Here is a 125766-nt window from a genome sequence, read left to right as displayed (position 1 = left end):
AAAGTTAAATATGGCCACCATATTTTTTTTTTTTAAAGATTTTATTTATTTATTTGAGAGAGAGCACATGAGAGGGGGGAGGGTCAGAGGGAGAAGCAGACTCCCTGCTGAGCAGGGAGCCCGACGCGGGACTCGATCCCGGGACTCCAGGATCATGACCTGAGCCGAAGGCAGTTGCTCAACCAACTGAGCCACCCAGGCGCCCTATGCCCACCATATTTATAATACAGCAAATAAGGAAGGAGGTGGTGGGGAAAATGCAAGGCCTAGAATTCTCTCTTTGACAATGTAATGTGGAATTTTTATAGCACAGGATGGCATTGACTCACTAATTTTGCTACCCTTCACTTTCTTTTTTTTTTTTAAAGATTTTATTTATTTATTTGACAGAGACATAGCGAGAGCAGGAACACAAGCAGGGGGAGTGGGAGAGGGAGAAGCAGGCTTCCCACCAAGCAGGGAGCCAGACATGGGGCTCGATCCCAGGACCCCGGGATCATGACCTGAGCCAAAGGCAGATGCTTAACGACTGAGCCACCCAGGCGCCCCAGCTACCCTTCACTTTCAATAAAGGTTGGGGTATCATTTTTATGACAGCATCTTTATTCATTGAGGAAACGTTTCCAGTGAAAACTCACTAATCTGACCTCTTCTGGCTTGTGATCATCTTTATATTTATTTACTTGTCTTACATTTTCAAAAAATTATCTAGGAATTACCCCAAATAAGTTAATTTATAGTTGTTTCACTTAACAGATTCCTTATTGGGGATAGAAGCTAATAATTGTGAAATAACCTTACATTTTTCAGTTTAAAAGTTCTAAGATCAGTATATCTATTGTACATAATTACAATCCCAAGTATTCCAGCCCAAATATTGATGTTTATTTTCACTGGTAACAGTTCTCCTGTTACTTAGTTCCCTTCAAAGGATGGCGATTAGGAAGCCTGAAGTACTACAGTTCTTTTGTGGAGGAGTTGATGATGTCATCTAGAACAGATTTTGTGGCGGGGAATATCATACCCAAACACTACTGAACCAGATTATGGAGATGTCAGTCCAAGGGTAGAACGGTCACCGGGAAACAGCACAGTGTGAGAGGTGTCAAACTGGGAAGCAGGGATCAAGCGTGGAGGAGAGTCTGGTTATGGCGGCCAGGTCACATGTCCAAAGTTGGACTGGGTCTGCACCGCAGCAGCAACATGGACTCTTCTGATGCTCAGGTCAGTCAGCGAGCCACCTGTGAGTCCTTAGCCCATAAATCTGGAAACTTAAACTACATGTCTGTCTCTGTCCTAAAGCTGAGCAAGTGTCATGCCATAGTCTGATTTTAAGTTGATGGAGTTTTAATGGCAGGATGCCTGCATGTTAGTGTGCCATCCATAGCTGAGATCCTGTGTCATGGCTGTTCCTAGGAATGATTCCTTTTTATGTCTTCCAGAATACTCCCTACTCATTGTAATTGCTAAATCACAACTTTCAGATTAGTTTCAGCAGCTTATTTTAAAACCTGTACCGCTTTCATCCTGAATTTAACTACGTAAGATTTGGTCTTTGAAGTTTAGTTCCAGATTTTTTCTGATTTGTTTAATCTTTATTCCCTTGACAGAATTATGGCCCCATGGGACTCATTCTAAATAGTCGTTTTTGATCTAAAAGTGTCTTATATTTTTGTGAGCTGTTAAAAACAAACTTTTGCTTATAAGAAGGGCCTTTCTTAGAACGATCCTATGATCTTGGGGTCCATGTAGGATTTTTTAAAAAGCATTATCCTGTCTTTGATATTTGGTGATAGTTTAGCTTTCGTCTCAAGTATATGTAGTCAGTCAGTTCCAAAGCTGTAAATCTAGGACTTCCCAGCCATGGAAGACTCCCTTTCTGGAAGAGCCACAGTGTTCCTGCTCGCAAGGCCTCTATCCTTTACTCAGATACAAACACTGCTAGCTGTAGTGCACAGAGAAAACTACCTCATTTAATCTAGATAATTCTTTTCCAGCAAACCCTCTTTCCAGGATTAGAATGTTGAAATGATCAGTTTGTGTATGTTACACTTCTTGTCTTTATGTCTGGAGGTGCTAATAGTGAAATTGGATAAGGTAGGTGTTTTCCAAAAATAATTATAAATAATGGAGAATCTAGAGGTCAACAATATAAAACGCATACAGGAATCAAGCATATAATATAAACTGGTGAAGCAAGCCATGAGTCTGTTTTATAGTGGAGTGATTATCTTTTTTGACATTCTTCGGTTGCATATTAAACGTGGGAATATTTACTTTCATTTATCTCATCTGTTTTCCCAGTTTAATGGGTTTTTTCAAGCCCTAAGAAAAGCAGAGTAGCACAGAGCACTTTAATAAACAGCCACTGACTTGATCACGGGCCCATGGAGACTAGAGAGAAAGGTAGGGGGACAGGAGAGCTCACCCCCAGGGTAAGGTGGACATCACTACTCTGCTCCACCTCGTTGTCACCACACAGGGAAGACGGTAAGTCTGAGCTATCCATGTGAAATCTCCCGGATTTTTAGATGCTGGCAAATAAATTTGTGTCCTTTGCTACATTTCCTTTTGTTAAAATTAGTTTGGTTAGCTAAATCCTGCATGCATATTTTAAATTCTGGTCTCTAACCACCAGTGACTAGATCTATTAAAAGAAGGGGAAAAAAATGTTACTCAATTGGAACAGGAAGCCATCAGCTTTGGAAGCATGTGATGTAGTCGATGTCCTTTGGAACATTCATAAAAGATTGCAGATGTGGACTAATACTTTAAAGTGGCATACAGTGACGCGACTGCACGCCATTTGTCCGTCCAGTGGAGAAAATGTAGAGGTCTAGGCCTGTGTTGTCAAAAAACACACCTATTATAGAATCCCATACCTGTACGAGTTTTTAGTTTACAGTTACAGTTGTTAAGATCATAAAAGAGTAACTACATTATTGTTTTGTCTTTTTTAAATTTTATTGTTATATTAATCACCATACATTACATCATTAGTTTTTGATGTCGTGTTCCATGATTCATTGTTTGCGTATAACACCCAGTGCTCCATGCAGTACGTGCCCTCTTTAATACCCAGCACCAGGCTAACCCATCCCCCCACCCCCTCACCTCTAGAACTCTCAGTTTGTTTCTCAGTGTTTTGTCTTCTTAAAGCAGAGGACAAAAAATCAGTTTTGTTCAGAGATAGCCAGTTTAGTAGTTTATGCTGGTTAAGTTACTGGTTAAGTTAAATACTAAGGTAATTGCCTAAATGTCTTATGGAATTTGCTGTCATTTTATGGGTTTATGCTTCTCAAGACAACTTCTGGGTAGACACATATTTCAATATTTAGTAAAGGAGAGGCTTTTAATGTAATAATATTGGTCATAATTCATAAAAACTACACAGGTGGATGGATTATTTGGCCTTGTCCAAAAAGGTGGGCTTCTGTGCATGGTAAATAGGAGCTCCAGATCATAGCTTACTTTTCTACTGTTATGTCTTACTGAAAAAAAATTTTTAAGCATATAGTAGTACCCCCTTATCCATGGGGTATACGTCCCAAGACTTCAGTGGATGCCAGAAACCAGGGATAGTACCAAACCCTATATATACTAAGTTTTTTCCTATACATACATTCCTGTGATAAAGTTCAGTTTATAAATTAGGCATACTAAGAAATGAACAACAGTAATAGAACAATTATAACAATATACTGTAATAAAAGTTATGTGAACGAGGTCTTTCTCAAAATACCTTACCGAACTATACTCACCCTTCTCGTGATGTGAGATGTTAAAATGCCTATGTGATGAGATGAAGTGGGGTGAGTGATAGAGGTGTTGTGATGTAATGTTAGGCTACTACTGACCTGACAATATGTCAGAGGAGGATCATCTGCTTCGGGACCATGACTGACCTCAAGTAACTGAAACCATGGAAAGCAAAACCACACATAAGGGGGGAATACAGGATCATCATAATTAAGAATATCATGTCTATAAAAATAATTCCAAAGCAAAACTTAAGCGAATATAAGGACAAATGTAAGTTTATCAGCCAGCTTAGTTCCTGAATCTTAAATCCCATCTCCTCTGTGAGATGAGGCTAACAAGATACTGGATCAAGATGGCATTAGAACCTCTTTGGAGAATATTCCCACTTCTGATTGCTTTCACTTGTCCCAAATCAAGTGCAGAATTGCCAGAGGTACCTGCCTTTGTCTACTCATTTAGTCCTGACTTATAACCCTGCTGCTTGTGCTCTCAGAAAGTAGTCTTTGTCATTTATAAAAAGGCAGCAATGTGCTTTCTCAGCTTCTAATGTATGGCACATAGTAGGTGCCTAATAAATAGTCCCTTACTCCTTTGCTTGCTTAGTAATTGGAAGTAAGGCCCAGAGGATTTTTAATATCCTTCTCTTTCCACTTCTTTTCCCTCCTGCTGGTGCTTTCTTGGCTACGTAAGAGGACTGTGTTTCTCTAATAAGGATTTTTTTTTTCCCTCTCAAGAGAACATTATTTTTTTTTTTTTTTTTTTTTTTAATGAGAGAGAGAGAGAGAGAGAGAGAGCACATGAGAGGGGGAAGGTCAGAGGGAGAAGCAGACTCCCTGCTGAGCAGGGAGCCCGACGTGGGACTCGATCCTGGGACTCCAGGATCATGACCTGAGCTGAAGGCAGTCGCTTAACCAACTGAGCCACCCAGGCACCCAAGAGAACATTATTTTTGAGGCTGGGGCAACAAAGTAATTTCCACTGCCTTACCACTTATCAGATTTATAGAATGAATTTTCTCTCATCTGACTTTAAAGACACCTGATTCTTTCCTCAGGTTATAAATTTTCTTTCTACCAAAGGTAACCCATAAAGTAAGGAAAACGGTTTAACTACATCTGTATCATCTTGTTAATGACAGCTTAAGTGAAAAGACTACATCCTTCCTATAATAATAATGGACCTAAGAATAGGTTGCTTGAGAGAGGACAGGATAGTTGAGGATTGGCTCAGGGGGGCACTCAGGGCACTCAGGAGTTTTCAGACACTGCTGCTGACCACTAACACTGCCTCAGGGAGAGATGGCCTCACTCGGAAATAGCTGAGTGGCTAGGGAAGTGTGGGCCTTGACGCTAGTCATCAGTGTGAGCCAAAGATAGATAGTAGAGCTTCCCTGCCAGTCCTGTGAAATAGACATTCACGTTCAATTAGGTTGATTTTTAAAACGTGACTTTTTTTTTTGCACACTAGAGGTTATTGCTGTAAATTCATACCTGCTAAATCTGCTTTGCCCTAATTCATAATGTAAGTCTTTTTTCCAAATAGGCAATATTGGGCCCTTAAAACATTAATTGGGTAACAATCTAAACCCCATGGTATATCCTAAAACAGTATTTTTCAAACATGAATAATACATATTTAAAGAAAGTTTTTCATGGACTCGAGAAATACCTCTGTTTGAAAAATAGGGACTTAAGAAACTAGTCTTATATAAAATATCTTAAAATTGAAAATCCTTATTGCAAGAGTTTTAGATGACAGGTAACAATTTTTTAATGTTATCAAAAAAAGTACACCCTGATTTTGCACAACTCATGTACTCTTGAGACCATCTGTAGTGACTATTATAATGATTATTTCCTTAACTAGTTATTTTGCTTTTGCTTTATGTGAGTTAAAACTGGATTTTCAGGGGCACCTGGATGGCTCAAGTCCATTAAGCATCTGCCTTTGGCTCAGGTCATGATCTCAGGGTCCTGGGATCGATTCCTGTGTTGGGCTCCCTGCTCAGAGGGGAGTCTCCTCCTCCCTCTCCTTCTGCCCCTCCACCCTGCCCGTGCCCTCTGTCTCTCTCAAATAAAATCTTAAAAACAAACAAACTGGATTTTCATGGGGGCACCTGGGTGGCTCAGTCCATTAAGTGTCTGCCTTCGGCTCAGGTCATGATTTCGGGGTCCTGGGATTGAGTCCCACATCGGGCTCCCTGCTCAGCGGGGAGTCTGCTTCTCCCTCTGTCTGCCACTCCCCCTGCTCGTGTTCTCTCTCTCGCTCTCAAATAAATAAAATCTTACAAAAACCCCGGGATTTTCATGTATTAATTTTGGGTAACAATGGCTCTGGAAATCCTGTTTACAAGGACATGCTTTGGGAATTGGAAGGGTTTGGCCTGGAAGGGACACACAATAGGAATATGTGGTAGCTTTAAACTCTGAAAACTGCTATCAAGTGAAGGAAGACTTCACCTATGGCCTCAAAAGAGAGAACAACCTGGCACCAAAAGGAAACATTTCAGGAAAACAATGTGCTACATACAATTTTCTCACAAATAGAACTGTTCATAGTGGCTGCTTAGGGCAGGAGTAAGCTTCTTATCTGTGTCTCAAGAAGAGGCCAAGAAATACCCATAAGAGATGATGACTAAGGGATTTTTATTGCCTTTTTCCACTGAGATTTTTTTCTTTATCCAATTGAGTCAGGATTACACCTGTGTTTCCAGCAATTAAAATTTACAAAGTCAATTCTCCCCAAAAAATTGCCTTTTCTGAAAGATTATTGACCAACCTCTCTGAAAGGTTTCAGACACTTTAGTGTATAATGCCTCCTAGTGGAGCTGAAGTTCAATTTCATACACCTTTGCATATTCCAAAACACGAGCTAAAAATTTGATCCGTACTCTTATTTTATTAATAGACATGCTCCCATCTGAACATTCAAAAGATATTAACATACCATTCCTAATTGTCCCCCGTCTCCTGTCATTAGGTTAGACTTCCAGTAATGAAGGTAGTGCCATTTAGTAACTTCCTCAAAGATGTGCCTTCTTTTGAGTGAGTAAACTCATTTTTTCATAATGGTTCCTCCAGATAAAAAATATAAATTCTTGTCTCTGGCTTATATTTTACTGAAGTTTTGGTTTTTAATATTTTAAAGCAGCTTGGGCTACAGTTTTCTTATTGCTAAATTTATTTTAATCTCTGAAACCATCTTTTAATTGGACATTTCTATAGCATTTAAAGATAGCTTGATTTTGAGGCTATCAGTTAAGATACTCATGGCATAAGAGCAAATATAATTAGGAGTCAGATTCATCCTAGTTTTCATGATCTTTAGCAGGTTTAATAAAAAGATACTAGTAACAGCAATGAACAGTTAAATAGCACTGTCAGGGACTATTCTAAGCCCTTTAAACTTATTAACCTAATCCTTGAGACAAATGAGTAGGAAACCAAGGCACAGAAAGGTTTCTAACTTGCCCTGAAGTTCCATTTCAGGTGGAGCTGGTATAGAAACCCATGTCAGTGGTTCCTGAACCCATTATGCTCTACTGCTTCTCAAGGTTTGGGGGAAGGGATGTACCCAAACACCATGGAATAGCACTCACCATTTTTTTTTTTAAAGATTTTATTTATTTATTTGAGAGAGAGAGAATGAGAGAGAGCACATGAGAGGGAGGAGGGTCAGAGGGAGAAGCAGACTCCCCGCCGAGCAGGGAGCCTGATGCGGGACTCGATCCTGTGACTCCAAGATCATGACCTGAGCCGAAGGCAGCCGCCCAACCAACTGAGCCACCCAGGCACCCAGCACTCACCATTTTTGGCAAGTAGTCCTTTCAGGATTCATTGGAGCATTTCCATTATATATTGGGTTTCTCTTCCCATTGAAAGCTAATCTCCGTTTGTACTCTGCATTGTATTACCTTCGGTCTTCCAAGAATCTTACTCTTACAAATATTTTTTCTCGGTCTTATCTTCAACATTTTTGGGGGGTTGACGAAACAGTACTGCTATTAATTATTTTTCCAACATAATACTGGCTTCCTTCCACCAGCATTCAAATGTCAAATCCCTGACTGTCTTAAAATAAGAAATCCCGTCCTTCTGTGACTCTCTCATCCCCTTCTTGAGTTGCCTCCCCTCGGACTCCCATTGCTCAACATACTCCAGTCTAGCATTCAAGTTCACTGACCTGTGAAACTGTTCTCACCAAACTCACCCATGACCTTTTTACTAATTCCAACATACCTTCTAGTCTTTAACTTCCTTTTGGGAAGACTGTAACTTGGCTGCCCATCTCTCCATGCATCCCGCTTACCTTGGTTTTGCGATGTCCTCTTACCAGGTTTTCCTTCTTAACCTCTCTGGCCCTTCTCCCCAGTCTCCTCAGGTTTCCACTTCATTGTCTGTCTCAGGGATTTGCTGCCCTCTCACTACAGAATTGCCTTGGGGGTTTTTTTGTTTGTTTGTTTGTTTCATCTATTTGTGCTATTTCTTTTTCTCTGTATGTAGATGACTTGCAAATTTCCAGCCTAGAGGCCTCTCCTGAGCCTCAGGCCCATATTTTTTATCTCATTTGCATAGTTCTCAAGCCTCCTCAGCACATACAAATGTAAACTACTACCTCTTGTACACACCACACAGAGATGCACACGTACACACAATCAGCCTCTACTCTGGCATTTCCTTTCTGAGGGAACGGTCTCACTGTCTACCCAGCTGCCCAAAGCAGAAATCATTTTCAGACACTTTTTCTCCTTCACTAACTTTTTAACTCCTCCTTATCCCCTTCTGTCAAAACCCGTTATTTCAAGTGCAGGCCACCATATACTCAAGTGGACTATTCAACCTCCTAAATGGTCTCTCTGCTTCTAGTTCTACCACCTTACAATGGCCAAGTAATCTTCGTAAAGAATACCCTGTCACTCTTGCTGAAATCAGTTTGAATGTCTTGACTTTACCTTTAGGATTAAATCCAAACTCTCCCTTGACCAGGACTCACTCTTCCCATTCCTCCAGCTTTATCTTTTGCCACTTTGTCTCTCCCTAGGAAGTTCCAGCTAAGTTTAAGTTCTTCAAGTTTACTCAAAGGGTGATATATGCTCTGTTGCACTCGGAGCCTTCACGCATGCATCTCCCTCTGCTGGAATATTTACCAATCCTCTCAATTACCTAGCTAATGTCTACTAATTCGTTCAGGTCCCGGCTTCAATATAACGGGAAATCTTTATGGACTAGACCTTGCCCCCTAGCTAACTAGGTCACATATCCCTGATTTTATTTATATGTTATATATAAATATATATACATAAAATACACAAATATATATATAAATGTATACATATAACATTTATATATATGAAAAATAAAATGCTATAGCATGGCACAGCATTTATGAAAACTACTGTAATTGTAAAGATGGCAGGGGTTTTGTTTGTGCTGTTCACTGTTGTCTGTCTCTCCAGTAAAGGGCATAGCACCTGGCACATCCAAGATGTGCAATATTTAAGTTAGAACATACTACCTCATAGAACAGCACATTCTTTGAGCACCTAACTACCTAGAAGGTTGTTCTTTCAACTGAGCAGCACCTTGTCACTTCTATGTATTGGTTCTGGTTTTATACCCTAGGGAACATATGAAGCAATCCTTAGACTGTCTTCAAGTGAATAAAGCAATGTGCTCTGGGCTTCTAGTTCCCACAGAGCATGGTGCCTAGAACTGAACACTCATCTAGGTGGGTCTCACCTCGGAGTAGAGTAGGGCCATTGCTACACCCATCTGACAGGCTATCCTTGTAATAGAGTAACTTGATTACATTTACACTATAGATTCACACTGACAAACTCCCTCAGTTCTTTTTTAAGTACCATTGTTTCCAAGCAGCATTTGCATGTGCATTTTTTTGGACACAATCAGGATCATACATTTCTTCTTGTTAAACTCATCCAAGTCGATGTGAAACATCATGCCAGTTGGCTAACATGGGAAGAGATTTTAATCTTGTTAGTGTATTTGTTATTCTACTCAATTTCATGACATCTACTAATTTATAAATAAACCTTACTAGCCATGTAATCATAGACAGATTCTGATTTAATCACTTCAAGTCTATCTCTTCATCTGTGAATGGGGCTGATAATAAAATTGGGGTTATCATGAGGAATAAATGTTCGCAAAACACATATTGCAGTTCTTAGGACACTATATGTACTCAATATATTTAACTCATTATTTATTCATATCACTGATATCAAAGTTGAACAGGGCAGATACAGGACAGAGGTCTGTGTCAGACCACTCAAAACCACCCTTCTAGGTTTATGTATATTCATTAATAATAATGGTCTCATATAGCCCATTTCTATTATTCTGCCCACAAGGGCATATTAGAGAATGTTTAAAAAATGCATTTCTCAAGTACATTGTCTCTGATATTTCCTAGATTGATTTATTCACCTAACACTCCCAACCCTCAAAAAAAAATTTCAGCTTTCCCAATTTGTTCTTGGTGAACCATTTAAACAACTTTTTCCCAAGACACTGAGTACTACACCCTTATTTCTTTTTAAAATCTCAAAATGCCTAAAAAATTTCTACCTGTTGAGTAAGAGCATATGAAGTGATTTATTGATACTGGTTAATATCCATTATATACAGGTAGAAACCCTCAAGATTGTACAGAGAACCATTAAGAATATAAAGACAGTTTTATAGACAAAACAACAACTGGAAAACAGTTTTAACATACACAACATATAGTCATGAAAAAAAAAAACAATGTAGAACACAAATTGTTCTACCAAATAGATTCCAAGGTTATTAGAAGTCTGCTATGCAGACCTTAAGTTGAAAAACATGTTCAATGGGTGTTACATGGTTTAAAAAAATTAGGTATAATGTAAAAATTTTTTTTTTCCTCACTGCAAATGGGAGAGCCAAGACAACTTTTTACCCCAAATCTATACATTTTGAAAAATAATTTATATGTCTAGCACAAAGAAAGCAAATTGAGAATGTTTACAGTTCTGTAAACTATGCCTTTCATGAAATGCAAACTGGCTCACTTTTAACAGTTAAAAATTGTGCAATCAGAAATAGACTGTTCCCTTTAAAAAGTACAATGTACCTTCATTGACTTTATACCTGAGCACCAAAGCTGAAGTCCTAAACGTCATCCTGGAAAGATATTTTGAAAATGAGCAAGAAATCAAAACTAGCCTGGTATCATCTGGAGAATTAGGCACCAAGAAGGAGATTATCTCCTTAAAAATGCAACATCAACAATAATTGAATTCATTTAATTAAGCAGCTGGCAGATCTCTTTGTGAACACAACAAAGGAAATCCACATAAGACGATCCTCCATAAAGTCCCTTGTCTTCTACCAGGAACTGTCGGAAAACCATTTCTGGCTGCTCCCGCTGCTTTACTATTGTCAGCTAGGAAAAAATAACAAGGCAGGTGGTTATAAACGTTCTCTGAATGTGGCTCAATTTTGTATGCTTATATTTCACCAAAATTATATAATGTCCACTGTGTGTGAGGCCTTGGACGATGATGGGAAAGTGCCTATTATCCAGAGTGGAGGGAGGCACTGACCCCAAAATCACAAAAACCCAAGACATACCACTATAACTGACAACAATGAAATATAAGCAAAGCACTTTGGCAAAGCCTTCACAATAGTAATAATGATCACTTGAGCATTAAAGGACAAGGCAGGATTTCCTTAAGGATGGGGGTGGGGTGGGGTTAGAGAGCATTCCATAATGGGGTGCCATGTACCATGTACCAAAGATGGACATGGCTGGCATGTGAATTAAACAGTCTTAAAGTCAGCGGACGGTTAGGGACAAACTACCTAAATGAGTCTGAGCTTTTGTAGGAATTGGGATCCAGTGAAAGTGCCGCAGAACAAAATGAGTTAACTGGTAGAAGGCACTAAGAGATGAGAGAAACTTGATAGGAAGCAGCTGGAGGCATGTAGGTGGGAGATGATTGGGATCTGAATTCCAGGGCAGTGAAGGTGGAAAGGGAAGAGATCTGAGAGGTGGTGCTACATGGGTAGAGCATGTGACCCTTGGTCTCGGTGTTGTGAGTTCAAGCCCCATGTTGGGCATGGAATCTACTAAAAAAAAAAGAAAAGAAAGAAACACAATTGGGAGGTGCTACAGAGGTGGACTGCACAGGGGATTCTTGTTCCCTGCTCATAACAACGATCTAGGGTCGCGCTGTCCAGTACCGTAGCCACCATCGACATGTGATTATCGAACACCTGAAACACGGCTGTCTGAATTGGGTCGTACTGTAAGTGTAAAAAACACAATGAATTTCTAAGACTTAAAGAAAAAGAAAGTGCAAAACTCACTAACTGCTTATCCATGTGGAAATGATATTTTGGATATACTGGGTTAATAATATATTACTAAAATGACTTTTCTACATTTTTGACGTGGCTACTAGGTAATGCAGAATTACATATGTAGCTTGCATTGTTGGACAATGCTGCTCTAGGGGAAGAGGTGCAAGGGAAAGAAGCCCAGAAGGGGGCAGTCTTGGCATGAACACTTGGAGCCCTTCCTGGTCCTTACTTACTCACTCCTGTTTTCAGGAAGTCAGAGATGATGTGAATGGTCAGAATCTGTTGTCTATTGAGCTATGAGTGGAGTTAATGACGCACACATACAAAACAATGTCTCTCTGCTTTATGGCATTTCCTCACTTCCTCTCACCTGGTGAAACCACCAGAAAGGTCTGAAGTTACCAGCTGCAGTGAGGAAGGTACATTCCATTTTGGCTAGGAGGGCCTGGCCCTCCCTACTTTTGCTTTAGTTATCAAGTAGAATAATTCTGTCAACACAACTTGCTTTCTTTCCTTTATGTTACTTTGGCCTGGTCTCTGTCCCTACGCTGATAAGCTTTAAACCACCCGTGACCTGATAAAAATATAACAGCTGCCTGCCACCACCACTCACAGCTCAGCGAATCTATGTGGATACGGACAGGTGTGATGTCTTGGCTTTCAGGTGTCACTGCCAGGCATGGGGACGGCGATGTGGACAGGCACGCCTCCACCCCAACATGGAGAAGCACAGCTAACCTTCAATGGAAACTTCTCCAAAGGAGGTTAAGACTCCTTGAGCCTGGAGCCAAGGCCATTTTCTTTTTACTGGTGTTGTATCTACCTTCTCCCACCTGCCACTAGGACTCTGCTATTGTCCCTGATGGGCAAGAGCAATGTGGGTCTGGCCTCAGTGAAACAGCCCAGGCTGAGACTGGGCAGAATGAGACATTGTGAAGGGAAGGATCTGAGGCTCCTATTTCTTTAGAATTTAACTTCTCTGTGGAAATTAATGGGAGGAAGTTCATACTATACATCTGAGGGGCATATATGCTGTTGCTGCCATTCACCTGGGTTATTGATTTCCCTGTGGTGTTCACTGTAAAACTTCCTTTGATGAAGGGTGTCTGGCTATGATCTGAGGTGGGAAGTAGAATAGGAAATGAATTTCAGCCTAGGCAGAAACTTAGCTTTAAGGTAAAATAACAAATATCCTGACTCAGGGCACCTGGGTGGTTCAGTCGCTTAAACATCTGACTTTGACTCAGGTCATGATCTCGTGGTTCTGGGATTGAGCCCCACGTCAGGCTCCCTGCTCAGCAAGGAGTCTGCTTCTCCCTCTCCTGCCCCTCCCCTGCTCATGCTGTTTCTGTCTCTCAAATAAATAAATAAAATCTTAAAAAAAAAGATCCTGGCTCTACCATTTGAGTCTCTACAAAGTTGAACCACCCACTACTAGTCCCAGAGTGACACAGAAAGTATGGTGGAAGGTCTCAGGAAGCAGATTCATGAAGTGGTGGCAAGCCGTCTTAGCTGTCTTGACATGCTGGTGGTCTTCTCAAGGAGTAGACCACACAGCTAAGAGAAAAATACTGGGATGGACTGGGGAATCCATATTGTATCAGCCCCCTCCCTTTCCATTTCTGTAGGAGGGACATAGCCTTGTAGAGTGGGAAGAGAACATTAAAATGATCATTGCTGGTATCCCTCCCAGCCTCCTATGTACCCTCTTCATGGAAGAACTGACTATCTCAAGTAGTCCCAGTTTATGTTCTCTAGGCCACAGTACAAGGTGCTTTAAAGACTCAATCACTTCAAAAGCCATTCTCATTTCTCATTGCCTGCCTCATAAGAAATAGATAGAGAGTGATTAGGATCGCCCCAAAGAATGAGCTGAATGAGAAGACAGCCGCAGACACAACTTAGGGGAACACCAACTCTTCTTAAAGGGCAGATAAATGAAAAGAATCCAAAGAAGAAGGTCAGTTGAGAAAGAAGCATCATGAGAATATGACGTTTTGAAAGCTGACAGAAGAGAAAATTTGACGAAAGAGGTAATACTCAATTTTATAATTGTCATAAACGGATTGAGAATCAATTTCTTTAACTGTTTGGCCACTTTCAGATACCTGGAGACATGGGAATAAGGGAATATAAGCAGTTTGACAGATGGCTTTTTCAAGAAGTATGGTGATAAAATGCCTGGTACATTGCTAGTATTTAATACAAATTTGTAGAAAGAAATAAAAGGGAAGCAGAATCTTGGAAGAATCAGGAGCTTCAGTGAAGGTAGATTTGAATGGCTTATAAACTGGGAAGGAGCCAATCGGATGGGGAGTAATCTACAAAACACATGAGGAAGAAGAGAATGGCAAACACTTGGAACACGGAGAACTTGGAGCAGGGCAGGACTAGAATTTATCAGTGAGACATCTGATTTCGGTAATCTTCCCAGATATCCTGTGATAGAAATCTTTTTTTTTTGTTCACCCACAAATGTAAGACCATGCAGACAATGACGAGGTCTAAAAGGGTCGACTGTCTGAAAAGCTAATTAGCATAACCTAGAAAGCAGCAGTGCCTTCTGGATTTGATTTTGCTGTTCTTGACCCTTCCATTCCAGTTTTTGTTCTCCTCTTCAATCTTGACTCTTTAAAAGAGATTTAAAGATTCTATAATGTGTTTTTATTTCCTTTGTGTGGTCCATTTTCAAATGTGAGAGCCAAAGGTATGATGCTACGTGCCCTGGACTAAGCAGCCGGGGCTAGGCCTGTATCTGCGCTGATCTAGCTGTGAGACAGAAGCCGAGTGAGCGAGGTCCTCTGAGCCTCATTTTCATTATCTGTTAGATGGTGCTGGAGGGAGCTGAAAGGCAGTGGCTGGACCAGGTGTCTTCTACAGGCCTTTCAGCTCTAACATCTGTAGATTTTAGGTTTTCCAATTTGTTATACAGATAGTACCTTGAAAAGGCCAAATTAGTCTTATAAGCAGCAGATACATTTGTAAGTGGCACATAAGAAACTTTGATTTAAATATTCAAGCCAAAATTATTTAACATGCAACTGCTTATCTCTTATTCACATATATTCGGAGCTTATCCCAGATATTTTTATAATTAAAGCTAACATGCCTTATTAGAGCTAACATGCACTATTAGAGCAGGTGGGAGAAAGCAGAGGAGAAACAGGTTTTATTTTTCCTGGAAGGAGAGGCTCCTGAGCACAAGGATGATCTCCATGTTTAGCCTCTTCTCTGCAAATGGGGCAGTGGTGGGGATGCCGCTGCTGCAGCTGGGATAAAGGTAGATGGATCATCATTGCTGTGCACTCAGTACCAGTGGTTTCCAATTTTTGTTTCATGAGACCTTAGATTGCATTACATGCCTCCAAGGCATTCAGAGAGTGTCCTACAAAGAATGTATTTAGCGTGAGCCTTCTCTGCCCTCTCTAGGTCTTGCCCTAAAACTGAACCCAAGTAGATGCTGTGTGGTATGAGAACAGTTGTAGAAATGTTCTGTGTTCACCCCGTCATCCTAGGGATTACAAAGCTCTTCATTAGTTCAGTTTATCTCAGCTCTGCCTCAAGTGGATGTGTGCATGCATGGCTATCTCTCACAGTTAAGGATGTTGACTTAGATTAATATCACGTTCATGTTTCAGGGAAAAATGGCCCGTAATACCCTGACTGTTGTAGAGGCCTGTCTCCAGGTGAGTGTCCTACACCTCTGCAGGGAGGAGCACCGTAAGAAACCATCATCATCATCTGTACATTTCAAACTCCAGGAGACTCTAATATTGAGCTTGAGAAGGAAGACAGGTAAGTAGCGGGGACTTAGTAACAAGGCATCATTTTCCTGAGTTATAGACATTTTATATTCTTTTACTCAAACTTGAACGCTTGAAAGGCTTAGAAGGGCTAGGATAGCAAACTTCTCAGAGATCACAAATCTAAAGTTGTAAAAATAAAATTTTAAAAATGTTCTGAATTTCTGAATGATAGTTCTATAACTAAGTAATTTTAAGCACTGACGGCAGTCATTTCATAGTCTGTCAATGATATCAATTGCTACTAAGCCATGAAGAAGTTCTCCTTGATGACTAAGTTAATAATTACTAAAATAACCCATGGTCAACCTGTGGTGATACCTATTTACTTATTTTTTTTTTAATGTTTGCATCTGTTGAGTGGGTAGATATATTAGAGGTTAGTGTGAGTTTTCTACCAAAGATCATGTTATAAAAATATAGGACATGCATTTAAAAAGTCTGTAATGAAATTTAAATAAACACTTGAAGAAAGGAAAAAATAAAATCTCATTCTTACCTTCATTGAATATGGCCTCTTTTGCTGGATGATGCTCGTTATCATTCTGAGTGTTTGAGAGTATGGGTTTCCAACCTCAGGCAGTAATGTCTAAATTTAAGAAAACCAAAGTTTGAGTTTCAGTGTAATCGATAACATTCAGATAGAAGCAGCAATGGGATTATTAGAATGTTAAAGTTAAAAAAAATCCTTCTACACCATATATTTGATTATTGGCTTAGTTTGTTTACCTAAAAACCAAAAATGTGGAAAAAAAAATGCACTAAAAATTATTCATTCTTATTGGCATACATTTCCACCAATTAACTCTATTGAAAATAAACAGTGAACTCTATTGAAAATAAATTCTCTAGAATTTGATACATATACATCACTGAAATGACACAACAAGTATATGTTTTATGCAAAGAGTATCTTTGGATCATTTGCCATGATGTTTAATCCCTCTGTAAGATGGCTATTGCAAGGCTTTGTCATGGGAGAAAAGGATGTACTTTATTCCTTCAGTGGATCTGTTGCAGGACTGTGAATCATTACCATGTTTAGAAAATGCCATCCAAATACCATTGTTCCAAAATTAAGACAAACCATCAAATGCTAATTTCTCGAGGGGAATGTGGCCCCTGAGATGTCCCTGAAATCTGGCTAATGGTTTAAAAAAGATAACCATCCAGCTGCATGTGGCCTCCAGGGGACATGAAGGATCTAGACTTCATTTCTTCCAATAAGACAGAGTAAAATGCTAATGCTTATTTCTCAAAAAAAAAAAAAAAAAAAAAAAAGATATCAAGTTAATACATCATCTGTGACTTAGCCAATGAAAAGGCGAGGTAGAACGTTTTACCACAAAGTTACAAGTCTCAGGAAAATATCATGGCCAATATTTTTCACAGGAGTCGTGAAAAAAAAAAAAAGGCAGAAAATTCATTTATAAAATATTCACATTCCATCCCCTATGTGTATTTTTTTTGACATTAAGGTAGATCTTTTTCTGTAACAAATAATGTAAGTATACTTCAAATATATGTTTCGAAGTGCCAACTATCTCTAATGAAAGTGACATTTGGTTTTTTTGTTTTATTTTTTGAAGAAGGTTGAGAGGAGGCACACGATAAAAGCACAAACCTACCAATCTGCTGCTTTGTGGTAGACAGACTTCAGCGATCTCGTATATAACATTCGATTCAGCAAATATGCATTTAACATTTACTCCAATAATACATTGTGACAGATGAGGAAGCTCCCTTAGATTTTATATAAACATTCTTCAGATTCATAGCTCTTTGCCTATTGAATCTTAATTTTTTTATTTTTTAAAAATTGCACTTCTAATCATTCCTTAATTTTAACCACGTGCAAACATCTTACTATTTCTAAATCTTCACCTTAAAACTAGTTTCTTAATGGGATGTGGATACCTTTAATTCCTTTAAAAATATTTTTTTGACATTCATAATGGATATGCACCTCTCTAAATTGACCACCTACCTAGCCTGGAATTTTGATCCTGTCCCTTCTTCTAAGATATTATGTATCTACCTTCATAACAGAAACTGGGGAGTTAACTAGACTTCATTCATCTTACCATCCAACCAGTGAGGCCTCAGTGAACAAACTATCTGCTGAGTTCTACATGTGAATTCAGAAGAAATCCACCACCAAGCAGAGTAAGACAATAACCATCATTAGCAATGATGCGCATGCAAAGATGATCTATAAATAAGATCTGCAATAAATGTTGACTCTCAAACAAATGATAATTGCTGGTTTTTCCTAAGGAACTTTAAAAATAAAGTCATTTGTATTCATTTTACATCAAATCCACAATCTCTTTTGTAATGAGAGGAGTATATAACTTATTTATAACAAAGAGGTATATAACCTGTTTTCGTAAGATTATTTGCAACTCGTTAGTCTGACATAGTCTTAGACTGTAGCTGCACACGTATGAAAGATTTCTGCATTCTTTTGAATATGTAAGTCAGCACCAGGAGGAGTACAGAGTATTAAGAACTGAATTCGCTTTCCACCTCTGCTACTGACTACCTGAAAGAACTTGTCTCCAAACCTCAATCAATTCATCTATGAAATGTTGACAGCAATATCCATCTCACTGATTTGTTATGAGACCTAAATGGGATTGTGTATTTAAAGTATTTACAGCACAGTGACGAACACATAGTAAATGATCTGTAAGTGTCGGGCAATCTCTATTTAAAGTCATATATTTTGGTTGTTTGAGAATACTTTATACAAATAACTTTACACCAGCTAATTGTTACTCATTAAAGCATTAAACTCTCTTTCTTATAAAGGATTATATGCCTTATTGTTTTTTCTACTTTGTAATATGTGGTTGCACATGAACACAAAACATTTAAGAATTTGTACATTACCACAAAAACAACGAAAAAAAAATACTCACCATATCTGTGTTGACATGTGCAAAAGATGGCACATTAAATATTCCTTGGATCAGTTCTGGTGGGCTACTAGCTCCTAACCATAAGAACATGCTGAGACCGTTAGCCAATAAGAATATTCCTTCTTCTGAAAGACGGGACTCAGAGCAACGGATAGCAGCAGGTAGTGTTGTACTTTTGGCATCTAATGTGTGCTGTGCAGGCAAAGGCAGGAGAGTTAGTAAGTCTGCCATCCTTCCCTTCCTTTCTTCCTCTCCCCCCTTTCCTTTCACCTCCCAGTGCATATTTAATGAATGTCTACTATGTGCCAGGCATTATTCTAGTCATTAGACAGTAACTGTTCAAGCTACCTTGAACACTAACCATTTTTTGGAAGGAATAAGAGGCAACAAATAAAATAAGTAAAATACATTGAATTTTATCATGTGACCTCACTGATACGAGGCATTCTTAATCTCAGGAAACAAACGGAGGGTTGCTGGAGTGGGGGGCGGTGGGAGGGGTGGGGCGGCTGGGTGATGGACACTGGGGAGGGTGTGTGCTCTGGTGAGCGCTGTGAATTGTGCAAGACTGATGAATCACAGGCCTGTGCCTCTGAAACAAATAATACATTACATGTTAAAAAAAAGAAGAAGATGCACTGGGAAGGGTATGTGCTATGGTGAGCACTGTGAATTGTGCAAGACTGATGAATCACAGACCTGTGCCTCTGAAACAAATAATACATTATATGTTAAAAAAGAGAAGATAGTAGGAAGGGAAAAATGAAGGGGGGGAAATCGGTGGGGGAGACGAACCATGAGAGACTGTGGACTCTGAGAAACAAACTGAAGGTTCTAAAAGGGAGGGGAGTGGGGGATGGGTAAGCCTGGTGATGGGTGTTAAAGAGGGCACGTCCTGAATGGAGCCCTGGGTGTTATACGCCAACAATGAATCATGGAGCACTACATCAAAAACTAATGATGTAATGTGTGGTGATTAACATAACATAATAAAAAGAAAAACACTGAATTTTAAATGGTGTTAAGTGCTATGAAGAAAAGCAGGAAAGTGGGATAGGGCATGTCAGTGCTGGTGGTACAGTTTTAACTAGGCTAGTCCAAGAAGGCTTGTTGGGAAGGTAACTTTGGGTAGGCCTGAAGGATGAGTGACAGGGCCCTGGGGCTATCTGGGGAAGAGCATTCAGGATGGAAGGAATAGTTGGTTCAAAGATCCTAAGGTAAGAGTCTGTCTCAGATGTTTCAGGATCAGCAAGGAGGCTACGGTGGCTGGAGTAGAGTGAGGAAGTGGACAGTAACAAAGATGAGGTCAGACAGAAAGGAGAGGAGGTTAGTACAGATGGCACTGGGCCAAGGCAGTAGGAAATTTGGTGTTTCCTGAAATGGGAAATCCTAGAGTGTTCTGAGTAGTGGAGGGACATGAGCTCATAATTATTTTAACAGGATCACTCTAACTTCTATGCCGAACACAGACTGGAGAGGCCAAGGTGCAAGCCTCAAGGCTTGTTAGGAGGGTACTGCTGCAGTCCATGGGAGAGATGATTATGCTCAAATCTGAGTGGTGATAGATGAGGAGAGAAAGTGGTCAGAACCTAGACATTCTTGGAAAGGAGAACTGGCACGTTTGCTGGTGGATGAGAAGTGATGGATAAGGGAACTAAAGCAGCCAAGGGTGACGGCAAGCTTGGACCTGAAGAATTGGCAAGAGAGAGTAGAGGTAAATGGGGATGGAGAAGATTGCAGGAGAGCAGGTGTAGAGAGGAGCTCAGGGCTTGGTTTAAGGTGCCCATTACACACCCACCGAGATATGCTCAGTAGGCTGCAGGATAGACACATCTAGAGTTCAGGACAGAGGTCCGGCTGGAGATACAGCATGGGAATCAGTATACAAATGACACTGAAAGGACAGATGAGCCCCCCCCACAGGGTTGAGTGCAGATAGACAAGAGAAGCTTCCCAAGGACTAAGCCCCAGGGTACTCTGACAGCAGACAGAGGTAGCAGGAGAAGTGGCCAGAGAAGCAGAGAAACAAGAAGAAGTCAAGTGAAGAAGGTGTTCCTAGAGGGAGAAATAAACTGTGTCAGATGCTGTTAACAGTAAGAGAAGGACTAAGAACTGTGCTTTGGATTTAGCGGCATGCTGGCCACCGGTGACCTTGGCAAAAGGATTTTAGTGGAGTGGTGATGTTCTTATCCCTTGGAGTTCTAGTTTGTCTGGCATATAGATTGTTGCTAATCCATTTTTATCTGAAAACCAACCATTTTGTAGGAATTCTAATGTTCATATTGATTGAAAGAATTAATAGCTTTTAATTTCCAACCTAATTTAACTCTTTCTAATACTGATTGTACTGTTACTGACAGCCCAAGTATGACCTTCATTATAGGAATTAGAAATAAGCCACCAGTCTTCCCCTCTTCTAGCCCTCAATTGTAATTTGAACTTGCTAGGTCTCAGGGAAAAAGAGCTTAGTTGCAGAGCACAGAGGCATACAAAACATCAAGGATTGACTTCAAATAAATGGAATACATGCAAAGTAAATTCTCCAAGGACAAGTGAAGTTGGTCCCTTGTACAGTGTAGGTGGCCTCAAATATATCTGATTTGTAAATCCTTAATTATATTTGGTCAAGGCTAATCATAGCCATTCTAATTAAATGTGGTGACTTTTAGACATTCATACATTGTACAGAAACAAATACATGTGTGCACGTAAGATCCCATATACATATGTATCAGTTGCCTTTAATGCTATAAGGTAGATTTCTTGAACAACTGAAGGTTGGCTTGCTCCAACTTGTTTACTAACTTTTCAATCTGCCAGTTTGGGCATGAGGAAAGAAAAGCAATTATCTGAGCAATTCACTGGAATAGGAACACCTCAAATCCCCCACCATCACCATCGCCACACTGAACACATGCTGATGCATAATACTTACTTAAAAAGCCTCTGCTCTCAGTCCCACATGACACATTCTGAAGGCATTTGTGACTTTAAATTTCTTAAGAACAAAATGTTCCAGATAGAACATATGGAAAGGGACAAAATATGATTCCCTTCCAGATTCCTCTAGGAAATGCACCACTGCCTTGTACTTACTATTGGCAGAAGCTGTGGGTAGAAGAAAAGCTGAGAGTCGGCCACACCCATGGTCATGACCAGCTGTCTCTGGTACGCCCGCTCATCTGTTGAGATCTCTGGTCTGCTAAGCAGCACACAATTTTTTAACAAACAATTCATGTACACTGGTAATACTTTCATGGAATCTGGTAAAATAAGCTGAAAAAAGAAAGACATTTGTTTCATATGCTTGGCGTTTATGAGAAAGAACCCCTGAGCTTTACCTGTAAGACAAAAACATTTGTTTTTGAGGTAATTGTGAGGATGAAATGATAACACATATAAGCACATAGAGCACAGAAATGTGCTCAAACACATGAGGTATTTAAACAACAGCAGTTAGTTTTCTCTAGGTCCTTTGGCAGAATGCAATCCCGGCTCTGCCTCTTAACAGGTGTGTGACACTGGGCAAATCATTCTCTCTTTTCCTAGGTTTTCTCATCTAAAACTGGAACAGCCCATCTCCTGCATCATCATGGGATTGTTAGGAGGATTAAATGATTATTAATTTGTGAAGCACTTATAATGGAACCTAGGACACGGTAAGCATCACACACGTGTTTATTAAATACAATTAAAAAAAGTATTTCTTAATCTGTGTTACGAACCTCTTGAGTTCAAGAACTGTGTTTTTTTCAACTGCCCACTAAATATCTCTTCCTTTATGCACGTCATGCATCTTAAACTCACACGGTTAGTCATAAGCTCATCAAACACATATTGAATGCCACTGTGTCATGGGTTTTATGCAAAGTGTCAACGATAGAGGAATAAGGGACAGTCGATGTCACAAGATGCCAAAGTCCATCAGAGATGGCAGATATATAAATAGATAAAACATAACAAGGAGGTTGCAACACTATAGATATAAACTAAAATAGGAAATCATAAACATGTTCTTCCTCTTACGTTTCCTATTTGAGATATCAGAACTACCAGATGAACCCAATTTCATTTTTTCTTTACCTTCTATTAGTAAATTAATTATTTAAATTCTGTCTTTCTGATCCACCTGTACTTTCCTCTCCATCCCTACTCTGGCTTATGTGACCTCTGTACATACTGTAATATGATGCTGCAAATAACAACACAATGCAGCACTTCTAGATATCTGGTCTATACATTCATGATTGCTTTCTTAGCGTTCTCTCTTAATGATGAAAAGATAGATACTTATCAGAATCCACCCTGAAAAGAAAATTTTCCCCAAGGCTCCGTTAGGATTTATTCCTCCATTTAAATCTTTCACATCGTAAGTTTCTTCTCATGATCTACTAAGTAAAGAATGTGTAAGACAGTTTTCTAACTGGTTCAGGCAAACATATTTCAGGACAATTCTACTTTGTGGTTTGTTTCCCCTCTCCTTCTGATCTCTTTTCAGAGATTCAAAGACAGTTAAATGCATGTTTCCTCATCAGAGCAGAATACTCTTCTTTTTTTCTCTAGCATAAAAGGTTTTTATTTGACAACATATGCTACTGTATTATTTTTTCAACCAAGGAAAAATATGATCAAAAGATGTAGGAACCGGGCACCTGGGTGGCTCAGTCGTTAAGCGTCTGCCTTCGGCTCGGGTCGTGATCCCAGAGTCCTGGGATCGAGCCCCATGTCGGGCTCCCTGCACCGCGGGGAAGCCTGCTTCTCCCTCTCCCACTCCCCCTGCTTGTGTTCCCTCTCTCGCTGTGTCTCTTTCTGTCAAATAAATAAAATCTTAAAAAAAAAAAAAAGATGTAGGAACCAGATCATAATCCAATTCCAGAGCCATGTGGCCTTAATGCTGTTTCTGGGCCAGTTACCAGTTAGGCATCTTACATATTATGGATTAAGAATATTCTTAGATTCTCATATAGAAGCATGTACACAGTTTTTCAAATATTATCTTGTAATTTCACTGGCTGCTTCTCATTAATCAGGTTATATTAAGACAATTTAGAAATCTGTTGTCCTAGGGCGCCTGGGTGGCTCAGTTGGTTAAGCAACTGCCTTCGGCTCAGGTCATGATCCTGGAGTCCCTGGATCGAGTCCCGCATCGGGCTCCCTGCTCGGCAGGGAGTCTGCTTCTCCCTCTGACCCTCCCGACCCTCCCCCCTCTCATGCTCTCTCTCTTTCAGTCTCTCTCTCAAATAAATAAATAAAATCTTAAAAAAAAAAAAAAATCTGTTGTCCTAAATGCCACCAAGGAGTGAGACTCCTGACCTACAATGACCCTATAGGACTAAAAGTCTGACCAGAAGAGACTGAATGAAAGGGGGCAGACAGAAGAAAACAGAGGAGGTAAATAAGGAGGAAAATTGATGATGAAGAAAAAAATGGAGTTAGGATGAAAGAAACCAAGGAGACAGTCTTTGCCAATGTTTTTGAGGTAGGGAAGAAAATGTGGGAACAGATGGACTCTATAAATCTTTCCCCACCTCCCTAGATCTCCTCCATGAATAACAATCATTCTTGGGGGAGAAAAAGGTACAAGTGTGGAAGCTGTAGAAATTCACAAGTTCAGTTTGATTGAATTTAGAGAATTCTTCTCTGAGTTTTGAAATGACAGAATGGTAATGAATTTAAAAAAAAAAACTATTTGCAGTTAAGTGCATTTGACTTGCCTTTTGAAGTCACTGTACTTCCATACGATGTAATATATTTAAGTTCGGAAGAGTGAGTTATTAGATTTAATAAAAAGAATCTACCTTGCTTATGTAAACTCAAAACATTGCTTTACTCTCATTTGTAGTTTTAGGTCTTAACGCAGCATCAAAATATGACCTCCAGAGTAAGTGCCGCCTTAAATTTTATACCCTAAGTGCTTCTCTTGCCTCAAGCTAGTCCTGGCTCTGGAAGTTCAGTAAAAGCAGATCTTCTGAGGTCCAGTGTCAAATAATCCAAGTATACAGCTCCTTCGTAGTCCTGCTTAGATCAAGGAAACTTTGGGCTCTACAGGAAAAGAGTGGAATTCCTTTAGGAATTTTAGATATTGTTTCTCATAAGTGAAATATGGGAGGGCAGCACATCTGAAGTTACATTCTCTGAAGAGAACCCCAAGTCCAGCCATTTCATGTTTCTAAGTAATGGTATATTTTAATATACTACTGTCACTAAGTCTTATAATCCCTAAATTTTCCCCACTCCATGCTGGATAATCCTAAGATATCTAAATTATCTCATTTCTTAAAGCGCATCATTAGTTGAAATGTAATTTGAAAATGTGTTCATAGAGAAAGTAAAATCTCATCATAAGAACAGGAATAATCTCTATCAACTTTTTCAGAGAAAATATGGTATCATCATGTTTTTCCTCCAGAAGTAATTAAATTGCATAACCAGATGATCTAGTAGTAGAGACAAAGCTTTTAACTTCTAAACCAGAAGGAACAGACAGATTTTATTTCTCTCCTTAAATAGGCAACAGATTTGTTTTTAACTTAAGGTCTTTGAATCCAATTGCTTTAACATTAGCAAATAAACTTTCTGAGAGGACACTAAGTGTACCTGTTCTCCTTCAACTAATCCTTCTGAAGTATGAGATACTCCAGAGACAGAATAATGTTTCCAGAGCTGTAAAACAAACAGTAAAACTGGGGTGTAAAATGCTCATGATTAGACTCGTTCCAGGTGCACCTGGTGGGCTTTGTATAAATTAAACAAGTACACTGTGAAATTGTACTGATATTGGAATTTAGTTACTGAAGTGTCACATCTTCTAGCTAATAAAGAGAACTGACACTTAACATAGAGATTTGAGAGCTGCTTATGTGATTGTCAACGCAGGAGACAGGAGAATGGGTGGCTAATTTAATCACTTAGAACAGCACAGAAAGGAATTTTTGTGAAAAGTCCAAGCTAATAACTGCATTTCATTTTCCTTCTTTACCCAGATTATGAAATTTCCCCCCCCCCGATTTTATCTACATTATCTCTGCTGCTAAAGGCTTTTTTTTTTTTTAAGATTTATTTATTTGAGAGAGAGAGCGAGCGAGCGTGCATGAGCAAGTGCACAAGCAGGGGATTGGGGTAGAGGGAGAGAGAGAAGCAATCTCCCTGCTTAGCAGGGAGCCCGACGCGCGGCTCAGTCCCAGGACCCTGAGATCATGACATGAGCCGAAGGCAGACGCTTAACTGCCTGAGCCACCCAGGAGCCCAAGGTTTATTTTTGAGTGGGGTTTCAGACATCCTATCAGTACCCACTACTTCTGACAATGAGTTAACCAGAAAGTTTTCCCATCTGTTGCTGTCTTCTCTTTCAATCCAAATTCTATATTCAGATATTCAACATGAAATTATGAAAAGTACCATTTAGCTTTGACTGACATAGGGAAAAATGTGAACAAGAGAACAGATACAAAAATAAATGTGAACATGAGGTTCTTTTTCTTTTACCCAAAAGAGTCTCAACGAGATTTATTTAAAGGATCTTCTAAAATTTCCAAGTTAGTAGATGACACCCAGAGACATTTCCTTCAAAACCCTTTATACCTATTATTAACTTTTAAATATAAAGAATTTCAATATTTAGAAATTATATTTATGTTTATAAAATATAAAGAAATCATTCCTGCCATTTGCTCATATCAACTACAATTGTTAACATGCCTAAAAAGATATTTAAGCACACACATTTCTTAACCATATAGTCATCTTTATAAGCAAAAGAGAATCCCATTTATATTATGACATTTCTTACATATAACATTCTGTTATTTATACATAATGTAGTGACTGTCAACCCAATAGGCACACACATTTTTTGGTTCATGCATCTTGTAAAGCCACGAAGTTTTTTAATGTTGGCTGTAAAAAGACCATAGCCTCCCCAAATGCATTCTCAATCTTCTTGGTTGTATAGTTTATTAAGCACAGCATCTAAGTGCCTGGAACATCATAAACCTTTAATAGCCAAATGCTGAAAGAACGTACATTTAGTATCACTTTAGGATCTAAGTACAATAAGTGGCTCACCTGGCTTGCTGCAGATGGACTTGCACAATTCTTTCGGTAACATGCCAACATATGGGCAGTCTGATTAACCAGAATTTCCCGGATGACCTTTAAGGGCTGGTGTAGAACTGCTTTAAATGCTAATTGCACAAAACAATGAAAAGGGCATCAAAGCCTTGGCTCAGAAATCAATCCCTTCAAATGATAATAATAATAATAATAATAATAAACAACAAATTGCTATTATCTTCAGACCACCCAGCAAGGAGTAACAGTGTTAAAATGTTAAAGTCAGTTGTTAATGTTCTCCATTTTACTAAGTATAACGATATACCCAATGGAGAACAAGGGCCTACCTCTAATAAAAGGTAGGTAATTGGTCCAGATTTTTCCACAGAATATTATAAACAGAACTCTACACACAGAAAAAAGAAAGACCAATTTGCCATCTTCTGATGTCCTGAATGCCTATGGGCTGAATTGCTGTTTCCTCGAAACTTTAGTGTAGAATCTCAAACGGGGGTTGTGGAGGGGAGAAGGAACCAAAGAAAATTCCAACTCGGGCCCCTCCCATTTCGTAATTATCATGGTATGGATAGGCAAGTTCAGCCCAACATTAGGGACAGTCCCTTTCCATTATCCCCAGGTGCTAGAGGGCATACTTACATACCATAATAACAGTCTAAGTATTACCTTCCAAAATTTCAACTCAGAACCCACCCCCAGCCCCCGAAGGAAACTTTGAATAAAACTGTATAGTGTGGGCCTGAACTGAGTTATCTCATTATTAATCTGGAATGAGAAATGCTGACTATTCTCCCTGGCACTCTGCTTTTATAAGTTCTGAATGTGCCCACCAAAAGGCTGTGCTACCAGAGTAGTTGTCAGTTACTAATTCAATTAACCAACAAGTCTTGACTGAATTATTAGGCAAGATACACTGCACCACAGGATTAGCAGTGTTACCTGACTTGGCGAATAAGTTGATAAGGGCATCTGTCTCACAGCTCTTATAGAGATCAGCCAACTGGGAGCTGCAGTTCAAGCTAAGATTGTGAATCCGAAGTCTTCTCTGACCTCCGATGGTCGTGTAAAGCACAGCACACTGCAGAGGCAAGATCAAGGACACATGTTTTCTGGTCAACATGTCCACCCAAGCTAGCCTGATCTTATTTACACTTAGAGAACAGTGTGTACAGCTCAGAGACCTCTAAATTCTTCCACGTTGAACAATAACAAATAAGGGAGGTATAATGACAATTCATACACTGGGTCTCTATGTAGCACTTCACTGGTTTAAACTTAAATTTTAACCGGGCTTTCACACATGAGTATCTGTTTGCATCTACCGCTAGTCTACTTTCACATATCTCAGATTTCATCACCAGGGATTCAGGTGCAGAAATAAGACTTTCACGTTCATGACCATAGCCCTATTCAAGCCTCACTTCCCTTAAAAACATGCAACTAACTCTGATGATGTACTTAAGTCGTATGCTGCTGATATATGCATTTCAAGAATGCAAACAAGTATATACTTCTTCAAATATCTGTGATCAAAAAATAAACATTAGTTAGTTCTTCCTCAACTTAATGCCACCCCCTCTCCATTCTTTAAGGGTGATGCTAGTATCTGAAAACTATGACCATTAGATATAATTGTTCTTGTTTTAATTCAAGATCTCCATGGCTTCTGCTTAAATTTATTTACTACAAAACCAAATTCTATTTATATTTGCATGTAACATAATAATGCACTTAACATGGTGTCTGACATTTGGTAGGAATGCAACAAATGAATGAATGGGTGCTAAAGCCTAAAAGAAGTGAACATTGTTGGCAGTTTGCTCATGCCTACAATACTGACCACAGTTTGCTGGGCTCTCATGCAATGACATACAATTACGACTTCTTACAAATAGCATATGTAAATCAGGGTGCAGAGAATACACCACAGAGTGCCTAATGACTTTTGGGGAGAAATAGAATTGAATTTCTTTACAGAGAGACTAACTCAGTTGATGGTATTTTAGTCTCCCCACTGACCAGTCAGTAACAAACTAAAATACCAAAGATGGGAATACATTTTAAATCACCTGGATTAAGGCTCCACTGTCTTCGCCAAGCTTGTCATCATGCTTGAACTCCACAGTCACTGCCTTGTCACAATCAATGGCTGCCATTTCTACATCAGTGGTGTTGTTCATAAAAATTCCACCAAAGAAATCAGTGGCTCTGAAACCTAATGATGAGGAAAAAGGGAAATTTTGTTCCTATTTAATTTATTACTATTTTCTCTGCTGGTCCGTTATTAATTTGAAGAGGAAACAATTACACAACAGAGACTTGAAAATAGTACAACTGAAAATTACCTGTGCTGGTACGAACCCTCATAATAGCATCGAATCCTATTTTCTTTTCAATATCATTTCTGAGATCATTCAAAAATTGTTGGCTATCCATGTGCATCTGAAAAATAAAGTAGGATCAATGCCCACCAGATGGCAGTAAAATACTTAAAATAACAATTCTCATTTTAAAAATCTTGATTAAAACCCACTTTATCCAGGTATCTTAGAAAGGACTCTTAAAGCTTTTTCAATTTTACTTCACTTGCAACCTTTGGTCTTACCAAATCCCTTAACTATTTTACAATATAAATATGTAGCTAGATGATTAAAAATAATTTTATCGATGCTAAATAAAAACAGATGATGATTAACATTTGTCATTTATGTTGGGGGAACACTCATTCCCACTCCATGTTTCCATGTATAGGTACATAAGTCAGAGGCACTCCCCTGACCCCTTCTTCTCAGGTGAGAGCAGGTGACGTATTTGAGTAGTAAGTCTGAGTAAAGGAACTGGGTAGGCATAGCTTAGTCTATTCTGGATCCTCTTTCTGGGGAGACAGCCTGCCTGTAGGAGGCACACATTTCTTGCCCCTCGATATGGTAACTTTTGAAGGTACAGTTGTCCACAAGAGAAGCTTGTAACTGTGCCCACCCTGTGCCTGGGTATATAAGTTTGTTACACTGAAAGGTAAAGCATTAACAAGCCCACTTGCCTACAGACCTAAGTCTGTACGGGGCTCACATTTTTACTCTCTCATGACTCTGTCTCTTAATTCAGGCTTGGAAGGGAGGGGTATCATGAATGGACCCCCCCCCCCAAATTGTAACAATTTAAAACAAATACATAGTCATTTTGAAAAACAGTATTTTAAATACTAAAATTTTATATAGAATGTATTTTTCCCCATCATGCAAACTTACATTGAAATTCACATCTGAGGCTAAATGAGCTCTCTCTGTTGCCAAATACTTAGGGAGTAGGAAAGGAATTGCTTAATCACATATACATCATCTCCATGGGTTACAGCATTTACATTTGCCAGCTGCCCACAAGGGGGAATAGCTTTCTTAACCCATGATTTAAGCGCCTCAAGTCAAATGGCAGTAGAAAACCTGAGGTGAACAAGTTGCTGGCTTTTACCTGGAAATTGCTGTATTTGTAAAGGGTTCCTCCGGTGAGCTGAGGCACGAGACCCAAAGAGGCCACGTCCACATACTGGCTGGGAAAGAGGAAGAGGGTCACACAGCAGCCGTGAGCCACACACTCCTTGGCCAGTGAGTTGTAGACATGTGTTTGGGGCTGGAAAAGTGTCTGGGGAAAAAGAGGCAAAAGGAAAAAGGAAAACCACAAAATATTTTTGGTTTCAATTTTTAATTTCTGCTGACTTCTTTTAAAATGAAGGAAAAACTGTTTCCAGTTAAGTGAATTGGGCTGAAGGAATGAAGTATGGTCATCATCAATGCGGCAGCCGTTCACTGAGCACCCAGAGTGTGCCAGGCTCGTGCTGTATGAAATGTCTGTGTGCCAGCAATGTTATCTGATCCTCCAACAGCGCTAATGAAACTGACGTTGCTGTCTTACCTTTACAGACCTACACGGGGCAACCTGTCTGGTGTCATGTGGCCAGTAGCTGGTGCCTACCCCATAGTCTTACCCTTCCCACTGACTTGTCACCCCAGCAATGGCTATACTGTCAGAGGGTTTGAGCAAAGCACATTTTGAGCATCAGGTACCTCTACTTCCTGTCTCAGGAGTGTTGTTATATGGTGCTGTCTACAATCTCCCTCTACCTTCATCTCCTTCCTGCATCTCCTCCCACTCCCATTTCTTTTTTTTTTTTTTAATATTTTATTTATTTGACAGAGAGAGACACAGCGAGAGAGGGAACACAAGCAGGGGGAGTAGGAGAGGGAGAAGCAGGCTTCCCGTGGAGCAGGGACCCCGATGTGGGCTCGATCCAGGACTCTGGGATCATGACCTGAGCCGAAGGTAGACGCTTAAGGACTCAGCCACCCCCAAGCGCCCCCCCCCATTTCTGTAACAGTCTTATCACCTAGTCTCTTACACAGATTATACAATGAAAAAAGTTTGAGGCCTTATTTTAATTTAGGACTATTTCAGAAATCAGCTTTTCTAGGAATATAACATTTCTTAAATTATTTGCAATTCAAAATATTCCTATAATACACAGTGTCCTGGATTTATGCATTACATTTAGCTTCTCTCCCTTTCTTACACAAGGACACCTTCACTCTTTCTTTACTGCCCTTTAAAAACTGACACAGGGACACTTCAAAGGGCCATTGTTTACAAATACCTTCTCTTTGTCTGTATTAATCAGCTTTTTGTCATCTCTGTTTTTGAGCTTCCCTGGTGCTTCTGCAGTAGGCAAGGAGGAATGGAAGATGAACAGCTTCCCGGGACAGTCTGCTGCCTAAAAGAAAAAAAATATATAGAAAATGTCTTGGGTGGGGAAATTCTACTTTAAGGGAATCAGAAAATAAATTAAAATATAGGTATTTTCTTTTTTTTTTTTTAAAGATTTTATTTATTTATTTGAGAGAGAGAATGAGATAGAGAGATCATGAGGGTCAGAGGGAGAAGCAGACTCCCCGCCGAGCAGGGAGCCCGATGAGGGACTCGATCCCGGGACTCCAGGATCATGACCTGAGCCGAAGGCAGTCGCTTAACCAACCGAGTCACCCAGGTGCCCCAAAATATAGGTATTTTCTATGAGCCAAACACTATATATATGTTATTGAGAGGATTAAATTATATATATATTTACATGTAATATCTATATACATATATATAATTTATAAATATATATAATATATATAATTTAATCCTCTTAATAACCTTTGTGTCCTTGGGCAAGTACTATTCTCTCCATTTTATAGACTGGGAAACTGAGGCTTAGATAGGATAGTGATTTGCCCGAAGTCACACAAGTTGTGAATGAAACAGCCAGTATTTAAATGTAGTTCCCTATACCATGACGCTTTGAAAAACTAGTAAGAGGATGTATTACAGGGGAAATACTTTCTCGTTTAGCCTACAGAACACTTTCAGGACCAAGTGAATCCCATGATGCAAAAGTAAACAGAAGTCCCAGGATCATGGTGCAACAGAAGCCCCTCTTTGAAACCTTCAGTGAGCATAGATTACACCTGAAGTGGTATTTCAAGGAAGAATGCACAAGAATGTAGCAGTGTTGTGGCGACAACAGACACAAGAAACCAGCTATCAGGCAGGATGACAAAAGGAAAAATGAGTGATCAAGATTACATATCTGTCGTCCCTGGGAAGCAATAAAAAGATGGTTTAGGCTCCACGAAAGTTGATTCAGCATTAAAAATATTTAAAATCTTATTTAAGGATCTAAGAAGTAATCTACTAAGCAAAATTTACTGAAATTAAATGATTCAATATATTGACCCCTCCAATCTTGCCTTTCTCCAAACGATCCTGGCATATTGCTGCCAGAGCACTCTCTGCAATAAAGGTAACTGTTCTGATCATGTATGGGGCGTTTCTCCTTGGGGGGGGGGGGGGGAGGGCTGCCTGACAAACACCGTCTATGGGAATGACCGCAGGGAGGGTTTTTATGTGCCTTTTTGTTTTTGTAAAAAGGAAAACTTGGAAAGACTGAAAGAATACATTTTATATCTGGATTTTTACAAATGAAGATGGTTATTATAACGGGCAAAAGAAAAAAAGAATCCTGGGGACTTTCTACTACATGATAAAGTCCATTTTCTTTTATCTGTGTGGGAGCAGGGAGGGTAAAAAAACAGTGAGATGAGCTGCTGCCAACAACCCTGTGGCAGCCCTGCGCCGGGCCCTTCGGACACATCTCTCATTTAATACTCACAATCTTGTGCAGAAGATAACGTTGTCTGCATTTTAAGGCTAGGAAAACTGAGGCTCATCCCATTTGCCCCAGGTCACACAGCCAGTGAACCTCTGGCCCTTCAAGGCCCTCTGGAGCTCAGTTGGAGCTCCCCATTTCCTAACCCCTGCCATCCTGTGCATTCGAAGTTTCCACGATACAAGCTTTGCCTTCCCGGAATACACCACGTGCTTTACACAACTCCGTATCTTTGCACATTTTGTTCCTTTAGCTGGAATCCATGTCTCCCTTTTCTTGGCCTGGAGCTGTTGTTCGCAAAGGCCTGGGGTTATGGCACACTCTGCTGTGCCTGGGTCAGCTGTTAAGAGGTGTTGTAAGTTATTTGCTACTACTACCAAGGTACATGGGTTTGTGAAGAACTTCCCTGAAAAACAAATGGAGAGAATCAAGTTCAGCCTTGTCCTAATGTGTGTCACTAAGTGGCATTCAACCCGTTTTGTGGAGTGGGTCACAGCTGACACATGGGGAGGGGTGCATAACCTGTGCACCGTCTTGTCTTTGCTGCGGTCAGCACGGAGCAGGGATTTTATTGCTGCACTAGCCTTCTATTGAAAATTATTGATACAGCATAAGTTAAGAAAGAAGGCAAGTATGAGTGAGTGAAGAAGCATAGGCAGTGACCCTACGTGTACATGAAAAAGACACTATCAACACTTTGGCCAATTAAGACACATTCGTTCCTACGACTAAATCTGAGTAAAATTTACAGTCATACTGATAAGGACATGTTAAAAATTTTTAAATTCTAGGACTAATTTTTTTTATTTCTATTACTCTCATTGTTATAAAAGTACTTTCTGTTTGTTTTAATTCAAGTAGCAGAAAAGGTATGAAACCTTTTTTAAAAGTCCATCTTCTCCCCAGCTTTTCTTGCCTGGCCCACCCAGTTCCCCTAAGGAATTCACTGTCAATCCACCTAGATAGTCATTCACTTCCATCCATCTAGATATTCTCTGCTCGTACAAGTACTGTAATTGTATACCACAGTACTTAAGAGCATGGGTCCTAGTTCCTATCGGCATAGACAAGAGTCCCAACCATTTATCAGCTGAGTGATATTGGGCAAATTACTCAACTTCTCTAAGCCTCAGTTACCTAATATGTGACACAGGAAAAATAGCAGCTACATTAAAATATTGTTGAGAGAATTCAATGAACCAGTACATGGTGTTAACTATAATCAAACATACACGATTGCCTTGTTAATATTACCCACGGAGCAAAACTCTAAAGGAAAAAATCAAGACCCATTAGAAAAATAAAGTTCACTATTGAGAAAAATAAAATAGCCATATTTGTTTCTAATTCATCAGCCAATTAAAATGGCTTAATTTTAGATTTATAATTTCATTAATCATATACTTATAAAATCTTCTGTAAGAAGCAATAAAAGAAAAAGCTCCTAGGGCATTCTATGCTTTAAATCCCTATAAATCTGTTACGTTTTTACCAAGATCTGATTGTGTCCACATTAATGTACCATATAGAATTGATAAATGACAATGACATAGCTCATTCTTATTATGATGGAAACCAGGTTGAGATAGGCTGGCCTGGAGAACCCACTGTTTAAAATTTAACTCCAATGTCCATTCCTCTGAGAGACATGTTAATATCACTCTCGACAGAGTTGGTTGCCTCTACCTCCCTGTCCCCACTCTACTTTGCAGATAAGACTTAATGATACCAAATCACCACTTTATGTATCCTACTGTCTTCTACAGGTCACAGGCTCATGAAAAAGGAAGGACCTTGATTTTTCTACAGTGTGTTTCTCTAAGCCCTACTGGGTCTAGCTAGTGCTTTCACTCTAAAGGTGCTCCTTAAATTTTAGAAAGAATGGAAGGAATGTTGTGATGCATCACCTTGAAATCAAATGTAGAAATACATTAAGATAACTCAAAGATAAATTTCCCCAACCCGTGATATATTTGAAGCATAGCCATTAAAGGCCACTTCTTCCAATTTGTTGCCTAATTCTATTTTATTTAGGTTTCTGGTGGAAGTAATAGCTAACTCAGAAAACTACTGTTTGGCCAAGTTAAAAGACAATACCAGAAGTTCACATGTAGTTGAATTATGAGTGTCAGATTTTGAGAAGAGATGCAGATTTTGAAAGACTATGTGGAAAAAAAGGCACTAAGAGAACAAGATGCCATGGTCACAGATGCATGTACAACAGGGAAAAAAAAAAAAAAAAGTGTATCGAAGCCTGCAGCTGAATAGTTCAGGGACTTTTGAGAAAGTATGTGTAAGAACTTTCTAAACCTTCTCTCCTTATCTTTGTGACAAATTAGCACATGTTGTTTGTTAGTTTTTGTCAACTGTGCTTCAAGAAGTTTATTACAACTAATTATATATAGATTTTACTTGGCATCTAGCTGATAGAAAATAAAGCTATAATTCAAATGGGGGAGTCCAATTCTAAAATGTCTTCACTTGGACACACAAAAAACACTGCACTTCAATGTTCTTTCAGTTTCTACTCCCTGTCAACACAGGATGAGACTCTCATCTCTGGCCTCTTGTGCATAATCCCCTGAGCACTTCAGCTGACCAGCCACAGTCCTGGGCTTTCCAAGTTACTCTTTGCTCTCCTTCCCTCCCCCTCTTTTGGGGAATACAAGCAATAAATATGTCTTGTATTACAGAGTTACATTTTTTCCACCACACTGTAAGCAACTTAGAACTAGAACAGTAGTCCTCACATTGCCTAACAAACATTCAATAAATCTTTCTTGATTGAAAGAACAAGTGAATGAATGATGTGGTCTCCTCAATATTTAGATACTACCCTACAAATGCTCAAAAATGTTAGCTCTTTGCCTAATAATGACTTCAGACAAGCATTGTAGGGCCCTTGTATGTAAGTTACCCACATTTAAGCCTGACTGCTTTTTAGCCACAGAGGGCCTGAAGAGATGAGGAGATACTCTCACTGTCAGAGGCAGAGAACAATCATGCACGCGCGCGCGCACACACACACACACACACACTTTTATCCTATTTGGAAAAATTATTTTCTTCATCCAAACCTAACCAAGTTGCTCGAAGGCAGAAAGCATAAACTGCAGACAAGTTCCAACTGTACTACAGCAGTGTCTGCTCTTACACAGTGAATTATAACCACCCAGAATCTTTCTGGCAGATGAAGGAGAAACTTCTCATTATTTTGTTGTTTTTTTTTTTTTTTTAAATATCAACTACCTACTTATAAAAAAGTTTTGAAGAAACAGTGAAAGATACACATACAAAAGAATCACCAAGGTAAATGTAAAGAACTGGAAATCAGCAAGAAGGTCATGGAAAGGAAATAATTAAATTAGAAAATCTACCCTAAGTATGATTGGTATCTTTCTTGGTAGTTAAGGCTAGAAGGAACATTAGGAGTTATAATGCTTGTAAAAACTGACTCTAGGGAACTAGCTAGTGAATCTTTTCACATGTAAGAAATTGATTAATATGCAATAATGTCTTCATTTAATGTTGCACACAAGAAAGAAACTTTCTTCATAGTGTTTTCTCTTAATTTAACCACTGATGAAAACCTTAGGGCAAGATGTTAAATCATGGGGAAGTGAAAGCATTCCTAGTACAAAAGTAACATACAAAGTTGTATGGGTCAGGTACACAATTTTCTGGTGAGTTAACATAATGTAAGGCACAGTGAGTAATAATTCCTTTTGCTGGTGGTTCCCAAATATGGGTGATCAGTAGCACAAATTGGGGAGCTGATGAATCAGCATCTCTGGGAGAGGGGCCAGAAATCTGCATTTTTAAAAAGCAGGCACCCTTTCACACGTGACCCTGTGACTCATTAATTGAGGAGGGCCTGCCTTGCCTCTCCTCCCACAGAGTGGAGTGCTATCCTACCTCTGCATGAGGGCAGGTGCCGGCAGGACCTAAGTCCAGCCGTGTCACTTGACAAACACAGTTCCCTATCTTTTTAAAAAGACAGTTCTTTACCTTTTATAAAGGTAGTTCTTTTACTTTTTTTTTTTTTTTTAAAGGTTTTATTTTTAAGGAATCTCCACACTCTACTTGGGGCTCAAACTCAAAACCCTGAGATCAAGGGTTGCACGTTCCACCAATCAAGCCAGCCAGGCACCTCAACAGTTCTTTTACTTTGTAAGAATACTACTACATATTAACATTGATATTTGTGAAGTTATTCAGAGTTGTTCTATTTAGATATTGGTTCTCATTTTTAAACTTCAGTGTAAAAGAGTACATTAATTACTCTAACAATAAAATTGCAAATGTAACAAAAAATAACACACAAAAGATGCAAAAATACACTGGATGAAATGAACTGGCCTCTGGTAAGTGAGCGCTGAGAATGCTGAGTGCTTCAGTTGTTAGTGCATGAGTAACGTCAAAGAACATTACAGTTATTACCAACACAGTGGTTTCCCAGTAATGTATCCTAGGTAACACCACATTTCCGACACATGGAATGCATGTGGTCAAATCTGCTTTGTCTATTTTGTCTTTCAAAGCTGCTAAATAGCCTCTAGACCTCTCATGGACCGCCAGTGTGAACCCATCATTACAAGACAGCATTGCTCCCTTTCAGAAATGAAATATGGGGTTGGGTTGGGATGCTGACTTGAGTGATCTAGAAGCCAAGCCCATGCTCTTCTTCCCATTCTACTGTCTTAACTGATGATGTGCTGGCTTACGAATATCCACTCATCTTTCCTCTCAGGCAAGAGCACATGAATACAATTCTATTCCCAGTACTAATTTCTCAGAGTAGAAAGACTCATAGGTTCATGTATGATGATCATATATCAGGAAATTTACATAGCATTTCTAGACACCTTACTGGAAGAGAGAACAACAACAAAACTCTTTCAAATTGAAATGGAAAATATTCGTTTTCCATAATGTGGAATAAAATAGGAATTCCCATGTCTTTCTATAGCCCAACCAATGATTAGTACTGGTTTCCACTAGACGGACCCTAACTTGTCCAAGTCACTTTATGATGTAAAATTTATTTTTAATTTTATGTTAAATTGACATGTATCCTGAAGATTTTTAAGGGACATCTGCAATTTTTTATTCAATGAGTAAATACTCTGAAGATCAGAAAACCCAAGCAAGAATCATTGTACTAAAACCAAACTACAGGGGCGCCTGCGTGGCTCAGTCAGTTAAGCATTTGCCTTCGGCTCAGGTCATGATCCCGGGGTCCTGGGATCGGGCCCCACACTGGGCTCCCTCCTCAGCGGGGAGTCTGCTTCTCCCTCTGCCCCTGCTCATGCTCTCTGTCAAATAAATAAAATCTTAAAACAAAACAAAACAAAACTATAATGTTTACACACAGAATTTCTGTGAAATATTTCATAAACTCAGTTCTTTAGCATTATTCTTGCTGTTTGTTATTATTGCTACTGTTATTGTTATTATTAGCCATTTTATTTTAAAAGTTATTTTCAATTTAACTTTAACAATAAAATTTGAAAATCAATTTTTTAGGCACTAGCTGTGCAGGTCAAAGTGGTTTGACTCTTGTGCTAAGGTAATAATGATCAACCATCAGTACTTTTTCTTTTTCTTTTTTTTTTTAAGATTTTATTTATTTATTTGACAGAGAGAGACACAGCGAGAGAGGGAACACAAGCAGGGGGAGTGGGAGAGGAAGAAGCAGGCTTCCCGCGGAGCAGGGAGCCCGATGCGGGGCTCGATCCCAGGACCCTCGGATCACGACCTGAGCCGAAGGCAGATGCTTAACAACTGAGTCACCCAGGCGCCCCAACAGTCAGTACTTTTCAATCATTTTGCCTTCTACAGATTACTGTCTTTATTACTATGAAAATGACCAGAGTCATTAGGGCTCAGCTTCCCAACTGAAGCCACGGCCAACCTTGCATCTGCTGTGGGCATTCAACAAGGCCCTGCGTGGCATTCACATCTGTCACCGACTGTCACAGGGGCCTTGCCCTTATATGTTTGAAAACCCCAAGGAAGGAGAGGGTGATATGGGGATTTTTCCCTTCATATCTGGTTCTGATATTGTTGAAGTAATTTTAAAATAGATCATATGAGGTTCATATAAAAGCCAAGGGAGGAGCTAAACTGGAAATCCGGACAAAATCAGTTGCTCAGATGCTAATAGTTCTGGAATGTAAACACTGGGAGCAATCCATGGTTTGGGCCACATCCTCCGAAGATTTGTAGGGAAGTTTGGAACAGCCTCCAGCAAACTACATGTTTTAAAGAAGGCTGTATTTTCTTTCATAGATGAAACTTCCTGTGTGTGTGTGTGTGTGTGTTTGTGTTTTAAAAATTTATTTACTTGCAATTAAAAAAGACTTCTTCTCACCTTTAGTGCTTCCATGCCAGCCTGGATGACAGGAGCAAAGACAGTCTCATTTTCATTAGAGTCTGCAAACATCTCTGGAATCTGGTCCAATAAACTATAAGAAATGAATGAGTAAAAGGTTTTAAATGTTTAACATATTTGTAATAAACTTCAAGAAATAAATCACTAGCATTTCAAGCCTAAACAATAATAAATAAATACATATGGTATTTATTTCACACTAAACACCTATGGGTGACTTTCATAGGTCATTCCTTAGGGAATGATATCCTGGCATGTCTTGGAACCAAAATTTATGATTTGTTTGGAACATTTACAAAAGCATACCATTTACATTTTTGACTTCGTAAACCATAAATTCTTGGAACAGTGGCTGTATCTTCAGTTATTACCATCATCATTGAATACACTCATTCATATGCAGGAAATTTCTCTCTCCAGCAAAGAGAAAGGACTGATCTGGTTGAGTGTGAGTATTAAAAAAAAAAACTCCTCCTTGGGGCGCCTGGGTGGCTTAGTTGGTTGTGTCTTGACTCTTGATTTTGGCTCAGGTTATGATCTCAGGGTCATGAGATCAAGCCCCACATCGGGCTCCACGCTGGGCATGGAGCCTGCTTAAGATTATCTCTCTCTCCCTCTGCCCCTTCCCCACTGCTGTCTCTCTCTTTTTAAAAAAACAAAACGAAACTCCTATTTTTAGATATTGGTGTACATTTAAAATAGAACATAAATGATGGAGTTTTATAATCCATGTGTTAAAACCCCCTTGCTAATGACAAACAAAATAATGTGTGACTGATTCAAAACAATTAAAAACAGATACCTGATTTGTATCTAAATTATAAAACACTTAATATTTACTTGTGAATCACTGATTGGGATTCTTGATAGTTGACAAGGAAACCGTCCAATAAAGGAACAAAGACTTCTCCCACATCGGTCACCACCATCATCTGAGGCTGGGCCAAGTTACTCTTTACATTAAAGAAATGCAGCACTTTGTTATATGTGATAAAACCAACTCGGATTGCAGAAGTTTCTTCTTGCTCTTCCCTATGAGAAAAACATAGTGTTTAAAGTTCTTTCATATATTTATGAAAGGTTTCTATCAGAAATTCACTAAGTACACCTTCTATAAAATATATGGAAGAGATGTTTAAAGTTTTGCTCTTAATTATTGTTTACCAGTGTAAACAATACTGAGTCACAGTAGGGGATGGGGATATTACAAAAAATAAGTTGATAAAGAAAAAAGCTGTCAAAATTCTAGGTAAAGTCAAACAGATATGAAAATATATTTCTTTAATATATTCCTTTCTTTAATATAGGTATTCTCAATCCACAGCAATTACAAGTTGTACTTTTTTTTTTATAAACACGCTAGGCGTATTACATTCTTCATAAACAAAGCTCTCTCAGAAGTCACCAGAAGGTCAGAAGAACAAATGGAACATCTGAAGCAAGAGAAAGGCACACTCAGATTACAAACAGATAGCTATTTTTATCAAGAAAGGACTTGCTCCTTCTATGTGATTCTTTTCTTACAGATTCTAGAGAATCTCAATAGAAATTGAGAGATTTTGAGAGCCATATACTATATAAATATATAAAATAAATCACATATATAAATTGATGATGTAATTCTTATTAGGTAGCCATTTGTGATGTCATGGCAAGACAATAAAGGTAATAAAAGCTCTAAAACCAAAACAAAAAGCATTTTTTTTTTTGAGAAATCCCAAAATAAGGCCTTGATCTTCCTGAAAGGAGTGTAAGGCATAAATATTCTTATTCAAGTCTATATGAAGTATACTCAGAGTTGAATGGTCTAAGCTCCAGTTAATATTTACCCAAGTTTCTCTCTGTCTCCCTTCCTCTCCCTCCTCCCTCCTAAAATACTACCGAAGCTCTTCCTAATTTTCATTGGTGGATATAACCTTGCTCAATGGTTACATGACAGCCACAAAAGATATATGCTATTTTCTTTGATCCTTAGATATCAGTAAAACTTATTTTGCTTAGGGACAACTTTTTTTAAAAAGTACCTAGTATGCTCAGTGTCTAAACTTTGCACATAGCATGAGTTACTTGAGTAAGAGAGAAAGGAAAATAAAATATATAGATGAAAGGATCTTAAGTTCAAATTGTTGATCCCATTGCAGACTTCCCAATTTCTTTGATGTTTCAGCAGGGTACAGGCTGACAAACTACTGACTTTAAACTCTATCTCTTCTTTACTTCCTTTAATAATTGAGGGTATTTATTCTTCACCGTGGCCTTCATAAATGGGTGGGCAGTTTAAATAGGTCCTCATAATCCCTTCCAAAAGCACTTGGTAAATGTTTATACTCTGGACTCTTGCAAAATTTTCAGAAATGGTATCCTTATCCTTTGTAACTGCACATACACCGACTTATACACCCACTCACCCCCCTCAATATCCTAAACTATATGATTTCATGCCACTAACCATTATACTAGACTGTACTCATGTTCTCCCTCCCCCCCGCCATTTATTAGAATTTTACTCTTTAAGACCAAGCACAGATACTCTTCCTCTCTCAAAGCTCCCCTGATGCTACCAACCAGAAGTTATTTCCTCTTCTAAATTTCTACAAATCATTCTCACTGGGCTCTTAGTATATAGTGCCTTTTAGTAAACATACCATGAATCCTTGACTATAAACCAATAAAGACCCAAAGTTTATGCTCTCTGCTCCTGACAGGGTCTAGTATAACATGGGGAGGTAGAGGTATGTTCAGGATGATTATCGTGATGGTGAAATGCTGTATTTAGGATGGCAAGTTAGAGCCCAAAATGATAAACTGATCATATGCATCTCTTCTGAACTCCTGTTTAGTGATGTCGCCTTGCTAGTTCAAAATCGGCCTGGCTGGAAGTATTTTACACCACAGGAATAAGCAAACACTACAAATAAGGCTTTATTTATTTGAGATCCAGTTTACCAGCATACCACTGGCTAAGCTCCCATTTCCGAGTAAACCTTTTATTACATAAGGTGATAAATGTCCGGCAAATCCTGAGGGCATTTATTCTCTTTTAATAGTTAATTTAGAGTCAATTAAGGCAAAAGACACAAAAGAAAAATTACAGAGAAGAATCTAGATTGCTATTTCCCCTTGGATTTGGACATTTTCAAGTGATGGGAAAGGCGTATCCTGGGATTCACAGGGTTCACTTAAAATCTAAACTAACATTTTAAAAAACTTCTAACAGAACATCTCACATTATTGCAAAATATTAGTATATGTTTTCATGGGAATATATATTTTTTTAAATTTGTTTGAGAAACAAAGAACTATCTTAAAATTTTCTTGTTCAACAGTAAAACTGCCTTGTTAAATCATATCCAGAAGAAAATGAAATCTCAGCCTCTCCTTCATATTAATTCTATATAAATTTAATAAAGTTACATAAGGGATATCACACAGAACAACACGTGTTTCTTCTTTTGCTTTTCAATTACCACTTCCTTCCACACATGTCCCTGTTATTTTAATGGAATGAATCTGACAGAGCAATACTGAAGATGTTAGTAACTAGATGAATCAGAATATTCAAAAATCAAGCATTTTGAACATTTTAGCTACAGCAGCATTAAAAACAACCAGGAAAAAAAAAAAAACAAAACCCAACTGCTTGATCTGAACAACAGATGAAATATTTCAAATCTTTTCTTTCCTATTCCAGAGAAATCAGACAGAAATGGCATCTGGCAAAATCAAAGATGTAAATTCAAAGTTAAATAGTAAAGAATGGGGCCTTTACTTTTCAAAAGATTTGCTAAGAGATGAACATACCTTAGACATTAATCAAGACATATACTGTGCTTTAAAAAGGCTATTTGGCATATTACCTGGTTCAAGGAAAGTAAATCAGACTGATGGCAATCTTACCATAAAAAATAGAAAGTTATACACATACAGAGCCCAAAACAAACTTCAGGGAAGAAAAAAAAGCAACCAGATTTGTTTTAAAAGATAAAGGAAGAAAAGGCATTTTGGCTTCAATTAAAACTTTGAAGAGAGATATTTAAATAGTAGCAGGGAATAACTAGCAGTATCCTTTTATTTTTCTTCTCCTATCTTTTGCTAAAGTCACAATCTGCTCCAATGGGATATTAAAGTCATGATAACATCTAAGGAAGGAGTGTAGTTTCATGACTTATATCAACAGGTTATACACTTCATATCACACTGTGTTGGAAAGGAGCAAGGGGTTAGTGAGGTAACTAAGAGAAGAGGATAGCCTAATCTAACCAGTTTGAGAGAAGGTAAAGAGACAGACATCATTTCCAGAAATTAGAGTAGTTTTCTTTCATATTATTCAAGCTCCAAGTTCAGATTTAGAATTAAAACAGCCCTGTGAGAGAAGTCTATAAGATATATGATATTCAGGGATGCCTGGGTGGCTCAGTCAGTTAAGTGTCTGTCTTCGGCTCAGGTCCTGATCCCAGGGTCCTGGGATCGAGTCCCACATCGGGCTCTTTGCTCAGCACAGAGTCTGCTTCTCCCTCTGCCCCTCCCCCTGCTCATGCTCACATGCTCTCTCTTTCTGACAAATAAATAAATTAAATATTAAAAAAAAAGAGATATATGATATTCAGCAGGTAGTCCACACTTCTCAAGTATCACTAAGAATGAGGTAACAGAAGCTACAGTCACAGTCAGCAGGCATCACATGCCTTTCTTATGCCCCATCTTCAATTTGCTCCCAGTTCATTCTTCATTTTAGAATTCAGTTTGAAATCACCTCAATGTTTTTTAAACATCCCCAAGGCTTTTCCAAACCATCCTTGGGAATATTATGACTTGAGCTTCATAGATACAAACAAAGCTACTCCTGGGAGGTCCAGAGTTCACTCTTTGAGGCTCACATGCACCAACACAGCAGCCACATATGGAACGAATATAGAGGAATGAGCACCCAAGGACTCAGGAAGCCCTAAGGACTATAGACAACCCATCCCTCAATGCATCCCTTTCCAGAACAGAGATTGCTTATGTTCAGGATATAGGGAGGAGTGGAAGATGTTGAGCCTGGTGCAGACACGAGGTTTCAGACAATATTCCTTAGCCTTTTTCTTAACCATGTTTCCTCTCATAAAGGATCTTCTTACTAGATGGTACTTCCCACCCTAAACAATTAGTCTATACACTATAAAAAATAGCCATGTTTGCTGAAATACCTTTCCACCTTTCCTTTTGTGCACTGCCCCCTGCAGTGACAAAGAAAGTGATCTACCTTGTGCCAGGACCTGGAGGCAGTAAAGCAGCAAAGGGGTTTGATGGTGTATAAGGGCAAAGGAAATTTGGCTAAAAAGCTACCATCCCTGCCGTAAGACAACAATTCCGTTTCCTGGCATCCCTTAGAACTCTACTACAACCCACAGCTACTGGTTTCCACTGGAAAATCAACCCCTTTGAAAGTGAATAACAGACTTCCAAAGTCTTTCCCATCACACTGTTGGGAATCTCCTTTTAATTTATAATGTATTTTGAATATTGTTTACCATAGCATTACTTTTTATCAGTTTGTTTCTTTTGTTTTATACAAAAGATAACTCCGGACTTCTTAAGGACTCAAAAAAAATAGTGCTGTTTGATTTATAAATATTTGCCCAATGTCCTCATTAGCAAAAGATATCCATGGGTCATTCAGCACTTGTTTTCTGGCCAATAAGCTAATTCCGTAATATTGTGCAAATTCTAAAAATAATGGGAGTTCCCTTACTTTGGAAGTTTTTCCAGCACAGTCTTCAGTTCTTCACATATGAGCTTCACGAGTCCGTTCTTGATGTTACTATATGAAACATCAATCATGAAGATAAAGGCTGGTGGATTGGGAGGCTTATTCTTCTACAGGAAAGCAAACAGATCACACAAATGTAATTATAAAGTATATACACTCCATAATCAAATTAAAACACTCAGAAACTCCTGAAGATCATCAAACTTTTCATTTAATATTTTAGGATATAACATCTGTGGAATTAAATCATTTTCTAGAACACAGTCTCTGATGCTATAAAAAAGATAAAAGCTGTTTGTTTTCCAGGGTATGACCTGCGGCACACTATTGAGTTAGACAGGATTATGATATCTAGCAGAGAAGCTTCACTTTTATAGCACTCCAAAGACCTTATCACTACAATTACCCAAGGGTGAGTACAGTCTGGTGGCCAGCCTTGCTTATAACCCTCTGCCTATGAGAAGAAATGTGTCTGGTACCTTGCCAAATTGAGCCCCCAAAGAGTACATACAATAATTAGCATTTGTCTTGAAACTAGTAAAACTTCATTAACTTGATAACACTATTTTCAAATCTTTTCCTTTATAAGCTCTTTCAGTTTTAAAGATATGAAATTATATATTAAACTATAATTGTAGGGTTGCCCGGGTGGCTCAGTTGGTTAAGCGCCTGACTTCGGCTCAGGTCATGTTCTCAGGGTCCTAGGATCAAGCCCCAGGTCGGGCTCCCCGCTCAGCAGGGAGTCTGCTTGTCCCTCTGCCCCTCCCCCTGTTCGTGTTCTCTCTCTCTCTTAAATAAATAAATAAAATCTTTAAAAAATAATAAAATATAATTGTATACCTTAAAACTGTACTATATTGTCAAATACTTACCTATACCTTACGTATTTATGGTTAAAAATGGAATATTGTGCCTTTTCTCTATCTGTTTAAAACAATCACTGTAACATAAAGCAGCTGTTACATAAATGTTTTGTTATCTGTTGGTCCCTTTACTGGCTGGGGTTCAAAGAGCTCTTAGGAAGTGATTCTTCAGTTGGGTCTTACAAAATATTCAGAAAACAGAACCACAGGCAAACTTAGTGACTCAAACTAAAACAAGAGTTCAGGTTAATTCAATTTTTAACTTTATGATAAATGACAAAAATTTTCTAAAATAAAATTGTATTTTAACTATTATAATTATAAAAGTACATGATAATATCTCCAAATTACCTTACTAATTAATTGTATATCCACTAGAAGGCTAGGTATAACACTCTTCTAATAAAGTCTGTCATTTGAAATAAGAAAACTACAGGACTTAAAAATCTTCAACATAAATGCTTCATCACTTTGTCACATTCAAAGTCAGACCAACAAAGAAAACAAAGAACTCCACTGCTGTCTATCTGAGCATTTTTTTTTTTTGCAAATCATTCCTGATTCCCACCTAATCTAATTTATAATATAGAGTTAAATTGATTTATATCAAATAAAAACAACAATCATTTCCATTAATTAAGCCAAAGCCTCTTTGTGACCAACCCAAATGTGCCTTACCATTCTTGTGTACTCTCTCAAGTTCAGCATTACCAGTTCCCCCAGTGAATACTTTCCATAAATCCAACACGCACATCTCCATGGAATGCTTCACTGTAACTAGTTTTCTATGCATCGGAAACCAATTTCTCATTCCTCTAAATGACATTCTCTTCCAACATCTCTATCAAAAACATCACTACACACCAATTCAAAGGCTTAAAAACATGAAATTAGATCTGACTATTCCTTTTCTTTCCATCACTGAGTCCCACTGATTATCCTTTCAAAATGATCCCTTCACATGTTTTATCTGGTCCCTACTCTTAACCATCCAGAAGTTTGCCATCACATGCCTAGAAAACTCTAATGATTTCATCATTGGCTGCCTGAATTACTCACTCCACTTTTTCAACCCAGCTTGCTTTGTTCAGCCACGCCTAACAGGTATGAACTTTATAAAAACCTGGTTTTCCATGACACCTTACCAAAACCACTCTGTTAAGGGTCACAGACCTCCTGACAGCAAATAAGGGACTTTAAGTAAAATCCAGCTCTCATCCTAAATCTCTTTTATCTCTCCAATTTTAGGCATGGCAGACCACCTTCACTTTTTTAGGTGTCAAGGCACTGTGGTGTCATTTCCTCTCCCACTTTTCTTTTTTTTAAAGATTTTATTTATTTGACAGAGAGAGACACAGCGAGAGAGGGAACACGAGCAGGGGGAGTAGGAGAGGGAGAAGCAGGCTTCCCCGTGGAGCAGGGAGCCTGATGCGGGGCTCGATCCCAGGACCCTGGGATCATGACCTGAGCCAAAGGCAGACGCTTAACGACTGAGCCACCCAAGTGCCCTTCCTCTCCCACTTTTCTGACTGCTGCTTCTGTTTTTCATTTTCTTATCTTTCTCCAAACGACACCCTCTTCTCTTCTCTTACCACATGCTCCATCACAGAGATCTTATTTACGCCATTTTAACCAGCACCTCTTTATAGGTGACTCCTCAAATTCTTTCTCATCATGGTCTCTTTTCTGAGCTCCAGACCAGCATTCTATTTAACTATAGCAGCACACTTCCATATAAAGGGCCTGCCAAGATCTTCACTCAAAATTGTAGCAGGTAAGATAAGATTTATCCCACTGTACTGGCTTCTCTGTAAGGAATTTAGAGAAAGCATGATCCTCAAAAACAATCTGAGTTTCAAATCTCATTTTCTCCATGGAATTGTCCACCTTTCTTAACCATCCACGACCAGTTAATTGTGAAGCCCTTCTGGTTCCAGTACCCAAATTTAGACCCTCATTTCCAAAATTATTTCTAATTGTGGTAAAATATACATAAAATTTAACACCTTAACCATTTTTAAGTGCATAGTTCAGTGGTATTAAGTACATTCACACTGTTTTGAAACCATCACCACCATCCACCTCCAGAACTCTTTATCTTGTAAGACTGAAACTCTGTGACCATTAAACAACGACTTACCATTCCCCTCTCTCTCTCCAGACCCTGGAAACCACCATTCCACATTTCTACATTCTTACCTACATGAATGTGACAATTCTAGGTACTTCAGAAAAGTAAAATCATAGTATTTGTCTTTTATGTAACTGGCTTATTTCACTTAGCGTAAGTTCATCCATATTTAACATGTGTCTAAATTTTCTTCCTTTTAAGGCTGAATAATATTCCACGTATGTAACATATCACATTTTGTTTATCCATTCATCCATGTATGGACTCTTGGGTTACTGCCACCTTTTGGCTATTGTGAATAATGCTGCTATGAACATGAGTATGCAAATACCTCTTTGAGACTCTGCTTTCAATTATTTTGGGTATATACCCAGTCACTCTATTTCTAAATTTTTGAAGAACTGCTATACTCCCATGAGTTTCTCTTGCTTGGACTACTGCATTAACTTCCAATATCCCCCTGCCTCCAATCTCTTTCCTCTCATTACACAGACTGCTGTCAGAATAAATGGTCCAAAGACACAATACAGATCACAATGCTAATAATGCCTCTGAAGACAGAATGTTTATTGAGAGTCCTAAAAGTCAAGCACAGAGTTTGGCACAAAAGAATGCTCAATACTGCTAACTGAGTGAATAAATGTGTAGATGGATGGGTAAATGGACTAAGGCAACAACTCCCTCTCTACCTTTAATGGTCCTCATCACCTACTGAATTAACATAAATTCCTCAATGGCCTGGCATTTACAACTCCCCATAATACTCATTAACAAACAGGTATAAAAAAACCAGGAGATCAAAGGTATGACGCCAAACCCAGTGGTTAGTCTGTATCTCAAAACAATTTCCCAGCTTTACTTCCCATTATTCCCCAATACGCATTCCTTCAACTAATTTAAGTGTTTGCCATTTTCAAAGCATTTCCTATCCAGAAGTCACAGTTTAGTAGGCCTGGGCCAAGAATTTGGCCAGAAAAGTATTTTGTTTGGCACAGTGTTTTTTTAAAAAAAATATCTGAATATGAATGTGTTTTGGGGGAAAGGGAACATCCTCTCCAATTATCCTAGTTCCCATACTAACTCCACTTCACTCACCTACGACACCCACCTAGTCCCTGAAGAAAGCGAAGTTGCAAATCCTCTGCTTCTGCTCACTGTTTTGTTTTCCCTTCCCTTCTCACATGTCCACACTCTGCTCATGGTGTAACCAGCTCAAAAGTCACTTACTCCTTGAAGCCTTCCCTGATCCTCCAAATCATACATCATCGCTTGTCCGTTTCTTATAGCACTAGGATTACTGGACTCATATAGCATTTATCATACTTGGGTTTATATCATAACTATATACTTATCGGGTCTAGACATAGGAAGTGCCTTGAAACCAGTTCATTATCTTGTTATTTGGTATCCCTCACAGCACATAACCAAGTGTCTTGGGCATGTTAGGTATCCATTAAATGTCACAGTGAATTAAAATTAAGTGGAGAGATGAAAAAAGAAAGAAAAAAGAAAGGCTGGCTCGGAATGGGGTTTTACATTTCAGGTACACTTTGTGTGTAGATATGTTCTGTAAACTCTTAAGTGAAAAACTCAGTTATATGACAGAGTTGGGGTATTTTTTTTCCAGGGGAATCCCATGGTGATTTTCTGAAAACTGATAAAGAATAGGGGTTCTATGGTCACGCCAACACAGTTTTCAGTCTGGCTCTAGCACTTTCTATGTGTGTGTGATTTGAGGGTGGCACTTAGGCTCTCTCTAGGCCTCAGTTTCCCCATGTAATGGTGGTACTCACCACATGGGTTCACTTGAGAACTAAACGATACAACACATAAAAAGTACTTAGCATAGAGCATCACATATAGTAAATATCAACGTTAATTTTATTATATAAAATTGGTATCAAGATAAACTAAGATGAATAGGAGAAAATATAATTTTGTATTTCTAAATTTGTGTGGTGTTAAAAAATACATGTACAAATTAAATAAGCTCTTTTTCATTGTCCAAATCCCTAAGGCGACTCATTATTATTCTTTATCTACATTTTGAATTATAATTAAACTTGAAGATACTTAAACTCTTTAAATTTTAAATTTTACTCGGAATAATAAAAGGTAGATTAAGCTTACAAAAAATTCTTTAAAATGTACATTTTTTTAAATTTGGTTCCTTGCCTGCTGGGCGAAATTTCCCATCAATTAGACATCTGGAACATTTCCAGATAACAGAGTTTGAAGATACTGAAACTTTTGTTCCCAGAAATAGATTTGACTCTCTGCCTGAGTTTCTATTAAAAAAGCATAAAATCAAGATTATATAGCTTTTTTGGCAGAGAACTAGAAACTGAGAGCATAGTTATATTTATACTACGGTTGCAAAGATCAATCAATAAATTTTCCATCACTAGTTATTATAATGGCTTTATTTATGGTCTACTTAATCATTTACCTTCAGCCAAGAACAGTAAAGAACAAATAAACTGCCTAAAAGTAGTTGGTACCTTAGGATTTTTTTTTGTCTGATATAAAGCATTTATACCAAAAATGTTCTTATGTTTCTCAAAATATGTTCAGATGTTACATTTTGAATTAATAAAGCATTAACTTTTCTTTAATAACTAGTTCTATGTAATGTGGTAAAAGAAATCATACAAAGCACTAAGATAAATGCAAAAGTTATATTAACTGAAAAAAATTAAATCCAATCAATTGAAAAAACTTCTATTCAGGAAAAACGTTCTTTGTAATTTATACTCAATAATGTGGACTGGTCCCTTTGCAAACATCTGTGATAGAATGCTGTGGGTCGGAGGCTGTTTTCTGAGAACAGGGCATCAGTAGGCATTCACGTTGGAAGGGGAAGTAAGAAAATTAGTCAGAATGACTCTGTTTCTTCAGGTCTACATATGGTACTTCAGATAGAAGCTGAAATCTGAACTGATACCCAAGAAAATGCTTCCAAATCACCGAAGAATTTTAAAGCCCTGCGAGTTACTCAAAATGATGGTCACTCTCACTGTGACATTGGAAAAGGGAAACAGCCAGTCCTGGGAATAGTAACAGACCTGCCAATTCATTCATTCATTCATTCATTCATTCACCCACCCCACATACACTGATTAACTGTCTTCCCTGTACTAGACACTGTGGTGGATACCCTAAAGAGAGCCAGAACAAGAGTCTTGTCACCAAGAATATTGAAATCTATGAAGAGGGAAAACATTTAAGAAGATTTAAATTTCATGGGGATAATTGCTAAAATAAATATACAGACCAAATTCTATGGGGGGGGGGGACCCAGAAGAATTAGTAAATAACCACTATGATCAAGTCAAAGAAAGTTGTTCATGTGCACACATGCACACACTCACATAAGATAAAATTTCAGCCAGGTATTACAGAATGAGTAGGAGTTTGCTAGGTGGGGTATATAGATGTAACAGGAGGATGCAAAGATAGTCTGGTCAAAACAATCTTACCTAAAAGCACAGAGTTAAGGAGTGATGAGTTCAGAGTATGTGGTGAGTGTTTTGTATAGCTGAAGAGATAGCTGAGGTGATAGTATGGAGGCCAACAGTTAATGATCTGATAAGGAAAGTTACATTTTTTAATTTAATTTTTTAGATTAAGGAAATGGGCAGGAGTCTCATGCTTATATTTAAAAGCAAGGAAACCAGAGGTCAGAATCCTAGGCTCTCACATAGTCCAAGGGAGATTTTAAGAGCCTTAAATCATTGTGGTGACAACTGGTGTGCAGAAAGGAGGTAGAGAAACCTGTCCTAGTCCTATTGACCATATCGGCTGAGCATCTGCCTTGGAAGGGAAAACCTTCTGAGATCTCTGACAAAACAAATAAGGTTGAGGCACTATATGGAACTGTTGCTTTAAGAACTCAGAATATTTTATCTGATAGGGACATAAAAATTAAATTATTGTTTTCTATTTCTGGCACCACTTTTTAGTTTTTAAAAATAATCACTGCTCTGAATAGTTTGGCAATTTAATCATGTTAACAGCCTAGAAGCCCTCATCTGTGTCTGAGGCATTTCTATATCCCCATAGCACCACCAAAATGCTTTGTTTGTGAACCAAGATTCAGTTCTTTACATATGAAAGTTATTCACTTGAGTTTGACATCAATGTATAAACACTTGAAGTCCTGGGAACACTTACTCTGCAGTAATCCAAAGTAGCAACATATTCATAAGATCCTAGAGATAACTCTGGCCTCTCATAGTGGTCCAGCCTTCTCCCGATGTGGTCCAGATGTTGGAAATAGAATGGTGGAACTAATAAAATCAAAATAAGAAAGGAAACTTTTGTTTTCATAACACAGACAACTTAATAAGTTCTTAAAATTTATTACGGGAGGAAAAGAAGTAGTTGAGGGGGAAAAAGTATTTTAAAGCTAGAATGCAGTATATTCTAAATATCCACTATGTAAAAAGCATGTGTGGAAAGTACAAAGGTTTTCTAAAAAATCCTCTTGACTCTTCTGCAAGTTACCGATGACATGTAACATTTATCATTTAGACCACTGTGAAGAAACGGGATAAAAATACTGGTGTTTTTAAATTGCCACAAAGAAAATTTAATTCTCCCTATTTAATTACCTCCTTTAAAAGGAATTCTGACTTTTCTAACTATTTAAATTTTCAATATACCTAATGGAAATATACATTGGTTATTTGGACTCTACTATTAACTACAATATTTGTTATCCTTTAATTAAGAGATGTCTTCAGCCATGGAAAGTTTGCATGGTAATCTTTTAATGTTTGGACTTCAGAGCAGAGAGGATTGCTGTATTAGGGAAAGACTATACCACTAAGATCTCAGCTGAGAACTCTTAATTTGATTCAAATGTCTAAGGAGGTTAGTTCTGGCAACGACCTGGAAGTCATCCAACAGCACAGGAACACTTATGAGTCACACACTGAACACTTGGACAAATATGGCCTGGTATCTCTGTGAAAACAAACTCCTGTTGCCTTGAGATTAATAGGGCTGGCTAATAAACCACTGACAAAAGAAGTATTTAGAATAACCAGCAATGCTCTGGTTTTCAGCATTTCATAAAGAGCAACATTTTCATTTGTAAGACTACAGAAGTAATGCGTTCTCTTTTAAAACCAACAACCCAGTATTCTTTATTTTTAGTTGTGAACCAACGTGAATTACAACAAGACTGTTTTTGTAGGTTAGAACTTAAAAATAATCACCAAGAATTGATTTTTCTATTTTCTTACCATAACATGGCCATTTCTTTTAAAACAAGTTTTATAACACTCATATGTACATATGGATCTCTGAATTTGGAAAATTCAAAGTCCTGTAAAGATTATGGAAGTGGGAAACTGACAGTCTCAGCAGAGATAAGGAAACTATGAGGGCCTAAACCTGCAATATTGTTACTTTTAGTTGAGGTAGATGATGTTACATTGACTATTTAGGATTAGGTATGGTAATTTCTACATAGTGTAAACTATAATTCATTTTCATTCACATATCTACATGTAACGTGAAATTTTTTAAATTTCATATTCATTAGCATTTCATCTTATCTGTCATGTTTATAAAAAAAATTCAAGTCACATTGTAAATTATGCACTGCCAAATGACACTTGTCTTCCTGCATGCTTTTGACCTCACATGCTTCCCACTGTGTAATCTCTGGACACTTTGAAGGGAAATAGAGTGAAACCATGTAACCAAGCTTGCTGGGTTCTTTCTAACTTCAATAAACCTCTGTCTTCTTTAAACCTAAATGAAGAATGCAGGTGTCAGTGTAAATCTATAGGAGTCTGGCTCCTTTTAGCAACGAATATTTGAGCCTAGTATGAATAACCCTATTGGAAAATGAACACGGCAGCCTCCTAGGAGTGAATACCCAAGGGAAGGGAATTTATTATGTAGAGATACAAGAATTCTGAGTGGTTTTGTTTTTTTTGGTTTTTTTTTCTACCAGGAAGTGCCTGGTAGATACTGCTGATACTCTGGGTGTGACGCCAGGGTGAGGGTCTGGCTAAAGACATTGAGGAGCTAGTGACCTTGGTGGAGACATTTATCCAAATGCTGCAGGAGAGGTCTCTGCCTTCTCATGACTCTTACCCACAACACTAAAGTACAGGGAAATGAATTGTCACAGGGCTCCTGAAGTCCAGGTCCCAAGATTGAGTGGTAGTCAATGATTTGGTTGCAGACTTCATCCAGGATGAAACAAGGAATAAAATCTTCCTTAGAAAGAGAAGTAAGGGTGGGGAACCAATAGAATCTGGTCTCACAGGGATATCCAATTTGCACTGAGTGGATGCCGCAGTTGAAGCAAGGAGAGAGACATTACAAGAGGACCACAGTTTTTGAGATGAGGCTAGAAACCAATGATTCCACTCCAGAGCAAGGCATTTTTAAGAACGGACCAAAGTTTTTGTGAGAAAGACTCCTAATACCAGTCTCTGGCACTCTGAGTTGAACAAAACCAGGGACTGTAATAAGGAGCTGGGGCAACAAGGCGCTCTCCCACCAGAGAACACTCACAGAGTTGAGCCGCCATGAATGCAATGACAGAGGCAGAAAGCCGTGACATTCTTCAGATTTAATGACCTGCAGAGAAGCATGTCTATGAAGATAAGGAAAGAGGAAAACACGTAGAAAGTTCATGTTCTCATAATCATCACATGGTTCTAGAAAGGGTCTAGAAATGTAAATGAATGTGGGAATGTTTCAGGCTGACTATGCGCTTTATTGAGCACCAAAAAATTAAAAACACAGACATGTTATGAATATAATGAATGTAAGTTGCTTTTAGCAAGTTTGCAGTTTTCTTCAACATCAGTCAATTCATACTGGAATGAAAGTGAAAATATAAAGAATGTGGAAAAGCCCTTCAGAATAATGTTTTTTTCCTTCTTAAGCAATCCAATATTCATACCTGAGGGGAAAAACAATCTATACATGTGTTAAAGCCCTCAGTTATATCAGAGCTTTTCCTAAATACTGATCAGCTCACATTCAGGAATAACTCGGAGGAATAAAGAAAGAGGAAAAAAAAAAAATCTCCAACTTATCATCTATAAACACAGATAAAATAAAAGTTCTTCTTTGTAGTATCTGTGGAAGGAAACCAACCAGAACATGCTCCGTTTGGGACCTCCACGCCCCTCTCAGCCTCATATAAATGCATGAAGTTGCACATACAACTTCCCACATGGAAGCTGCTCTGTTTCTTACAAAACTCCAAAGTAGGTAAGTAGTTTTATTTCTCAATCCCCTTCCACAAAGGCTCCGTTGGAGGCAAAATAAAATTTTACCTCTCATGTTTAGAGATGATAAAACTGAGAGGTTTTGTTTTGTTTTGTTTTTGCTCTTCCTCTGAGTTGTTCTTGAACGTGAGCTCATCAGTATTTAGGGAAAGCTCAGGTATAACTAAGAGCTTTAACATATATTTTTTCCCCTAAGCTAAGAAGCACAACATATTTCAACTAATAAAGAGCTTTTACTACGAGCAGGTATTGGCACCACTTACCATCGTTCACACAGTTGCAAAATCCACATTGATACCTCCTTCCTCCTTCAATGAACTGCATAAATGGGCACATGTAGGCTTTGCACCTGTTGCATCTGACTGGTCCATTCTCTCCATGATTTACCAAATAAAGGGGAGTCTATAAGAAGCAAGTAAAATGAAGAGATAGGTGGGTACAGGATTTCAAGGTACTTGAGAAATACTATGGAATAATTTTAATTTGAAAAGTCTTCCAATGGCATTCATTAAGAAACTCTTAACTCTTGGTGTTCACCAGGAGAGTAAAGATGTCTCTCTTGATACCTTCTGAATTCAAAGAAATACCCAAACAAAAATTAATTTGAATTTTTATCTCATTAATAAGGACATATGTATATATGTGTATTTATGTATATGTGCATATATATGTATTTATCTGTACATGTGTGAAGGCAGAGAGAAAATATAATGATGGCAATAATATTTAATAAAGCATATGTTAAAAATGTCCTGGACACCTTATATCACATATTTTGCTAAGTTTGTTCATTGATTATAAATAAAGAAAGTGAATTGGGTCTGATTTCAAAAGCTCTAGTTTGGATAGAGCTCTAGTTTGTTTAGATAAGTTCCATCAAAGAACACAAAATGTTTCTTCAAAAATGAAACTCTCTGAAGAAATATACAATAATGTTCACTTTAAGGCAAGGACCCTGATTCTGCCTCTTCTGTTTCTTTATCCCATGACAAAACGTACTCTTAAAGTCGCTGGTCATGCTTTGCCAGGACTGAAAAAATAAATATTTCAATTGCTTCTTCCTCATAAGCATGAATAGAAACCATTTTACAGCTTGAAAGTGAAAAAGCTCAGCATTAGAGTCTGCCTTGTTTCTCAACTCTTTTGGCTTTCAGAATAAAACCACAAAGATTCTTCTTGCTTTTATAAATCTCCCTTAAAGATAACATTTCTAGAAAAGCTTGAGAATTACAGGGTTTGGCACATTAACAAAGTTTTTCTTAAAAAAAAAAAAAGAAGAAGATGTAAATAAAACAGACTGCTTTTTAATGGAGACCTGAAGAGGAGGAAGGTGGCGGATGAGACAGGGTCAGAAGGCCATTTTCTACTCAACTTAGAAAACTGAGATTTACTGTTTGTCCTTGTCCAGATGTTCAATGTGAAAACCAATCCACTGCTGAGGTTTCAGAAATGAGCTGTGAGATCTCATAACAGAAAAAACAACAACAACAACAGGTTTGAAGAAGGGGCGCCTGGATGGCTCAGTCAGTTAAGCGTCTGCCTTTGGATGAGGTCATGATCCCTGGACTCTGGGATTGAGTCCTATATTGGGCTCTCTGCTCAGTGGGGAGCCTGCTTCTCCCCCTCCCTCAGCCTGCCGCTCCTCCTGCTTGCGCTCTCTCTGTCAAATAAATAAGATCTTAAAAACAAAAAACAGGTTTAGTATAATACATAAAAGAATCAGGAGAGGGTCTTAAAAAAAAAAAATTCAGGATTAGTCCCCACTGCCTCTGCACTGCCCTCTCCCCCTCCTCTTGCCTCAAGGAAGGCAGAAAGTAGATTGGACTTCTCATATAGGATCTCTTCTGATCCCTAACATGGGCATAGCTCTGGTGCCCCACTGGTAGGATTGTGACAGGGATTAAATGAGGGATCCATGTGTGGTACTGAGCACTGTGCCTGGCACAAAATTATTGGGTAAAAGGTAACTGTTGCTATCATAACTATATAGAACCACCTTTCTTCTCTCAAAATCACTGAGCTCAGGAGAGAGTGTACTTAACGGCAGATTACAGTTTGATAAGTTTAAGATAGGCTTGAGTTTCTACAGGCATTTGTTTATATAAACATTTTGATTAGCTAACTTGTTACTGTAAACTGCCACTGTTAAAATGATCTAGAAGGGAGGATATCTACCTTCCAGGAAATTCTGATATAATCTAAAGGATATAATCTAACGGTTAAAGCCGAGAGCCACAGAAGGTTTTAAAAACCCTCCCCAGGAATTTGACTTAAATGTATACATATTCAAATACAGACACATACAATACTTTTTAATACAAACTCTGTGTTTGAGAGGCAAAAAATGACAAGTGTCTGTCCTCTTTAGCTGGTCATAATAACTAATCTGAAGGGACAAAAGGAAAGCAAACAAAAAGATGCAGGTCCCAACCAGAAATTCTCAGGTTAGTGAATGGAGAATTAGAGTAAGAAGTGAAAGTCACAAAAATGTAATAATAAGATGGCTTTTTCTGGATCAAAACTCCAATTATCAGTCATGCCTTTGTTGCTGTTCAGCTTTACCTCTGAGATCAGAAGATACTTTGAAGAATTAAACCAGGAAGAAGGTCTGCAATTTGCCTGCACTCCAGCCAACTTTACTTGTCTCATCCTTTTATTTTGAGAGTTCAAAGACTATAATCAATTCCCTGAGAGACTTTAGAAATATGATGCCATTATTTGCCAAAGCAGAGGTAATATGAGGAAAATTAGCCTTATTTTTACTGATATGATTTACCCAAAGGCAGGCCCAACCTAAAATTACTGTGAAACTGTTGGCAACTGACACCTGAGCATTCAAGTCCTGGCAGATTCAAACTTGCAGAACCAAAAACAAATGTCTAGTAGTAAACTGGAGTCGTGTAGTGACTGAATCTAGGCTGTTAAATACACTTACATTTTTTCTATTTTCAGTCTTTTGGAAACTGGATGATGGATAGATAAGTAAGGTCTTCAGACAATTGAGGTGACAGTAAAGAATGTTAAAAGCTTTTTAACTGTTTACATTTTCTTTTGGGGCAACAGGACAAGGGTTCCTAAATTACACTGCCTTATTTCATCTCTCTCAGGCCATGTTGAAAACTATCAAACTATCAGAGATTTTCTTTGCTCTCTCCAGATGTCTGCTTATCTGCTCTACAGTAGTCTGCATGAGCTCATAAATAGCTAATCTTATTCTTCTTCTGAGTTCAACTTTAGTGTATACAGCTTTTTAAAAAAAAATCAAATTACTTCCCCTAAAAAATCTCTAAGGTTTTTTTTTTTTTCTTCACGAAGGACATTATATCACTAACATTTTCAGATTCTATAATTTTGTTTATAAATTGCATTAATCTTTTGGCTTCTAGTATATTCCTGTCTGCTCTTTCTTTTCTGTTCTTCTCGTACATGGAAAAAGTGAAAGGATGGAGAGACTGGCTCTAAAAACCTCATCCGGCTATTCTTGGCTCTGGTCCTGTGTGGCATGAGTTTATACAACACGGAAGTGATGTGGAAACTGAGGAAGGAAGAGGAAGAATTTTGTTTGCAGTTTTGGATTACGAGAGCTATGCTTGTCCTTTACTGGTACTAATTTTAATTAAGATGCTTTAATTGAATAAAATGTCTCTTTTTTGTGCATGTATAATACCATGCTCCACACTGGGCCACAAGAAAGAATATAACTCACTGAGAAATGAGGTTCAGTGTTGAAATGATGTAAGTGATTTAAAAAAAAAAAAAAAAAACTTTTGGGTTAATTTTCCAAGTAAAAGGAGTAGACAACAAGATGTATCAATCAATAACTCCTTGGTACTATGACTACAATTTTTAAATTTTTCTTATATTAATATATTATCAGTTTCCCAACTATTCCTGTCATTCTCTCAGGGAACTTTAACATTTATTTGTTCAGTAGGTGCTGAGTATATTATGTGCCTTGGTGGGGCATTCAATCTGTCAGGATAGAAAAGACATTAAATAAATAGGCATGCAAATACGCAATTAACAGAGTAAGGTAGGAATAGAAAGAATTCTATTTATATATAAAAGTTATGAAATAATCATTAATAAAAGTTCTCTTTAGCTGAAAAGGCAATGTTAAACGATTTGGATTGTATCCCAAAAGCAAAAATAGATACTCAAGGAAAATGAAGTACAATGTAGAAAGATCCCAAGTGAAGAACTGTTAAGATTTGTAGCCTATATGCTCTGTTTTGGATCTATATAGCTAAGAAAAGTCTGAATACACAGGTCTTGCTAGTCTCTCTTTTAGATGAAAGATGAATACCAGAAAGCACCTCAATATTAAAAGCTGATTATAACTAAACCAGGACAACTAAAGAAAATATGAGGGTTTTTTGTAGCACAGATCCAGTAGATGGCACTGTGCAACTAAAAATTAAAACTATATAATTTACTCAGTAGGTAATAAAATACTCAAGATAATTATGCCACATTCATTTATGTAACTCTAATAACATTTAACTAAACTTATGTCAGCTATTCCTGTCACAAAATTAAGAAACCTATACTTCACTTGAAAAAAAATTAAATAATGGTTTAAAATATCCTGGATGAAACAAAATTAAACATGAAATACAGGCTACCTTAAGTATAAATTATATGGAAATTACAGAATTTGTCAAAATTACTGAAGCTAACAGCCAAGAAAAATTTAATTCTAAGTTTCTAATCCCCTAACCGACTTTTCCTTGACTATACATGGGAAAATAAGTAGCCCCAAAGTACAGTGGGCAACCTAAAGATGACCTGGAAAGAGAGTGGCCCGAGGAAGCAAATGCCCCCATGGCCAGTGTCCACTTCCTACTTGTCACATTCGCATTAAAGGCCAAAATAACAAAGCAAAGTTAGTGAAGCTTGCATCATGGTGCTCAGCAGTACACTGTGATGGAGAAATTCTTTTTTTTTTTTTTTTAGATTTTTATTTATTTTAGAGAGAGAGAGGTAGAGTGCACACACCTGAGTGCAGTGGGGGGAGAGGGAGAGAGAGAATCCCAGGCAAATTCCTCCTGAGCACAGCCAACTCGGCCAACGTGAGGCTCGATCTCATGACCATGAGATTACGACCTGAGCCAAAACCAAGAGTCGGACACTTAACCAACTGTGCTACCCAGGCTCCCCAAGAAATTATTTTCTAAAGCAAACATCTACCTTCCTGTTGGAACATCAAATCACAGGCAGGAGTGCGGATGAAGGGAGGAACAGGATAGAGGGGCTAAATCCGAGAGTTCGGGAACACCTTGACTTAGGAAGGTTACACTTGCCCATATCCAAGATATTGCTGGGCGGAAACTGTCTCACATTGCCCCACTACCTGCCTCCTTATTTTTCAGCACCAGAGTTCTAAGTAAGAGTTCTAGAAGTTCTAATACATGCACACAAATTCTATAACTACCTACTTCCCCCATCTTTTAATACTTGTTTACTAATTTTGAAAAAATACATATTTTCCTTTTTAAAATAAACTTCTCTTCCCTGTTTTCTCCCTTTATGTCCTTCAATAGAAGGGTCAAAGAAAGTAATCAGTCTCCTGGACTATACAGTTGTCCCAACATGACCAACAGTCTACTTCACTTAGTGCCTGAAGGAAATACCTCAGCTACATAGTTAATGGTAAGGGAGAGAAATTTTTGCTTATGTGGGTCCTAAATCAGGTCAAAAGTTTTAAAGTAAGATGACCTGTGGAAATGTAAAACAGTCTTCCAGCTTGATAAAGAGCCACATTCAACATCAATTATAGTCCTCAGTAAATCACTAATAAATAGGTATCTTTAGCAACAACAGTTTCATACTGTTAAATGTATTTTGGCATGCAGCTACTTCTTGGGATTGAAGTACTGCTTATTTTTTGGTTCTATATCAAGAAGAGGTCAGTTGATAACTTGGATTAATTGGGGGGATGTAAGTAGAAGCATGGAAATGGTATGTGAAAAGATAATCCAGAACCTGTGATGAACAACTACCCTTTAAAAATGTTAAACATTCAGACTATTAGGCACGATGGAGGGCAAGCAGGGTTAGATTCCAGAGGATTATGCCCAGAAGCTAGAATGAAAAGAGAGTCTGTATCAAGTGCACTCATTAAAGACATTTCCATAGGAAAGAGGAATAAGAAGCAGCTTGTATGTGTTTTCTATTTTTAGTCTTGCCATATATGACATTCGGTCAGGCTACATGGAAAGAAAGGGAACAGGGCAATAGGCTACTTACTGTACACACATTTTCTAAACAGCAGTTGTGCTGTGTTTGACTTTTTAAAATAACAAATACAGGATGAAAGAATATATTCTGAATGCCTTTTAAAAATGTTATGCATCGGGCACCTGGGTGGCTCAGTTGGTTGAGCGACTGCCTTCGGCTCAGGTCATGATCCTGGAGTCCCGGGATCGAGTCCCGCATCGGGCTCCCTGCTCGGCGGGGAGCCTGCTTCTCCCTCTGACCCTCCCCCCTCTCATGTGCTCTATGTCTCTCTCATTCTCTCTGTCTCAAATAAATAAATAAAATCTTTAAAAAAAAAAAAAATGTTATGCATCTTCTGAAAAGAAACAGAGCCTGATGATAAAAACATTCAATGCATTGTAATAATTCTAAGCATATACTTATACTTCCTAAGGATGTTTTTAGTTGGCCTTTGTAAATCTAAAACTGTGTTTTCATATTTCCAGAAAAGTATCCTCTTGTTAGAGTGCACCTCAAAGATTATTTTCAGCTTTTTTCTCTTCAACATCACTGTTAGCCTATTTATTCTTACAGCTATCTTAGAGCTTACATTGGATTTGAAGATCTTTTTAATTTGGATATGGGCCCTTTCCATGGGGGGGTGGGTGTTTTGTATTGTTTTGTGCAACCAGTATGGAAAATTCTGAAAAATTTTACTGATTCAAACCTATAGGTAAGATCATAACTATTATCTAGTATTATTTGTAGTTTAAAATGCTTTCAAATATATAAAAAATATCAATTTGATGTTGAGATACTAACATCTTTGAGAGTAGGCATTACCATCCATGGGTTCAGAAAAAATGGAAGGTCAGTGATGAAAAGTGACTTGTCCAATAAATTGCAGAGATGCAGCTTGAATTCTCATTCATTTACTCCACCTATTTGCTTTCTCTGTGTTATAGATACAGAAACTGCTTTGCAGATTGCTCCTATAGAAAAGCCTACAGTTTCAAAGAAAGGCATCATTACTCGTGGTCTATGATTTGAACCAAGCCCTCAGTGCTCCCTGGTAACTATTAAATGTCTCCTGTCATTTCTCTTCCTCTCTCTCTATAGGAGCTACTTTATACCTTTTCAGCCTCCAAATAAGCTCTCTTTCCACCTCCCTTAGCAGATCATTTTGCCTTCTTGTTCAAAAAGAAAATAGAAGCAGAGAGGAACTCCCTTGACTTTCCTCCACTAATTTGCCAGTATCTTCTTAATATTTTCCTTTCTCTCCCTCTCCTATTACAAGGGAAGGGGTATCCCTTTCTCCTCCTGACTTGGCAGAGACCTTGTCTAAACTGGAACCAAGTCTCAAACTGGCCCCTGAGGACTGGCTTAGACATTTCAGCTGTATGTTCCCATATCATCTTGTGCCTGACAGCACTCATCATACTGCTTTACTTTTCAATATCACTAGTAAATTCTCAGATCCATGACTCACAAGTCTAACGTGTTTATTGTTGTATTTCCTAGAGCACAACATCTGAGAGAGTAGCGAGTCAACAGTTTTTGAATGAACAAACAAAGTATCTATCAGGTACTCACAAATACACTATTGTAATTTCACGGCAGCTCATGATAGGTGCTTAAGCCAAAGGCACTAATAAAAGAAGAAATCACTTATGGTTAGCGGGGTGGGGTGGTCAATAAAAGCTTCTTTCAAGGAAGAGATGAGCAATTATGAGGAGTTATATTTTCACTGACTGACAGAGAAAGACAATTCTAATCAATAAGAATAGTGTAACACAGGAGGAAAAGCTGGGGTATGTTGGTAGCTAGTGGGCAAGTAGCCTAAATCAGCTGAGATGAAGGGAGATAAAGAGGAAAGCTGGACTGATTCTGTGGAGAGCGTTCAAAGCCAGGTACGTCCTGAATGGCCATGTTTAAGACATACATGTGCATGCGTGTGTGTGCATACACATACACACACACACACACAAGTCAGTTGTTATACTACATGGTAACAATTCTGACAGAAGATAGTTAAGAGATTTCACCATTCAGTAAATAAATGATGTCTTTAGAAAAACAGTACATTTGGCATAGATTTTGAAGCCTGCTTATAAATTAGTGAATTCTACATGTTTCACAATTAACATGAGAGATTTCTAGAATTTATTTCATCATCTATATTTTATTAAATTCATAAAACTCTAAAAATAAACTCAAAAGATGTTTGAATATTTTAGTTCTAATTTTTAAAGTAAATTTTTTAAGGGGGGGGGGAAGAGCGGGAGGGGGAGACAGAGAATTCCAAGCAGGCTCCACGCCCAGCACAGAGCCCAATGAGGGGCCCAATCTTAAGATCCTGAGATCTTGACTTGAACCAAAATCAAGAGTTGGACACTTAACCAATTGAGCCACCCAGGGATCCCAAAGTAAATTTCTAACTTAAAAAAAAAAAAAAAAATTCACTCCTTATTACTATATGTAAGCTTTGGATTCACCATGGATCCCAGGGCCTTAATTATAGAATAAATCCTCAAAAAATATTTGTTTAATGAGTGATAAGGAGGGAGAGACAGAAGAAGAGAAAAACGGGTTTGAAAGAAGTCTGAAAAACATCAAAATAAAAAATAAAGGAAGTCATGTTTAAACTTGAGGATATGTGCCAGTTCTTCTATCACAACAGATTACATCTGGATATGATAAACTCTAATATGCTAAGTTCATCCCAAAATATGCACAAATAGGAGACTCTTTTCCTGCAATAGCCAAAAGTATCTTAAAGCAAACATAGTTGTAACCCTTCTACCCAGGGCCTCCAATGCCAGGAGGTCTTTTTAGTGGAAAAGTCAAGTCAGACCATATGCTAAAGTCTAAGGAAGGGCTGCTTCTGTTAAGAGGGCATCCAGAGTTTCAAAGGAGAAAATAAATATCGGAGAAGAGCCCATCATAGTATCAGTTTTCCTCAACAGCAGTCCTAGTTCATGACTAGATTATAAATGGTAGGTAATGGTCCTAAAGCAAAAAAGGTCAGTTTAGATTAGGTATGCCGATGCAGTTTTTCAAGTTACAGGTATATTTGCAAAGATTAGCATCACTTTTTTTGCTGGAACAGATATTGGAAACTTTTGAGTAAGACACTCCTTCTCAAGGGGCTATGATATTTAGAAATTCTATAGTTGAGAGATATTTTCCCACATTTCTTTTAAACCTTGATCTATTATAGTTTATCTTTTATCCCTAAGGGAGAACTATATTTTGTTGTCTAATTATAGGCCACTTGCAGAAGACATATTTGCTATAAGAATGCACAGAGGATGGGGCGCCTGGGTGGCTCAGTCGTTAAGTGTCTGCCTTCAGCTCGGGTCATGATCCCAGCGTCCTGGGATAGAGCCCCGCATTGGGCTCCCTGCTCAGCGCAGAGCCTGCTTCTCCTCTCCCACTCCCCCTGCTTGTGTTCCCTCTCTCACTGTGTCTGTCAAATAAATAAATAAAATATTAAAAAAAAAAGAATGCAGAGGGTGAAAATATATTTTAGACTTAAAAACCCTATGAACTGGGCGCCTGGGTGGCTCAGTCGTTAAGCGTCTGCCTTCGGCTCAGGTCATGATCCCAGAGTCCTGGGATCGAGTCCCACATCGGGCTCCCTGCTCGGCGGGAAGCCTGCTTCTCCCTCTCCCACTCCCCCTGCTTGTGTTCCTGCTCTCGCTGTCTCTCTCTGTGTCAAATAAATAAATAAAATCTTTAATAAAAAAAAAAAAAAAAAAAAAAAAAAAACCCTATGAACTGTTTCTTCTATACCAAAATAATTGGCAGTTTTCTGTTCCTCAAAGGAAAGCTGTAAAATACTACACTTTAAAGATGAAAGTGTTAAAAATAATAAGCCTAGGGGCACACTCCCTTTGTCTCTCTGGCAGAATTATAAATTAACCAGTCTTCCCTCCATTTATCTCACTTCTTTATATGGCCATGAAAACACCTTCAAAACATTTTCCTTTATGCATGAGGTCAAGTCTTTATTTATTTTTCTTTAAATTCAAGTTAGTTAACTTATAGTGTGGTATTGGTTTCAGGAGTAGAATTTAGTGATTCATCACATACATATAACACCCAGTGCTCATCCTAACAAGTGCCTTCCTTAATGCCCATCACCCATTTAACCCATCTACCCACCCATCTCCCTCCAGTAACCCTCAGTTTGTTCTCTATAGTTAAGAGCCTCTTATGGTTTGCCTTCCTCTCTGTTTTTATCTCATTTTATCTTTCCTTCCTTTCCCCTATGTTCATCTGTTTTGTTTCTTAAATTCCACATATGAGTGAAATCATATATTCGTCTTTCTCTGACTGACATATTTCACTTAGCATAATACACTCTGGTTCCATCCACGTTGTTGCAAATGGCAAGATTTCATTCTTTTTGACTGCCCAAGTAATATTCCATTGTACATATATACCTCATTTTCTTTATCCATTCATCAGTCAATGGACATTTGGGCTCTTCCCATAATTTGGCTATTATTGATAGCACATGTGCCCCTTTGAATCAGCATTTTTGTATCCTTTGGATAAATACCTAGTAGTGCAATTGCTGGGTCGTAGGGTAGTTTTATTTTTAACTTTTCTTTGACATAGCAGGAAAGAATATCCAATGGGAAAAAAGTTTCAACAAATGGTGTTGGGAAAACTGGATGGTGACATGCAGAAGAATGAAAGTGGACCACTTTCTTACACCATACACAAAAATAAATTCAAAATGGATAAAAGACCTAAATGTAAGACAGGAAAAAACCATCAAAATCCTAGAGGAGAACACAGGCAGCAACCTCTTTGACCTCGACCACAGTAACTTCTTACTAGATACGTCTCCCAAGGCAAGGGAAACAAAAGCAAAAATGAACTATTGGGACCTCACCAAGGTAAAAGCGTCTGCATAGAGAAGGAAACAATCAACAAAACAAAAAGGCAGCTGATGGAATGGGAGAAGATATTTGCAAATGATATATCAGATAAAGGGTTTGTATCCAAAATCTATAAATAACTTTATTGAACTCAACACCCAAAAAAACCAAATAATCCAGTTAAGAAATGGGCAGAAGATATGAATAGACACTTTTCCAAAGACATCCAGATGGATAACAGACACATGAAAAGATGCTCAACATCACTCATCATCAGGGAATACAAATCAAAACTACAATGAGATACCACCTCACACCAGTCAGAATGGCTAAAGTCAACGACACAAAAACAACAGATGTTGGTGAGGATGTGGAGAAAGGGGAACCCTTTTGCATTGCTGGTGGGAATGCAAAGTGGTGGAGCCACTCTGGAAAACAGTATGGAGGTTCCTCAAAAAGTTAAAAAAAAAAAAAAAAGAGTCAAGCCTTCATTTAAATGACACCTTCTCAATCAGGCTTACTGCACTACGCTACTTAATCTGAAACCTGCCTTCTACCCCCCACCCCAAGCAGTCTTCATCTCCCTAACCCTGCTCTGTTTTTTCTTTCCTCCACATATTACATCATTTATTCAGTATGAGGTCCATTGTCTTGTCTCTCTCCGTTAAAATGTAAGCTCCATGAGGGTAGACAAAGATCTTTATCTGTTTTGTTCACTGACATAGATCAAGTACCAAGAACAGTAAATGGCACATATTGGGTGAACAATAAATATCTGTTGAATCAAATCCTTGTTGGAATAAGTTAGAATAAATAATCATTTATGCAGTCCAATCTGCTGTCAATGTAAATATTGCTTAGTTACTATCCCTGGTGGACAGCCACATATACTGGCTAGACCACTTCCATGTGATACGGCAAATCATCCTTTGTGAGTTAACTTGATTTGGGCAAATAGCCGAAAGCCATTTGGAGGAAAGACTTGAAAATAGGGTTAAAAAAAAAGTTGAGAAAAGATTTTTCACTTAAAAATGAATGTGACCAATTCAAAAGCATCTGGAGAAATAAATACAAATATGTATTATATATCATTAATAAGCTGCAAGGAGAGGAAACATGACTGCTTAATTTATCAAATAATAAAAATTGATGAATATGAGCTAATACATATTTTCTATAACTTTTCTTTAAGAAAGGAGAAATGTAAAAAAAAAGAGGGGAATATAGACAAAATTTTATGTTTGGAGTATTTAGATAAGAGTTTTTCAAAACTTTTAAAACTGTAGCAGAAAGGGAGTATGGAACATAGTAAACCAAAAGAAACTTAGATTTCATCCCCATGTTAAAATACTTCAATTTACCTCAGTAGTTCAGTTCGAATTAAGAAAAGTGATTTCTGGTGGATGAGTTCCATGATAGCTATACACACCAGATTTTACAATTTTGGCTCTTCTGTTTTACCTGTATTTTGCAGAAATATTTTTCCTGAAAGTCAATGAGCTCTTATTTTCCCAAACAATGAATAACATTTTAAAGATTTTAATCTTTTCTTTACATGTCTCATATATCCCCCCTCTTTCCCACTCTCTCATAAATATATACACATACAAAGAGTATATATCTTCACATTTACAGTGAGATAATATTGAAAGAAACAAACATTTGGGGGGAGGGGATAAAATTGAAACCTAAGCTAAACTTAGGAAGAATTTCACTGTCCAGGAAATCCTTTAGGCAACAGTTATCCTAGTCAGCACAGGTGTTTTTGTCTGCCAGCAATACTAAAAGCAAGGATAATTTCCAGTGAGTATCCAAATGGTGATTTTTCATAAGAACACATGTGTAGGAAAGAAAATACTTTCTTTGATATAGAACATGGAGATGCAAGCAAATGTCAGATGCCTCGATAGAGATGACTCCAAAATGCAAGTCCTAGCTTTAGCTTGGTTCCTAGAGAGTCAGTTCCTCTTTTATTCACTTTGTAACTCATTCGGTTACAAATACAACATTTACATACAAAGCAGATGCTCAATAAATGTTTAAGCATTATCGATCTCTATTCTGAAACTTTAATCAAATTACTTGGCTCCAAAATTTTAATTTACTTCAATATATAAATGATACTGAGTAATGAAAATATCGTACTAAATATTTATTTAGGGGGCGCCTGGGTGGCTCAGTTGTTGGGCGTCTGCCTTCGGCTCAGGTCATGATCCCAGGGTCCTGGGATCGAGTCCTGCATCGGGCTCCCTGCTCCACAGGGAGCCTGCTTCTCCCTCTGCCTCTCTGTCTCTCATGAATAAGTAAAATCTTCAAAAAAAATAAAATAAAAATGTAAATGAGCAACTAACTCTTTCCACTTACATATGAATATAAATGTGGAGTCTATATCAATTTCCTCCTTCTTAGGTAAGATGTGTAGCTAGAATCACTGAAGGTATATGATAACATCCCTCTTAAATGTATACATTTCAAGTAGGCTTAAATTACTGTAGTTCATATTTCTCCTCTTTGTATACAGTACACTCCCCAAATCATGATTGCTGAGTTAAAATTTTCCATGGATGAATTTCATGCTGTGTAGCAAATAATCATAATAATAATGATAAAGATGATAACAAGAGTAACTATCATTCCTTACACCAGCTTATTATTTTTAAGCAACTATCAGGTAAGTAGAGTTATCATAATTTTTATTTATGAGAGAAATGAGGCCCTAAAAGTTAAGTACTTTCAAGGTCACACTACCAGAAGTGGTAGAATTAATCTGTATACCTAACTTCATGTAACTCCAAAATTCTTGCTTACTTTACTCATAATTATGCTCAACTCCTGACAAAGAATCACTTCAAACTCCTGACAAAGAATCACTTCAAAAATCACTTGTGCTTCAGAGAAACTTGGGTGTCATTTTCAGACATGAAATGTTTGCATAATGTTTTTTCCCTCTCCCTTCTTTCCTACTCTCCTTCCCTCCTTTCTTCTCAAAATAGGATTTTCTTTTTTTTTTTTTTTTTGCTTTTAATCAGTGGAATGCCTAGTAAGCTTTCAAATATAAAACCTTAAAATATTTTATTCTCTCATACTTGATCACTAAGAAGATATCAACCGCATAAATTTTAAGCCCTTGTATTACCTAAATATCCATAAAATTTGAGTAAAGTTAGAACCATGAAGCAAGGCATAAATAGTGTATTTCACTGATTCTAAAATCTCCTCAATTATAAGAGATATAAAAGCTTCCAACTGAACAGGACACAATGCTAAGAAGTCATTGTTAATAAGAGATATTCCTGTTTTAGAAATGTGAAAATGTGGGCCTTAGAATTGATGAAAATGATAGCAAGAGGCTCTAAAATATTTCCTCTCCAGGGTGGCCCCTCACAAATGCCCAGTGTTCCACGTCCAGTGAGACTGGTCTTGGCTCCTATGTTATGGATGCCACACACTCAATCAGCAGGCATGGAAAGTCATAAAACTCACATTCACTGAAAATTAAGTCAAGGCAGAATGTTTTCTTCTTTCTTCTTATTTCTCCAAGAGGTATTCTCCAGTTAGCAAAAAAGATTTCCATGAATAATTTGGTGATTGAGAAAATTAGCTTGGTGCATTTATCTTCTACACTGTAACTTAAAATAGAATTCTAATAACCTTTGCCCTGACAAATGTGACTCTCTCTGTATGTCTGCTATAACACCATTCTAAAAAGGGACAACATTCTGTTCTTCAGCTGCCAAACTTTTTCATAGCACTATATAAACAGTGACCAAAATTGTTAAGGGATAAGATTCAGTTTCTAAAGTAACTTTATATATTAAAGTATTTTAAATGTTATATTCATAATTCTATTTCTATTTAAGTACATGTATTTTATTTTTCCAAGTTTTTATGTTAATACCTTCTAAAATAATGCATCACAGGCAGACAACCTCAGATTATAATGCACATATTAAAAATAGATTCAGGCTCTTGAAGCTTTCATTTCAGAATAATTTAAGTTATAAGTTTTCTTAAAGTTTTTTAAAGGACACAATATTATGTCATAATCAATTTCATTTCAGGGCATGTTTTTCACTAAAGCTAGCTAAATTTGGGCTCTATGTAAAAAATGCATAGTCTCACAATCTTCATGGGCTTTTTAAGTAAATAATACACTCCAGATTTCTTTTATTAAAAATGTAATATAGACAAAACTACTTTGGGTTGGGTTGTGAAATCTGTTCACAGGAATTTCTAATAACATATAGGATGTGTGATAAATTCATGGTAATCCACGCTGAACGCACAACAGAGTGGAAAAGAAGGGTAGACACTAGCAGCCTTCCAGATCTATAGGACATCAGAGCCAGAGTTCTCCCTCTTGGGAATAAAGGCCCAAGGTCACAATACAAGGCACAGCAGAAACCTAAAGTCATTTCCCGGCTCCCAACCCAGTGTTCCACCATTTGGTTACTATCTACTGTACTTTGGAGAAAATAGTCAATTTTTATTGGTTCCTGAAATATTGTTATTATGATCAAAATTTCTTCCTACTTGTTTCACTGTTCTACTCTTTATGATGAAATATAACCCCTCATTAACATATTATTGAATAAACTGAAATGTGTATTCATTACTATGTGCTAGAATACATCTACAATCTCTCAAATGATTTTTTTCTTTACCCCCGGAGTTTTGTTAGAGAGGTGATTGAGGTTATAAGGGAAATCTGTAGTCATTCAAAAGTACAAAAAAAAATAGGATAGCCAATGTAAGATAAAACCTTACTTCATTAAGCGACGTATTTATCAACAAGGAACTTAATAATTAAGACCTACTGTGCTAGGGGCACCTGGGTGGCTCAGGTGGTTAAGCATCTGCCTTAGGCTCAGGTCATGATCCCAGGGTCCCTCTCCCTCTGACCACCCCCTCTCTCACCGCTCACGCTCACTCGCTTTCTCAAATAAATAAATAAAATCTTTAAAGAAAAGATTTACTGTGCTAAAAATATTAATTTAGAGGCCTAAATATTTAGAAATCAACCACCATTCTGTAGTTTCGTTTATTTTTGTCTTTTAAACCTCTCTCCAACCCTGAGAGTGCATTTCTTCATCTAGGACCTTTACTGCATGCCCAGCCTCCTGCCGGATTTGGATGGTCTTTGCTTTCAAGAAGTACTAAGCAGTAGCTTAAAGTCACAAGACTTCGAGAAAAGAGGTTAAGACAGACATTTCAAGATAACTCACGAGCTTACAGGAGCAAGAAGCCCATTGCTAAAACCAGTGCCAGCAAGAAAAAGCTAGCTATTTTATGTGTTTAATTAAATAAAACCTCAACAAGATCATTTATAGGCAGATGTAGCCAAAGAACTTGGAATTTGAAATCTCAAGTTCCAGCAGCATTGCTCTTAGCTCTATGACTTAATAGCCTCAGAACCTGTATAGATTCTACATCTATAAAACTCGGATAACACCTACTTCACAAGCTGCTATCTTCCTAAAAGATAACATACAGACATAATACTAGAGTGAGACCATTTTTTTCCTCTGATGCATTAAACCACAGGTGATATATATGAGGTCCACCCCTGACGTAATGTGTTCATGTTGGGTTTAACCTCTGACAGTCTTTTCTTTTTTTCTTAATCCCCTTTGTCAGTTCTTTGACATCCATTCCTTTTTCTTTCCAATGGCTTCTTCATATCTACTGAATCTATCAGAATATAAATAATCATTAAGAAAAAAGAATTTAAGCAGTGTTTAATAATAGGACAAACTTCTTCTATAAGTCATAAGTAAGATAAAACTTCCCTGAACCGAAACTCCACAGAACAAACCCATCAGAGTTTTTTTCCATACTGCCCCAAAAATTAGCTGGGTACTGGCAAATTTTCTGCAAGTCATGGACATGAGTAACTGATCTTATTTTTTCCCCCATACCCCTAAAGTTCACCTCAGTTCCTAGCACAGAGTAATTCGGGGATTATAAATCAAGTGATATTTAAAGGCTTGGATAAAAGTTTATCTGCACTACATTAATTCAATAAGAAAGGAAATTACTTTGCCTATTATATCTTTATAATCTAAAAAAATATAAACAGATATTTCTGAATCTAGTCACAGAGGCAGTGAAAGCTTCTGCCGTCTGGTTTATAGGTGAAATAACTTAATGTCAAGTATAATTAGACGTATGCACTTGTCCAAAATGTAAAGATTTCCTATTTTGAAGAAAATAAAAACTTAAGTATAATCTTTAATCCTTTTGCACTGGAAATCTATACTCTGTCTACCTTCATTCTTAAAATACAGCATCAAAAATAAAATCACAAGTTACTAAACAGAAGAGCTTGGGGCGCCTGGGTGGCCCAGTTGGTTAAGCGACTGCCTTCGGCTCAGGTCATGATCCTGGAGTCCCGGGATCGAGTCCCACGTCGGGCTCCCTGCTCAGCAGGGAGTCTGCCTCTCTCTCTGACCCTCCCCCCTCTCATGCTCTCTATCTCATTCTCTCTCTCAAATAAATAAATAAAATCTTTAAAAAAAATAAAAAATTAAAAAATAATAAAAAAAAAACAGAAGAGCTTACAAGATAACCAATTACTTTGCCTGAATAAATACCTCATAATTAACTTCACTGAATGTGGCAATGGGTTTCACTTGAAACACATACAAAAAATTAAAATTTATAGTAAGGAACATCAAATCTTAAACAACGATGACATATATATGCCGTTGGAAACAGCATACATCTCCAAAGCAAATGCTCACAGGGAACATTCTCTAATCATAACTGCTTGGATTAGGTTTATTTTCATAGGCCGTTGCTAACACAATGGCATGCTTTAAAAGGTTCTGTCAAACAGAACCAACTAAAAAAAAAAACAACTGTATTAAATCCTTTTTTAAATCTTTTTGATAGATGCCAAATCAAGATATCTTTAGGGATATCTTTTTAAATTGCAGCAATGACAGCAATATTAGTCAGATAAGGAATAAAATCTTAAAATTTTACTATACCTAAAAATAAGCAAATCATTTATTGTAGAAGAAAATAAACTCAAATGCTATTCATATGGAGAATAACAATATTCATAAAACCCATTTACCTTTAAGAAAGATTCTTTAAAATTTATTTTCTTGATTATAGGTTATAAATATCAAAAATCAGCATGTGAAATCTTTCATTTTCTATTATTAACTATAATTGTTTATTTTTGATTTCTGGCTCGAGCAATTAAATATATGATAGCACCACTTATGGATATTTGGAACAATGAACTGGTTTAGGGTGTAGAGATCAGAAATTTACTACTGAACATAGTAAGTCTGAGGTTTCTATGAGGTACCCAAGGAGAGACTTCAGGAAGGCATTTGGGTATGTAGATATGTAGGGATGACTGAGGGAGAGAGTAACAGTACAGTGATTTGGAGTTAAGGACCTGCCTGTCACACTGCCTGGGCTAGAATCCTAGCTCTGTTACTTAGCAGCCATTGGCCTTAATGAGTTACCTAAGTCTGTGCCTCAGTTTCCTTATATCTAAAGTGGGATAACAGATTGATGTGAAGATTAAATAAATGAACATACATTTTAAAAACCCTCATAACTGTGCTCATTAAGTACTCCCTAAGTCTGACTACTATTATTCTTATCAGTAACAGCAGCAGGTGTTACAGATGATATTTAGTCTTTGGAAGGAAAGGGAGCCTAAAGAGAGAAGATCCCAAGTCCATGCCTTGGTGAACCCCAACATTATAAACCAGGAAAAAAACATAGGGGTAGAAACAAATACACCAGAGAGGTGTCATGGAAGCCACAAGACAAGAGTCTGTCGAGGAGGCCCAAATCCTGCCTCATCCAGCTCATCAGCACAGCGTAACAGTGATGGTTCTCCAGTGGCTCACGTCCTTTAGGCCTAGTTAATCCCCAAAGAGAAAGACAAGTTTTTTGAAAGCATGAACTTTTGGAACTTCTTCCTGATGTTTTAGCATCCCTTTCATATTTCTTATTTTTTACTTGTAAGCCTATTTCAACAAATAAAAGTAAATGTTCTTCTTTAAACAGAGAATGTTTTCATTCAACTCAGGAGACACTGCTATGTAAGAGACAGTAATCCTTCCTAAATATAATATATTCACTAAATATCATACAATTTCATTTGTCAATTATACCTCTCTCTCTACATATATATATATATATATACATATATATATGACAAATGAAAACATATATATACACAGAGAAAGAATAAAATATATAAGTATATTATATTCAGGTAATTCTGTTCTTGAAGTTCTAAGGAAAAAGGAAGAGCTTCTTCTATAGAGAGAGCTGCAATAGAAAAAAAAAAATAGCACTGTCAAAATTTACCTGGTCAGTGTGCAGAGTCTCTAGCAACATGAAAAGAATAGAGAATGTTATTTTCTCAAGTAGAGCTTCTCCCTAAGTCAGATTCCAAAAATAAGCCATCACTCTAAACTCATCCATTTAGTACTTTGGGAAGCACAAAGACTAAAATGCAGCATAAGTTTTCACCAAAGGAAAAAAAAAAACTTCATGCTGGTAGGGAGTTAGTATTTGGTTAGATCAAACAACTTTGTTAAATAGAAAGCATACACATTTAATATGTGTATGAAATGTGTATATGCATGGCGGGGGTGGGGGGTTGGCTTGAACTAACATTTGAAAGGTTTTCTCAATACTAAGTTTCATTTTCAGGAACACGTTACTGAATAATTTCATTGTTAATACTAAATGATGATAAACAAGAAGGTGGTTACAGATTCTGATTTTGGATATGAAGAACTGCTGAGTTTTGTTCTGTTCCATGGGTGGTTGGCCCCGGGCAGTTGTCTCATGGGGAGGGGCAGGGAGGAGAGGTTTCTGCTAGTGTGCAACTGAAAACTACGCAAATTCATCATTGCTGTGAACAAGGTGCACTCAAGCTAACACTGCCTGGAGGCAGAAATCCCATGTATCCCCATATTGATACAGAGTAAAGTTGTTGCCTGGCTTTCTTTCAAGGTAGAAGTGTTACCTTCTGATTATGAAAGCAACAGGTTACTGTAAAATGATTCAGATAGTATAGGAATGGGTGCCGTAAGAGTGCACATCTGCAGCAATCCCACCCCCCTCGGAGATGTGTCAAGGGTTTGCTATAACATTCTCTCAGGCACACTCATCTTACTATATTTCCCTCAATTTTAGGATTCGTATTTTAAATTTTCACATCTCTGGAATCTCACATATCTTAAAATTGATACATACAGTAACAATAGTGCTTGTCTTACTCATATATCATGCCACACAGCTGTTGGAAAGAATAAGGCAGCTCTGTAGGTAGTGACATGGCAGGAGTGCCAGACATGTTAACTGGAAAAAGAAAGGTGCAGAACAGTGTGTATGCTATACTATCATTTATATATTTATTTTTTTAAAGGATGTATACTTATATGGTGGTATATGCATTTTTCATTTCTAGAAGGAACCACAAAGAATAGGTAAAGATTGTCTGTAAGCGGGGGACGCCTGGGTAGCTCGGTCGGTTAAGCGTGTGCCTTCGGCTCAGGTCATGATCCCAGGGTCCTGGGATTGAGTCCCACATTGGGCTCCTTGCTAGGCAAAGGAGCCTGCTTGTCCCTCTGCCTGCCGCTCCCCCTGCTTGTGCTCTCTCGCGCTAACAAATAAATAAATAAATCTTTAAAAAAAAAAAAAAAGATTGTAAGGGGGAGGGTAGAAGGGTAGGACGGGTCTTTTTTTCATTCTATACCCCTTGCATCTAAGTTTATATTTTACTTGTTTAAAATTAATTGAGTCATTAAAAAGCAGAACATTACTACATATTACTATGGATTCATGAGCATGAAGTCAATATATAAAGTCGCATATAGGGAGGATGCATACCAAATTCATTACAGTGTCTGCCCCTAAAAAGGGGGGTGGGGGCGGGGAAGGAATGGCCTGATAAAGGAAATATCATATGTAGCTATGAAGTTTTTTACTTCTCATAAAAAATTTTTTAAGCAAATATGACAATATGTTATCATTTGTTAATGATGGGTGGTATGTATGTGAGTGTGATGTTATTCACTGATACTTGTTTAAATTTTGTTCAAAGTATAAAAATTGAAATAAAAACACAGCTCATGGATACTACTCCAGAGCCATCAGAACATCTAAAATTAGGGGTGCCTGGATGGCTCAGTTGGTTAAGCATCTGCCTTTGGCTCAGGTCATGATCCCAGAGTCTCAGGAGTCCCAGGCTGCCTGCTCAGCTTCTCCCTCTGCACTTCCCACTGCTCATGCATGCTCTCTCAAATAAATAAATAAAATTTAAAAAAAAAAAAAAAGACACCAAACAGAGAAGATAATGAGCAATGGCACTCTAATACAATGTTAGAAGGACTATAAAGTGGTACAACCACTTAAGAAAATGGTCTGGCAGTTTCTTACAAAACTAAAAAGCAACATGTACTTCGTGTTCCAGCAAACTACTCACAGGTATTAATCCAAGAGAAATGAATATATGTCCACAGAAAGACTTGTACAAGACTATTTATGGAAGCTTTATTCACAAGAACCAAAAACTGGAAAGAGCCCAGATATCCATCAGTAAAAGACTAGATAAACAAACTAGTATGTCCATACAATCAAATACCATTCAGCAATAAAAAAGGAGCAAACTACTAATACATGCAATGGCATGTTGATGGCACTCTAAAACATTATGCTGATGACAGAAACCTTACACAGAAGAGTGCATACTCTGGAAGTCTATTTATATGAGGACCTACAATAAGCAAAACAAATCTATGGTGGGAAAAAAAAAATCAGAACAATGGTTGCCAGGGAAAGAAGGTTGTTAGAAGGGGTGGGAGGTTGACAGAAAGAGGATGAAATACTTCTAAGGATGACAGTAATGTTTTTCATCTTGAGAGAGGTTAGGGTTGCTCAGGTGTATCCATTTGTCAAAATTCAGTGAGTGGTTACTTAAGATACATGCATTTTATTGTAAATCAATTTTGCCTCAAAAGGAAAAATAATCTGTAAGAAAATTTTGAACTCTCATTAATGATATGCATGCTGGAGTATTTAGTGGCCAGTGTACTAATTAATGTCCGCAATTTACTTTGAAATGCATAAAAAAAGGATGGATTGATGGACAGATAAATCAATAGGTGATAAAAACAAGGATAGTTAAATGTTAGTGGTAGAATCTAGGTGTTCACCATAAAATTCTTTTAAATTTTCTGTATGCTTGAAAATTTTCATAATAAAGTGTTGAAAAATAGCGAAAAGTTACTTCTAGCTATTATTTAAAACACACATACACATTATATTCAGCATGGGTCTCTCTGTCCTTACACATTGGTCTACCTTATCCTTACTAAGCATAGTGATTCTAAAGAGGATTTTATGGACATTAATATTAAATTTCTGGGACCATCATATAAGAGACCATACTTAAAATAAGTAAATACTGAATGTCCTTCTTGACTTACAACTATGAGACCATACTGCATGTAAGACTGGCTTCTAGGAACAGCCTCTTCTATGCCCCACTCTACCCCACCAGTTCACTCTGCCCGCAAAGAGAAGGCAGCATTCTGCCACACTATAAGGAGAATGAGTGGACATCTCAAAGGGTACGAAAGCCACTGTCCACATGCACACTGTCTCTCTTCTGTTTCCTCCTTCACTGAGGTGATGTAAAGTAAAGCCTTCGTCCGCTTCCCCAGGCCACTCTACCGCCCATATCAGCTGGCATGGCCAGCCACGAAATGGGACAAATATGTTCTCTTGTGCAGACGCTCTGCCTTTTGCTCAGGTGCTGTTAGGTGTTCGTTAGATCAGCCAACCTCAAAGAGTCATTACAGCCAAGCTGAGGTTTAAATTGGGAAGAGAATCTGGGTAGAGCAAAAGGAATCCAGGGTTCAGTATAGCTTACTAGACTACTGCAATGGGATTATGGTCAAAGCTCCAGCCAGAATTAAAGCTTTTCCTCACCTATTTGACTAGCTCTATAGTACCTTGTATCTCTGTATGTGTGTATCCACCATTCAGGGCATGAAAAGAAGGAATGGCAGCCTTGTTGGGGGGGATGTCTCAATCCCAACATCCACTAATACCATCCCAATATCAGAAATTTTAAATAAATACCACTTCTTATCTTTTTTCCAAATGAATCATACTGACTTTAAGAGTTCATGAGCACCTTGGCCCCATGACTATTAAAGCAGCTATAGTAAGACCATGGACCTTAGGCTCTGTTAGCTTCCTTCACCTAGATGTTGGGGCCAATAAGTAGGCATAAAGGTCACATGAGAAGTCTTAGTATTTGCCACTACATGACATTCTATATATCCTGAATATGCACATTGTTACAGCAGACCCAAAAGTGACCCTGTCCTTCAGTGTTTGCTATACAGGTTGTCAAAAAACATAGCTTGTCAGATTTTGGTCTTCCTAGTGAATTGAATGATTGTATGTTTCCGCATTATATAAATATTCTCCAGTTTCCTGTTTATAATACAGAATAATGTATAAGAAAATAATGATGAAAGAATAATTTTGGGATTGCTAAATTATTGAGTTGCTACTTTTTTTTAAGATTTTAAGTAATCTCTACACCCAATGTGGGGCTCGAACTCACAACCCCGAGATCAAGTCACATGTTCCACCAACTGAACCAGCCAGGCACCCCTTGAATTGCTGTTTTTATCATTCTTACCTCATTTGAAGGAATTGTGGCAAAGGGTTTGATGACAGCAGCTAATGGAATCTGAGCTTGCTTGGCCATATCTGACGTGCATGGGAAACAATATGTTGTGCAACGAATGTATCGAGGACTAGCATTGCCTGAAATGTTCAAAGGAACACACTTAAAATTTGCTGAGAAAAAAAAATCTGCCCTATAATATTTAAATATTTATAATTCTAGGTAACACATTGCCTTATTTGTATAACTTCATGATTTCTAAAAGAGTAGTATTATGTAATGCTACAATCTATGTTTATATTTGTATTTACTGAACGTTTACTAAGACACTGTCCTAATTGCTTTCTTGTAGAGCTTATGTTCTGACAGAAGATACAGACAATAACTATTAAACCCAATAAATGAGTAAATTACATGGGTCATTAGAAGATGTAAATGCTATGAAAAAGCTATCTAGTAAAGGGGTAGTGGGAGGCAGACTGCAACTTTAAACCGTTACAGAGTAGGCCTTATCTAAAAGGTAACATTTGAGCAGACTCCCAGGAAGCAAGGCATTGACTCAGGCAGGTGCCTAGGGGCAGGGCATGTCTGGCCTGGTGGAGGAGTCACAGGAGGCCTGTGTGGCTGGAATGGAGCACATACTGGGCACAGCAGCTGGTGAGGACTTCAGAGAAGTAACAAAGGTTATGCAGGAACCAGAGGAGAAATGGTGGTGGCAGGAACCAGCCTGAGTAGAGTTATTGACAAGTGGCCATATTCTGGACATATTTTGGAAGTACATGGATTGTTGATGGGAGTGATATACGAGGTGTGAAGATGGGAGGTGGGAAAGGAAGAGAAGATTGAGAATGGCTCCAAAGTTTTTGGCCTGAGGGACCAGAAGCATGAGGTTGCCACCAATTGACAAGAGAAAAGCTGCAGGAAGGGAAGGGTGTGTTAATGGGAATGTGGGCAGAGATCAGGAATCTGGCTTTGGACATGTCCACTTTGGGAACTCTATTAAGCAATCCAACAGTGAAACTGAGTAAACAACTAGATATGTGAGTCTGGGCACTGGGTTGAAGTTACACATTTGGGAGTTTTCTATAAAGAACAAACTAAAGCCATGAACTACCTTGAAACCACCAATGAAATAATTGTAGCCAGAGAGGATGACCAAGAACTAAGCCCTGGTCCTCTAACATAAAGAAGTCAGGGGAAAAGGAGAAACCAGTTAAAGGACTAAGAAGGATAAAAACAAGGAGCATCTGGTGTCCTGGAGGTGAAGAAAGTACATCAAGGAAAAGCATGATCATCTGTGCCAGGTGGTACTGCTGGATCAGCAAGACCAATGGATTTATGCGCCATTTGCAATGACATGGATGGAGCGAGAGAGCATTATGCTAAGCAAAATAAGTTAATCAGTCAAAGACAAACACCGTATGATTTCAGTCAAATGTGGGATTTAAGAAACAAAACAAATGAGCAAAGGGAAAAAAAGAGAGAGAGGCAAACCAAGAAACAGACTTTTAACTACAGAGAACAAACTGATGGTTACCAGAGGGGAGGTGGGGGAGGGATGGGTGAAATAGGTGATGGGGATTAAGGAGCACACTTGTTGTGATGAGCACCAGGTGTTGTATGGAAGTGTTGAATCACTATATTGTATACCTGAAACTAATATAACAGTGTATTGTTAACTAATTGGACTTTAGATAAAAGCTTTAAAAAAAAAAAAAAAAAACACGCTGGATTTAACAACATGGAGGTTGCTAGAGACCCGAAGACAGAGTTTTGGCAGAATAGGGCCTGGGGTGGGAAGCCTGCCTACAGTGAGTAAGGACAGGAATTGGCAATAATCCTTTCAAGTTTTGTTGCATAGGGGAGCAAAGAAAAGAAGGGTAGCTGGTGAGGAAAATAGGTCAAAAAAACATTTTTACTGTTTAAGATAGGAGAGTGTAAAAAGAGATACTGATGACACACGAGAAAGAGGGGAGACTTACTGTAGCAACATACTACACTAGTGCACAGGAGGGGCTAGCTTCCGACTGGAGCACAGAGCATTCATTTATGGCCAAAAGCAGAAAGGTAGAGCACAGGTGCACATTAGGGCAGGGCTGATATGATGGCAACAATCCGAGGAAGCTCTCTTCTGACTGCTCAATTTTCTGAGAAAGGAGGACATATGAGCAGCTAAAAGAAAGGTTGAGAGGGCGCCTGGGTGGCTCAGTCGTTAAGCGTCTGCCTTCGGCTCAGGTCCTGGTCCCAGGGTCCTGGGATCGAGCCCCGCATCGGGCTCCCTGCTCGGCGGGGAGCCTGCTTCTCCCTCTCCCACTCCCCCTGCTTGTGTTCCTGCTCTCGCTATCTCTCTCTCTGTCAAATAAATAAATAAAATCTTAAAAAAAAAAGGTTGGGAGAGGAGGTATCGCAGGTTTCAGGAAGGAATGTGAAACAGTTACTAAGGAGAGTAGAAAAGTGAAAGGACGAGGGGAAGTACAGTGCTGAGTTTACAGGGCGGGAAGTGCAGCCTGGCTGGGAGCCTATCTCTGGCGGGATTCTGTTGCACCGGTGGGCCCGGAATGAGTGGGAAGTTGGACCTAAGAAAGCTGGGTTTCTTCTGTTCAGCTTTAACCTATTATTGCCAGATTTTACTTTTTAGGACCAGCTAGAAATCTGGATTTTTACATAAGATATTCCAATTCTACATAATGGCAACTACTCCAAGTAGAAACAAAACAAAATATTGTGCACGACAAATTAACATGACTGCAGGCTGAATCCAGTTGTTGGTACCATGTTTCTGCCACAGTCTCTCACAGCCTCTGTAGCAAAGCCCAAAACTGGATTCATAATTATGACAGTAATTGCCAGTGTATTAGGTATCATTCTAAGACCATTACATGTGTTTTCATTTTAGTCTCACAACTGCCTTATGAGATTGATACCCTTAGGACCCCATTTTACGGAGAAGAAAATTGAGATATCAGGAGGTTAAGTGACTTGCCAAAGGTTAAGGAATTAGTAAATGACAGAAGTGGTATTAGAACCTATCATAATTCTTCACTATATCCCAGGTAAATTTGGTCCAGGTTATGAAGGATGGGTAGTTAAGATCAATCCTTTTGCCCATGGGCAATGATGGGACTTTTTTTTTTTTTTTAAGCAAGGGCAATATAATCACATAAATACTTGAAAAAACTAAACTACCCAGACAGCTTCTGGGAGCAGGAAAACATTAGACACAGGTAGACTGGTCATTACTGTTAGAGTCCAGGTAAATACTAACATAGGGTAAAACAAGAGTTTTGGCAGCAGAAATAAAAGAAAAAGAAATATTAAGTAATAAATGTAAATATGCTTGGACCCCCTATTATTGTTAAACATTTCACATAACTTAGACAAAAAAACTTAGACAAGATCTTCCTCATTACATCACACAAGACTATGAAATAAGAATTTTACACAGACTGTGAAATAAGAATTTTTGAATATTTTAAAGAGTATTTTAATTTTTCATTGTACTCAATTTTTACCAGCCAAAATTACTAACAATATATTGAAATTGAGTATTTATTCTTTAAAGCGTTTTTAGTTCTTGACAGTGAAATATGCATATGAATGAGCTCATAAAAGTGACTAAACAAACTTTGGTTTCAGGAAGATAATGCACACAAAGATAGAATTTTTAAAAAGCCATTGAGAATTCGTTTGGGGCACCTGGTGGCTCAATTGCTTAAGCGTCTGACTCTTGATTTCAGCTCAGGTCCTGAGATCAAGCCCCAAGTTGGGCTCCACGCTCAGTGTGGAATTGCTTGTCCCTCTCCCTCCCCCGACTCGTGCTCACTCTCTCTCTCTCAAATAAATACAATCTTTAAAAAAAAAAAAAAGGCACTGAGAATTTGTTTTTATAAATAGGTATGCAAAAGTGGGGCATGAAAGATATGGCTACAGTAGATAATTTAACAATCTCAGTAATTAAGATTCAAAACTCTTGGCGATGCTTAATAAAGAGCATTATGGGATAATCTGACTGGAAAACATTCAATAAATTAGTCATTTGACAAACATTTATGAAGCTAAGCTCCTGCTAGAGGCTTAGGGACAGAGACAAGTGAAGCCTCTGGCTTCAAAGTCTGGTAGGAGAGAGAGATAATAAAAACAGGTAACTGTAAAATGGCATGGTAAGTACCACAGAGGAGCAAGTTCATTAAGAAGTAGCCCAGGGAGGTAATGAGTTAGCCACGCTGGTCAGAGGTGACTACACAAAGTATGTGGTGCTTGAACAGGGTCTTGTAGGATAGGAAGAAGTACAAAATCAAGGGACGAGTTGGGTCTTAAATTAGATCCTATAGCCAAAGAAACAATATATATAATTTTTGTAGGCAAAGAAAACAGTATTTTTTAAGTAGGTATTTTTCTTTATTGGAGCCACTCCTAACTAGCTGTGTAGTTTTGGGCAAGTCATTTAAGCTCCTTGGGCCTTAGGGCCCTCACATCTGTAAAGTGGGAGAGCTGAGCAAATGAAGGCCAAGGTTCCTTTGGCCTCCATGTTCTACTTATGTTCTGTGAATTTCTGCACATGTCTGAGATTTGGGCTACATCCTAAAACATTCATTAGTAAGTATCAGCTGATTAGCCAGGCCAGACAAAGGGGCTTCACAGCCAATGGGTGTGACTGGGCCAATTTGAGGGGGGCTCCATGGCAGGCCGCTCTCTCTCCCTGCCAAGGGCTGGACTGCAGGAGAAATGATGATGATCTGGGCCTTGCCACCTCACTGGTCCTTCCTTCTCTTCCTGAGCCTTCCTTGTACTCTTTCCTTACATCTGCCCTCTGATCCAGTAATCCCACTTCTAGGGATATACCCAAAAGAACTGAAAGCAGGGACTCAAACAAATACACGTACACCAATGTTCACAGCAACCACCTGGCTGCGAAGGCTACTAACAGCAAAATGTCCTTCAACAGATGAATGCATAAACACAATGTGTGTGTGTGTGTGTGTGTATAATTCAGCCTTAAAAAAGAATGAAATCCTGATACATTCTATACCATGGATGAACCTTGAAAATATTATGCCAAGTGAAATAAGCCAGACACAAAAAGACAAATATTGTATGATTCCACTTACGCAAGGTACCTAGAATAAACAAGAGACAGAAAATAGAATACAGGATACAGAGGCTTTGGGGAGTGGAGGAATAGGGAGTTATTGTTTAACGGGTACAGAGTTTCAGTGTAGGATGATAAAAAAGTTCAGGAAATAAATAATAATGATTTCATCAGGCTGTGATTTAACTTGCCATAAGGAATAGAATAATTATATATTCCTGGAAAGAGCAAACCTGCGCAAGGACAGATATATTAAAATGGCAGCACACATAGGATAGCTAGTAGAAATAGAGCTCAGCCTTTCCTCATCTCAGTTCAAAATTGGAAAAACAGAATCCACACATTAAAGACGCTGCTGAAAAAAAAAAATATATATATCATTGGGGCTAGAACCAAGTATGCTGATTTCTCAAGTGTTCAATCCCCTACTGCTCTACTCATGCTATCTTGGGCCAGGTTCCTGATGTAGTAAATAAATTAAATCAAAGTAGGACATGTACTAATTTAACCCTATAAACTAAAATAATTTTCTTAAACTAGTATATTGAACTTTATCTCACCACTCTCTTAGACTTCTACAAGCAGAAAATAGAATTCAGTTGATAATACATTCACAGTGCTTGAGTGATCGATGGCAAATTAGTCCCCATTATCACCTATCAAGAGGTTCTCTGTCAATGATAGCATTACTGAAGGGTGTCAGTGTATTTGTTTTTAAAAAGTGGTGAAAACTTTTAAAACTTCAATGAAAAATATTATTGACAAGAAATACCTTGGTCTTGTATCACACAATCTGTAGTGACCAGGGGAGGGACCTGGCCTCTGGTATTGGTGGCATAAACTTGTCCTCCTCTGGTGGCTCTGTCATTCTCGATCACCTGAATCTGATATAAGATATCAAGAACAAGTTAAAGTAAGTTAAGACTCTTCCAAACATCCCTCTCTCTCCCCCCCTTTCATTATTCACACACACACAAATAGGTATTTTCTAAATCCTTTTAGTTCATTTCAGGCCAAATTCTCACTGAGGGCCTACTTTTAAAACTTTCACAATTTTAGAGCAGCAGTTGCTAAATTCTGTTCTGTAATACTCTGAGCTCTGACCCTTCAGAGAACTTCATTTTTATTCAGTTTGTTTATTAGGACCATAGATAAGCATTAAATAAAAAAAAAAAAAAAAGATTCTGGTAGAAAAAGAAATTGAAAATAGCTTTTAAAGAAAATACCTTTTATACTTAACGGAAAACATACAAAGCTAAAAATCATTAAATTCAGAAGAAATGATTTACAGTATAACCTAAAACACCTTAACTTTTCTCTTTAAATCTCTGTTGAGCCTCAATTTGCCTTACAAGTTTTTCCACCTCACCCCTGCTCCGTGAGACAATAAAAAAATAAACAATACAGTGTTCCCACGTGGAAGTTGCCTATTGTATAGAAATCAGAAGGGGAAAAGTCCCTAAGTTTTGTCATCTAATTTGGAAATACTTTATATTTCTCTACTAAAATATTTATTAGTGAATAATATAAAGATAAAAATTTATCTTTCTGTTGTAGTTGTCTAGGGATGAAAAAAATAAGCAAAATCTAGTAGTATGGAGTTAAGAAGAAAACAAGAAGGCATCCTATTATCTTCCTCTTCCTCTTTATCTTTTCCCTGCTCTCACTTCTTTTGTCATCAAATAAAAGAGACAAGAGACAAGGGGGTAAAAAAAAAAAAAAAAGAAGAAGAAGAAAGTAAAAAGAGAAAAAAAAAAAACAAGAGAGAGAGAAATGAGCAAGTGTCCAGAATACACCACATAGCTTTGGAGGATATGTACTTTTTTACATTCCTGAAGAAATTATTAATATGAAAATTATCTTCCCTCAAACTCTGAAATGTTACCTTCTCCATTTTGCCTTCCCATCTCATCCAATCCAGGCCTAGCGGGCACTGATATCATTGCTTTTATGGCATATCAGAGAGAGATTTAACCTGCCTTTAAATCCACACATTTCTGTTTTTCTAATTTCATAGGATTTGAATTCTTATTAAAGATACAGAATATGTTCCAAATATAACTACTGTAAGATGCAGATGAAACCAAAAGCTACCATGGACAGAGACAAGAAGCAAACAGAAAAATCGAAACACTACTATTATATCCTATATTTTTACCCTAAGTTTAATCTGGTTCCTTCAAAATTGGAGAACTTTTTATATAATCAACATTTAGAGTAATCATTTCAACCAATGAAGTGTCAAATATGAAACCACATTAAAAGCCATAATAATCTACATATTGAACAAGTTTCTAGTCTTCAAATAGACTATGTTTACCAAAAATTTATTTTTAAATTAGTTGTTTGCAACTTACAAAGCAGAGCCTCCAAAGAAACAATGTTGTATGTGGTAATTATATTTCTAAACTAATTCACATCTTGGCTGGAATACTATAAAGGGAGTAAGAAATATTAAAACACTTCTAGTAATTTTTTAAAATATATTATAGGTTTTAAGTTTTTAAAATTTACCTCAAACACATGTTCTCAAAAACAGGCTTGGAGATTTAACAATACACAGAAATTTCAATAGAGATTTTGACTATGACTTGGTACATACAGGATTTTGATGTGATGACAGTGACTCTTGATAATGCCAAAGCTACCTCAAAACATATAGATTTCTTTTTCCTTCAGAAGATCTGCCACTAGAGTTACTTTTACACTTGTCTGCTATGAACAGAGTATTATGGAATCATAAAATAAAATCAAGTCACAGGTGGCATCTGGGGTACAGGCATGGAGCAGGTGGAGAGTTGGTTTAACAACAAATGGGATTTTTCTAGGTGAATTCAGTGGAGGGAGGGGGCAAAGGAATTGACAGTAGAGGATGTAAGGGACAGATTTATTATCATGGATCAAATAATCTAAGCTGCATAAGAGAAGTGAGAAGATGAAGGCAATGTAAGAGATAAAAGTGTTAAGTTATAAGTCCTGGTGGGTGAATCATTATTCAAGTTTAAGTCCTAAAAGGAATGAGCTAAAAAGATAGGAGGCTGTGGCTGGAAAATGAGATGCTTTCAACTGAGATTCTGAAGTGTCCTATAATTGGTAATGACACGATCTATGGTAAGACTATGGATAACTGAGGTGGGATGGATGAAAAGAACACTGAGAGCAAAGAAGATCAAGAACTAAAAGGCCAGGGGTGCCTGGGAGGCTCAGACAGCTAAGCGTCTGCCTTTGGCTCAGGTCATGATCCCAGGGTCCTGGGATCGAGCCCTGCATCGGGCTCCCTGCTCAGCGGGGAGTCTGCTTCTCCCTCTCCTTCTGCCTACTGCTTCCCCTGCTTGTGCTCTCTATCAAAAATAAATAAAATCTTAAAAAAAAAAAAAAAAGAACTAAAAGGCCAGGGAGGGGCGCCTGGGTGGCTCACTCAGTTAAGTGTCTGCCTTCAGCTCAGGTCATGATCCCAAGGTCCTGGGATCAAGTCCCACATGGGGCTCCCTGCTCAGTGGGAAGGCTGCTTCTCCCTCTGCCTGCCACTCACTCTGCTTGTGCTCTCTCTCTCTCAAATAAATAAAATCTTAAAAAAAAAAAAAAAACTAAAAGGCCAGGGAAATGAAAATTTCTTAAAGTGAATAGTAAAATTTCCAATAATTGTGACAAAAATAGTACTGGAGAGATTAATGGTGAACCTGGAGCTAAAAACTTCAGAGAATGAAGTAGAATGATCCAGAGGGTCTAAAGATGTTATAGAGAAGCAAAGAAACAAGAAGTGAAAATGATGAATTCAATGTAAAAATATTATATTCCTTTAACTAGAATAATGAAATAATATTAAGCCATAAAAGTAATGGCTGGTAATATAACTAACAATAAAGGCACTAAGAGTTACTAAAACTTAATTTCTAACATGTTATAGGACACTTGATGAGAAACCTTCAAATCTATATTCAAATAAATATAGAATAACTGGGTAGATCACAAAAATAACCAAAATCCTCTACCCTCTCTGTGCCTTTTTCAAGGACTTTGCAGTTCCTCCCATCAAGAGACAGAGGCTTATCTTTCTACTCCTGGACTTTGGGGAGATCTTGTGACTTGATCTGACTGAGAGAATGTCACAGAAGTGGCAATGTTCTAGTTCCAAGCCACAGCTCAAGAGGCCTTGCAGATTCCTACTTTCCCTCTTAGATATCCACCACAGCCAAGTGAACAAACCCAGGCTAGCCTGCTTGGTGACACGGCCCAATCATTCCCAGCTAACAGGCAGGTACCAAATACCAGACACATGAATGACACCATCTGTAGTGGCTTGGTGGTACCCCCCCCCGCCCGCCCTCCACACCAAAGATATATCCATGTTCTAATCCTTGCAATCTGTGACTATTACCTTACACAGTAAGAGAACTGATTAAATTAAAAGTCTTGAAAGAAGGCACTCAGCCTGGATTATTTGGGTGGGCCCTGAATGAAATCATGTGCAACATCATAATAGAGAGGCAGAAGGAGTTTTGAGATGGATGCCCAGAGGAGAAGACACAGAGAAGAGGAAGAGGCGATGTGATGACCCAGGCAGAGAGTAGAGTCATGTAGCCACAAGCCAAGGAGTCCCTCTCTCCTCCAATCAGGCCACGTTGGTCCCAAGAGGAGTCAGAGCCCGAGGGAAGAATTTATTATTCTTTTGTTCATGGTGCATCTGATCCTCTACTTTGGTCTTTCTACCTTCTCAGTCTCAGATCAACCTGTACCCATGGTAGGTGGGAACAGTGAAGGAAAAGCAAATAACACAAGTGAGGTGGGAAATCAGGATGATAAGTATTCTCGAATATATAAAGAAGTTTTGCAGAATTAATTTATACCCTTTATCCTTTATAAACCATCTCTGAAATAAGCAACTACCTTAAGAATGTCGGACTAGCCCCACAAAGATGGAGAAGACAAGGAATGGATTCTCCTATAGAGCCTTTCAAGGGAGCACAGCCCTGCCAACACATTGATTTCAGACTTCTGGCCTCCCGAAACATTGCAGAATAAACTCCTACTATCTTAAGTCACCCAGTTTGTGGTAATTTGGCACAGCAGCCACAGAGAATTAATATATCATCCTAGACCGTTCAGGCTCCAGCCAAACCTCCAGCTGACCCCAGATGTACAAGCAAGCCCAAACCAAATCCATTGAGCCTGGCCCAGATTAGCAGAACTGCCCAGAGGACCCACTGACTCATGGGGATTAATAAACAGTGGCTATAAATTACTAAGTTTGGGGGTGGTTTGTTACACAGCAAAAGTTAGCGAATACAGTAGCTCTTTGGGCTATCTCTAACTTTTTCTACTCATGGTAATAGAACCACTTCAAAGACCTATGTTAACTGTATCAATTTCATTATTATTCCAAAAGGACTACCTCTCTCTGCTCATTGCTATGGACTTGCAGCTTCTTCTGAAGCAGAAGTATATATCCCTGCCTGATTGACCCAGGGCTCTGTCATGACTTGCTTTGGCTGAGGGCATGTGAGTGGTTGTGACATGTACCACATCTGAGTGAAAACTTTAAGAGCTATTGCACCTTTTGGCCAGTTCTCTTTTCTCCCTTTCTCATGATAACAACATTCCCAAATACAGGATGCCCTTTCACACTGGCTTCTGGAATGATAAGGGCACATACAGCAGCACCTAAAGCCAAACTGCATCTGCTATAGCCTACATGTAACTTAAGTGATAGATAAATCTTCATGGTTGTAAGCAAATTGGGAATTGTGCGTTATGCAGAATAACCGAATAAGAGCTGACTGATACCATTACTAAAGAGCATTTTTCCAAAGAAAATCACTTGAATGAAGAAGAATTAAGTTATAGCTCTAATTTTACATGAAACAATTTTGTTAATGGGCAAAATGTAAAATACTCTGTGCTTTCACTTTCAGTGGGTATCTTACCCTTATTGAAAAGCATCCTTTATTTATCTAAACTAGCATGTTTATATCCTCTGACTACTACTTACTTCAAACAATCAATAAATACTACTAATATAGGCTAATATCAACATCAATAGCACTGCCAAGTTTATGTGATACCAAGAATATCTACATAGGCTTTCTGTCATGGAGACCCCCAATATGCCATAACCTAACCTCCCTCCCCCCATACACAGAAAGAAGGAAGGCTCTATGTGATGGGTATTGTGCTTCAACAATGAAGGACAGGATAAATGCTAACAAACTGAAGAGTTTCTGAGATAGCGAATGAAGAATGGTCCTTTGTGAGGGAGACGATGGGAGTGAGAGAACACTTACTGGGCTGGGGATCGAGTCAGGATCCAGCCTCTTCTGGAGCTGTGGTGGACCAGCCATCTGTGCAGGACCTCCAGGGAAGCCTCCTGGGTAGGAGAGCTGCCCACCTGCCATCTGGGGACCATAGTTGGCAGCTTGGAAAAAAATTTTAAAAAGAAATGATTAGAACCCAAAGTCCTAAATGTAGGGCTCACTGACAATATTCAGTCAAGTATACTGCATTTTTTCATCTTATTATATAAGGCAGAGAGTTAAGTGTGAATATCTATGATTCCTTTTTTCTTTGCACTTGCCACACTATTCTAAAACTAGCTTTCCTTAAGAGTAAGTGATAGATGCCTAGTAACATAGAACAAAGCTGATTTCCTAGGTAACCCAAGACCTTCCCCTGAGCCCTGCCTGCCTTACCCTGCTGTGGCGAATATCCAGTGCCCACCGTCTGTCCTGGAAGAGGCGGGGGCTGGTACTGGGCATTCAGAGGAGCAGGCCCAGGGAGCCCGTCCTGCCTATGTGTTGATGGAGGCAAGGGCGAGGCACCATGGCCGTTTAGTGCAGTGGGTGGTGGTGGGAGAACCTGAGATCCAGGCTGCATAATGGATGGCTGCAGAGGTCGAGGAAGACCCTGGAACGAAGGCGCTGATGGAGGGCCGGGAGGCCCCTGGCCAGGGGGAGCCATGCCCGAACCTGTGAGAGAAAGAAGACCAGACCACTAAACATTGCATTTCTCAACAAAGTACACACAGGGACACTTCTTTTCCTGATATAAAAAAGAAGGCTTCCTTACATTGTTTTTTTTTGCACTACAAGATGAATCTTCATTCAGAAAGTTATACAAATGCTATGTGGGGCATTTTACAAAACTGGAGAATTTTTAAAGGGTAAAAGCAATATTTATAAATTTGGTGAGAAAATTAATAGGATAGGGTGCCTGGGTGGCTCAGATGGTTAAGCGACTGCCTTTGGCTCAGGTCATGATCCTGGAATCCTGAGATCGAGTCCTGCATGGGGCTCCCACTCAGCAGAGAGTCTGCTTCTCCCTCTGACCCTCCCCCTTCTCATGCTATCATTCTCTTTCGCTCAATAAATAAATAAAAATCTTTAAAAAAAAAAGAAAGAAAATTAATAGGATAAATTTTAACTCAGGTTGCATTAACTTTACATGATACATGTCACTAGTTAAAGAAATTGTATCTGATACAAAATCTAGAAAACCATATAGAGGAAAATGTTATGTAACAAGCATTATTCAGGTAACTTACACTTTCAATAAATTATTTTGTGGCCTGTGCTTGACTTGATCAAATAGATCTCAGAACTAGGTAGAAATAACAAGGGAGACAGGCCACTAACATGCTTTCGAATCATATGGGAAATAGTTGTAAAACCAGACTACTGTTTCTATCTCTGATTATGTGAAATTATGCTTCATTGGAGACTTACCCATCTTGAAATCAGTAAAAGACAGGAAATAGTCAGAGGGTTTGTTTTTTTTTTTTACAGATACTTCCAAAAAACTACTTAAAGTAATGGAAACATTCCTCCTCAAGCTAAATGGCTGACTTCACTGCTATTGCAGTGAAGAGTCCTTTGGCCCTTAGAATATACAGCATTTCTATTGATACAAATCTCAGTACTGTAACTGTTTTCTCTCCTATTATTCTCTCTTCTGCCTCAAACATCTGAGCTTCCATTCTTTTCATGATGTAAATACAGAATCAAAGCACACTGTGAAACAATGAGTACTATATTTTTTATTTTAGGTCCCCATTATAAACAGCAGAAAGTTAAAACTATCCTCACATTTCTCAAAATAATTTCACTGTTCTAATGCTGATTTGTGAAGTCAGCATTTTTTTGTTTCTTTATAGTTCTAATATTGAATGTTAGGTATGCTGAGGGTCTTTCAATTATTTTGAAATAAATGGCAGCATAATCAGGAAAAAAATTAATTACAGCCATACATAATACAGATGACTTATATTAAAATGTCTAAAAAACACTTCAATATGTGCCAGAGTTATGCCTACTTTTTTTTTTTTTGAGTTATGTCTATTTTAAAAATGGAAAAAACCACCTTCAGTAAAAATACTCATGAAATAGGTGGTCAGTGAACACTAATAATGAAACTGTTACCATAGTTGTTAATGTGCATAGCATTGAGCTGATTGCCCAGTTGGGTGACGGATGAAGTGGACGCAGGACTTGGATAAGATGATTGTGTAGTTGGTGAGTATGGTGCGTAGGAGGATGCCGCACTATTGACAGGTGGAGGACCTGTAAATCTAAGAGAGAAAAAGAGATGTTAAACAATATCATAGTTTCATATGCAAATGATATACAACACACGTTAATAACTTGTTAAATTAAGTAAGCCCATCTAGTGGGCACCAGGGAAATAACTGATATTTTATCCTAAGTCTTTAATATTAATGAGAGTTCAAAATGAATCATGTAGCATCATCTCATTACTATGCTCACAAGCTCAACATGTCAAGATACTTAGCAAAAAATTCCTAATGTAAACACAGAACCAGCTTTGGAAATCAAGTTGGGAAGCTAAGTCCACCACAGGCTTATATATACCAGGGTTAATGATTAATAGAACAGAACCAAGAAAAATAAAATGCTTTGTCATTGTATCTTTATGATCATTCTTTTTCCTACCCAGCTTTTAAAATAAAACATCACCTGCACTATAATTTCAGTGCCCTGCAAAACAGTACTTGAAAGTGAACAACTCAGTAAAAAGTTTTGAAATCGTTCATTCTTTGTCATCTAAAAATTTCATCATGCTTTACACCTTTAATTTAGCTTGAACTTACTGTATATTTATTTTTCCTTATTTTGAATGAAACAGTGGCCACCGTAGAATAGAATAGAAACAGTGTTCCTATTGTAATTAATCTGCAGAATGAAGTTAAAGCTTTCCCTTCAAGTTACATTGTGACTTCTTACTAATAAAAATGAAATTTTCCAAAATGGTATACTCTGAATTCAATTTCTCCATAAACTGGAAACTATGTCCCTGGTGGCGCATGCTCCTGCCTTCCATCTTTCACTCCACCTGAGAGGCTAGGAGCAGAGCCTGAGAGAGGCCAGTGGCTTGCTTGAAGTCCCACAACTTATATGTGACAAAACCAGGACTAGCCTCTTCCCAGGTCTTAAGCAAGTACACTTTCCAAAACATCACACTAATCTTCTCTTCTCATTTTTCTCCATGTAACTTAAATTGAATGATTACTGTAAACAAAACCTAAAATTAACCTTCAAACCATTATGCTGTATGGTATTTAAGCATATTTCAGAATGATGATATCCCACACTTTGAGTTAAATGGATGAATGATCAAATGCTTTTTCTATGTAAAAGTATAAGCTATCCTCTAGCAGATACTTGGTTATAAAGGGTTATAAAGTTAGAATGAATAACATTTTAACCCAAACAATACTGCTTAGCAAAGCTGTTGATTTCCTCTCCTGTCAAAAACTGAAACAAGACCAACAGTTACACTAAACATATTTTGATTTAAATAATTTTTGGAACAAAACTGAATAGAGAAAATATAAAAGTTAACTTTTCACAATAGAAGTTTTGTTTATATCTCTAATTTATTAATGACACTAGGAATTAGAAAGGCAAGACAAAATATAACTTTAGTCTTAATTGACACATTTAAAATATTGTTGGTCACTTAGAAATGATTTCAAGAATTGTCAATGATATGTTTTGTAAATTCATTGTTTCATAAAAACATCATCTCTTTTTTCAAGAAATGATACTTCTGCTTTTTTTAAAAAGTCACAAGAGATAGATATATGCAATAATCGCACACAGGCAGAATGTACATGCTCTATAAAAATATATTAGTGGGTGCAGCATGAGTATTGTTACTGGGTTTGGATCTAATAAGCAGAAACTGGAACCAGCAGTTAAATTGGGGGGAGGAGAGATTATTCAATTGTTTAAGAAAAAAAATCTCTAAAACATGTTTACAGATATTTCACAAATGTTAATACTTGTAAAATATAAAATTGTATGAATAATTTATTACATACTACAAATAGGATGAAGTATGTTTCAAATGGAAGTTATGACACAAGCAGCCTCCAATATTTTTTTTTAAACCTAACAAAAGGTTAATTATTTAAAATACAGAATGAGAGAATACACAACCATTAGGCCATTACTTTTTGACCCATAAATGCCTACTTATCCTTCATTGCTTAATATATGTCCTGGGAGATAGGCTTTAGAAATTCACAATTAAATTTTTTTTTTCCTAACCAAGTTAAATGTTGCAAATCCTAAACAGATTTGAATTTTAAAAGCAATTTTATTAATTTAAGAATAAAGTAGTAGTAAAGGGGTAACAAAAACTTTCTTTTAGATAAGAGATTAACAGAACATTTTAAACATGCAAAGTGATTTAATATTTTTCAATTTCATTACTTTACTAAATTAGTTAATCCAAGGTTCCACAGCATGTAGGTATCAGAGTTTAGGTATGAATCTGGGTCTCAACTGGAGACCCTGGTGTGTGACTACGGGCAAGCACTTAATCTCCAGAGCTCTCAGCTTCCAAATGAGAAAATGAGCAGATAGAATAGAATCCTTTCTGTGCTATAAATATAATGGTTAAAATTAAGAATCATATGATTTAAATATTTCTCATGTTGATTCCTTCACTTAACATGTTTCTGGGCAGAGAAAATATTCAATTCTATATTTTAATATACTGTTTCATTAAATGTCAGAAAAGGGCAGATCCACCATAATAAACACAGTCAATAAAGAATTACTACCAGAGGATTAATAAAACATGAAAATTTAGCTTCAGTTTAGTCCTAAACCTCTGGAGAGTTGACTCAGTTGTCTGTGGCCTGCTCAACCTCAAATATTTCTTATTTTTAAGTTTTTAACAAATTGCTCAAGTAGTGAGCTATATGCTGAAAATTGCTAGAATGTGGAGATATGGTACCAAATTTGTCAAGATTGGACTGAAGTAAAATCTGGATTTTAAATACTCAGTCCATGAAGTAGAGAAAATAAAACCTCTGCCCATTATCACTGCTTTCCACCAAAAAAAAAGAAAGAAAGAAATTAAAGAGAAAACAACTATTTCTCTTATTTATCTTGCTCACTCTTTTTCTTTGCAACCAAGTTCTTAGTCAGATTTCACCCCATCAGCTTCAATTTGGGAAGATGAATCTCCTCTTCCCACTCTCTTCCCCTCCAATCCATAATTTCTTGATCAAAATAGATAATTTATATAACTTACAGTTATAGATTTTATTTACTAGATTAATCCCACCCAGCAATAACACCTTGTAGATAACTTTAGTACTATTTACAAGTTTAAGACATTTATTCTGCCTCAGCCAAGATCAAAAAGACAAATGACTAGGTATAATTTTTAAATTTTATAAAGCATTGCCTGTGAAGGAGCAATATTTAAAAATAAAAATGATAAATTTTTAAATTTTAATCAACATAAGGACTTAATTATATCTTGTTTTCATTCGACAGTTTAGATATTGTAAAAATTAAGAGATTTTTTGATGGATTCTCTAAGTATAAACAGCACCGATGAAGTGCTATCATCATCAAAGAAATGTCATGAGCCACCTATGCTCTCTGACAAACCCCTGCCATCAGATTGTGTGATTCACCTACACAATCACTGTGCCCTTTGCCATGAGGGCAAAGTAGCGTGGTAACCGTGGACACTGAGCATGAATACTAGACTTTTCCCTGACGTTGTCATTTTTAAATCCATTTCCAACCTTTAATTCACAGTTCAAGTTGAAGCAAGTGAATAATGGGGGAGATGGGGCAAAATCTGTCAGGGTTTTCCTGGGAATCAGAATAAAAGCAGATTTCTAGGTTGAGCTGTTATATGAGTCGCTAGACTGAACCAGTAGGAAGGACAGGCTAGAGAGTAGACCTTCTACATGCCCTGAAAATGGTACTGACAACTGCTAACACATATTGAGTCTTTCATGGGCATTATGCATTATGCAAGATTCTTGGCATGCATTAACCATCAAAATCCTTACAATCACATCATTATGGTTAAAACTGTGATGAGGGAACTAAGGAACACAGAAGTGAAGTAATAGCTGCCTGAGCCAAGAGTAGTAAACCCATCCTGACTCTACAGTCTACACTCTTCACGGTGCCAGACTTCGTGCTGAGCTCACAACCTCACAGCCAAGGTCTATCTGATGGTAAAGTCCACAGTTTACTTATTTCTAAGGAACCTAATTCAAAGGAAACAAATGGAAAGAAGCAAAAAGATCAACACAAACTAGGCTAACACCAGTGACCAAAAGCTTTCTTAAGTTCAAACCAGCTGTTTAATTCTTGCATTTCTTCTTTAAAAAAAAAAAATCTAAAATGCTTGGCAGTTCGTAACAATAAACTTTTCCAGATCTTCTCCCCTATGCTCTGGACTGAGAGTTCTATTTCCTCATTTTACAAGTGAGCAAAATGAGGAGGCCTAGAGGCCCCAGGAATTTCATCACATGACGAATTTTTGAGCCAGAAGAGGCATCTTGGTTCTCAGTCTTTCTACTCTAATCCTTGCCCCACCACCATGTGAATGAGACTAGGTAGGGGTCGTAGGGTCAGGTCCCGAGTCATGCCCTTTGACTTTGTGCTCCTTGTTCAAACCACAACCACATGTAAACCAGATTACTTAGACTCACTCATCTTGTTTCCTTCACTCTGTATCTCACAGCAACCACGTCAATGGTAAATGTTATCCTGACAAACAAGAGCCAGGAAGTGTCAACTTCACAAATGTCCTGTAAGAGCATTAACTTGATGATATTTAAAAGACCAGAGAGTTTTCCCGCCAACAGGGACTCTTCACAGGCCCCTTGAAAGGATAACTGAATGGCTTCAGCAGCAGCAGGTCCAGATTCACACTGAGGGGTTACTCCTTCCCTCACCCAACCCTACAGCCTAAAAGCCTGGAAAAGGAACCTAGGAAATGAAGCCTCCAGGTACTCCTTGGAGAAATTCCAAAGTAAACACTACAAACAGCTTTGGCACTGGGATTCTCAATAGCAGCAGCTCACTGGACAATCAATTATGGGACTTCCATCAGGGAAGGTGTGATGTTGGCTCCCTTTCCAGGGAATAGTCCCCAGTGGGGTACAGAGCTCTACACATCTTATATATCTCATACCCTGGCTTCTTCAGGCCTTCCTCCAACTTCTCCCTTCCCTAATTTATTATAAACACAGAGGATTTATTTCCTGTGCTGTTTTTACTATTGACCTACCTTTCAAAAATCCCTCATTGGCATCTGTGTACCTTCCACATCAAATCCAGTTTTTACCATTGGCCACAATCTGATTTAATTTTTAAAATATTTATTAAGCACCTACTGGCCCTGAGCTCAGTTCTACAAAGGATTCAAGAGGACAGATGATTGAAAATTTATTGGGGCATACAGGGCATAGACATCAGAAGGAATCAGAGATTAATACAGAACTCTAAAACAAGATGAATATAATCTAAAATTAAAATGTGTGGTATTGACACAAGTAATTTTTTACATATTTTTTTAATATGTACTAGTATTGTCTTTATTCCTCCCAACTCTTCTAAATGTTTTGTTCCCTAGGTCTGTCTAGCAAGTCCTTTCAAGGGCGTGGGCAGTATCAAGAGGTCAAACTTTCAATCAATAAACATGCAAGTTTAGAAGGCACTTGTGAGACAATTGTAGTAGAATATACAAATGCGGGTTGGAATCTACCTAGCTCACCTTTGGGAAGGATGCCCTTGGGCATGAGCTCCATTCTGGCCAAACTGATGGGGTCCAGGAGGTGAAGGGCCCTGAGGCAACATCCCCCCAGGGGCAGGAGCCCCCAAAGGCCCTGCTGGCTTCATCACACCTGCAACAGAAGGGGATGAATTTAGAAGAGTATGAATGTGCAAAGAGAGAGGATGCCATGCCATTAGGTTAAAAATGAAAACTAGAAGGAGGAAGGGAAAAAATGGGTTAAGACAAGTTCTCCTTCAAACTTGCCTTAACCATCACAGACCTATCAATGCCAGGCTCTGGCATAGTTATCTGACCATCATAATGATAGGAGAATGGAAAAGGAAAGATCATTTCAATACTAAACAGAAACCAAAACAGAAGAAATAAACTTGCATTTGGTAGAAGCACCTTGCTAGAACATACTATCACGAAGAATGTTAAAATACACAATGAAAAATGCCATTCTGGATATCAGAAAATAACTCTGGAAAAAAACAGTATGAGGCATCAAAAAGATCCTAACTCTAACTATGAAAAAAAAAAAGACCTCTGAAATGCCTTTGAGTTATAGCATGAGGAAAACAAATGGAAAGTAGCATCTGTTTTTCCAACAAATGCAAAGCAAGCCTTCAGAGTTAATAATTCTTCCAGGATTCCAAATAGTTGGGTGATAAACAATCGAGGGACTCCTCAAGTCATCACACTCACTCATATAAAATGTGGGATCACATGATTAGTAGATGCTCCTGGAAATAACTGTTTTCGTTTACAAGAAGTTCCTTCTCAAAAAATCTTTAAAGGTCTCTCTTTAGAACTGTTTGCAGACATTTTTCTCTTCTAGAGAAATTGTGGTACAGAAGAAAAATCACTGAACATGGGCCAGAGGAGTTCAAGGCCCCACCGGGCCATTTACTAGCAGATAGATGTATGGTGCTGGGTAGGCAAGAAGGTTATATTCAAGTACCTCAATTTCCTTCCCCTTGCTGCAAAAGGAAAGGCTTGGACTAGATTACTTGTGACACCCTTTCTAGTCTTTTAAAAGAAAAAAAAGAAAAACAAACAAACAAACCCAAAACCAAGTCTTCTATTTGCTCTTTCCACTTCTAATCTGCTTGTTTTGTTCCAGCTCATTCAACTTACTTTTGACCCCACCCTCCTCTCTGGCACCATCATCAGTGACCTCCTAGACGCCTTGTGTGCACTCCTCCACTTGACCTCATGATGATATTTCATACCCAACACCTCCTTTCTTCTTTTATCTTCCTCCAGAGAGTTTATTCTCTCAGATAACAAGAGAATTGACTGGATGACCTTGCAGTTGTCAAAGAAAGGTTTCTTATATTATCATCATCATCATACATCATGCTTTCAGATGTTTGGGTAATACAGAATGTAATATAACCAGGGAAATGGCTGTATTCATGAATAATATTGAAACTTTCACAAAGTTTTCTTTTTTTTTTTTTAAGTATTTTTTATTTATTCATTTGAGACAGACAGATACAGAGAGAGAGAGGGAGAGTAGCAGCAGTGGGGAGAGGCAGGAGGAAGAGGAAGAAGGAGAAGTGGACACCCTGCTGAGCAGGGAGCCCGCCATGGGGCTCGATCCCAGGACCTGGAGATCATGACCTGAGCCGAAGGCAGACGCTTAACCATCTGAGCCACCCAGACGCCCCTAAAGGTTTCTTTTCTTAAAACAGGATTCCTCAAACTTAAGAAAAATTTTATATTAACTTTACAGTCACAGTCTTATTTAGCATTTTTTCATATACTAAGAAGAAGAACAAATATTTTTCTAATAACACTACATTTTTATATGATGTTCTAAACTCCAAAGCCAGCAAAATTAGAAAAAAATGAGACTTGCAGTCACACAGACTTGGGCTTGAATTCATTCCCCACCATTTCACAGCTGTGACCCTGACAAGGATACTTCTATGTTTTGAAACCTTGACTTTTAAACTGTGTCATAGCAGTAATGTCCCCTATCTCTGAGAACTGTTCTGAGAACTGAACAAGGCAACAGGTATGAGAGCATCCAGAAATGCCTGATATATAAGGCAATGAACCAACAAATCTTGGCTTCCTCTCCTCTGACCATATCCCCTGCCCTTCTTTTTTCAAGGATTTATATTCTAACAGAACATACATAATTATATGCACACTTGTATTTTCGTTTTTGAAACATTAGTTTGGACAAAAGTAGAAAATCTACAACACCAGTGCAAAAATAATAATTACACGTACTACAAGAAACCAAAGATATTCTATATTTCCCAGGTAAGTAAGTAAATACCAATTTCATCAACAACCCTCATTTATATGTCCAGAGAAGCAAAAAACAGTTTTCGGAATTACTCATGTCTGGGTATTTCCATGTGTATCCATGGGATTCACATGTTCATAAATTTCTGTTTCCAAAAACAAAATTGAAAAAAAAAAAAACCCAGCTTACATATATTCAAGCAGAACTGTTATACACCAATTTCACTAAAATGTTCTTTCCCTTTTATTTTTGAAAATCAGCTCTACGGCAACGTTTCAAATTCATTCTTGTTCAAGGTACATTCAATGTGCCTTTGAGACACCGAGAGCTCTTACAGAACTCACAACCATGTAAACAAACAATGACAGTGCCTTGTCATTAGTGTTATAATAAGCAGAGGGAACAAGCTGACTCTTCCTAGAGGAATCAAGAGAAAGTTCAAAGAGGAAGGACTGCTGGAGCTGAATCTTGCAAGACAAGCAGGAGTTTTCTTAGTATAGAGACAGGATAGAGGATTTCAGGCAGAAGGGAAAACCTGTGCAAAGATAAGAGAGAGCATGACATGCTCAGGGACTGGTAGAAGGGGCCGTACAGAGAGATTGTGAGGAAAAGGGGCTGGGAAAGAGGTTGTCCTAGTTGGTTGGGTCAGGCTGCAAAGTCCTGTATGCCATTTGGACTCTATCCTCAGGGCAAAGATAAATCGGTATCACTGTTATCTGCAAAGTCATAGTCTTGTCCTGGCCACATCTTATAGGTATTTTCAAAAATGATCAGAGATAAAAAGAAATCAGGTTCTTTATAGAACAGTATGAGAATTTTAATAGGAAAGGAAAACCAGACCATGAGAAAGACCTATGCTTATGCCAAAAGAAAAATCTCTAAAATCAAAAACTGGTCTTTAACACAGCGGCAGATATTATAGACTAGCTTACTCAACACCAATTCCATTTTCTTTCTGGCTTACCTTTCTGTATGGTTCTGAGCTGGAAAGATGGAATCTCCATTGTATAAATTCTCTTACAAATGGGGTTGCCATGTTCTCTAAATTCAGCAAAACAACACCCCTCTGGGAGACCCTGGATAGGGGGCAGAGATGGTGGTTCTGGGGTAGAAAGGCACTGGCTACTAAAGGAATAGTCCTATGTGGGGTGTGCATTTCTATGGACCACGGAGTCCCAAGCTTGGTTCTCGCTTTCTCTAATACTCTCTTGGCTTCTTGATACCCTTTAACAAATCGCTTTCTGCTACAGTGGCTTCTATGATCAACAAAAAAAACCCTGCCTAAAACAACATCACAGAAAAGCATACCTTGGATTTGGCCCTCGATCTGACAAACTAAAACCAAAATTAAAAACCATTTGTGAAAAAAAAAAAAAGTTTATCTAAAATAAACAAAGATGTCTTTTATTGCTTTATGTTGTCTAATTACTGTGGCTAGAACTTCCAGTACTATGTGGAATAAAAGTGGTGAGAATGGACATCTTTGTCTTGTTCCCGATCTTAGGGGAAAAGCTCTCAGTTTTTCACCATTGAGTATGATATTAATTGTGGGTTTTTCATATAAGGCCTTCATTATGTTGAGGTATGTTCCCTCTAGACCTACTGTGCGGAGAGTTTTTATCATGAATGGATGTTGTACTTTGTCAAACGCTTTTTCTGCATCTATTGAAATGATCATATGGTTTTTATCCTTCCTCCTGTTGATGTGATGTATCATGTTGATTGTTCTGCAAATACTGAACCACCCTTGCATCCCAGGAATAAATCCTACTTGATCATGGATGTGTGATTTTTTTAATGTATTGTTGGATTCAGTTTGCTAATATTTTGTTAAGGATTTTTCTATCTATATTCATGAGAAATATTGGCCTAGAGTTCTCTTTTTTGTGGTGTCTTTATCTGGCTTTGGTACTGGGGTAATGCTGGCCTCACAGAATGAATTTGGAAGTTTTCCTTCCTCTTCTATTCTTTTGGAGTAGTTTGAAGAAGGTATTAACTCTAGCAAAATAACTCAGTCAGTGAAAGACAAATGCCATCTGATCTTTTCATAGGTGGAATTTAAGAAAGAAAACAAATGAGCAAAGGGGGAGAAAAGAGAGAGAGGCAACCAAGAAACACACTCATAACTATAGAGAACAAACTGATGGTTACCAGAGGGGAGGTGGGTGGGGGGACGGGTGAAATAGGTGATGGAGATAATGCACTTATCATAATTAAATTAAATAAAATAAAGACAAATTCCCTATTATATGGACATAATCATAACGACCACTGTTCCTAAGGCACTGTGCGTGGTGGTGTACCTATATAAGCTTGCTATTATGAGCCTCACCACTTCCATAGCCCTACCCTAGTTTCAGGACATCAACAGTTCTTGCCTCTTAGCTTCCAGACCAGTGGTCCTCAATCAGGGGTGATCTTGCCCCTGAAGGGACATTTGGCAATGTCTAAGTCTTTTGGTTGCCACAGCCTGGGGATAGGGGGCGGGGGCCAGGTGGGTATAGGATAGGTTGTACTGGTATCCACTGTGTAGAGGCCAAGAACACGATTAAACATCCTACACTACACAGCACAGCCTCCCACAACAAAGAATTAACTGGCCCCAAATGTCACCAGCGCTGAGGATGAGAAACTCTGTTCCAGAAAGCAGTGTGTCCAGGTCTGATGCCTTCTCTACACTTTCTAATGTGGAGTGTAACTCTTTCTAAAATATACATGGAATCATTACCCTTCCCAGTTTAAAATGCTTCAGTTAAAATAAAGCCTAAATAAAGTCTTAGGATGACCCCACTTTCCCTTCCAGGCATACCTCTCACTGCCGGCATTATACATGTCAGCCAGGCTGAACCTCTTGCAGGTGGCTCAAAAGTGCCACCCCCTGACCCCAGCGAGCTGCCTCCCTACTTGGCCAACTTTTACTCATCTTCCAGGTCATTTCTTCCAGGAAGATTCCCTTGATCCATAGGTCTTGGTTATGTGCCCCTGCCATGTGCTACCATGGCACCCTCTACCTCCTTTATCTTGGTACTACCCCCTGTATTGTCACTGTCAATTTACTCAATGCATGTCCCACTAGGTAAGTAAGTATTACACGGGCTGAGATGAGGCTTATTTTATTCACTGTTGTATTGCCACAAGTACTTTGCTCACTTGAATCTGTTAAATTTGTTAACACATAGCACTAGCATCACGTGATAGGCACAAATGGAGGTATGGTCTGTGAGAAACACAAAACAAGAGTTAGCACTGCCCAGATCTATGTAAGAATAGATACTTCAAGGAATCACAACCAGGTTGCCTAGGTCCATCACAAAACCAACAAAAGGATCATCAAAAGACTAGAAAAGAAGGCACATAACATTAGGAGATCTAGGGTCACTCAACACAGAAAAATAAAGGCTAGGGTAACATAGTAACAGCCTTAAATAAACAAAAACACTGTATTTTACAGAAAGGTATATTTACAGAGTCTGATAGCCTGGTATCCCTCTGAGAATTAAATAAGGAGAAAGAGGTTTAAATTAAAGTGTGAAGGATTTAATCCAACACAGACAGTTTCTTTGTTGTTGTTTTAATATTGGTAAATACCAGAGTGTTGCTGATGAATGAAGCAGCTTGTCATTCACACACTCATTTAATGAGTATCTTCTCTGCTCCAGGCACATCTATTATAATACAGTGTAGTAAATGGTAGAGAGGCCTGCACAGGTGTTAGGAGAACACAAAAGGAAGAAGGGATTTATGATAGGCTTGAGAAAGAACAGTGGTCAGAAAGGCCTACAGGCACAACACTTGAAGTGAATCTAAAGGAGGGGTGTGGAGGTAAACCCTACCCGGAGGACAATATAAAGGCATGGATTGGCCTTCTAGTAGTGTGGAGTGCAAATCAGAGCACAAACCAGCCTCCAGATGACTAATGGCTTAGTACCACTGCTGTAACAGGTATGGTAATGTGGCAGACAAGCTGAAAAAAAGAAAATGGGTAAGTTAATGAAGGTCTAAGGAGCTTAAAATACAATCGGTGGCTGTGGGAAGTCATAAAAGATTTTAAGCAAAAGGAGTCAAAAATTAGATTTGCATGCTATAAAAATCCCTCCGGCACAGAACTGGATGGTTGGAGAAAGGCAGTACTGGAGAGAGAGAGAATGGGTAAGAGATCATTTTAGTAACCCAGGTGAAAGATGAATGGCTTGAACAAGAAGAGTGACAAGAGAATTGAGAGGAGAAAGCAGGTAGGAAAGAGGTTTACAATCATCCCAAAAGAATTTGGGAGGACAGTTGGATTGAAGAAGGTAAAAGGAAGAGACTATTTTTAATAGTGAAAGTTTCTAATTTGGATAACTGAGTGAATGATGATGACGCTGGGTGAGATATGGAATGTCAGGAAAAAACAGATTTCATGAAAAAAATTCTGAATTATTTTGGACATGATGAGTTTAATGTGCCCATGTAAACAGGTGGGCAATTGAAAATATGGGTGTGGAGCTTCGGAGAGATATATGGACTAGAGAAATAGATCTGAGAGACTAGTATGTCATACGAAATGTTACAGCCTAGGGAAAAAAATCTATAGAGAGGAGAAGAGGGGTGACTATAGAACAAAGAAGGAGAAACAGCAATACCTAGGGTCATTGAGAAGGGGTAGGACGCTCCTTAGAAAAAGATGTCCAGAAAGCCATCAAGAAAAATAACAAAAGATAGTGTCACTGGAACCAAAGGAGAAAAGAATTTTGTACAAACAAGAGCCGTAAACAGTGTCAAATTCAAAAGATGACAGGACACTGTCTACTGCATCTAGTAATAGGGCCACTGATGACCTTGGTGGGGGAAGGGTGGATGGGGCCCAAGCTATGGAGCAGAGACTACATTGAGCCATAGAGGGACTGAGAGGCAAGGATGGAGAGTCACTGAGGGAAGTGAGTACTTGCTTAAGAAAGTGGCTGTGAAGAGAGGAAGAGTGAAGAATACCAAAGGTTCTACTTTCGTGTATTTTAGAGTTTGTTGTTTGTTTTCTTGAGAGACTTGGGTATAATTCCTGGAACCCTGAATAAGTCACAGTATACCAGCCAGTCAGTTTCCTTCGCTGCAAAATAGAGCTAATAATCTACTGCACAGCATTGTGTGAAGATTAAATAAGATAATGCACATAAAGCTTTCAGGACCAGTTTTTGATCCACGGGAAGCATTCAAAAAGAACAATGTATAATTTTCATCATATACAAATGCAGAGGGGGAATGAACCACCAGATAGAAACTAGAAAAAGATGGTTCCTCCAAGATCCAGATTTTTAAGTATTGTGGGGAAAAACTGGTTCTGGACAAAAGGAGGATGCTTCATCTGAAGGTTTTTTAAAATCAGGGGCACACTAAATCACAAGGGTGACTTTCCACAGGAAATTCCCAGTCTTCGAGCATCTTCTGCAACAAACTGTGTGTGGTTGCTACAATCCGGCCTCCCTACAGGGCTTTCCTCACCCCTCAGTGACTTTGCACTCCATACATGTCATCCAGCAGAGCCCAGATCCTACACATCTCAGTCAGTTCTCGATAGCCCCAAGAGATACTGATTTATACACAGCCAATTTCCACCAATGATTTGAATTGAATTTCTCAGCATTCTCTCAGAATTCCCAAGAACTGTCTTACACAAATATTTTTAGGAGACCTGGGACCATTAGACCTGAAACAAGCTATTATTAGCCTCACTTCAACCCTGAAACTTGGTCCCTCAGAGCAACCCCTTGATAAAGGAAGGCGGCCTCAGAGTGCGAACAGCCATCAGAGCAATGGTAGTCCCACTCCATTGCTCCTTTTTCTCCCATCTCTGCCTCAAAAGCCAAGATTCCCTTATGACTACTGTATTTTAAAGCAAACAATATTGTTCAATAATGATTTCAAGGCAAGGTCATGTTTTTCTTATTATTATCATGGAGTAATCTTTGGTATATGAATCTAATTGTATTTTTCCAATTTCAAACCTGATTTTTTAATAGGATTGCCAAAATATATACTACATATATATATAATGTACAGTATATATATTTATATACATTTAATTTCGTTTTTTATTACACGTTTAAATAAGCTCACATCACTGAAGTAGTAGCAAGAACAAGTCTAACAGTAAAAAAAAAAAACAAAAAACACTCAGGATGCTTCTTTTTTTTAATCTATATTTAAAAACCAAACTAGTTGTATTCCAAGCAACAACCAAACTGATGACGTAGGTTTCTTTTATAAGAGACTTTTCCAAGTAAGCCTATACTCTCAAACCACAGCATCAGGGCGCCTGGGTGGCTCAGTTGGTTGGGCGACTGCCTTCGGCTCAGGTCATGATCCTGGAGTCCCGGGATCGAGTCCCGCATTGGGCTCCCTGCTCGGCGGGGAGTCTGCTTCTCCCTCTGACCCTCCCCCCTTTCATGTGCTCTCTCTCTCATTCTGTCTCTCAAACAAATAAATAAAAAAAATCTTAAAAAAAAAAAAAAACACAGCATCATATAATGACCATTCAACACTTCCAAAGCTGCTCTTTCAGAATATCTTATGTCTCTGAGCCTGAGAATCAATAATGACATGCAAGTCAAAATAATGCACTTTACCTGGTGGAGAACCTGCATGAGATGGGTCCCCATAGTGTCCATAATGGGGTGGAGTAAGGCCTATTCCAGGCTGGGACTGAGAATAGGGGGGTGTAGCCACATATCCTTGTTGACTCATTATGAAAATACCATTCCAAGGGATAGCTCCACAAAAGGACTCTGCAACAGAAAGAAAAAAAATGCCAACAAGAGAGTTTGAGTTACTTAATGCTATTCAAAATATGAACACTGCTAATAAATATTTATAATGGTTTGAGGATAATATCAGGTGTGTGAGACGTCTTCATATCATACAACATATCATATTATCTTCTACAAAGGCTCTAATCATAGCTCTATGGAACTCAGTAACTCTGAGTTCCATAGGCAAATTCTCAGGCACAAAATCTAAATAACAACTGCCAATCACTTTTTCATTGGACGAATGAACTATTTCCCAGACAGTCTCTCATAATGTATCCACTATTTTTGTGCCTTTGGTTTCCATGGCCCTGTTTCAGCAAAAAGCATGCCAATGGCAATAATCACAAGTCATTCAATTGACTGACCAGCAGAACTGCCAGTAGTCTGCAATCAGATGTTTTAGGGCTTGTGTCATTTCAGTGCTATCCTAATTAGTAATTTTAGTTAGGCAGCTATGATTAAGAGAAATCAATAGTCCAACAAATATAGCAGAAGATAAAGAAGTTGGTAATGGACTTATTTTATGAATCATAAAATGACTAAGCCAGGTTGCAGCCTGCAAAGATTTGAGAGTTTCAGTGGTTTCTCAAAGATGACAGACTCTCTTTCTAATTTAAGTATCACACCTCTAAGAACATATACACATATATTTAAGGAACTAAGGGGAAAAAAACAATTTCATATAGGTTCAGGCACGTGCACACACCTCACAGTACAACATACCCATCTTGATTCTACTCAGAAGCTAAACATCGATTTGTTTTAAATTTATCGTTTTTCCAGGTTTTTCACAAAATAAGACACATTTCATAGAACTATTCTCAAAGAATTTTTATAATTAAAAAAAGCTCTGAATCCTGGTAAAGGAAGCAGATTTTCACTACAAATCTACCATTACTCTGCTGTGTGACATGGAATAAGGTGAAGAACCTCTCTGGGCCTCAGTTCCCTCTTAGAAAATGAAGCTTCTAAAGTCTTTGCAAACATAGAACACTGATCCTACAATTTCTCTCCAGTTTCTTCATGTGGCATAGGAATATTTCTCCTTTTGTTGTTTTATGATGCTACCTTTTAAGGTAAAAGTTCGGTGATACCTGCTAAGACTTGAAATAGATCTATATTCAGGAAATCTCATTCTTCATTTGGTTTCATTTTCCTATTAAACTATAAGTTCCCAAAATTAAGGAAAATATTATAAGATCATTTTCTTCTCCTTGGAAGGAGAGAACTAATGAGAGGAGAGATAGGCAAAAGCCTGCTGGTCCACTTTGTTCCTGACAACACTTTTACCCTCCTCCCACTTTAGCAGAGAGAGACGTGGCAGCCTGAGCTTTGGTCAAGCTCACCCAACCAAGCACATTTAGGAAGTCAGCAGGAGCACACACCTACGTAGCAGCCTGTTGCTGAGTGACGGAGAGGAAAGGCAGGGATGTTCACTCCAAACAGCAGGAAGCAAGCAGTCGGGTCCCTCTGAACTGGTCCTGACAGAAATCTGCTTCCTCACGCAGCCCAGTTTGCCACGTCAAACTTCCTCACACAGCACCAAGTTACAGAAACCTGACTCAGCTTCAAGCGGCGACATGGCACAAAGCCACTTGGCAAGAGCAGGCCTAGGATCAAAATCTGGGGAGCTTCAATCACAGAACAAGCCCCAGGCCACTGTCACTGGACAGCGAGAGCCAAGATGTGCTTCTCACCCTGGACCAAGTTCGGATTTGGGCAAATTGGTTTCGCTATCGGATAGGATGTCCCGAAGCTTGAAGATACAGTTGCCATTTTTACTCTTATTTCCAATACTGCCTTCCTCCAAAGAGGAAATTAAGTTGATACAGAGACAAGAAAACCGCTGGCCGTGCCACTGGAATACTGTGGCCACTGAGGACCCTAACCACGCAGTTCCAGCATCCCAAGACAAAAAGATGGGGGCGGGGCGGCTAAAAACTGCCCACGCCCACCCACCCCACCCCCATTATTAAACTGCACGAAAAGGCTAAAGGAGCAACGTATGAGGTCTCCTCCGCTGCCCTGCCACAGGTGATCATCCAGCCTCTCGCCAACCCCTATCCTAGGCCGGGCACCGCACCCCACTCTGGCTGTGTTTGGGGAGGGGCTGTCCCGCCAGAGCGTAGCCAGGCAGGGTGAGGCATTACCTGGTCTGCTCCCGCACGCCGCTGGACTTCCGAGAGCCTGCGCTCTGCTCCTAGCGCCGGGTGCCCCCGGTGACCCAGCTCCCGCTGCGGCCGCTGCTCCCGCGGCGCCTTTCCCCCGGCCCTGTGTCCCCACAGGCTGGTCTCGCGCACAGAGTTGCAGCCGGGCTGGGAACTGCCACGTCAAACACTCTCCCGGCTGCGCGCCCCCAGCGCCGGGGCTCAGACCAGCTGCCGCGCTCCCGCCGGCGCAAGCGCACAGACCCGACCGGGCGGGGCGGGGCGGGGCCGGGGGCGGGGCCGGGGCCGGAGCGCGGCGAGCGTATTAGCCGCCGGTCCTTCCTTTTTTTTCCCCTCTATTCGCCTCTTCCTGTCTGTTTTGTTTGTATGTTTCACTACAACAGGTCAAAATTTTAACGCTGTTGATAAATCAGAGCAACGTTTTCACGGTGGATCCCCTTAGGAAGGCGTGACTGCTTAATGAGGATTCATTCATTCTTTCATTCAACAGGTTGCGGCTTCAGCTGTTCATTCATTACATATTACTTGAGTAACTGTGATATTTCCAGGTATTGCTTGCCGGTACAGGAAGGTACACGATTCAAGACCCCGAAGAGATTAGAATTTACAGGCGAATCTGGCACTTAAAGGAGAATCTGGCACGTGTACACGAACAATTTGATGACGTATTCGTGCAATGCTCTACAGAGGAAGGAACGCCCAAGGCAGCCTGGCAACGTGTAAAACAGGAAGGAAAAGATGTCCCAACGGAAAAGTATGGGGAGGGATGTCATCATTGAAGCTGACATTGCTAGACTTCTGTGTATTCCTTCTAGGAATGCCTACAGATTGACTGAACCTACTCCAAACAGGGATCGATACATGTATAGAGACCCCGTGTTTAGCTCACTGTATTGTGAGAAACAGCTGAGAAAGGCAACATATGTCACAACTGGAACTTGACTTCTCTTTTCTATCTAGCCCTAAAAACTAGGACCATCTGGCTTGTTTCTCACAATGCCCCATGCCTAGATAGAAAGGCCTTCAACCAACCCTAGGTTTGATATCGCTACCACTTTTGCTCAAACTTACAAAAACAAACCAGATCAGTGTTTTGTTTTCAATATATACTTTCTTCTGAGCCTCCTGGATGGCTCAGTCGGTTAAGTGTCTGCCTTCGGCTCAGGTCATGGTCCCAGGGTCCTGGAATCGAGTTCCCCATCAGGCTCCCTGCTCAGCGGGAAGCCTGCTTCTCCCTCTCCCACTCCCCCCTGCTTGTGTTCCCTCTCTCTCGCTGTCTCTCTCTCTGTCAAATAAATATATAAAATCTTTAAAAATATATACATACATATATATACTTTCTTCTGGGGTACAAGAAGATAAAAATACTTGACAAATCTCTTTACTGACAAAATCCCTGGGCAAAAACTTGCACGGGGATGATGCTACTGCTGAAATTCTACATTAGTTTTGCAGGCATTTTAAGTTATTCCAGCATGGTGAAGACACTAATGGTCCCTTTCCCCCTTCTCCTTTTTTACAATTTTAAGGTGTGACACCCTGCCTACACCCAGCTTCAACCCTGGTCAGATTTGAGAATCCACAATGAAAAATTTGTTTTAAATTTGTTTCTTGTGTTCTCAATATAATGAAAATGTTTGATGGAGTTTAGGAAGCTTTGGTCTGTGTAGAAGCAGCACAGCTTGTAAGAGCAATAAAAAAAAAAGTTGTCATATCACAGTTATGTCACAATGTAGGAGAGAGTAGTCCCTTGGAGATAGGAACATTATGTAATGAGTTGGTTGGCTTGTTGTCTCTATAATACCACTAAGTTTGAGTTTGTAAATTCTTTCTTACCTCTGTTCAGGGATCAGGACAGTTTGTGATTTTAGTTCTAACACAGTGTTGGATTCCTAAATATTTAAAGTTGGAAGGGATTAGAAATATGGATAGCTCAATATTCAGTGAGGACTGAATTCAATTTTATAGATTAAAAAGCCAAATTTCAAAAAATGAAAATAACTTACTAGTCTTTTAGTTGGAAGACATGCCTTCTGATTTTAATTTCAAAGCATTTTTTACCTCATTTTTCTTCCTCTATTACTCTATTCAATGGTTTTGCCTTTCTCTCCTATATCTGCCTTATATTAAAGCTTTCAAATAAATACAATATTGATAGACCATACAGCTCCACCAGTGTTTGGAGTTAGTAATCACAAATTTCTTTTTCTTATGAAATAGACTTCTAGTTTGTCCTGCTTCCCTTCTTGTGACCTTAAGTAACCACCCCTTTAGTGACTAATTTCTGACCTTATTCTTGTGGTAGGATTGCTGAACTTCACCAGACAGGAAGGTTAGCCTGGATTCCCAGTCTTGGTCCGACCTACCCCACTGCCACCTGATGTCAGCCTCTGATGTTCCATGTATAATTAACATGGTCACCCTGGTAACCATATCCTAATTGAAGGTGAGGTCACAGGGAATGTCCATGTGCTGGGGTTCTGTGTTCTTTAGGGTCTTTCTGTTCTAACTTTATTTTTATTATTTTTTATTTTTTTAAGTAATCTCTATGCCCAATGTGGAGCTCAAACTCACAACCCTAAGATTAAGAGTCGCATGCTCCACTGACTGAGCCAGCCAGGCATCCCTCTGTTCTAACTTTGAAAAGAAAAGAAAGAAGAGAATCGGGCGCCTGGGTGGCTCAGTTGTTTAAGCGACTGCCTTCACCTCAGGTCATGATCCTGGAGTCCCAGGATCGAGTCCCGCATCGGGCTCCCTGCTCGGCAGGGAGTCTGCTTCTCCCTCTGACCCTCCCCCCTCTCATGCTCTCTCTCTCTCATTCTCTCTCTCAAATAAATAAATAAAATCTTTAAAAAAAAAAAAAAGAAAGAAGAGAATCAACTGCACAAGACTATATAGAATGAGAATGAACTTCCAGACAATACTCAGGGTTCTTTCTGATATATATGCTTTGGAAGAAAAGAACTATGATGCTCTAAGCATTTATTTTTTAATTTTTTAAAAAGATTGATTTATTTGAGAGAGAGAGAGAGAGAGCAGGGTTGGGGGGAGCAGAGGAAAGGGGAGAGAGAGAGAATCTCAAGGAGACTCCCACTGAGCATGAAGCCCGACTCTGGGCTCTATCCGGTGACCCTGAGATCAAGACCTGAGCCAAAACCAAGAATTGGACACCAAACCAACTAAGCCACCCAGGAACCCCTCTAAGCATTTATGTAACTTAAGTTTGGCTCAAAAGCTACAGTTCAAAGAGGGTTTATATTTAAAAAGTTGAAATAGTCAAGACTTGGATTATGTTAAATATCTGAAAGCACAGTAAATAAGGCCAAATTAAATGGTGGTGGGGAAAAGGGTACATGGTACACCAGGTTGAGTAGCAACCTGTAACAGTAACAATACAGTTCAAGTGTTCAAGAAGGCCCTACACCAAGGTATTTCTGGAATTACTTTTTTCTCTTTTTTTAATAACAGCTTTATTGAGATATAATTAACAATTCATCCATTTAAAGTATACAGTCCAGTGGTTTTTAGTATGTATACAGAGTTGTATAGCCATCATCACAATAAATTTTAGAATATTTCCATCACTCCCCAATAAACTCTGCCCATTAGTAGTCACTCCCCTTTCTCCTGGACTCTCCCATTCCACAGCCCTAGGCAAGCACTGGTCTACTTTTTATCTGTATAGATTTTGTATTCTAGACACCTCATATAAATGGAATCATACAATATGTAATCCTTTGTGACTATCCTTTCACTTAGCATGATGTTTTCAAGGTTCACCCATGATGTAGTATGTATCAGTACTTCTTATTGCCAAATAATATTCCATTGTATGGATATAGTACATTTCATTATCCATTCATCAGTTGATGGGCAGTTAGGTTGCTTCCCCTTTTAGGCTGTTATGAATACTGTTGCCATGAACATTCATGTACAAATTTTTGTTTAGATAGATGTTTTTATTTTTCTTGGGAACTTCAAATAAACAATAGAGTATCAAACAACAACAACAACAACAACAAAAACAATAGTCTGGCTCCAAAGGCTATGCTCTTAGCAATTAGGCAATGTTGCCATTCTGTATGAGATTTTATTTTTAAAATAAAATAGGCAATGTCACCCCCCCCAAAAAGACGACAACAACAAAATAATTAAAATTGAAATCTCTGGTGAGAATGTAACTTACCAAAGCTGATTCCAGAAGAAATTTTTAAAAGTTAAATGTAGAGTTACCATATGATCCAGCAATTTCCTCCTAGCTACAATTACTTTTTTTTTTTTAATATATTGAATATTTTGCTCTGACTGTAGTACATCACTTATGGTTTTGGCCACAGATTGGGCAGTGTAACATCACACACCAGATCAAATTGATTCAGTTTTGAATCCTGACACTATCACTCACTACTAGCTATGTGAATTTTATTTATTTAACAAGTATTTATTAAGCACTCACTATAAGCTGGGTGCTGTACTAGGCACTGTGGACATAAAGTTGGATGAGACACTTCTCTGGCTATTAAGAGTTCATGGAATAGTACGGGGATTGGCAAACTGCAAAATCTGGCCCACCTGCCTGTTTTTGTACAGCCTGCAAGCTGAGAATGGTTTCTATATATTTAGATGGTTGAAAATCAAAAGAAGAATAATATTTCATGACACAAAAATTCTATGAAATTCAAATTTCAATGTCCATAAATAAAGTTTTATTGGAACACAGCCATGCTTTTCATTATCATATCATATCACTACAGCGGCACAGTTGAGTAGTTGTGACATTGGCCACAAGGCTCAAAAAACCTCAAACATATACTACCTGGCCCTTTACCGAAAAAGCTTGCCGACACTTGGTCTGGTAGAACCTACAAGTACAGTACAGTGGATTAGCATTTAATTAGAAGACCAGGTTGCCATGGGAAAATCTAAGAAGAGACATTTGACCCAGACTTGAAAAGTGAGAGAGATATCCCTGGTACAGGGGGCATCTGAACTGAGTCCCTGAGGACAAGAATAAGTTAGGCAAAAAAAGGAGCGAGGGGGCAGCAGGAATAGCAGGAATGGAAGAGGAAAGACAAGGAACCTGGGGCATTCAGATGTGAGGTAGTCCAGTACAGCTCAAAGGTGGGGTTCTAGAGGAGTGAGGACAGGAATGAGATCAGGCAAGCAGCTAAGCTAGCTCCTGGGGTCCCTCAAAGGCACTGGAGAGGCAATGAGAACTTTTAAGCAAAGGAATGAATCAATGATTTTTTTTTTTTTTTTTTTGCCCCAGAAATCAGTCTGGCAGACAGAGATAGGGCTTTGCAGTCAGACCAAGTCATGATTTCTGTTTCTGCCACTTAACAAGCTGTGTGTTCCCTCTTTAACCTTCAGTTATCCTCACCAATAAAAATGGCAGTAATTACAATAAAAATGGCAGTAATTATAATACTAATCACAAAAATTTTGTGGGTATTAAATGAAATAATGCAGGTAGAGTACTTGGTACCGTGTTTGGCACATAATAAAAGCTCAATAATGTTGTTATGGTACCATCATCATAATTATCATTATGAACAGCATTATCTGTGACAATAGAATTAAGGAGATAAAGTCTAAGGATGAAACCCCAGGGAATTCTGCAATAAGTGCACATTCTAAGCTTACTAATCTTGGCTTGCTCGTAAATTTGGGATATGACATTCTTCTCATTGTGATCATGAACACTTAATGATATAAAGTGCTATGGAACAAAGTAAAAGTAGAGCAGGGTAAGGAGGATTGCACTGCTAAGTGGGCGATGGGTTACATTATGTGGGGTAATTAGTGATTGTAGAATTTCCTGGGGTAGTTAGGGTAGGGCCCTGCGGGAACTGGAAGTATGTCATTCAGATAGCTCTCCCTTCATGATTATCTGCTCCAAGAAATGTAAGCGGATGACATCCCTCAGCTGTTATGCATTTCCCGACAGCATTAAAAACATAACCTCATGGGTAAGGGTGGAATTTTCTTTTGAAAGGAGCCAATGTTTCTATTGTTCACCAAAATGAATAGTGTTTCACTGCCCAAGAACTAAGGTGACTTTTTGGACTTTCTCCTTCCTCTTAGATCTAAGAGTTGTTTCTAAACTTAGAGACACAGAGAAGCCTACAAATAGACTGAATGATCTGGGCTTAAGTCTGGAGAGCTCATCCTGACCTCACAAAGGTTCTTTGTTGATGGCAACAGTGAGAGTGGGAGTCTGTTTCCTCTGGAGCCCCTTCAGCCTCCCATGAGCACCTCCCATCTCCACAAACACAAGCCAAGAGCACTTGTTTAGAGGTGAGAAGGGCAGGGTTCTTTCTCACCTTAGATCTGAAGAGTGGAAGAGTCATAAATGACTGAGCATGGTGGCAAGACCCAGTCAGAGTGGAAGAATCTGAGGACTGAGTTCAGAAGCGCATGGAATATCATCACCCTGAGGGGACTTCAGGAACATCTGCATCACCCTGAATGGGGACTAAATTCAGTGAACCGGTGGCTTGTCCCATAATAATTTGGGTTATTTTTTAAAGTGTAACTTCATATTGTAATCACAGGCTTCTAAGATTTGTATATATACGTATATAATTATGTAAGAGAAAGTCATCCAGGGGACATGCCATTCAACCTTGGGGCTGGATCCTGGGCAATGGGAAGCTCCCCATCCCCACCCCCATCCTTGCATGTACGTTCTGCCCACCATTACCACCATGGGATCCATTTTCAAGGATGCAGCCTTGAGAGAGACTGTTGTTGAGCTATCTGGATGGGATATGTGACTAAACCCCATTAAGGCCTCTATATAACCTTTTAAGATTCTGTCAGCCTGTGCGGAGATTACTCATCTAGCGGCTGCTGAAGACAAGCCTCATAAGTAAGTTCCCTTGCTTATTAAAACCACCACCTCCCAATTTGGAGTGGCCACTCTTTCTTCGGTCTCTCCTTGCCCTCTGTGTATTCCGCCAGGAATGAACCAATAACTTACGTGTTTATTTCACTAACAAGTGATATTGCCTCCCAAGAAAACACCTTCTTTTAAGACTAAGGTTTTCAAGGGCGCCTGGGTGGCTCAGCCGTTAAGCGTCTGCCGTCGGCTCAGGTCATGATCCCGGGGTCCTGGGATTGAGCCCCACATGGGACTCCCTGCTCCGTGGGAAGCCTGCTTCTCCCTCTCCCCCTCCCCCTGCTTGTGTTTCCTCTCTCGCTGTCTCTCTCTCTCTCTGTCAAATAAATAAATAAAATCTTAAAAAAAAAAAAAAGACTAAGGTTTTCAAGACTTGTTTATACGTTGAGAGTTTTCTCATCTGGTACAACTGTAGGTTAGAACAATCTGTGTTCTAACTACTAAAAAGAAAACGATATGGGGGTTGTGAATTGCCTCAGAAATTGGGAAAAGTGAATTGATTTTAAATGGTTAAAGATGTTGAATGAATGTCAAAGAAATAATATGATGTCATTATAAATTTGTTCATTATGTTTAACAGACATCATAAAGGAACATAGTAATTACCTATAATCTTTCTTTGGAACTTCTTGCTATCTGCTAAGGATTTATAGGCAACTCTTTTGAGCAATAGTACACTTTACTGAGATTATAGGCAACTCGTTTGAACAATAGTACACTTTACTATGTGAGGAGCGATGAGGGTGGGGAATTGGGTTCAGGTTGGAACAAGTTATATTTGAGATATATATGAGATATCAATTGTTAATAATAGGTATGAATTGGAATATTTCAACCTGAGGTCAGAGAAGTCTGGTCTGGAAATACCGAACGTGGGAATAATCATCTTGAATAAGAAGTCCTGCCTGTAACATTTAACAAATCTAGTTTAGGTTCATGGAATATCTAGTTTTATTTCACATTTAAGTGATGAGATACACACATCTGGAGTTCAGGAAAGAATTGAGTAGTCGGTAAAGAATGCAGCCCTAGGTACACCAAAATTTTAGAGTGATGTCAAAGCAGAGCCAGCTGAGTAGATGCATAAAAGGTGTTCTAAGACAATATCATTTCAGTAAACAAAAGCAAAAGTTGTTTTCTGAAGGCAGCAAATTAGATTTGCTTTGCATTTTTTCGTATTTTTTTGACTTCTTGGCTTTAAAGTGCACTTGTATTTAATTTTTATTAAAAATAAATATTAATATTTGATTAAAATGTCACTATGTGAAGAGTATTTCAAGGTGAAATAAAATGCATATATCTTAGTTTAGATTGAATAAAGGTTTAGGCTTCAATTCAGAGTAAAGTAGGTAGGAAATGAAAGAATTGTTCTAAGTTGAAATAATTCATTTAATGGTTCACTTTTTAACTGGTTATAATTTTAGATATATTATGTGAATATTAGTGATGAAAACAAATTTATATTTTTTTAATATTTTGGGTCTTTTATTTCACATCAGAAAACCAATTTTAATGAATGTTTTCATATAAAAATGCCATTGTTCAGAGAATAAAGTTTTAATTAAATTAATATGTTCTCTGGAATTGAAACACCTAAAGGATGACTTATAAAATAATAAATATTAAATTCATGTTGCCGGCATTGAACTTTAGTTGTAGCACCTGTAAGAATTTTTAACATCTTTATTGACATATAATTGGCATACAACAAGCTGCACATACTTCAAGCGTTCAGTTTGATGTTTTTGACATCTATTCACCCGTGAAATCATCATAATTAACATAACAAATCCACCACCCCTAAAAGCTTCCTTGTACTCCTTTGTAATCACTTCTTCATTCCTCTCCCTACCCTTCCACCCCCGAGAAACTACTGATCTGCTTTCTGTCAAAGATTTGTTTGCATTTTCTAGAATTTTATATAAGTAGAATCATATTGTATGCACTATATTTGGGGGAGGGGGTTGGCTTTCTTAATTATTTTGAGATTCATCTATTTTGTGTGTGTGCCCTGGTAGTTCACTCCTCTTTATTGTTGAGTAGTATATCCATTGAATGGATATATCACAATTTGTTTATTCATCATCAGCTGATGGACTTTGGATTATCCAGTTTGAGGCTTTTACAAATAAAGCTGATATAACCATTTATGTACACAGCTTTGTATGGACATATCCTTTCATTTGTTTCAGATAAATACCTAGGAGTGGAATAGTTGGGTCACATGGTTGATGTATATTTAATTTCTTAAGATATTGCCAGATTCTTTTCCAAAATGGTGTACCATTTCACGTTACCACCAACAGTGAATGAGAATTATAGTTTCTCCATATCCTCTCCAGCACTTGGTATGGTGAGTGTTTTTGATTTTAGAAATTGTCATAGTTGTGTAGTAGTCTTTCAAGGTAGTTTTAATTTGCATTTCCCCAATGGCTAAGGTTGTCAAGCATCTTTTCATGTGTTTATTTGTCATCTATCTGTACATTCTATCTGATAAAGTGTCTGTTCAAATATTTTGCCCATCTTTATTGGGTTGTTTTATTCTTATTACTGAATTTTGGGGATTTCTTCACATATTTCTTCACAAGTCCTTTGTCAGATATGCTATTTGCAAATATTTTTGTTCAGACCATGACTTGACTTTTCCTTCTTTGTGTCTTTTGAAGAGAAGTTCTTAATGTTGATACAATTCAATTTACTAATTTTTCTTTTATAAATCAAGCTTTTAGCATTGTATCTAAGAAATATTTGTCTAACGCAAGATTGCCAAGACATCTCCTATGTTTTCTTCTAGAAGTCTTATAATTTTAGGTTTTTCATTTGTGTTTATGATCCATTAAGAGTTAATTTATGAAGATAGATGCTTCTGGGCCACGAAACAAATCCCAATAAATTTAAAATGATTTATGTCATACAAAATTTGTTCTCTGACCTTAATTGAATTAAATTAGAAACGAATTACAATCTGGGACAATCCCAGATATTTGGAAACTAAATATTATATATCTACATACCCATGGGTCAGTAAGAAATCAAAAGGGAAATTAAAAATTATTTCCAGCTAAAATGAAAACGTGGCATGTCAAACTTTGTGGGATGTAACAAAAGCATTACTTAGGGGGGAAAATCTATAGCACTAAAATGCTACATTACAAAAGAAGAAAGATCATTGCATTAGTGATACCAGTTTTACATCATAAGGTACTAGAAAAAAGGACAAATGAGACCCAAAGTAAACTGCAAAAAGGAAATAATAAAGATCAGAGTAGGGAAACCAGTCAGATAGAAAACAGAAAAATAAGAGATAAAATCAGTGAAAATCCAAAGACAGTTCTTTGAGACAATGAAATTGATAATCCTCTAGCCAGACAGATCAGGAAGGAGAGGGAGATGGAGGGGGAGAGGGATTGAGGGAGAGAGAGAACACAAATTACCATACCAGGAATGAGAGGTAAATCACTACAAATGCTACCAATATTTAAAAAAAAATGAGAGAATATTATGAATGACTTTATGCCAATGAATTTTACAGCTTAAATAGCAAAGTTGACTGAAGAACAAATGGATAACCTGAATAGTCCTACATCTAGTAAATTGAAATTGTAATTTAAAACTTTCTGACAGATATTTTCTAGGCTCAGATGTCCTCATTAGTAAATTCTACCAAATATTTAAGGAAGAAAAAAACCCAATTCTATCAAAATTATTCAAAAAAATTGAAGAAGATGGAATAATTCCCAAATAATTCTACAATGCTAGCATTACCTGATACCAAAACCATATAAAGTCATTAAAAGGGAAAAATATACAAATCAATATTGCTCTAAGTATAGATACAAAGATTAACAAAACTTTAGCAAATCAAATGAAAAAATGTGTAAAAAGGATAATATATTTTGACCAAGTGGGGTTTATTCCAGGAATGCCAGACTTGTTTAGCATTCAAAAATCAATGTACTTCACCATATAAAGAGATTTTTTGAAAAAACATGATTATCTGAGCAAACACAGAAAAAGGCCTGTGACAAAATCCATACTGATTAAAATTCTCAGTGAACTAGGAATAAAAATGAGCTTCTACACCCTAATAATAGACATTTTCAAAAAACCTGCAGCTAACATCATATTTAACGATGAAAAATTGAATTACTTTCTCCAAAGATGAGAAACAATACAAGAATGTTTGCTTGTATTGCCTCTAGTCAACATTGTACTACAGGTTCTAGCCAGGGCAATAAGGCAAAGGGGAAAAAATTCATCTTGTTTGGAAGGAAGAAATAAAAACTTTTATTTGCACACAACATAATAGTTTACGTAAAAAATTCAGTGGATTCCATTAAAAAAAAGCTGTTAGAACAAATAATATATAAATTTAACCAGGTTAAAGGGGCGCTTGGGTGGCTCAGTCCTTAAGCCTCTGCCTTCGGCTCAGGTCATGGTCCAAGGGTCCTGGGATCGAGCCCCACATCAGGCTCCCTGCTCCACGGGAAGCCTGCTTCTCCCTCTCCCACTCCCCCTGCTTGTGTTCCCTCTCTCACTGTGTCTCTCTCTGTCAAATAAATAAATAAAATCTTAAAAAAAAAAGAATACATGATCAATATTTGAAAGTCAATGGTATTTCTATATAGCAACAAATAATTAGAAATTGGAATAGTAATAAATTTTAGTAAAGCAATGCCATTTACATTAGAATCAAAATATGAAAGAGTCCTATACCCAGAAAAGCTCAAGACATTGCAGAGAGAAAGTATAGAAGATTCAAAATTTGTTAATTTACATAAATGAGATATACTGTATTGATAAATTCGAAGGCTTAGTATTTTCAGTTCTTTCCAAACTGATTTATAAATTCCATGCAACTCCAGTCAAGATACCAGCAAGTTTTTTTGAGATAAGGACTAGCTATTCAAAAATAAACATGAAAATACAAAAAAACCTGTATTAGTCAAAACAACTTTGAAAAAGAACAAAGTTGAGAGCCTTATACTACCAGTTTTAAGACTTATTGCAAAGCTACAATAATCAGATCAGTATGATATTAGCATCAAAATCGACAAAAATATTAAAGAAATAGATTGGAGATTTCAGAAATAAATTTAAAAATATACGGTCAATTGATTTTCAACACATGTGCAAAAGAGGACTGACTTTTCTTGTCTTTTCAACAAATGGTGCTGGAACAATTTGATATCCACATGCAAAAAATGAACTTCAGGGGTTCCTGGGTGGCTCAGTCAGTTGAAGTCTACCTTCGGTTCAAGTCGTGATCCCAGGGTCCCGGGATGGAGTCCAGCATCAGGCTTCTTGCTCAGCGGGGAGCCTGCCTCTCCCTCTGCCTGCCACTCCGCCTGCTTGTGCTCTCTCTCTCTGACAAATAAATAAAAAATCTTTAAAAATGAACTTCAATTCCTACCTCTTACCTTATATCATACAAAGGAATTAATTCAAGATAGAACATAGACCTAAATGAAAACCCCAAAGCTTTAAAATCATCAAGATTTTTCTTGTTTTCTTCTGGTGACTTTTAAGTTCCAAGAACAAAAACATGTCCATACAAACTCTCAGACACAGATGCTCCAACAGCTTTATTTGTAAAAACTCAAAACTGAAATTAACCCAGATTTCTATGAACAGGTGAAAAGACAAATAAATTATGGTATATCCATGCCATATGGATGGCATGGATGAATCTCAAAATAATTACTTTCAGTGAGAGAAGCGAAACAAAAAGGAGAACACATAAGTTTCTATTTACATAAATATTGAGAAAATGCAAACTAATCTATAGTAACAGAAAGTAGATCGGTAAGTGCCTGGAAATGGGGCAGGGGGAGAAAGCGGTGAAGGGGCAGGATTACAAAGGGGCAAGAGGATACTTCTGAGAGTGATGGATATGTTAATTATCTTGATTGTGCTAATAGTTTTATAGGTGTATGACCATGTGTATGTATCTCAAATTGCATATTTAAATATGTATAGTTTACTGTATTTAATTATACCTCAATAAAGCTGTTAGATTTTTTTCATTGAATTTATTACTTTTCCTAGAGGCTTGATTATTTTTCTGATATTAAGATTCCCAACCCAGAACATGTTCTGTTATTTGCTTTGCCTTTGGGCCCTTCAGTAAGTTAGTATAGATTTTTTGGGTTTTGTTTTTTTAACATTTAGGTTCTATATTTTCCTGTTTAACTTAATTCTTTACTGTTTTTATGTGTGTTTGCTTTTTTCCATTTGATGTCTGTTTATTGCCAGTAAAGAAAAAGTTAAAGATTTTTAAATATATATTTATCTGAGTAACTGATCTAATTATCAAATTATTTGTTTTTTATTTTATTACTTTAAAACTGCAATTTGGTGGGAGAGATGAACCATGAGAGACTATGGACTCTGAGAAACAAACAGGGTTTTAGAGGGGAGGGGGGTGGGGGGATGGGTTAGCCCGGTGATGGGTATTAAGGAGGGCACGTATTGCATGGAGCACTGGGTGTTATACGAAAACAATGGATCGTGGATCACTACATCGAAAACTAATTATGTATTGTATGGTGACTAACATAACATAATAAAATTAAATAAATAAATAAATAAACAAAAAAACTGCAATTTGGAGTTTTTTTAGATGTACAACTGAATCATCAGCCCTGCATTTTTTTCTATTCCAGTGATGTTATAAATAATCATTTAACTTTTTTTATTGCATTTAGTGGAACTTCCAAAATAATATTGATTAATAAACCTGATGATGAATGTTTCTGTCTGTTTGTGCTCTTAAAGGAAGTGTCTTTAGCATATGTGTTTAGGATGATGTTTTAGGTAAGGATGATAAACATGACAAATATAGATGCACCTGTTCTGGCTTATTTTCCTTTACTACAAAGGTTGGAAAGCTAAAACTACATTTTCCAGAATTCCATGCATTAAAGCTTTTTAAAAATTCTTTGACATTTTCCAAGTTTTCCACAACAAACACATAATTAACTTCCCCAAGTACACATTGCCAGTAAGTGATCAAGCCAAGTAAACATGCACAAGCAGATCTGTCAAAATGCAGTTCTCTTGTTTGCGTCTCACTAGGTTCATTACTATGTTATAATTGCATTATTTGATATCTAAAGTTTATTTGCATTATCTATTTCACCTGGAAGATTTAATAAGGGCAGCGTCACATACATGTTGGTATTTGTCTTTTAGTGACCTTAGGTGTGTGTTCTTTGGCTTTGCTACCTTTAGCCCTGTTCGCTTGTAAAAAACCACATGTGGCTATTAATGTGATCCTTTTTGTTCCTGCTTTGTTACAAAGCAAGCTAGCTACTCATTTGTTGAGGGGACAATTTCAATATTTCAGAAGTTGGTTTTGTCCCTTCCTGCTCTTACCCTTTGGGTATGCCTCTATCAGATGTTAACATGCTATACAAAGGATGTCTCTCTGCTTAACCCAGACTTCACAGAACAATCAAATGTCAGAGTTGGAGGAAGCCTCAGAGATCATTCGAGTCCAGTCCTTTCATTCCCCAGATGTGCAACCTGAGGTTCAGATAGTCAAGCTAACAGTCACATGAATTTGGGAAAGGCGGGACTGGAACCCAGATCTTTTGACCTGCACTCCAGTGCCTTTTCCATGATTGCAAACTCTCTCCATTTTTGCTATACTTTCATTATAAAGCCTATTTTAAGAGTTAAAGCAAACTGAATTATAACTACATTTCAAGAGGATACTTTGAAGCAAACTTTTTATTTAAAAAAGGAATCAGCTCCTAAAATATATGTACATTAAGATGTATGTGTGCATACAGACACATGCTCCCCATCCCCACCTCCATACACAAATCGGAGAGTGGAGGGAGGGAGGGAGGGGAGAAGAAAGTCTTCCATTTATGGCTCACTTTAACCCAACACTGTACACAGTCCTTGATTTCCTGGAATTTGGCTCTTAGCCTCCATCTTTCTAGGCGCTATGCCTTCTTTCCATGGCTTGCATTGACAGTTTCCAAGCCATCCAAAAGAAGGTGTAAATCCACTTTTGTAGCACGATGCATTAACTATAAAAGCCAATTCTTCTGCTTCCAAATTTCAGCTTTAAGATGTCATCTTTACATAAAGCAGGTATGATGTGTCTCTAAATGGGGAGCAGAAGGTAGAAAACCAAAATCTCTTCAGGATGGTCTTGCATCTACTCTCTCAGAGAGATGGGACAGCCTCCTCCCTTTTATTTCTGAAGCTAAGAGATTTCTGTCCTGTTTAAAAGTACACTGGTTCCCCCTTATCTACATTTAGTTTCCACGGTTTCAGTTACCCGCAGTCCCAAAGCAGATGATCCTCCTGCTGACCTATGGCCAGACAATAGCAGCCTAACGCTACATCACAATGTCTGAGTCGTTCACTTCACTTCATCTCATCACGTAGGCATTTTATCATCTCACATCACAGGAGAAGGGTGAGTATAGTTCAGTAAGATATTGTGAGAGAGAGAGAAACCACATTCACACAACTTTTATTACAGTATATTGTTATAATTGTTCTATTTTATTATGATTTATTGTTGTTAATCTCTTGCTGTGCTTAATTTATAAATTAAACTTTATCCTAGGTAGGTATGTATAGGAAAAAAACCCCATAGTTTCTGTAGGGTTCAGTACTCTCTGTGGTTTCAGGCATCAACTGGGGGTCTTGGAACGTGTCCTCTATGGATGAGGGGGGAATACAGTATTACCATTGCCATTTGGTCTCCCATCCCTACTAAACTGACAACACAGCTTCAATGAAACAGAATCTTTTAAACAGAAAAATAAATGGGGAAAAATCTGATTTGTCAGAGATCTCATCACTCTGTCATAAAACTTTTGCTTCATTAAATTTTGATTTTTCTCATTCTCAACATTTGGGACCCGAACTTTTATAATCCTATATTCTTTCCACAAATGCTGGCTGATTTCTCAGGTGGTTTTCACAACTCTTTTATTCTTTTCTAATTCCTAGCTGTCTTGACTCCATTACTTATTTCTTGCCTCCCTCTTTAAGCCCTTTAAAAAAAACCCACCATGCTGCTTTCATGCAGATGGTGCTTACAAGGCACTGAAAAGCATCGCCAACATTATAAACCTATGAAAAATCTCATGTCAGTGAATCACCTGCATAGCAAATAAGTGATGCTTCCCCTGCCTTTTTGATGATTATTTCTGCTCTTAAAATGAATGTGATAGACCCTAAAGT

The 125766-nt window shown here is 38.2% G+C and overlaps 1 protein-coding gene across 1 annotated transcript; it reads right to left on the bottom strand.

The window, feature by feature from the left end:
- Positions 1-9888: 9888 nt before the first annotated feature.
- Positions 9889-109864, bottom strand: SEC24D (SEC24 homolog D, COPII coat complex component). Its single transcript, XM_021684463.2, has 23 exons — positions 109635-109864; positions 107302-107460; positions 98437-98566; positions 92796-92944; positions 91071-91346; positions 90666-90796; positions 85157-85268; positions 79308-79435; positions 55778-55916; positions 52426-52541; positions 45241-45365; positions 40347-40538; positions 39486-39579; positions 31559-31675; positions 30382-30552; positions 29259-29355; positions 28983-29128; positions 27853-27991; positions 26908-27026; positions 21940-22119; positions 18844-19035; positions 16419-16508; positions 9889-11193 (listed from the first exon to the last, which is right to left on the bottom strand). Exons 2-23 carry the CDS (start codon positions 107417-107419, stop codon positions 11053-11055), a joined length of 3102 nt encoding a protein of 1033 aa, XP_021540138.1. The 5' UTR covers positions 107420-107460; positions 109635-109864; the 3' UTR covers positions 9889-11052.
- Between the last annotated feature and the right edge of the window lie 15902 nt (positions 109865-125766).

Source organism: Neomonachus schauinslandi, chromosome 2 (genome assembly GCF_002201575.2).
Source record: "Neomonachus schauinslandi chromosome 2, ASM220157v2, whole genome shotgun sequence".
NCBI lineage: Eukaryota > Metazoa > Chordata > Mammalia > Carnivora > Phocidae > Neomonachus > Neomonachus schauinslandi.
The sequence above is the reverse complement of the archived record's forward strand: the minus strand, read 5'-3'. Positions and strand labels throughout refer to the sequence as shown.

Coding starts and splice junctions, on each gene's coding strand:
- SEC24D (XM_021684463.2), bottom strand. CDS start 107,419: ATGAGTCAACAAGGATATGTGGCTACACCCCCCTATTCTCAGTCCCAG. Junction 91,347..92,795: donor TATGCACATTAACAACTATG/GTAACAGTTTCA, acceptor TTTCTCTCACAG/GTTCGGGCATGGCTCCCCCT. Junction 16,509..18,843: donor CACATGTCAACACAGATATG/GTGAGTATTTTT, acceptor TCTTAAATTTAG/ACATTACTGCCTGAGGTTGG.